At 43.1% G+C, this 144,179-nt stretch overlaps 1 protein-coding gene across 3 annotated transcripts; it reads left to right on the plus strand.

Annotated features, from left to right (window-relative positions):
• Positions 1-21,131: 21,131 nt before the first annotated feature.
• Positions 21,132-120,705, plus strand: TRPM8 (transient receptor potential cation channel subfamily M member 8). Of its 3 annotated transcripts, none has more exons than XM_025404600.1 (25): positions 21,157-21,187; positions 30,293-30,414; positions 33,899-33,972; positions 40,549-40,705; positions 42,166-42,343; positions 46,024-46,196; positions 48,871-49,045; positions 50,114-50,181; positions 53,027-53,224; positions 56,984-57,086; positions 58,196-58,314; positions 63,840-64,130; positions 66,341-66,436; positions 67,654-67,783; positions 69,654-69,799; positions 72,630-72,742; positions 73,146-73,362; positions 81,619-81,710; positions 84,232-84,373; positions 85,514-85,685; positions 88,144-88,321; positions 98,752-98,942; positions 109,742-109,841; positions 110,967-111,000; positions 117,171-117,230. In XM_025404600.1, exons 2-25 carry the CDS (start codon positions 30,298-30,300, stop codon positions 117,219-117,221), a joined length of 3,315 nt encoding a protein of 1,104 aa, XP_025260385.1. In that variant the 5' UTR covers positions 21,157-21,187; positions 30,293-30,297; the 3' UTR covers positions 117,222-117,230. The 3 variants fall into 3 exon arrangements, with proteins under 3 accessions (XP_025260386.1, XP_025260385.1, XP_025260387.1); XM_025404602.1 differs by lacking the exons at positions 21,157-21,187; positions 30,293-30,414 and adding exons at positions 32,733-32,898; positions 119,865-120,705 and having other exon boundaries at positions 117,171-117,262; XM_025404601.1 differs by lacking the exons at positions 109,742-109,841; positions 110,967-111,000; positions 117,171-117,230 and adding an exon at positions 106,097-106,286 and having other exon boundaries at positions 21,132-21,187.
• Positions 120,706-144,179: the final 23,474 nt, after the last annotated feature.

Here is a 144,179-nt window from a genome sequence, read left to right on the forward strand (position 1 = left end):
ATGCTAAGTCCTTGGAATCTCACATGCATTTTATTTATTACAGCTCATCTCAAGTAAGATCAGCCATATTTCAAGTCTCAGTAGCCACATGTGGCTAGAGGTGCTGTCTTAGCACAGATGCAGACTATCAAAAATAAAAGGCAAATAAAAACTTGAATAGATAAGGTATTTACTTTGTGTGTATATGTGTGTCTGCATCTCTTTGTGAAAAGGGTTTGTAGCTTTAATATATAAAGGATTTTTATGAATCAATAATGATAGGCAAGCTGGCCAGCAGAGAAAGGGGCAAAGGAGGAGACCAGGCAATTCACAAAAGAATCAATAAACATATAAATATATCCAAGTATTAATTATCAAATACTGAACATTAAAATATAAGAAATAGATAGTTTTACTTATTAAACTGTGAAATGTTACAGAACAAATTCTGAATTCCTGTGTTAGTAAGAGTATGATGAAATGAATACTTGTATATACTGCTACCGGGAATGCAGACAGGTACAACCCTTGTGGATGGAAATATGTATCAAAAGGTTTAGTACATGTTTCCCTTTGAGGTAGAAATTCTACTTGCAGGAATTTACCTTAGGGGGTGTATTAGTTTGCTAGAACTGCTGTAACAAAACACCACAAATGTGGTGGCTTAAACAACAGAAATTGACTGGATCATAATTCTGGAGGCCAGAAGTCCAAGATGAAGATGTCAATAGAGTTGGTTCCTTTTGTGGGCTTTGAGGACGAATCTATTCCCCTGCCTCTCCCTTAGCTTCTGCTGGTTTGCTCACAGTGTTTGGTGTTCCATGGCTTGTAGAAGCATCATCTAATCTCTGCCTCCATCTGTGCAAGACGTTTTCCTTGTATACTTGTCTGTCTCCAAATTTCCCCTTTTTGTAAGGACACCAGTCATGTTGGATCAGGGCCCACCTTACTCTAGTATAACCCAATTTTAACTAATTACATCTGCAAGAACCTTATTTCCAAATAAAGTCACATTCTAAGGTACTAGGGTTTAAGACTTTAACATGTGGGTTTTTGGGAGACACAGTTCAATGCATAACAGGAAGTGATAAAAGATGTGAACAGACATTTGGTTACTAGAACCACTTCTCACCACCTGTCCTTTCCATCCTTGGCTAAGCCAGCGTCATTGTCACTTGAATTCCGCCAGGCAGGCTGAAGGGAGTGTGCCAGGCGGGCTGGAATTGAGCATTCTGAGCCAGCCTGGCACATAGTTTTCCCAATTAGTGGGTCCATGCAATTTAGCTCATCTTGAAGTTAAAGCAATATTTGCCAATGTTGCTAAGGCTACTGCTTCTGTCACTGAGCCACCTTCATCATTTTTTCACAATTCTTCTTCCTTGACACTTAGGAAGTTTCCATTCTGTGTAGAGCAGTCGCCTTTGTTATCATTGAAGACTTAAGAACAGAAAACCGCTCAAAAGTAAAAAGAGAATAAAACAGCGGTATGTTAGCTGTCACCAGCTGGATCTGAGTGTTGAGTTCATGTTGCCTAGGAACTGAAGCTCCTCCACATGCTTTTGTGACCAGATGTTGTGAAGAAACCTGGAAAGGGTCTGATCTTATAATTATGCATATGACTAGGACACCCAGGAGGTCATCTAATCAGGAATATGCAGACATATGAGTCAGGACAATTCCTAAGCTAGCTATCATTTGGGACCACCAAGAGTGTTCTTAAGAATAGCATCATCTATGGAACTGGAGAAGCTACTGGCAAAAAACAAGTTGTAAAAATTCTCACCATAACTTTAAGGGTGGGGGAAATCGCTTCATTTTAAGGATTGGATCGCTTTTGATCTCAACTGCTTATTTTTTCTTTCCATGTAAGTCACAGGAGAAAAAAGAATCTTGAAATGGAATCTATAATCTGTCCCTTTAAAGAACACATTTGAGTACCCAGTCCTAAGTGGTTTCAAGCACACAACATCACAGGACTCAATAAATAATTGATATAAATTAATGGCTGATGAAAGAAACATATCCACACTGATCTATAATTACTGGAAGCCACCTCATATATTTTTCATAAGAGTGACGTTTCATTGCAGGTTTTTTTCCTCTAAAATTCAGTGTATTTAGAATTTAAATTGCTTTCAATAATTGCTTTTAACTGCTTTCAGTGGCAGAACTTCTCTGTCAATATGGGCATCTGAGAAGCTTGGGATTCAGTGCTTCTTTTATATCTTCTGGTTCTGCCTGACATTATAACCTTAAATGGTGACACCAAAGAAGAAGATTGGGATGACCAGGAACACCCGTCGGGACACTTCAGCTGCCTCCCATTCTGAATGTGGCTTCCACAGAGGCCCAGCAGAACGTCCTTCTTCTGAAGCTTGCAGGAGCAGAAGCCGGGTCCAGATTGGCAGGAGAATGAGTTTACAGCCCAAGCCATCTACAGTGTAGGTGTAGGCCATTGGGTACAGTGTAGACATATGATGCCACACAGAAATGAACTCTGTAAGCAAGGACGGAGATTTCAGTTAGTGTTCTGAATTCACTTCCCCAAAACAATCATTCAGACAAATGACAGGAATAAGCAAATCATCAATGACAGCAGCCAGTACCATCCCCTGGTCCTAATCAGGACCCTGACTTTTGTTACTAAGAGCATGGGTTGTGGAGTGTCAGGTAGACTGTGGCACCATTTTTGGCTCTGACGCTTGCTAGCAAGCTGCAACTTGGGCAAGTTACTTTATATTTTTGAGCCTCAATTTCCTCATCTGTGAAACAGAATAATGATACCTACTCCACAGGGTGATTTAGCGAATTAAGTGAACTGAAGTCTAGAGCTTTTGGTACAATTACTAACAGCATTTGAAAATTAATTGGTACAATCTAAGTTAAGAGATCTGTCTCCAAGGTGTGTGTGTGCCCTTTGGTTTACATGTGTTGTATGGGGAGAGTAGTAAAGAAGGAAAGCTCTCTGGAAAGCTTAGGAAATCATCAGAAGAGTATGGAAGCTTTGAACACTACACATACCAATGAAGAACTAGTTCATATAGTGTTTTTCTTTCAGTGTGTTTTGGAATATACAAATTGCCTATTTTCTGTTAAATATTGTACATTGGCAAGTTCTACTTTATTATTATTATTATTATTTTATTTATTTATTTTTTTTGAGATGGAGTCTTGCTGTGTTCCCCAGGCTGGCGTGCCATGGCAGGATCTCGACTCACTGCAACCTCTGCCTTCCGGGTTCAAGCAATTTTCTTGCCTCAGCCTCCCAAGTAGCTGGAATTACAGGTGTTCGCCACCATGCTTGGCTAATTTTTTGTATTTTTAGTAGAGACAGGGGTTTCACCATGTTGGTCAGGCTGGTCTCGAACTCCTGACCTCAGGTGATCTGCCCTCCTCGGCTTCCCAAAGTGCTGGGATTACAGGTGTGAGCCACTGTGTCCGGCCTTCTATTTTCTGTAAGTAAAAATGATTCCTTATAATTAAAGACACATGATAAGCAACATTCAATATTATAACTTTAGCCAGGGGATTTGGCTAATACAACTGTATATAAGAATTCCAGAAAACAAGTGGTTGCGGAACAAACTCACTTCTACTTCTTTTTCCCATTGCCGTTCCTATTCCTTCTCTTCTTCTCTTCTTACCCTTCTTTTTCTTCATGATTGGCCTGAAAAATTGAACTCTTTGTATCTTAGAATGAAAAAGGGAAATTTTTCTTATTTTGATTTTTCCATGAAGCGCATTAAATGTCATATCAAGGCCTCCAGGATAAAGGTGTGGAGACTGTAATCAAAGGTGAATAAAGCCCTTCCTTTGACTTACAGCTTTGGGTAGAGTCTGGGTAGTTGTTCCTGAACCTCATTTTCTTTTCTTCCTGGTCACACAGCCAGACATTTCCCAGTCACTCTTCAAGGTAGGTGTTGCCACAGGGCTGAGTTCTGGCTAGTGCAATGTAGTGAAGTAATAGCTGTCACTTCCAGCCCCAGCCTCTCAAACTCTCACTCTTTTCCCTTCTCTGCTGGATTTAACGGATGATCTCAGAGGGGCTCTAAGGCCCAGGGGATACCAGAACTACAGAATGGAAGAGACGGGCCCTTGAATCCCAAGTGAATAGCTGCCTGCTGAACTCCCACATTCAACTGGGCATGAGCAAGAAATAGATTTTTTTGCATGAATCCTCAGAGATAAGGGTTGTTTGTCACAGAGTCCAGCCTGCCCTCTTACAGATACAGCCTTTGGGTACTTACATGGGCACGTGATCCTTTTTATCTTCACTGTGTCCTTCTCAAGCACAGAGATTTGCCCAAGGCCTATGGTTGATGTCTGTTTGATTAAGCTGGAACTAATCCCCCAGTCCCATAGAATCTCTGATTGAGAAGTTTTTTTTTTTTTTTCCAGAGACAGGTTTTTCTCTGTCTCCAGGCTGGAGTGCAGTGATGTGATTATAGCCCACTACAGCCTGGGCTCAAGTGATCCTCTCACCTCAGCCTCCTGAGTAGCTGGGATTACAGGTGTGGGTCATTGCACCTGACCCTGTGATCAGTAGATTAATGAGTATAATTCTATAAGCACCTTTGCATGACCTCTGTGTGTGCAGGTACTATGCTAGATACTGGGAACGCAGAAGTAATTGATCCCCAATGATTGTTTAGTTCAGCTACACAGAATTCTTAAGTTAACATCTATAATAGTGTGCAAAATTAAATACCTTCCCAAACCAGGCAGTAATATCAATATGTAAATCAGGCTGAGCGTGGAGTAGGAAGGTCTTCAGGAAACTGAAGAGTGAAGACATCAGCCAAAGGTGTTTAAATAAAAAATCTGAAAACACCATGCTGGCCTGGCAAAGCACATCTCTGGGTTGGATTCAGCCCACTGGCTCTCAGTTTGTGATCCCTGCTCTGCAGCACCTCTGGAATGGTCCTGTGGTCATTGAGTTGCATGCCATTATAACGGCAACTGCTTAGAGTAGATCTGTGATCTCAGGCCAATTAGAAACCTCAAGATTCAATTCCAAGACTTTCGTTTGTGCCATCTGAAAAGTGGACAATCTTTTCCCCATTTTTGTTGCATGTGAGATGATGATAGTTCTGGCTCCTGTGACCATCTTGCAACCATGAGTGGAGGCAAGATCCTTATGTCTGAGAGTGAAGCCCAGATGGAGAAGGCTGAAACCAAGAAGCACAGAGGCAGAAGCCAAGTCTTGGTCACCTGAGCTCTTGATCGAGCTGCTGCTGAATACAATATGCCCCTACTATTTTAAACTTCCTGAACTGATAAATCCCTTATTTACTTAAGCAAACTTGGGTTGGGTTAGGTTTTTGTTTACTTGCAAACTGGTGCACGGTTCTCTTTAAAAGGGGATCTGGTGAATAAAATTTCTCTGACTCCTTAAACACAACAGATGTGCCACAGAGTGGGGCGAAGATCTAGCAACTTCCAAGTCTGAATATCCATGGTGGGGCTCAGTGGTTACACTACAATTACCAAAATCCTTTCACATTACTGAAAGAGAAGGTAGCCTCTTGCGAAGAAAAGTCCCCCTACACATTTCTGTTCCATCTCTGCATCATGAAAAGGATGAGACCTCTTGTATGTCCACATTTAATGACTTTCTGTTACTTGATCCTAGAAATAGAGTTGTTTTCAGACAAGAGTCTCCCAATAAAGGAGATTTCTTACCTTTAAAAGATGGCAAGAAAAGAACTCAAGATCTAGGATGGTGGCAGCACAGGCAGAAAATCTGTATTTGATTTAAGTCTACGTCATCGTCTGCTGCATGGCCGTTGAAGTAACCCTGGTGCTGTGCTACTCATCAATCCACCAATATTTACTGGGCACTGGCTGTATCAGGAACCATGGGAGGCATGGGGATCTTGCAGATTATACCCATCTCCAAGGCTATTGGGCACCAGAGACACAGGTTGTTTACTCCTGAGATACAGCATTACACGGGAACTAATTTTCCATTTGTTTACAGTTTATGGGAAACAAGAAAGCAATGAATATATTTGAGCCTGGATTATGCATCCTATTCCAGGATTAAGAAAAAGGTACTCAGAGGCAACAAAAGTAAAAACACACATGAATGCAGCCACGGTTCCCAGGACTCCATGCTGATGCGCATCCAGTCTTGGTTGTCATAAGAGTTGTAACTTTTGTATGTGTGTGTAAGGGCTAAAGATGTATAAATTGGGGCTAATCCTTAATCCACAGTCTGTGATTGATCAAAGATGATAGGTTCAAAACAAAGCTCAAAGCTTTCTTGAACTGTGTTTTGTGCTCCAGGTGCTTGGATTCCTTGGCCTCTGTGACACTCTACTTATAACATGCCCATTTGTGGTCAAATGCTACCTTTTATACCCTCCGAGGGAAGAGTAGTCTCATTCATTGTTGTAACTTCCACTGTGCCTAAGATCAGGAAGGAAAGAAGAAAAGAAGTAAAGAAGAAAGGAAGAAAGAATGGAAGGAGAAAGACAAGGGTTTGGAGAACATTTAAATAAATATTCTTGCCATTAATGAAGCGGCTATCAATTTCCTTACTTGTAACATTCAGAATTCAAATAAAAGAAAATTCTCATCTTGCATTTGTCCACATTTTGATCCATAGAGGTGGTTTTCAGTGTGAGAACATCACTCAAGATAGGAGAGGCAACACAGGGCAGAGGAAGGGCCCTACACAGGCCCAGAACATAGTCCCTGCTCCAGCACATCATTGTTGAGAGGTTTTGAGCAAGCACCTTCATTTCTCTGAGCCTTAATTTCTTCATTTATAAAATGGGGGCCACAAAACCTGCCTCACAGCATTGCAGAACCAAGTGAGCTAGCATATGTGAAATTGCTTCATAAATGGTAAAATGAAGTCCCCCATAATCATGAAATTGATTTAACGCAAACTTCTTATCTTCCAATTATGTACTTCAGGAGTTCAGCATGGGTCTCATTGGGCTAAAATCAAGGTGTTGGCGGGGCTGCGTTCCTTCTGCAGGCTCGAAGGGGGAATTGATTTCCTTGCTCTTTCCAACGTCTAGAGGCTGCCCATATTCCTTGGCTTATGGCCTCTTCCTGTGTCCTCAAAGCCAGTCATGTTGCATCTATCTGATTCTACTTCCATTTCTTTCTCTGATACTGAGTCTCCTGTCTCCCTTTTCCATTGTGATTCCATTGGACCTACCCAGATAGTCCAAAATAATCTGCCTGTTTTAAGATCTGCTGGGCCGGGCGCGGTGGCTCACGCCTGTAATCCCAGCACTTTGGGAGGCCGAGGCGGGCGGATCACAAGGTCAGGAGATCGAGACCACGGTGAAACCCCGTTTCTACTAAAAATACAAAAAATTAGCCGGGCGCGGTGGCGGGCGCCTGTAGTCCCAGCTACTCAGGAGGCTGAGGCAGGAGAATGGCGTGAACCCGGGAGGCGGAGCTTGCAGTGAGCCGAGATTGCGCCACTGCACTCCAGCGTGGGCAACAGAGCGAGACTCCGACTCAAAAAAAAAAAAAAAAAAAAAAGATCTGCTGGTTAGCAACCTTAGTGCCGTCTGCAACCTTAATTCCCCTTTCCATGTGACTTGACATATTCACAGGTTCTAGGAATTAGGATGCAAATGTCTTTTGGGGGCCACTATTCTGTTTACCACACCAATTTAAATTGAACCTTCTCAAGAGTCTTTAACTTTCTTGATGCTCTTCAAAGAAACTGACTACTGGTTCTGACGGTGTTGGTAAGAGTTTCTACTGCAATTGCAGTGAGCGCAGTGATAGTGAGTTAGAAGGAGTTGCAACTAGTCTCCCACGAAAGAACTAGGAAGCTCAGCTAATTCTTCCTTTTCTTTCTTATCCTATGTCAATCATCCAGGCCCCCTAAAGTTTAAAAAATCATCCCTTCTCTCCATCATCCCTATCACTCTCCTCACCTCTTGTTGGGACCATATTGTTCCTTTGTTTCCATTCTTGACCACCAGAGAGACACAGGGCAATCTCCTAAATCCAAAATCTGGCATTGGTCTTGTGATAAGGCTGTTCAGTGCTTACGTGCTGCTTGCAAGATGAGTTCCAAAGTCCTCTGCCAGGCCACCGAGGTCCCCCTGCCCACCTACTCAATCTCCTCTCCTCCACATACATCTCACCCCTTACTCCAAACTCTAGCCACACGCATCGATTTGCTGATGCTCACCCTGTGTTTTGGTTCATGCTCCATCTTTTCTCATTCCCCTGGGCCATGTGCTGTCCCTTTTGGGGACTCCTATAAAAACAGTGCGTACCTCCATCAGTAAACCCACTGCGTTTTAATTCTCCATTTCTGTATCTTCCTCCTTGGCTATATTGTAACTCCTCACAAGTAGGCACCAATTCGCATGAATCTTTGTAACTTCAGTACTCTGCATTAGGCCCATACATAGTTGGCGCTCAATCAGGGCTAGGTTAATGAATGAATTGAGTAATAAATTAAAGAACAAATCAATGAGTAAAAGGAGAAGGTAAATATGAGAGGGTGTGTCTGAGCACATGAGCCAAGGGAGAATTGCCATTGAGGTCCATCTTCTATGCAGCCAGCTGCTTGAGCAGCAGCAATTTGAGAACAGCAAAATGCACTTAGGGGAAAATCACTGAGACCTTCCATTAAGGTTTGATGTGCAATGATGGGTGGCCATGAACTTGCATAGCAGCATAACAACCCCAGGGAACAGAGTCCTCGTGCAAACAGAACCTTTCCACACATGAAAAATGTGACGGTTGTTCATTTGACTTTTATTGAGTCCCACCGTGTTCCAGTCTCTGCTTCTGGCACTGGGGACACACTGGTGAAAAGGCTAGAAGGGGAGAGAGACCATCAGTGATGTGTAGCACTGTACTGAAGGTACTAATGTCAAGTAGTGGTCAATGCAATGATGAAAAACAAGGCAACCTGACATGACAAAGTGGCTAGGGTGATGAGCAGGGGTCTCTGGATGATAGAATGACTGAATAGACACTTGGAAGAAGATAGTAATAATCAGAATATAATAATGATGGTGATGGGGCAGACACAGTGGCTCACGCCTGTAATCCCAGCACTTTGGGGGGCCAAGAAGGGCAGATCACCTGAGGTCAGGAGTTCGAGACCAACCTGACCAACATGGAGAAACCCAGTCTCTACTAAAAATACAATAAATTAGCGAGATGTGGTGGCCCATGCCTGTAATCTCAGCTACTCAGGGGGCTGAGGCAGGAGAATCACTTGAACCCAGGAGGAGGAGGTAGCGGTGAGTTGAGATCATTGAGATCATGCCGTTGCACTCCAGCCTGGGCAACAAGAAAGAAACTCCATCTCAAAAAAAAAAAAAAGGATGAGCACTTCAGAATGCTTGCTGTGTGCCATGCACTGTTTTGAGTGCTTTATCTATATTAACTAATTAAATATCTCCAAGGATGATATAAATTTCCATTAGTTACACTTACATTTGTCGGATTTCTACTTAACAAAGAAGAAAACTCTATTTTCTATTTGCACAGAGAGGTCACCAAGTTCACATAGCCAATGGTGAGTGGTGGTCTGACTCTTCAAAGTCCAAGCTCAAATCATAATTTATTTGCTGTTAATAATAATATTGATAGTATTAATAGTTATAATCACAATGGTGAACAGTTCTTAAGAAAAATATTGCTAGGTGTGCTTTACATGGGGTTAACTCATTTAGTTTTCACAAGAACTCTGGGTAGATACTATTTTCATTGTTTTCTAGATGAAGAAATAAGCTCAGAGAAGTTATGAAAGTTGCTCAAGATTACACAGGTAAAGTGGTGAATTTGGAATTTTCACCCAGGCAGTCCTCTTTTGTAGCCTGAGCTCTTACCCTTTGCCTTATATATTTTTAGGCAGCCAGGTACTAGAAGATCTGGGGGAAGGAGTTGTATATATAAAATGAAAAGCACTAAGAGCCCAAGAAGGAATCAAGGGAGAGAGCACAGGGAGACAAGGTCATAGGTTGTTGTAGACAGGGTCATAGGTTGTTGTAGATTATCATTTGGAGTGGGTTGTTGTAGACCATCATAAGGAGTGGGTTGTTGTAGACAGTTGTTTGAAGTGGGTTATTGTAGACCATCATAGGGAGTGGGTTGTTATAGACTATCATAGGGAGTGGGTTGTTGTAGAACATCATAGGGAGTGGGTTTTTGTAGATCATAATTTGGAGTAGGTTGTTGTAGACCATCAAAAGGAGTGGGTTGTTGTAGACTATCATTTAAAGTGGGTTATTGTAGACCATCATAGGGAGTGGGTTGCTGTAGACCATAATTTGAGTGGGTTGTTGTAGACCATCATTTGGAGTGTATTGTTGTAGATCATCAAAGGGAGTGGGTTGTTGTAGACCATCATTTGAGTGGGTTGTTGTAGGCCATCATTTGAAGTGGGTTGTTGTAGACCATCATAGGGAGTGGGTTGTGGTAGACCATCATAGGGAGTGCGTTGTTGTAGACCATCATAGGGAGTGGGTTGTTGTAGACCATCATAGGGAGTGGGTTGTTGTAGATAATCATGGGGAGTGGGTTGTCATAGACTATCATCTGTGTGGGTTGTTGTAGACCATCATAAGGAGTGGGTTGTTGTAGATCATCATAGGGATCATTTGGAGTGGGTTGTCGCAGATCATCATAGGGAGTGGGTTGTTGTAGACCATCATCTGTGTGGGTTGTCGTAGACCATCATAGGGAGTGGGTTGTTGTAGACCATCATTTGAGTGGGTTGTTGTATACCATCATGTGCGGTGGGTTGTTGTAGACCATCATTTGGAGTGGGTTGCTTTAGACCATCATTTGGAGTGGCTGTTGTAGACCATCATATGCAATGGGTTGTTCTGACTACAGTGGGAAGCCACCTGACAGTTCTGAAAAGGGGACTGATATAATCCAAGAAGTACTTTGAAGGGATGACTTTGGAAGAGGGTGTGGAGAATGGATCCTGTGAACAAATTGGAAGCCAACAGACTAGCTAGGAGCTGTCACCAACTTCTAGAAAAGATATGGTGGCACCTTGGATGAAGGAGGTCAGCAGCAGTGACCAGAGAAATGGTCAGATTTGGACTACACTGAATCAGATTTGGAGGCAGAAATGACAAGAGTTACTGGTGGACTGGGCCAGGGAAAAAGAGAAGAACCAAAGATGACTCCAGGATACTGGTCTGAGCAATTAGTTGGCCAATAGTGTAAAGAGCTGATGTAGGGAAGAGATGCAGGTTTGGAGTGAGGGTGTGGCTTGGAATCAAACACTCTGGGACCTATTAAGTCAGAGGTGCTTATTAGACACGTGAAGGGAGACATTAAGGATAATCCTTGGAGATTCCTTAAAACATGACGTCTCCCACCTTAAGCTTAAGGTATAACTGAAGAAGGCTCCTGGAACAGCCCAACTTCTCTTTGAGCTTCATCTGGGCCAACCTGTCTCCCCGTGTCTCTTACTCTGAGTGACTCTGAGTGCGTGCATGGGTGTATGTGTGTGTGCATGTGCACACGTGCGCCTCATGAGGTTCAGCAAAGACGGTGAGCAAAAAGACCCTGGAACCAGATGGTCTGGACTTCCAGCCTGTCTCCACCACTCGCTGGTTATGTGACCATGGGTAAATTACTTAATCTGTTTGTGCCTCAGTTGTAAAATGGGGATGATGATACCGGTAGCACCAACTCAGAGGTTTCTTGGAAGCTTCAGTGAGTCAGTACAGGTAAAACACTTAGAAATGTGCTGACATATACCAGGTACTCAACAAATGTTAGCTAATGTCATGGGGGAGTGTGCACCCATGCACATAAATGGAGAGAGTGTTTGTGATTGGAGAAACGTTAAAAATAGAAATTCTTTATTGGGAAAATTGTTGAACACCTTCCTGCTTCAGATACCACTATTACAGTATGGATATAAGGGACAAAAGCTGAACAGATCCTTGCTTGTTGGATACCACATCAAAACAGACTCGAACCTCCTAATAATAGGTACCTGTTTCTTCCTTAGCTAACAGTCTCAATTTTTACAAGACTGAATTCCTTGCATGTGGAGTTTTGCCTTAATCATGTCTGAATTTGTAGTCCCCAGTCCAGAGGCTGGCAGCCAGCTGATACCGGACAGGGTTCCCAGGGGCCAGCGCTCTGTGGAGCCCGTTTGCCCCTTGGAAAATATCTTTCCCGTCAGGTTACTTTGGGGGCAAATATTCAATTATCTGGGGCTGCTTGGCTATTTTTGTCTCTGACATTTGAACCCATCTCCACTCAGAGACCACTCTGCGGGATGGTAATATTTCTAATAATCCTAATTGTTCATTGCTTTTCATGTTCCCTTTTCCATTACACCTCACCGCTCATAGCCTTCATGCTTTTAAGTAACATTCGGCATCTTCCCTGTCTTGGGATGGGTTTATCGTCCCCCAGATTGGAAGGAAGATGGAGCAGCTCTGCTAACCCAAGTGGGCCTGGAATGTATTTTTCTTCCCATGCCATTACCACATAAAAGTGGTCAGAAATCACTCAGAACTTATTTTGTTTTCTCAAGCAAAGTTTCGGTAATTCAGATAAAAGGGAAGAAATAGGTTCTTACTGCCAGGAGCTCTAAACTGGGATAGAGGTCATATAGGCCAAGGTCATATAGGCCAAATGGACAACTATGTGAATTTTTAATATACAAAGTAGTTTCATTTTCTCCCACACTCAAAAGCTGAAGCACCGTTGGGCTGCAGTCAGGGCAAAAATATTTCCCCAAAAGCCCAGTTCCCCTCACCTCGTTTGCTTTGTCTAGTATTTGAATGCAGATATTTAAATGCAGTTTCCTCTGAGTCTCTTTGAAATTATCTACTTTACATTTCATCTCCTCTTTCTAATTCCTTGCTCATCGACATCATTGACAAGCTTGAGTCAAGGAACTTGTCTGACAGTTGAGAGATGTTAACACATTGCTATTAGAACACGGTCTTGTATAAGGAGTTGACTTCTGTCTCAGCAGTGGTTCACATTTACTGATTCTTTACTCTTTAGGATGCCTGTGCTTTACAGATATCTGCAGGCAGTGTTATTGTCAGAGGTGAAGACACGAGGCTTTTAGAGGTCAGGAAACTTGCCCAAGGTTGCCCTGGAACCTGGGCTTTAATACAGGCTGATGTGCCTCCTGAGACAGAACACTTAATGACTATGGCATTCTGCTTTACGCTGAAAGATTTAGTATAAAGGCATGAGGCAAATTGTCATTGTTTACATTTATGTAGGTGGACATCAAATACTTTGGTCTCGGAGTCTGTGTTATTCTTGGTCTTTGTTAATTGACATCTCTATTCTCTCTCTCCATCCCCAACTCCATCTCCACCTCCATTCTCATCTCCATCTCTATCTCTGACTCCATTTCTGTCTCCATCTCTATTTCTGCCTGTATCACCTACTGTTTATTCTTGTTCCAAGTTCTAGTGTGGGTTCTTGCATGCGAAGCAACTTGGATACCTGATAGAAAGTTCGCTGAAAAGCTTCACGTGGCCCCTTGCACCTGGGATGACTGAGGAAAGCTCCTCACGACCATGAAAGAGTCGAAAGCTCCTGCTTTGTCCCCTGGGTATCTTGACTCAGCTCTGCTCTTCTTGCTGCTCTCCTCTAGGCCTCCTGCCTGAGTGACATACCATCCCCCATGAGTCATCCACGTGTCCTTCTCCAACTCATCAGCCATTGTGCTGACTCTTTACCACCACAACCACCCTAAATCTGAGGACATTTCATCACCTCCATGGCCCCACCCTAGGAAGTCCAAGCCACGCTCATCTCTAGCCTGGACCACTGGGCAACACAGAACCCCACCAGTCCCCCGGTCACCTCCCAGTCACTTGTGTGTGCTGCAGCCAGAAGGATGGTTTCAAAGACTCACAAAATCACTCCTTTCCCTGCTTAAAACTCCGGGAGGCTTCCCATGATATGCAGAATAAAAGCCAAAACCTTTATAAGGGCCTACAAAGTCCCATATAATCTGACTCCTGGCTATTTTCCCACTCATTCTTTCCTCTCTCTACCGCCTTCACTCAGTCCTGGCAAGCTCACTCCAGACTTTCACTTCTCCTGTCTGCCTGGGCTGCATTTGCTCCCCATCAGGTTCTCTTTTCTGGCTCTCTTGTTTCACTCAGGTCCCTGCTCAGTTCTTACCTTTGGACCGTAGATCTAAAAAAAAAAAAAAACATCCCGCCACTGTCTATTCCTTTCCCCTGTTTTATTTTTTATATTACTTGGCACTATCTGGCATTTTTGTTTGCTGTTTTTCTGTCCCCCTGTCTGGGATGTGGGCTCCCTGGGCAAAGGGTGTAATCTGCCATGTTCACTACTGTAGTACCGTGCCTGAAACAGTGTCACAAAAGCTGTGGCATCAGAAGGACTCATCAACACAGGGCCTGGTAACTTACATTATACAACGCATCAGAGAGAGCCAAAACTCTGCCCTGGTTCCATCAGTGACCCACTAAGATGCCAATTGCTTAATCCTTTGAGCAATATGTTAATTCTTATATAGTGAGGTCATTGGGATACACACCTTAACATTCACCACAATTGAGTCTGTTCTGTGCAGTTTCCTTAATATGCTTACGTACAAAGATGGTATGTCCCCTGAATGTCTTCTGGATAACTGAGAAGAGGTGTTTTTCCTACAGTAACTAATCATATCAGAATAGAAACTGAGATCTGTGGTTATTACTGCAAGGCCCCATTCATTCTCTCATGTTCCATTCTCTTCCTTGGAGAAAGATGACAGTGGGCAAGAGAAAATCAGCTTTCTTTCACATTTAATGAAAGGATGAAAATAATTCCCTTAAGATAGAGTTCAGAATGGCAACTATATCAGGTTAAAAAGAAAGAACAATGATGATAAAGACATTTATGTAAATACAATAGTAGGATTCGTTTATAGTTAGAAAAGAGTAAATCACGTTGGTTGAGGTCGAACAAGAGAATAAGAATTGGGACGATCTTATAAAAACCCTCACTTGAATAAAGCAAACTGTGAAAAACTCATTAAAATTACAGCCATTGTAATAGAATAAAAGCATCTGTCCCCTTCATATACCCATTAAAATGTCATGTTTTATTACTCAGGCTCATGGACAGTTCTTTGAGTTTATAGCATTGGTAGAAGGATAGTTCCCTGGGGCTGGTACTGATATTTTGACATTCCCAATTTACTCAATACAAACTTAATCTCTAAAGAGGCATGGAGCTCGATAGATGCCTGGTGAGGTCACCCACAATGGATCTGGGAAGATGTGAAGCTTAAATAAGGGGCCAAGGACAATCCAGCCTGAGGCCAATGGCCATCTGGCCATTGAACCTTGAACTCAGGACTGGAGAAAGAACTTCTTGCTTGAGGCCAGAAGAGACACAGAGAGACCAGAGTCTGAAGGAGCTGGTTAGACCTGCTTCCATCAGGTAGGGGAGAGTTCCAGGGACTGGGGAGACTTCTGAAGAGCACCAAATCTAGAGGGACCTCTTATCCCCTAGACATAGAGAACCCTGGGTTTGCCTGGTGAACATCTTTAGGTGAGCATTCTCTGGGACCACTCTTGTGGTTCTTGCCTTTCTCCGCGTTGCTGGCCTTGGAACTGACCATGGTTCTGACAGGAGTCTGGCACCTCCTGAGCCCTTGCCATCAAAGTGTGTACTGTAGACCTGCAGCATTGGCTTACCTGGTAAGCTCTTGTTAGATATGGAGCGTTGTAGGTCCCACCTTGTATCTGCTGAACCAGAATCTGCATGCAACTAGATTCCCAGATGATTCACATGTACATGAAAGTTTGAGAAGCATTATTTATCACTTGTTATTACTCTACTGCAGAATTACTGGGGATGTGAAATGGAGGGCTGAAGGCAGAAGGGGGTTGTGGAAAGTGGGTAGAGTTGCATAGATTTGGTTTATATTAGGATTGATCACTTGAGTGGCTGAGAAGGGTTCCATGGTTGTTTGCAAGTGTGGGCTATACATGTTGGAAGCACACTTTATGCTAGGAGCTTCCCATCAGGTCATTGCTTCTGGGACATATAAATGCGTTATTTGTACTTTTCATTTATAGGCTAGAGGGTCCTACGGATCTCCATGTTAACTTGTACCTGTATCAGCTAGAAACTTGTCCAGACTCGAAATTATGTCAGAGAAGTCGAGGTGCAGGCAACAGTTCCTATGGAATGGTGTGTTCTTGATGGACGAGTTGCCTAAGTCATAAGCAATATTGACTTGCTGAGGTAGTGAAGCAGCCGTGCTGTTGACATAGGAAGTGTAACCAAGGATCTGGCTTCTTTTTGACTGTCAGTGTATAGGTCACAGGGTATTAAAAAGTGGAGCACTTTCTAGAACAGAGATGGTGAACTGAAGGCTGTAGTCAGAGAGCAAGGTCATTTTGGAAGACAGCCAGGAAAAGGGTTGGAGTTGCAGTTTTGGGACTAAAACGAACAAGGAGTAAGGGAGGTCTGGGCTACTGAGAGGCCTGGAGGGTGTTGTATGCATGGGAGCGAGTAGCTCAGAGGCTGGATACAATGGCTGTGCACATGTACTGGAGAACTCAAGGGCTTTGGGTGGATGAGGTGCCACAAAACTCCTTCTGGGCCATGGCTATGCTTTGGGACCTGCCTGGGTTGCCCACGAAAGCAGTGGACTAGCACTGTGTGCAGGCTTCCTCAGCCAGCCCACAGTGGAGGAGCAGATGCCCTATACTTGCTGCCTTCAGAGCTTTCTTAGCATTTGATATGCCAGGAGCTGGCATGGTAAGCCCATGGTGTTAGGGTGAATACACTCACTGGGAAGGACCAGGGTCTTGGCAACAGATTCATTGCATATTTGTGCCTCTGGTGCCATAGTAACCTTTCTTCTTCCTGATGACCTACGCCTATATCAAAGTTTATAAAACAGTGGCTGGGATGGTTGGAGGATGCAGGGAGACAGAAGCTGTGGAGTCTGCAGAAGTGAAGGGTAAGTTATTAATTCTCCTGGGAAAGGTGAGATCTTGGGTCTCCTACCAGGAAAGGCCAAAAGACAGGGTTATGGGTAGCACCTACTCCACCCTTTGCACAATGGGAGGAAGGATGTATGACTTGATGGGCCTCCCAGTTGTGTGTTCATCAGTTGCAATCTGCTCTTCTCAGGAGTTAGTTTGTGTCAGGGAGTGTCTGTGCCTCCTGTACAAGGTTTATTATAAAAGACACCTGATGTACTTGAGTGACCGGAGTTCTAACTTGAGAGTATGCGCCCACCTCCATCAGTTGCCACAGTGTGTCAAATTCTCTTCTACACTTGGCTAGGACTAAGATTTAGTGAGAGGAGCAGAATGAGGCCTGCTGGTCCTCCTTTTTCTAGGAGTGGGAAGCAGCCTCTTCTTTGCAGTGTGGGCCAGTGGCCCCTGAACCCTCAGCTAGAACCTGAGGCTTCTCTCCTCACCAGGGCCTCAGAAGGAGGCCTGGGCTCCTGCCAGTAAGTAAGATCAGGACACTCTCAGAACTCCAGCTTCTGGCATATGGTCAAGAGAAGGAGGCAGGCTCATGGGTGGCTGCAGTGTAGCCTCCACAGGACTCTTCACAGGGGCAGACCCTTCATGGAATGCCCAGGATGGGAGGCCTTCCACATTGACCAGAGAGCCATGTCCCTTCCACCAGCTCCAGTGGAGCAAACTCAGCCAGAAAGGGCAGAACTTCTGTACACTGCCTTGCACCATCTCCAGGGGAGGGGAGAGCCCGGTCCAAGTGCCTGGGAGAGGAGGTGAACTCCAGCAGGTGCAAAGCCAGGGGTTTAGAGTGGGAGGAGGAAATCTGAAATCCAAGGGAGCAGCTTGGGGAGATGGAAGGGAGCCCAGTGTGTGCCCTACTCTCCTGCTGGGGTCTGGGCTCCTTCTGTGGCTCAGGTGTGGCCCCAAGCGGGCTGGAGGCATGGGGGCTACTGGGCCCTGGGATTGCCCATTCTCTGGAAGTGAACAGGCAATTCACTGCTTTTTAGAGGGATTCTTTGAGGGCACAAGTGGCTAGGAAAGCTCTCCTGTAACCCAAGAGATCTCAGTAGCTCAGAGCCAGTATGGTGCAGAAGGAGCCCAAGCTCTGGGCAAAACTGCTTGTGTTGACCTTTTATTTTTTTCCTTCTCGCCCTCCTTGTGTAGACAACACCAGGCAATGAGCCTTGGAGATGAAATCCAAGAGCCTCCCCCCGGGGGTGTGACCCCTTCTCTGTGTCTTTGCCAAGTTCCTGCCTGTTCTCCTTCGATCCCAGCACAGCACATTCACCCCCACCCAGCAGGCTGTGTTTTTACCTTGTTCCTGCTGGGTGACAGCATTTCTTCTAACAGCACTTCTTCTCAACTGGAGAATTGCCATGTCCTTCAGACCCACCAAGAGATCCTAGTTCAACGGTCTAGGGTGGGCCCTGGAGCTTCATTTCCAGCCTATGCTCCCGGAAATGCTGGTGCAGGTGGGCAAAAGCCACACACTGGAAAACACTATTGGGAACATATGGTGGAGGCTCACCATCGGCAGGGGAGGCAGGCACCTCACTCTCATTGCAGGGCTGGCAGCAGCAAGAAAGACCCCTTCCCGCTGCCGTCCTCTGCAAAGCGAAACCCCAAATTCGTGGACCTGAATTGGAAGGGACGAAAGGTATTGGAGGGAAGAAGGATTCTAATTGGGTTGGTACATCCAGCATGGCTGGTCCTTCAGGATTCCCCCCATAAAATCCAAACGGGTGATAGGGTCCCACTTTACTGAGCGGGGCTCTTGGGTGAGGAGTTTGCTCAAGGTCCCATAAGTAGCCAAGTGTCAGGGACCGTGTTCAAATCCAGAGCCGATTTCACTGAATATTTTTAAAAATTGTTTTTAATGGTGATGAAATACACATAACGTAAAATTTGCTGTCTTAACCATTTGCAAGTGCAGCGTCAGTGGCAACAATGCATTCACACTGCTCTGTAACCATCGTCATCGTCCATCTACAGTTTGTTCCGTTTTAACGTTTTCTCATGGCACAAAAAATAGGGAAGCCAAGCTGAGAGTCTGAGTCTACACATTTAGCCGGAAGTATGCAGAATGGCTCTGCTCATCTTAGTGGGGAAGGAAGGTGTTCAGGGATGAGCAAGGACAATGCCGTTAATTCGCCTTTGAAACCTGCTTTGAGAAGGTAAGTGGCTGGAAATGGCTTTGTGTGACCGAGGTTGCTCAGGGCAGCCACCTTCTGGCACTAAAAGATAGTGCAACAATCCGGCGTCTCAAAAAAAAAACAAACAAAAAAAACCCACAAAAACTTCAAGAAAAAACCAAATGGGCATTTTGTGGCGTCTTGGATGAAATGGCAAATCTGTACATTATATACGTACACTTCTACTTATATCTCTTTATCTCCATCTCTCTCGCTCCTGTTTCATGAGGTTGCTTATGATTTTAAGGACTTGCTAAAGATATTTGAATACAACTTGTTCAGGCCAGACCATACATTATCTGTTGTGGATAAAACAAGTTTGGATTTAGAATAAAAATTGAGATAGAACAAAATATTTGCTTAATAACCATAAAATGAATGAGAGAAGTCCACATGAGCTTAATTAATTGGCTCAATATTTCTCTCTCTCTCTCTCTCTCTCTCTCTCTCTGTTGAGACAGAATCTCACTCTGTCACCCAGGTTGGAGTGCAGTGGCATGATCTCGGCTCACTGCAACCTCCACCTCCCAGGTTCAAGAGATTCTCATGTCTCAGCCTCCAGAGTAGCTGGGATTACAGGCACATGCCACCACACCTGGCTAATTTTTGTAATTTTAGTAGAGACAGGGTTTTGCCATGTTGCCCAGGCTGGTTTTGAATCCCTGACATCAAGCGATCGGCCCGCCTCAGCCTCCTAAAGTGCTGGGATTACAGGCATGAGCCGCTGCGCCCAGCTTGCTCAATATTTCTAACAGCTAAAAAGTTCATTTTGCTGCTCCGCTCCTCAGATCGACCTGCTCCCCTGTGCAGTGCTCTAGATGTGCTTGGGGACCATGCTGGGTATGGTAGTTTTTAGTCCTAGGATCCACATTTAGAGTAATTCTGAGATTTCTCTGATTCTCTCTCTCCATTTCTGGCCGGATCTTTTCTTACACGGGTCCTCATTCAAATCTATCATTTCCAGTTTTCCACAGCCCCCACCCTTCCCTACTACCTTACACTTGACTGCTCCCTTCATCTTTATGACCTGTCTGAGGCTTGGAATATTTGAGTTTGAGACCTCTGTCTGAAGTCTTTTGTTTCTTCGTCGAGGGGGTTTTCTTCGTGAATTGAACATGCTTTCTGCGGGAGTTATCACTACAACTCTATCCTTCCTTTCAGACCTTGCTCAAATCTCTCTGCCTTTGTAAAAATCCCCTTCACGCTCCTCCTCTTTCATCTCTAACCTTTTTGCAAGTGTATGTCTTGTGCAATCAGTTCCTAAAATACACTATCCTATTTGTATTTCTCTATGACATATGCTTCATATGAAAATAACATAATAGAAACAATGTCCAACACAAAGGAACATTAGTTATAATATAACTCTTACGTTTGTGGCACATGATTTAAGTAAAATGACCGAAAGTTGCCCACTGACAATTGTGACTTATTTCTTCTAGGAGAGTTCTTCCAAAGTATAATTTCAAGGGGACAGGAAATAGCTGTAAATTAATAAAGTTAGATTTGCTTACCTCTGTGATGCCCTCTTGCCTGGCTCAATACTGCATTTAGTTGGTATGAGGAAAGTTCACAAAATCTGCGAAAAAGCAATGTTGGTTAAATTTCCTCTAATAATTTTTTTCCTAATCTTAATTAAGAGCTTTTAATTTATTAATCTTTTCATCACTTTCTATAATAAGCATTTCCCATTTTATTTGCGGTTTTTAAATGTGCCATTAATGGCAGAAATTAAATATTAGAATGATTTCATACTATGGTGTTATTGTCAAGCTAAGATTGGGAATTTGGTATCATTTCTTTGTTAGCATTTAAAATATCATGTTCGCTAATTATCCATTCCCTACTCGTATTCCATTGCTAAATTGCTACTGTGCGCGGAGGCTTTAGGAGTCTTCTTGCAATTTCAGTGGCTTAAGTTTTTTGTTCCTCTGCTTAAAAGAACCTCAGAGAAGAAGGCGGGGCTAAGAAGATTCCAGTTATAAAAGCTTTCCTCCCCCTGTGTGGAGAGACCAGCAGGATCCTTGGGTGAAAGAAAATCCTGCTTGATAAAAAACATCACTTACGGTATGTCATCAACATTTGCTTTTTGCTTCTCCTTAAATGTTGCCATTGCTGTAACTTGTAGAATAGTATGAGTTTGTGTCTCTGGGAGGGGCATCATTTAGGTTTTCTATGAAGATTTGAAACTAAAGGAAGAGAAAAATTAAAATTCCTCAAAGAGTTGTGGGCATAAGCAAAATGCTGGTTCACAGATATATCTAATCCTCACTCAGATTTATTTAGAAATGTGGAAATCTTTGCCGGATTTTTGAATGACTTTAAATAGAGTTACAATTTTCTTTTTCTGATTGAAAGAGTTAGAAACTCCCTAAATGAGCTTTAATGAAACATTCACTGGCATCTGAACTCTGCAACAGACTATCTGAAGCAATCCTATTGGGAACATAATAAAACAAGTTTTTCTTGAATCAAGACTACGGTGAAATGTAAATTAACATCAGGAGATAATGCATTCAAAGAGTAAATATTCTTTGATAATGATAGGAGAGGGTATATTTGGCTTGTTTGTACATACAGTGTTTCCTTCCGTTCTTCCAGCCCGTTGAAACATGCTCATCATTTGTATTATTTAGAGGCAAGAGAGAAACACTGAAGGGCTGCATGAATAATTAAAGATTTTATTTCCATTTAATTTTCAGCCCACTATTGCCAGTGCTGACTTTTTCAGTGTTAGGATTCTTGAGCTGAACGTAAGGAAGTGGTTATTCCTTAAGTCTATTCTATATGTGCTACACAAAGATACTTATCATGATAGAAGTTTTAGCTTGTCAAAATCTCGACAGTGCAAGGGACTTACCTCCAAGGTTGTGACTTTGGATGCATATTTCTTTATAATTTGGAAAAAAGCTGTTTATTATTATTATGAATATATTTATAATTATATTACAAATAATATAATTGTTATATAAATAATATAATTACATTATAAATTATAATTACATTACAATTAATAATAATAATAATTATTATCTTTGTCTTGCCTAAGAACTGATATCGTTCTTGGCATCTGCGAAGACAGTAGGGGTCCAGGCTCCATGGGGTCCCCGCCTTTCCTCTTATTCTAAAAGGCTCTCAGTGAATAGCATCTTGGAGCATCACCTGCTGCTTGTATCTACCTCCTGTTTCTCACTTCTACTTTTTGGAGCAGGATACCTTGGGGTCAATGACTTTGGGAACCTCCACTGGCTTTTGCTATTTTCCTAGTTTTCATCCATCTATTCAAACTTAAAAAAAAATTTGGCAGATAGAGGCAATTAGAAAAACAGGATAATGCCTATAACAAAAAAAATCTCAGCTCTCTCCTGGTGGTGGCTGAGACATGGAGGCACAGGTGCCTACTGACCCTTTCAGGTTATTGGAACCCTTGTATGCACCACTGCCATGCCCCTGCCAAAATAAGAGTGGAGGAGATCTCTCTGGATGGTGTCATTTATATTTGAAGCCTCTGAAAGTGTTATACTCACCATTTTCATGAATAATTGATGGCTCAAAGGGTGGAGATGGCTGGGGTTTGGTGTGGGGCCCTTTGGAGCATTTTCCTTAGAGCATGAACAAGTTTTTCCTCTCTCATTCAGTGTGCAAAGGAGAACATCTTGTTTCTCCCCCCACCCCAATTTAATCAGAAAGAGACTTAGAACTAGACAATCCTGCTTGAAGATGACACTTTAGGACTGATTCGACCATGGTGATAGGTGGGCTAAAAAGCAACTTATAAAACATGCCAGAAGCCTTTTTTTCTTAGGATAATAAGATAACACACTGTTATTTTTTTGCATTGAGTTCAAAGGATGCTTGAATATTCTGTTGTTCATGGGTGACTTCTAGACTATTTAAAATTATTCATGACCATTGATAATAAAAATAGTACCATGGCCAACCTCTCCCCTCAACAAACAAAATGAGGTTTGTAATCCTTTGTTTAAATTTTGGCAGTGTGCTCACGTTGTTAAGATGACCATCTATTTCTTCCCAAAGCTGCATTAAAGTGGCACAAATTAGCTTAATGTTTAAGATTGGGCTCTCAGGCCAGCTTGCCTGATTTTGAATTCTGCATCCTCTACTTATCAGCTGTGTGACTTTGGGAAAGATTCCTAACCTCTCTGTGCCTTGGTTTGTCATCCATCTAAAGGAGAAAATAATAATCCATATAACTCATGGGAAGATGGATCCATGTAAATCATGATTTACATGGATCATTTACATGATCATTTACATGGATCATCAGAAACACATGATTTACATGGATCCATCTTCTCATGAGTTACATAGATTATTATTTTATTACAAGTACAGTGCCTGGCATATAACAGACATGACACAATACATAGCAGTTATTTATTACTGACATTTGGATGGTGTTCCTGGTCTGATGGAGATGTATGTATGTGCAAGCAGGACAAATTGTAATGTTCAGACGTTCAAGTTGTGACTACACAAGAACACAAAGCCAAAATTGACATGATATCACCTCTTGAACATCCCATCAATTACATGCATGTGTTTTGAAAAGATTTGATTACACGCTCTGGAAACATTTTATTGTAGTTTAAGAACAAGGGGGTCCTTGGTGTGATCTGTGGCCCAGTGGTCCCCTAAATGTGGTCCTGAGGCCACCTCATCAGCACCTGGGAACTTTGCTAGAGATACAGAATCTGGGGCTCACTCCAGACACCTCACGCTCTGAGGTGGGGCCCAGCACTCGGTTTTAATGAGTCCAGTGAGTCAGGCTGCAGGGTGATGTATAGTTTCCTGTGTGAGAAACTGTAGGAACTGTTGGTCCTTAGTTTGTAAGTGCTGTCTCTCCTGATAGGTACAGTAGGTCTATTGCAAAGTTTTGAAAAAATGTGACCGGTATTTCAAGAGTCCATTTTGATTTTAATTTTTACTAAGGTTATCTCTATGGTGGTCACTAAGAGTCCATTAAATTCATCAGGCCCATTTGAAATTTTTGAGAGTAAAGACCATCAATAGAAATAATTGAGATTATTGATTAAGAACACGAAAGCAAAGTTTTACATAGTTAAACAAGTAAATCCTAGAACTGGACAAATCCTTAGCTGTCTATGAAGGTCCCATCCTTTGGGCCTGCCATGGAGATAACGCCATTGAATTGTGCTTTAATGGCATAGCTTCAACTTGCATTCAGGACATTCTAAGAAACAGCCAGGCTAAGTTTAGTGCCTTAAGTATTGCATGGCTGTGCAGGGATATTTACCGCTATGTGGCCCATTGTCCTTCTGGCATAGACATTTTTCTTTCAACTTATTATTTTGAGATAATTATAGCTTCACAGGAAGTGGAAGAGGAAAAAGTGTAGAGAGGGTCTATGAACTCTTCACCCAGTTCCCCTCAGTGGTGACATCTCACATAACTATCATACAAGATTGATACCAGAGAATTGGCATTGGCACAAGGCAAAGGCTTTATCAGATTTCACCATTTGTTTTTTTTTTTTTGAGATGGAGTCTAGTTCTTGTCACCCAGGCTGGAGTGCAATGGTGTGATCTTGGCTCATTGTAACCTCCGCCTCCTGGATTCAAGTGATTCTCCTGCCTCAGCTTCCTGAGCAACTGGGATTACAGGTGCCCACCACCACACCTGGCTAATTTTTTGTTATTTTTTTTTAGTAGAGATGGGGTTTCACCACGTTGGCCAGGCTGGTCTCGAACTCCTGACCTCGGGTGATCTACCTGCCTTGGCCTCCCAAAGTGCTTGGATTACAGGCATGAACTAACACGCCCGGACCCAGATTTCACCACTTGGACATGCATTCATTCACGTGTGTATAGTGTAATGCAATTTTATCACATGAGTAGATTTGCGTAACCACTGCCACAACCAAATTTCAGAACTGTTCCATCACTGGAAAAGCCCCTTCACCCTGCCCCTTTACAGTCGCCCCATCCTCCCCAGCCTACTTGTCCCCAAATGCAGGAGTTTTTTTCACCTTGGCCTCTGTATCAGGGAATGTGGGTTTGAAGTTAGTTTATGGATGCCATGAAGCTTGTAATTGACTATGTTCATCCTGTCAACCTAAAATAATCAAAAGGCTCGGGATCCAATTTAAAAAGTTTATTCAAGTGCAAAGATGAGGGCAGCCATCCAGATATCAGAATGACAGCAAAGGATGGTGATCACTGCTCCTGGGATGGGGAAAAGGGAGAATCATTTATACAGGCAAAACCAGAGGTGCTGAACAGAAACACATTTTCTTTTTTCTTTTCTTTCTTCTTCTTTTTTTTTTTTTTTTTTTTTTGAGATGGAGTCTCACTCTGTCACCCAGGCTGGAGTGCAGGGGCATGATCTCAGATCACTGCAACCTCCCAGGTTCAAGGGATTCTCGTGCCTCAGCCTCCTGAGTAGCTGGGATTATAGGTGCCTGCCACCACACCGGCTAATATTTTTGTATTTCCCAGATGCGGTTTCACCATGTTGGACAGGCTGGTCTCGAACTCCTGACCTCCAGTGATCCACTCACCTTGGCCTCCCAAAGTGCTAGGATTACAGGCGTGAGCCACCATGCCCAGCCAGAAACACAATTTCTGTATGAAGGCTACCGTACAGATGTAAGATTTGATTGACTACTATTGTTTATACTCTAAGGGGGTTGCTTAACAGTCAATTGTAAAGAGGTTACAGTCGCAAGGGTCTCTGTCTCCAATATCAGTAAGTCTAGGTTAAAATGAAGGACAGGGAATCTGGTTAAGGAATAACATCATTTGGTTTTGCACAACTCTTGCAAAGGTCAGTCAGAAAGGGTTGTGCAAAAATAGCCGTGTTATGTGACTCTGTTTTCAGAGCTTCACTTTCCCCCTTGGCATAATCAACCTGGAAGGTCCTAAAATTGTATTTTCTTTTTACAATCCCTTTGCTTTGGCCATTAGTAAGTTTAGGGCATGATTTCTAGTGCCCCCTGAGGACCTCGGAACAGGCTTCCCCTGTGGCTGGATAAACCCCTCACTTAACCAGTCTCTTTCTCTTATTTTATCCTTAGCTCACTTATTTCTCTTGGGTTCCTTTGTTTTATGTAATATTTTCATAAGTTTCTTTAATTCTTTGTGCACTGAGATAAAATATAAGCATTTACACTGAAAACGAACCTCTACCACGTCATCTCTACTTATTATTTATATCTGATATTTTCCCTTCAGCTTCTCTGTCTCCCTTTCCTGAACTGCCTAAAGTTATGTGAGTGTTTGTCTTCCTTGTTCCCCATTCCTGAGTGTGTCTTTCCACTGCACTCACAGCTGAATTGGCTCAGGATATGATTCCTAGATCACAATCTTTTCCCTCTTAAAAAAATATAAACACTGTTCCATTTTCTTCTAGTTCATAGTATTAAAGAAGAGAAGTTTTATACCAGCTTGGTTTTCTCCTTTAGTAATTTTTTTCTGCTATATTGCTTGTGTGTTTTTATGTTTATTCTGTTTTTTTTGAGACAGAGTCTCACTCTGTCGCCCAGGCAGGAGTGCAGTGGTGTGATTTCGGCTCACTTCAAGCTCCGCCTCCCAGGTTCATGCCATTCTCCTGCCTCAGCCTCCCGAGTAGCTGGGACTACAGGCGCCCACTACCACGCCTGGCTAATTGTGTGTGTGTTTTTTTTTAGTAGAGACAGGGTTTCACTGTGTTAGCCAGGATGGTCTCGATCTCCTGACCTCGTGATCCACCTGCCTTGGCCTCCCAAAGTGCTGGGATTGCAGGCGTGAGCCACCATGCCCGGCCGTTTTCATGTTTATTCTTATACCTAAATGATTTCATCTGGATACCTCTGGCCCTATTAATTTTGCTTGGTAGCGGACCCAGTGAGATTTTTATTGTGAAGACTCACATCTTTCTTTATCTCAGGGAAGATTTATTCTGTTGATTTTTTGATGACTGTGTCTCTTGTAAGTAGAACGTTCTCTTCTTCTGAAAGGCCTGTTACTGACATGATGAATCTCCAGTGTTCTCCATGGCTCCTCCAGCAAGGGCCACAGCCAGGTTTGGGGCAGCTGTACCGAGGGGGTTTCCTTCCTTGGTGGGGTGGGTTAAAGTGGAGAAACACAACCCCATGTCCCCTGCTGCCATGTCCCCTGCTGCCATGCTCTGCCTACCCAATGCTGCTGGCACCAGGTTACCACGCGGGGCTCCATGGGTCGGCATCCGCTGCACATCTCGAGCACATTCTCTGGTTTGACATTGGGTCACACGATGCTGCCAGTCTTTGCCACACCTGATTAGGGTGCCAATTTCATTAGAAATAAGGATGACTGTCAATTCAGTATTTCACTGGTGGGTCTTGAGACTTCTAGTCTCAGCTTCCATCGTGCCTGGGGAAGCACCTCACTCTCTCTCCTGCCTGTGGAGGCTGTAGCCAGAAAACAATAAAACAATGACAACAACAAACTGTCCAGAGCTGGAAAAAAACAAAAACAGCCAAAATTGAGTATGCATGTAAAGAGAGCTTATGATCAATGTAACAATGTTGGACCAATATCTGGTTAGAATCAGTAAAATGCCAGGACTTCAGAATCAGGGGAACATGCCGGGCAGAAAGAAGAGCAGGGAGGCTGCCATCAGGATTTTCTTTATCAGGTCAAAACTCTAATAAAAACAGAACTGTTTTTATGTGTTGGGGGGAAAAGTGTTGACTGCAATAAAAAGACATCCCCATGGATGAAAAGCTTCTCACGGGTTCCTCCTAGGCTTTGCTGTGCTCAGATCATCCCCAGGGACCTTCTCCTGACACTGACCAAAAAGTCCAAGGTGGGCGAGTCAGGAGCAGAAGGACTCATGCTGGGCATGGACATCCCAGCCCTTTGCCCATTTTTTCCCAGGGAATTTTGGATCGCTGGATCTGGCAGTGTGATTTTGTTACTTCTCCCCGGCACGTGATGCCCCAAGGGATCGGCTTTCTCCGCCTGCCTTTCCCGTTCACTCTTTTTCAGGGGCATCTCCTTTTCAGCAGACCCCTCCCCTCACTCTCCAGGGCCCCAGGCGCTCTCTTCCCATATTGCTTCTCTTGGGCCTCAGGCCTTAGGTTCCTTCTTCCAATGCTTCTTCCACTTCCGAGACTGAAGTCCTGCCAGAATGTGTCTAGAAGATCAACAAACTTGCAGTCCTGGGATAGCTGTTTTCTAAGACTGTATGACAAGACCCAGAGTCAACCAACTTGAATATCAGCTGGTCTCAGAGAACCAGCTGAGACTACCAGCTGCTGAGAAAGGCATTCGGAATGTCAGAGGAGGGCTATTTGTTGCATTTGTTAAATGACTTCCCAATGTTTTGTTTGATAGAAATGTGATTTGAAGGCAAAAATACCCCTTTTCGGGTGCAATGAAATAAACAGTTTTTCATTTCAAGGCAAATGCAGTCACTTCCTAAGCATTGGTGCACTACTTAGAAGCAATTTGCTGTAAGGGAATAATAGTGAATACCTTGCAGGATTGATTTGTGGTTTTGCAATAATGTATGTAAAGTGCCAATTAATACTCTCAGCTTCTCTTTGAAATGCCTGGGGAGAGAAGTAAAAGAAGCGCTTGTTGTTTTAAACAGTCTAGACCAACCATTCGGAGTGCGTTTTAAAGCAGTGACAGTCTCTGTGGCGTGGGAGGCCTGTGGCTGGCCTGGGATGGGCGATCTGGACGGAGAAGTCATGGTCGCTGGGCTGAGGGTCTGAGAGCAGAGTGTGGCTGAGTGGTGGGTCTGCTCTGTGTCTTAGACATTTCTGCATTTGGGAGTTAAAGAAGGTGATGTGGAAGTAGTTTGCAAACCGAAGGAGGATTTGCGAGGGGGTATCGATTCAATCAAATTATTCGTCCAATAAATATTCATGCAGATCTCCTTTATGCGCTGTGCCAGGCCCTGAAAGTCTAGTGGTGAACAAGATACAGTCCTTGGCCTCAGCAAGTTAACAGGGGTCAAACAGACCATTGAACAAACCATGATGCCCGCAGCTTGGTGCAGGTTGGAGGGGCTACAGAGGCAGGTGAGCGCTTGCCCAGCCTGGGTGTTGTGGGGCATCTCCCTGAAGAAGTGATGAGTGAGCTGAGCCTAGAGGATGAGCAGGAGATGACAGCTGGAGGGGTATGGGGAAGAGGGCTCTGGACAGGGGATGGGACCCCAGATAGGAAAGGCAGGCCCAGAGAGAGAGGGAGGTGGGCACAGCCGGGCCGGAGAGGTGGAGACCAGCAGGACCCCTTGCCAAGTGCAGAGACAACGCGAGAGACTTGAAAGGGGTGAGGAGGAAGGACTGCCACTGGGATGTGGTGGGACAGAGAGGGAGGAGCTTGGAGCCAGGAGGAGGGGACTCAGGGAGACACGGCGTGCAGGATAGTGTTTTCATTTACTGTGTCTGCAGGACAACCCTAGAGGTTGAGTAGGTATTGACGGGTTCTGTCTCGAGCTTGGGATATGGGTCTGAGTTAGAGTTTGGGAGACGAGGAGAGAGGGGCCTCCTGAAATATGGGATGGGGACATCTTAGAGTGAGAAAAACAGAGCGGGGACCCGAGGAAGCATTGCATGACAGATCAGGTTTTGCAATGCCCAGGTTCGCAGCCTGCTCCAGAGCCCAAGAGGGAAGTCTTGGGCGTTAGAGTTTCAGGATGACCTGGGGCATGCTGACCCCCAAGCCCTACCCACCATCCTTCAGGGGCAGGGGTCTTCTCTTCTACCTGAGGTCCAAGTCCTCTGGCCAATACAGGCTGCTAGCCATAGACTGCTCTGTAGATTCCCTTCATTCTCAATTTATTACTTAACAAGTAGTTATTGCAAGCCCCTCAGATGTAGTGCACTGTGATGCATGTGGTACAGACTGCCATTTCAGAGCTTGTAGTCTGGTGGGGCCATGCACTCGGCCACTGCAAAGAGGGGGCGCCCAGGAAGGGATCCTGACTCAGGGGTGAGGGTCCAGGGAGAATGGGCTGAGGGGTGGAAACACTATCTGGGTCTTGGAGGGTGAAGAGGAATTAGGGGCAGGGGACAATTACTGTGATGGGCTGAATGGAGTGTGGGACATTGCATGTGGCAAAGGGGAGAGGGTAGAAGGAAAGAGGTATTGGGGTGAAACTTTGAAGGAAGCCCTTTTACTGTTTGTAACCCAAACTTATCCCCTCCACCCATCGCCACAGAAAAGATGTCCTTTGGGGGAGCCAAGCTCAGCATGAGGAACAGAAGGAACGGCATTCTGGACAGCACCCGGACCCTGTACTCCAGCGCGTCTCGGAGCACAGACTTGTCTTACAGTGAAAGCGTAAGTCATGCGCATCACCTGTTTGAAAGGTTTCGCTGTAACCTTCATAAGGCGTTAAATCACGCATTTGCACATTGACTTTTAGGAAATTTTAAATGCCATGTCTTCACAATCCCTTTCACTACTTAATGCTCAGTGCTCTTGGTTCTGGTCTGGGTCTTGAATCTCAGTCCCTTCTCCAGCTCTATGGCCAGGGTCTCAGTTTGGGTCCATCTGCATTTGTTCTTGCAATGGCCTCCTAGCTGCACTCCTTCGTACCGTGTCTCCTGGTTCCAAGCCAGCTTCTACGCTGCCTTCAGGACACAGACGTGCCCAGTCGTGGCTTCTTGGGTGAGCTGGAGTTGGGTTGGGTGCCAGCGGGAGGTGTGTCCTTAGCACCTCTCTGCCACTCTGTGCCTGGCTTTGCTGACACTGGGCTGAGTTCCCTCCTGCAGGTTTTCCACCCGCTTTCAGATCCTGTCCAACACTCTCATTTGTCAAGAAATTAAGACAACATTCCAGCCTGACATCCAGTTCTCCTGGACTACAGTGTTAAAAGTCAGGATAGTGCCTAGCTTTGGAAAGTAGGAATTGGTGGTGGGGGGCAGTTCTGGGGTGTTGTTTAGGATTTTGATCTCACTGGTGGGTTTCATGGGGGGCTGACTTTGTGATCTATCATTGAGCTGTAAGAAAACACACACACAAACACACACACAAAAACCTGCTCTCCCCCAGCTTGGGTCTGCCTCCCAGGGCCCGGACTAGGCAAGTGAGGCACCCCTGATGCAAAAGTTAAGGAGGTGCCAGTCCTCAGGGGCTGCCCCTGCACTTGCATGCCTGGGGGGACTGAGCACCTCCTTACACTTGCTCCCCAGTCTCACCTCAGTCCTGGCCACGGGAGAAGCAAACAGTGGGCCAAGGGCAGTGGTAGCTTTTCCAGTGTTTACCCCCTTGCTCTCTTCCTTCAACCCCCTGAAGCACTTCTGGGAGGGCCTTTCTGGAGGGATCCACCTGGCCTCAGCATCGGAGCCCTGGGAGATGGACAGAGGCTGACTCTTTCTCGAGCCTGCTGTTGTGACCTCCTGCTGGATGGGTCTCCTCTCCTCAGCCCCTGCGGGTCACCCCCTCCCAGATGCAGGCATCTCTATGGGTAGAACTGCTGAGGCCACGCAGGAGCATCTCAGCTCTGGGGGGTTCCTTTTTGCCCCCTAAGCACATGCACACCTCTGCAAAGTGCATTTTCAGAGGGTTTTTTAAGCAACAAAACAGGTTGTAAAAATCATCACCCTTCCTCCATGATCATTGATTACGCAGCTTCCACAGCTGTTTTCTTCCTTCCTGTTAAGTAGACTTGAAATTAGTTAAGTGGATGAGAAAATTACAAGTAAAAATGGGCATCACAGACTTTTAAAACTGTACAGGTGAGCATTGAAGTTATTTTTGCTTTCAAAATGTTTGTGTTGAAAGATACATAGAAAAGAATGTATACAGGTGAATTTCCAACTTAAAAAGAATATTGAAATGAATGCTCTTGTGCCCACCACCCACTTGAGAAATAGCATATCGCCCCCATGTGGCCGCTCAGTTGGCTTTTCTTCTCTCCTATCAGAGGTTATAACCACTATCCTGAATTTTGTGTTACCCATTCCTTGCTTTTATTTATAATTTTATAACTTGAGTATATGTATCTCTCTAAACAATACATTGTTTAGTTTTGTTCTGGTTTGAACATTCATGGAATTGTACTATGAGTATTTTTTTGTGAGTTCCTTTTTTTTTTTTTTCTCAAAACTGTTTTTGAGATTCATCCACGGTGAGATGGGTAACCATTGTTGATTTATTTCACGGCTGTGCTGTGCCCCACTGTGTGCTTATGTTTATTTATTCAGCCTAGGGGGATAGCATGTGGGTTTCCGGGCTTTGCTATTAAGAGCAATACCGCTTTTAACATTCTTAGATGTGGAAGCCATGTCTACCCGGAAAATATTCTTTGAGTTGAGGCTTGGTGGGTGAAGGTAAACATCTCTCTTTCATGGGGTCTGGGTTTAAGACACAGGACTTATGGGGAAACTTACGTTCAAAGGATTGGGAAGATAAGGCACGTGGTCACCTTTTTCTGATACCGTAGGACTTGCAGGGGCAGAGGGTGAAAGGGAAGGGGGCACATTGTGAACTTCATTCCAGGAGAGGGGACTTCCCCCTTTGCAGTGCATGGCTAGTGGCAGCCTTGCTGGGGGGATAAGAAGTCAGGGCTGGCTCTGGTGCCAGTGGCATGTCTTATGAGGCCAACTGTGTGTAAAGCTGTCTGAGAACTCCAGCTACCAGTAATCTGGTGACCTGTGGGAAGTGGCATTGGATTGCTGGGGAGAGGAAGCTCCTAGCAGGGAAAGGCAGCCGTCTGAGGCTGAAAATTTATTGCCAGGCAGCTTTGCCAGGCATTCTGAGTGTGCAAGTCATTCATGGGACAATCCTGCCTTTCTCCACCAGGGACTCTTCCTCAGGGAGGTAACTTTACTGGCAATAGTGGACAATGTTCGGGAACGGCTGTATCTGTTTACTTACCCATCCGTGCTGGGCATGAATCCCACTGCCCTCCCCTTCAACCATGCTGGGTGTTTATTGCCTTTGATATTTTTGCTAACCTGGTGGGTGTGAAATGGGATCTCACTGTGGTTTTCCTTTACATTTGCTCATTGTGAATGAGGTTGAGCTTCCTTTCATGTGTTTATGGGTTATTCTCTTTCAATGAATGCTTACTCTTGTCTTTGGCCATATTTTTTCCGTTGGATTGCCTGTCTCATTCTTACTGATGTACGGTGCTTACATATTCTGGCTTCCAATCCTATGATGTTTCCTACATGATGCAAATACCTTCTTCCACTTTGAGGAGTGTAGGTATTTTTAAAGGAGTTTTCATTTGTTTCCAAATAGTTTGCTTCTGCCAACTTAAGGGAAGCTTTTGGTTTATAAAGGCTTTTGGTTTTTTGTCAGAATTAGTCCCAGATGTGCCTAACTACCTCGCTCATGGAGGGATAAATACAATTATGAAGGGTTTTTGGAATATGTCTTCTTTTAAACAGCAAGCATAAGAGGAATGGGAATCTGCATTTATATATTATTTATGAAAAACTATCATCCAATGCCTATATTCTCAATGGTAGCCTTAGAGGTGGAAAAACATAGTTTATATGTTTTTATGTTTTTATATTATGTTTAATTATGTTTTTAAAACATGATTTATATTTATTTATAATACTGTTTATATACAAGATAAGCCCAAAATACTTTTAGAAAAATTTTCCATTTAGTTATAAAAATTATAATGTGTGCATCTTTTAAAAAAGCTTTGTGTATTCTAAAGGCATGAACAAATGCTGGATGCTATGAATATGTGGTAAATTCTTAAAGCCTTTGAAGTGGGGTTACATCATATTTGGTATTCATTAATATCAGCAAGGGGTGAGAATGAATTAGTAATGTGTTATTCAATGTGCTCTCTCCGAAGGACTTGGCGAATTTTATTCAAGCAAATTTTAAGAAACGAGAATGTGTCTTCTTTACCAAAGATTCCAAGGCCACGTAAGCTACCATTTTCCCTCCATTTTTGCTTTCCACGTTCAAAAAAATTATCAACCACCATTACAACAAACAAACGAACGCTCACTGGTTCATTGTTAAAGATGTCTTCGTCTCATAATTCTCAGAAACATTGTGTGGGCAGGAAGGATCTGGCAAGGAGCTTGTAGTTGTTACTTAGAGCTATACAATTCTGTTTGGTATTTTCAACTTTGGCAATAGTGGGAAAAGTCACTGAGGGAGGCTGTCACTCTCTTCAGTCTTCCCATGAGATTGGGAACTCACCTGAGTGACTTTGGTGAGGAAAGTTGTTTTACAGCAGTTGGCTGGCAATACCATGTATGTGTACATATGTCCATCTTACTGGCTTCTCCGTCAGGCTTTTCCTCCCCGCTGTTGACTCTGGGTCTTTCTTTCTAACTGAGTGTTCATCTGCTCTAAGTCTCATGTGTTTTGGAACATTAAGGCTGGGTTACAAAAGCAGGCTTCACCAACTCAGCCTACAGGAGATCTTCAATAAATGTTGATGAGCAAGTGAGAGAATGGGTCGACTAGTGCTCACCCCTTATGCAGAAGATGCATTTGAATCTAATTAAACAACTTTAATCCTACCTCCCACTCTCCTTATTCCTCTCTGCCCCTTCTTTTTTTGTTGGCTGGCAATGCAAGAAACAGTCTAGCTATTAATTGGAAGTTGCTGCTGTAATTTATAATGAAAAGACCCTCTGTTGAACAGAGGCAATGAACAGAGGAAGGATGTAGAAATAAGGAAAAAAGCTTTAGAACCAGCTTTGGTTTCGACCTTGACTTGGCTGGCCTTGAGCCAATTATTCTCTTTTCTAACGCTAATTCTCTTATCCTAAAAAGCTAGCAAAAGTATACCTCATGGGTGGTGGTGGTATTCAGTGACGCAGCATATAAAATACCTACCATAATACTTCAGAGCATAATTCTTACTCCATGTGAATTAGAAAATGAACATCAGAAAAACTAAGAGATCTCTGCTTTGTCACTGGTATAAATTTAAGCATCATGCATCATTCTGACAAAGTATAAGCTCTGTAAGTCCACTATTTATCCCCTGTATGTTTCATGAATGGGACTTACATACTGGGTTGCTAATACTATCAATCGCCTTGCAAGGAAGCTGTTATTATCTTTAAGGCAAGTGAGGCCCAGAGAGGTTCAGTATTTTACCCATGGTCACATGTCCAGTGGAAGAAGGATGAGAGACTTGAGCCCAGGCTTTCTGATTCCAAGGTTGTGCCTTTTCTATACCCTCAGTTGCCTCCCTTTCTAAGAATGACATTGCTTTGGGCAGAACAAATTCCTCAACACATTCTCAGTTACAGATGTTCAATCTAACTGGCATAAGTGGAAGCTGGAGGGGGGATTCTGTGGGGTGTGATAATGGGATCTTGTGGCTGAAAAGCACAGCCCGATCCAGGGCTTCAACAATGTTGCCAAGACTCTGTCTCTTTCCACCTGTTGTTTCTGTCCTTCTCTGATGGGAAGGCTCTTCACTATTGGAGGCAAAGTGGTCATTGTTGGTTGTGCATTATCAGCTTTCCACGTGCCACTTAGAGCAAAGAGGGCCTTGCTCCTAGCAATTCCATCAAAAGTCCTGGGCTGATGTTCATGGCTCTTAATGGTCTGGCTTGGGCCATGTGCCGATCTCTAAACTAACACCTAGGGCTGGAGGATGGATTAGTTGTGTTGGACAGTGGAATATGTTGATTGGCAAGCCTTGGGCGATGTGTCCAGGTGAACCCAGTGCAGAAAGGGATGATTCCTCATGGGAAAATCAGGGCGCACTTACTAGCAGAAGGGGAAGTAGATGCAGGTTAGGGAAACCTATGGCTGTCCACCTTATAGTGCTTGATTACACCTCAAGTCTGGGTCAAAATGAAGGGAGATGTGGTGGGCAGCCACAGCCCTCCGCAACACAAGCAGAGCACAGGAACACCTCAGTTCCCATCTCAGAAGGGATGCAATGATGCAGGATTCTATAATCTTTGAATCTCCCATATTTATTATTTCTCTCTCTCCATAGGTAGTGGGAACACTCCATGTAATCTAAGTTACCCATCAGACAAGGGCATCAAGTGAAGTGATGATTAATTATATTGATACCCTGGTTTTGCTGTTACTTGCCACACTAGATGACATAAGCCGCCAAATTCTCTCCTGAGAGTTCCCAGGGTTGCCACCCTGGTGCTAAGCCCAACGCACCCTTGCCTTTCTACTCTGACTTCTTGTGGATGCCACTGCAAGATGGCGCCGCACATTTGCCCCTGCTACTGTGTCCTCTGAGATGTGCTGCCAGCTTAGGAGCCACCTTCTGGCACACTATGGGTAGTAAGCTCCTAGGTCTGGATTTGTTCTAGTCACTTCTCACTTCCTTGGCCATGCTGGGTTCCAGGTAGAAACAGAAAGAATGCTACCTTCACAATAGCAGCACTGTGCAACAGAACTTTCTGCCATGGTGAAAGTATTCTATGTCTGCACCATCTAATACAGTAGCCGCTAGCCACGTTTGGCCATTGATCATTTGAAATGTGGCTAGGACAACCAAGGACTGTTTTTAACTTTATTTAATTTCACTTAATTTAAATATAAAATTAAATAGCCACATGAGGTCATACTGGACAGTGTAGTACTACAGGATTCAGACTTGGTCCAAGGGGGTAGAACTAGGGTCTTGATGCTTTCCTGTCCTCTTCATTTCTCCTGTCTGTCATCCCTATTCCTCCTTCAGGTATCTGCACTCCTAATGCCTTCCTGGCAATCTCTCTTCTCCATTTATAAACCAATTCATACATACTGGTGCTTAGAGGGCTACCAGCCCATAGACCAGAGCTGCCAGGCAGCTCTCTTGGTCAAGGTCACCTGTGACACACTCCTACCCTTAGCAGGGAAAAGGGCTCAACAGTCTGTTTTCAGTTATAGCAAGAACAGGTGGTTCAGGGAATTCTCTCCCCCATCCTCCAATGAGCTTGGGTGAGTGGACAGATCCCAAAGGATGGTGGGACACTGGAGGCCATGGAGAGAGAAGAGGAACGTGAGGAAGCAGCCTGGGCTCAGGAAGTGCCCTAACACTTAGGAAGAGAGAGGGCTGAGAACATCGTTCTCAATCCTGGTTGACATTTTCTTGGCCACACTGAATGATGCCCTGGGAACTGTTCCAACACAGAGGCGAGTTTGCTGCTGGAGGGTGATTTTGGATTCAGTCTCTAGCTCAATTTGTATAGCTTTAGAAAATATTAAATGCCTTGAGAAATATTTTGAATAGGGATCATTTTCATACTGTGTGGTAATTAAGACTTTTGGTTACAAGGAGCTCAACTACCTAAACCTAAAGAGGGATTTACTATAGGGATAAAGAAATGCCACCTAAGATCAGACAGTGGCCAGGCCTCTGGAGTGGTTAGAAAGAGTGACTGATGAGGGGTACTCGGCAGGTCTCCTCTGCCCGTTCCTGACTCCGCCTCTCCCTACACACCCTGTCCTCTTCTTTCTCAGAGTAGCTATGATTGTGTTGTGGTGCCTGATCTTCCACGTCACAGGCCCAGACCTACAGAAAGATGGGAGCAGCTCCTTTGGTCCTAATTTCAAATTCTTAAGAAAGGGATGCCTATGTCAATCCTGGATTAACTTCCCATCCTTGGGCTTGTCAATTATGAGCATTTCCACAATTCAGTTATATGAACAGGCTCATCTTGATCCTACTGTGTAGACGAGGTTGGAGAGAAGAGACAGTCTCACTGGAGTCTGTGTCAATGCACCATCTCTAGCAGGGACCTGCCCTGATGTATCTCCAGCAGCATCCCCAACCCCCAGGAGAGCAAGCTCCTTGTGAGGATTGCTGCTGAGAAGCATTTGTTCCTCATTATAGCGTCTCTTTGTTGAGTGGCTTTGGTAGTTACCCTGGGCTTCCAGTACTTCAAGAAGATCACTATTAGCAGAGCAGCTCCAGCTGAAGCCAATTGCGTCCAGGCAGCAGAAACTTGGCCACAATTTGGCTGAGAATCTATCTGCTTCTGGAGTGGTCATAAAATTTGCCCATAAGGCAACTCATTTCTGCTCCTGTTGTGTTTTTAGAAACAGTCATAGAAATGCACATCACTATTACCAGCTTGTAAACGAAAATGTGACCTCCCACCACAGAGTGCTTTTAGAATTAATCCTACATTTTGCCATATGTTAAATAAGGTGAACAGTGAAGAAGACCTTGAGAATACAGCCTTTCTCTTGCCATGAACAGTTATTTATACTTAAGCTTGTATTCTGGAAGGAAAACATGTCTACTTTACAAAAATCGTTGAGGATACAAACTATTTAAAAGAAGATCAATCAATGTATTTATTCACTCATTTTTTCATTCATTCAAAGGACATTTGCTAAATGCCCTGATGTGCCAGAAACATGGGGACAGAGAATATAAGATAAAGAGTCCAGCTGGAAGCAAACCCTAACAGGATTTCCTCAGTTTATATATCTTTGACTCAGCCTGTGCAGGGGATCCTTGCTCCAGAGTCACCATGTATGGTTGCCTGGGCTGTGCACTGCACAAGGATGCTGGGGGTGAGTGGGGTTGAATCTTGTTATCTGACCCTGCATCCTGGTACTGACCCACATCTGCAGAGGGGGATGCCTTTCCTGGTAGGTGAGTGGTGAATGCGTGGCCACAGACTTTATTGTAGGGTCTAGGACGTGGATAAGAGTGATGGAGGCACCGATCCTACCAGGACTTTGGCAACAGGTGTAAACTGGGACTGTCCTGGGCAAATCAGGGCACTGAGTCACCCACTGACAAAAGGAGAGCTGTGCCCTTAGGGCCTGTTTCAGTGACCAAACATGTCTCCCACTTTGCTGCTCTCTAGCCTTCTCGGGACAGAACTCTCTGTTCTCCTTCTCCATTGGCCATGGCCCCCTCGAATCCCTAGCACCCTTGGATCTTGCCCAAAGATTGGTCAGAGAGACAGCAGGGAGAGATGCAGAACCAAGTGGGTGGGGCAGGCAGAAGGAAGCTGGGAGGAGGGTGAACAGTGCCTCACTGAGCGGGAGTTGTTTTTGGCTAAATGGGAATCTTGGTTGTTGTTGCTCCTGTCTTTGGAGACCACATTTCTCAGGATGCCGTGGATAGAGAGGTCAAATAGTCATAGAATGTATTTTCAGATTTTTTTTTAAACTGCATTTTTGCTTCTTTTCTGTTGCCACTGCCTTCATTAATCCTTGATTTGCATGTATGGCACCACCATAACCTAAGTCACCTTGAGGGAGCAGGTGCCACATTCCAGGCCCAGCGAAACACTGCGTCATTTCCAACCCTCATGGCAAGCCTGACAGGGGAGGGGCTGTGTGAGGCTGAAAGGAGGTGTTTTGTTTGTCCCTCTGCACTTTGCCAGCTGTCGTGCTTAGCTATTCCTAAGAGACCAACTTAAGGGCAGGAAGGACATCCAGTTCATCTTGGGCTGCTGTGAAGCTCAGCCCAGGGCTGACTCAGAGTGGATTTTCAGTCAGTATCTGTCGAGTGACAGTGGTATGTTGGCAAAGGCACCGGGGAAGAGGATTTACCACTGACTGCATATCTTTTTATCCTGTTCCAATTTCCTGTTATGCCTCTGTGTCACCTAATGGATGAATTTAGTTCCACTGCATTTTTAATGAGAAGAACTTGTGTTCATTTACCGCACAGTTTGTCCTCATCTACCCCGAATTATTGAAAGTCTCTCTAGCAGCTAATGTCCAATAAGGAAAGGATGATCTTTCTAGAGTCTGGAACATTTTGGGTCTCTGCCAAAGGAATGCATCTTCCCGGTGAGTTTGGCCCACGGGAAGGATGCCTCGCTTCAGAAGAGCCTTACTGGCTGGGCAAACTGGCAGGGTTGGTGCTGAGGCGCTGAGGCCAACTCAGGGCTCCTGTGGGTTATGAACTGTTTGAGAAGCTGAATAAAGCTTCCAGATTTCTGAAACTCAGTCTCATAAGTCCCAAGGACCGAAGCTAGATTCCATGAGGGCAGGGGTCTGTTCTGTCCTATCACAGAGCCAGCTTGTTGGTGAAGGGACAATAAACACCAGGGATAAGACATTAAACTAGTTTCTTTCTTTCTTTCTTTCTTTTTTTTTTTTTTTTTGAGATGGAGTCTGGCTCTGTCGCCCAGGCTGGAGTGCAGTGGCGCCATCTCAGCTCACTGCAACCTCTACCTCCTGGGTTTAGGCCATTCTCCTGCCTCAGCCTCCTGAGTAGCTGGGATTACAGGCGCCCGCCAATATACCCAGCTAATTTTTGTATTTTAGTAGAGATGGGCATTTACCATGTTGCCCAGGCTGGTCTTGAACTCCTGACCTCAAGTGATCCGCCCACCTCACCCTCCCAAAGTCCTGGGATTACACGCGTGAGCCACTGCGCTGGTCCACATCAAACTAGTTTCTACGCAAGCGACTGAGATGATGAAAACAGTCTGAAAATAAGACTTGAAGGTATCCTTTGTGTGTCTATTTAAGTTAACAATGCCAGTTTCCATAAGCAGGCTCAATGAAATCCTTCCTTCCTGTCCACATCATCGTGCTTATCAGGGAGAATGTGTGCAAGTGTGGCTATGCCCAGAGCCAGCACATGGAAGGCACCCAGATCAACCAAAGCGAGAAATGGAACTACAAGAAACACACCAAGGAATTTCCTACGGACGCCTTTGGGGATATTCAGTTTGAGACACTGGGGAAGAAAGGGAAGGTAAGCAGTGGTTTTCTACTTTGGTAGCTAATTCATAGGCCAAAATGACCTGGGCTACCTTGATTTACTTGGAATTGTCTAATAAGATGGAGGCAGGAGAGATGGTTAGTGAACACCAAAAAAGACTGCAGAAAAAGAGACATCTTGTAAAAGCCAGACAGCAGTTATTAGGCTATGCTCAACAGGAAAACTCAACAGGTAAGGACTGGATTATCACCTAGCCTCCTGTGTCCACACACAAAGTAGGCATCCATGCCACACCCATCTTGAGCCCCATTGCTACCCAGGGCCCCATGAAAGCTTTTGTGAACCCTACTGTTTAGCTCTGTGTACTCTTGAGGCACATATGGCCCTGAATATGCATTCCGTCCATACTCACTGTGCAAGCTTTCCAGCAAGGTTTTGCAAAGGTGTTTAATTATGGGAAACAGCCTCTCCTGCATCCTCTGTGCCCCCAGTCTCAATGAAAGCACCGTCCACAGGCTGCTCCTGCAGGGCCCGGGCCTCTCATCTCCCAAACCCCCATGGCATCCCTGGGAGAAGACCCAGCCCCATCCACTGCTGACTCTCCCCAGGGCCTCTGCCCTGGAATGGGCCGATGCCCTCTCTTGCTGCCCGCAGCTCTGCTCACCTCCCTGTGGCCTCAGCAGGGCTGCTGCAGGACTCCCTAAATGCAAAGCCCACCCTGTTCTTACCCTGCTTCAAACACCTCAAGGCACCCCTCTGCCTTCAGGACAAAGTCCCAAGTTCTCCACGTGGCCTATGGGGCTTTTCCGGGCCCCTGCAGCGCCCCTGCTCTCCCCACAACTCTGCTTTCCTTCTGTGAACCCTGAATATCTGAGACAGGTCTCAGTGAATTTAGAAAGTTTATTTTGTCAAGGTTGAGGACGCACGCCCCTGGCACAGCCTCAGGAGGTCCCGACAACACGTGCCCAAGGTGGTCAGAGCACAGCTTGGCTTTATACGTTTTAGGGAGACATGAGACATTAATCAACATATGTAAGATGAACGCTGGTTCCTTCTGGAAAGGTGGGACAACTCACCAGGCAAAGGCGGGACAACTCAAAACGGGACGGGGCTTCCAGGTCATAAGTAGACAAGAGACAAACGGCTGCATTCTTTTGAGTTTCTGATTAGCCTCTCCAAAGGAGGCAATCACATATGCATTCATCTCTGCGAGCAGAGGGGTGACTTTGAATAGAGTGGGAGGCAGGTTTGTCCCAAGCAGTTCCTAGCTTGAATTTTCGGGCCCCAAGATTTATTTTCCTTTCACACTTCCATTCCTCGTGGGTCCTTGGCACGGCCCCCGCCTGGGACCCCCAGTGCCACGATCTCTGCTGCTCCCACCCCGCCCCTCTTCTAGAAGCAGGCAAGCGTGGGCGGGGTGTTGGCGCGGATGCTAAACCCCGACCTCAGGAGAACACAGGCTTATCTTGATGCATCTGCTCCTCCCCCCATAGTATATCCGTCTGTCCTGCGACACGGACGCAGAAATCCTCTACGAGCTGCTGACCCAGCACTGGCACCTGAAAACACCCAACCTGGTCATTTCCGTGACCGGGGGCGCCAAGAACTTCGCCCTGAAGCCGCGCATGCGCAAGATCTTCAGCCGGCTCATCTACATCGCGCAGTCCAAAGGTGGGGGTCGGAGCAGCGACCCGGTTTTTCCATTCGGGCTGCACCAAGTTTGGGGAGCAGAGGAGGCAGTTCCCGTGTGCAATTCCGGAGAATCCGGGTGCTGCTAGAACCATCTGATTAATCGTTATTTTATTGAAAGCAATATCCCCAAATGAATGGACGGGGAGCTCTGGCAGATAGTGGGGGAGCGTCACAAAGTAACTCTAAATCAGCGTTAAGGTGCTTCCTTAGGGGAATTTTTTAAATCTTGTAAGATTTTCATTTTGTTATTAACACACGAAAAATTTTCCCCAGAGTTTCGGTTCTGGCGAATTGAAAAGGACAGTTGTAATTTGCTTGGTCTGTAATTGTGAGATCGGTGATGCACTTTTGAAAGTAGTGACGGTGCCTGAGAAATTGTAAGCACCCTGTGTCTGATTGAGGTCAAAGCAACTAAGGCTGTGTTACTTGAAACACTTTCTTTCTTTTTAACTTTATATTTTAAAAAGTTTTGAATCTACAAAAATGTTGCAAAAATAATGCAATGAACATCTGTACATTCTTCACCTAGATTCACCAATTGTTAACATTTTCCCACATTTGTCTCATCTTGTTCCATAAATATCTACGTATGATTTTGGGGGGAACTGTTGAAAGCAGGTTGCAGGAATCATGATCCTTAATTCCCTAAGCAGATCAACATGCCCCTCCTGAGAACAGGGTTTTTTTTCACATAGCCCAATATAATTTTCAAACCTGAACAGTTACCATGGACCAATACTGCTATCTCACAGTTTACACTCACATTTTGCTAATTATCTCAACAAAGTCCTTTAGAGCAAACATTATTTTTTCTCAATTTGTATTCCGAATCGATTTAGCTTTGCTTTTTTTTTTTTTTTTTCTCTTTAGTTTTCTTACATCTGGAACTGGTTCTTAGCCTTCCCTTGTCTTGCATTACATTTTTTGAAGAGTATAGCCCAATTGCTTTGTAGACTGTCTCTCAATGTGGAATTAGTTGATGTTTGTTCATGATTAGATTCAGTTTATCCAACCTTAACATTTAAAAACCTCTTTTGGCTGGGTGCGGTGGCTCAAGCCTGTAATCCCAGCACTTTGGGAGGCCGAGACGGGCTGATCACGAGGTCAGGAGATCGAGACCATCCTGGCTAACATGGTGAAACCCCGTCTCTACTAAAAAAATACAAAAAACTAGCCGGGCGAGGTGGCGGGCGCCTGTAGTCCCGCCTACTCGTGAGGCTGAGGCAGGAGAATGGCATAAACCCAGGAGGCGGAGCTTGCAGTGAGCTGAGATCCGGCCACTGCACTCCAGCCTGGGCAACAGAGCGAGACTCCGTCTCAAACAAACAAACAAAAAAACCAAAAACTTCTTTTATGCAGAATTAATATTGACTGATAGAACTAAGGAAACGTGTCCTAATCTAGATGTGGGCTTTTTTTTGTTGTTGTTGTCAGGAAGAAACTGAGATGTTTTGTTTTGTTTTTCCCATTTATTTTTCTCAGTTTCCTGACCAACCAGAGGGGACACTGTGGGTTGTCACTTTGATACAAAATTGAGCAACTCAGCTTCCTTGCTACTAAATCCTGAACACACCTTGTTCATTCACCAAACAGATACTTACTGGATGCCTATAATGTGCTAGAAATTGTTTTATGTGCTAGAATATAGCAGAACAAAACGGACAAAAAAAATCCCTGGGCTGGGACGCCTATTTCTATGTAGATGAAGTGAAGGGGTTGAAGAAGTTGAATAGTTTCATTGTTGTTGGTTGTCCACTTGGAGTGCTACCTTCATTTCCCATTGTCTCATTTTGAAAGGGAACGTTAATGGCTGAAATGGATGTGAAGTCAATCACTGTAAGCATGGGTTTTGCAAAAGAGAAAAGGGTTGCCCAGTGAGGAGATGGGAGAACAGTTGTCAAATCTGCTTCCTCAAAGATAAGGATTAGGGATATTTAAGGAGTGAAGAGGCAGTTGTTCTATGGCGTGGGGAAACGTGATGGACAGTGGAGAAGGAATGAGGTAATTGGTGGTTTGTGCAGGTGTAGGCAGGGTTCATGGCTCTTCATAGGACACCTGTTCAGAAAATGGCAGTGTTATCGTGATCTGAGGGAGGAGTTTTGGCCCTCTGACATTGAAAGGTCATCTCTTGGGCATATGTGCACGCCCAGTTGAAGAGTCAACGGTCTCAGCTGTTTTGAACTGGATAAGAGCAGCTCCCTAGTTCCTGAAAAACAACTTTAGCAACTGTTACCATAGTGACGTATATGTCAGAGATGTTATCTAGAAGGAAACTAGTGGTGATTTAGTTATATATTGTTTGTCTACATGACTTTTAGCTACATCAATTTTAAAATCAACTAGAAGGAAGCAGTTAAAAGCAAGCAAGGCAGGTGAAGTTTGGCGGGCTTGATTAGGTTAGCCCTCGGTGTCAAAATCTGTCTAGAGGAAGGAGACCGTGTGCTGAGAGGCTGGATTTATGCCCTGTAAGAACTGGTTAAAAGAAGTAGGTGTAAAACTTCTAAGGATCACATCATACTTACCTGAAAATATTGGAAGGACTTTGATGTGGAGATGACTAAAATTGTCCCTCATTGCTGAAGACCGTAGTAAAATTAGAGAATTGAAATAGTCAGCAAAGGGACTTTCTAACGATTGGAGGAGGGGGCTGCCTCTCAGCTCCTGACGCTTTCTTACAAGAGCTAATCCAGAGAGGCCAGTGACCGCTCTGAGGGTAGATTCGTACGTGGGCAGCATATTATACTAGGGTCATTTCCAACTTAAGATTCTAGTTTTATGCTAAATAATATTTTTATAAGTATAGTATTTATTCTACTTTGCCCCTACCCAATAAAACCCTGTATAACCCTTAGCATTGAGAAGATAATCAGATCTAAACCTTAAAAAGGCCAGCATACAGAATTGTGTTTTATAAAGCAAAGTTATTGACACAAAGGCCATCCAAGGAAGATTCACTAGAATCCAACCAATATGGGGGTCCAGGAGCAGAGTGCCCGACTTACCATGGTGGCATTGCCTAACTTGTTTAGAGGCTCTGGTTAGACATTCATTGTCCATGAGAGTCCTCTAGAGACTGGTTAAAGATACAGACAGATTCCCTGGACCCACCTCCCAGAGAGCCTGATGAGGTAGATCTGGAATAGGGTCAATAATCTGTTTTTTTGTTTGTTTGTTTTGTTTTGAGGTGGAGTCTCACTCTGTTGCCCAGACTGGAGTGCAGTGGTGTGATCTCTGCTCACTGAAACCTCCGTCTCCTGGGTTCAAGCAATTCTCCTGCCTCAGCCCCCTGAGTAGCTGGGATTACGGGCGCCCACCACCACGCCTGGCTAAGTTTTGTATTTTTAGTAGAGATGGGGTTTCACCATCTTGGCCAGGCTGGTCATGAACTCCTGACCTCGTGATCCACTCGCCTCAGCCTCCCAGAGTTCTGGGATTACAAACGTGAGCCACTGCGCCTGGCCAAGAATCTGTATTTTTAAGTGAACGCTTCTCAGCAGCACTGTCTGAGGTCCCCTCTTCTTCCTGGCCATACAACATAGCTGCCAGTGCTGTGTCCTGACGCCTACAGGGATGGGGACTTTATTTTAGGGGTCTGTGAGTCCAGAATGGAAACTTTGCCCAGTGCCGGTTGACCATTTACTGTTCCTATGTGTTGACAGGTGCTTGGATTCTCACGGGAGGCACCCATTATGGCCTGATGAAGTACATCGGGGAGGTGGTGAGAGACAACACCATTAGCAGGAGTTCAGAGGAGAATATTGTGGCCATTGGCGTGGCAGCTTGGGGCATGGTCTCCAACCGGGACACCCTCATCAGGAATTGTGATGCTGAGGTACGGGTGGGACAGGAGGAGGTCTGCTAGGTCACATGGAAGAAAGACCATGGCATGAGCCTGTGGCCTGAACCCTGGGGCTCTGTGATGGAGCCAGACCATGGGGAAGTCTGCCTTGCAAGGAGTGTCTTTGGGACCTTAAAGGGATTGAAAACAAGGATGACGTACATAATTAACTGCTGGGAAAGAGTTAACAATGAATGTTGCTTTGTTCATTAAGATGTGTTCTCAGCAATCTCATATCACAGTCAGGTTCTTTATTCTTTATAACCAAGGCTTACATCCATTTCAGGAAGGCTCAAGCCCAACCGCAGTATCTTGATTGCTTGGCTACACTCAGAGGAATACAAATCAATGGATATTGTCCTTGGTTAATTTGGCATTAAGAAGGTTGTGAGACAACCCCCAGCCTCCACCCCGCAAATGTTTCCTGTGAACATATTTAGAGAATAATGAGCCTTTCATGTTAAAAATACCAGGTAGACATATGGGTTTTGTATCAAGTGTAGCATTTTGAAAACAACATTTCTAGTAGTTGAGGACCTTCTTAAGCAACAGGTGTTCTCTGCCCAGAAGCTTTGGGCCAAATGTTCAGATATCCACATTTAAGCTATACCTTCTCCCATCTGGGCTCCTTAGAAGCAGCAAATGTTAAGGATTTTTGGAATTGCTGTGATTCTTCTTTTAGAATTATTTTATTTTTGTGTCTTGGTTACCATTTTTGAGATATATAAGGGGCAGGGGAGAGTGGGAGGTTTTTTTTTGTGCATCTTCAAGGAGGAAGCATGGTAGAGGGGGAGGAGGGTACGTTTCGAAGACAGAGAAGTTGGGGTTGGAGTAATCATTCCTTTTCGAGCTGCATAGTCTGGAGCCAGTTCCCTTCTTCAAGTTTTTTTATAATAATAACCTATATTGTTATGGGACTGATTTATCTAATTGTGCAGAGTGAATGGTAGCTTCTATTATTATTATTACATGCTCAACAAGGGATGGCAAAATGGTTTCACATAAAATGCCAACTTCAGGGATGCGAGTGGCCTAGAGCAGGCTTTTGAGGACAGTGGCAGGCTAAGTGGGAAAGAATACCATTATCAATTAGCAATATTTGTAATGGGCACGGGAGTCCGGGAGTCAATGCAGTGTTGTGTAATTATCCCCATGGTAGATGCAGTACATGTGTTAATTCATAGACTCACAAAAAGCCTTGAAAATGTAGGTATTTTTACCCCTGAATAGGAATGAGAAAAGACTTCAAAATCTCCCTAGAGGCTGCTTATAGGGCCCATTTCCTGGCAACAAGGAAAACTTGAAATGAATATATGAAGATTAAAGAACCTGCCAATCATTTGGAAATTAAGAAACAACCAACTATCCCAACCGTCTGGTAAACAAATGTAGGATCTAGAATGATCTTTCAAAAATATAATATCAGATAACTTAGAAAGCAATGCAAATGAAAACATTACCTGTTGAGAATAATATATATTAATATATCAGTATGGCCAAAGCCGCACTCAAAGTGAAATGCTGAGCCATATACTTTTATTAGGAAAATTAAAATTAATAAGTAATTCATTAATCATAATAACAAAACCTAACGTTGATGTAATAGCACTTACTATGTACTAGGTTCTATTCTAGTGTTTTACATATGTTAACTCATTTGATCTTCATAACAAAACTATGAGGTAAGTACTACTGTTCCCTTCTCATTATAAATGAGAAAAGTGAGGCATACAGAAAGTAAGAAAGTTTCTTAGTGCACATATCTCGTTAGTGGCAGGTCCATGATGCACAATCTTTTAACCACTACAGTATTCAAATTAATAAATTTTAAAAATCATATCACCAGCAAAACTCTGAATTCTTTCTGAATACTATTTTTTTCCTTTTGTTCTCCTTGAGTTTTGGTGGTGATATTATTTTTCAAACTTATTAAATTCTATTCTTGGAGTTAAGATTGAAAACCTTTTAATGCAACCCTGATACTTTAAAAACTAAATGCCTTTGAATGGAGCTTGAGAGTGAGGAACGTTTTTGGGAAGGATTCCTTTCTTTATGTTCCTCAAGCAGCTTTTTATCCTCTGGTATTTTGGGGACAAAGTATTCATTTAATTACTTCTTTTTGTGGTCCTGTTGCTGTGCGCTTCTCAAGTGCAAAGACTATTTCATTCATTTTTTAATCCCTAGATCCTGGCATGGGTCATGGCATATGATAGATTCCAGACAACTATGTATGTATGCATTTCAATGTCTGCTTCTACCTGTATCCACACACACACAAATACACACACACACACACACACACACATTTGCACATACAGTTTCCTGAATGCTGAATTTCAATTTTGTTGAATTTTTGCAAAAGAGCACGGAGCAATGAACCAAGAATGGGACTGGGAATCTGATCCTTACATTGTCTCTGGCCATTTATGAGAAAATGAGCACATGACACTGCCATTTTGAACTTCCATTTCCTCGTATTTAAAAGGAAGTCTGTGCTATAAGATCACTAAGATCCCTCTGAATTTAAAAATTCAGAATTTTTAAATCTGGGAGGAGGCATAATATAATTGAACCCAAAGTATTAACTTTCGTATGAATATGTAAAAATACTACCATGTATCTTGACTGATAATACAATCTCAAAGACAAGCTTCCCTGTACTTCTCAGGGCTATTTTTCAGCCCAGTACCCCATGGATGACTTCACGAGAGACCCTCTGTATATCCTGGACAACAACCACACGCATTTGCTGCTCGTGGACAATGGCTGTCATGGACATCCCACCGTGGAAGCAAAGCTCCGGAATCAGCTAGAGAAATACATCTCTGAGCGCACTATTCAAGGTCAGTGGTTAGGAAGTAGGACACCAGACATGTACAATAACCACAGCAGCCACAGCATCAACAACAATCGCTACCAACTATTGAGTGATGCATGAGAAACACGCCTGATCAGGTATTTTTATTGCCAAAGAACTGTTATTTCTCTTCTTTTTTCAACACACCAGGAATGCTTCTGCCAGGGTCATTGTGGTATGTACCCTTCAACATGCTGAAGGCAATGATAAGTACGGCCATCTTCCACTGTAGTTTGTCAGTAACAAGAGCTGGCTGTCTTCTTCTAGTAGATACCATTTAAGAACAAATACAATCTGCGATGACAAATATGAGTTTATGAAACAATGCAATTAGCTAGGAGAGAAAAGATAAAACCAACCTACTAGTTTAACAATGGTATGGTTTACTTTTTTGAATCTTGGCTACTTCTGAGTAACAGAAAACAGTCGTCTCAAGAGAAGAATGTGATAGTTGAGTGAAAGCCATTATTTGCCATGGTTAAGTGACATGTAGTTTCTCTCTTCCTGTGGACAGGGTATTGAGATATGTCCTGCCGTAGAACAAGATTACCTTGTGATTTAGTGATAGACATAATGGCAGGAACTTGTTGGAGATGTTCTCAATTATTTTCCTTTCACAATAGGACATACACGAAGGAAGAAACTATATATGCAATAAACTCTGTTGAAAGACCACTAGTTATGCCAAGTTCTCACTCACTCAAGAAAACATAGGATTATGCAAATGAGTGAGAGCATCATTATTATAAGGATAAACTTAAACCTAGTTTAATTTATAGGTGCAAAGGTAAATAATGCATGGGCTTTAAATATTTAAATATGCATTTTAAGTATCAATGACAAATTGCAACATGACCCATGTCATGCTATTACTAGCGTGGGGCGAAAACACTCATCCGTCTTTAATGAGTAGATAATGTTCAAGTCCGTGAGATGTGAAGCTATCTCTCCACACCGTGGCTCACAGGGCAGAAGCTCTTGGTCCAACTTTTCACAGCGGTGGATGAGTATTTCCAATGAGCTCAAAATATCCTTTACTTTTTGTGTGTTACAGATTCCAACTACGGTGGCAAGATCCCCATCGTGTGTTTTGCCCAAGGAGGTGGAAAAGAGACTTTGAAAGTGAGTCCTGATTTAGTTTTCTAGAAGGTTGGTTAATAAACCTATCCAACAAATTTGTATTTTCAGGGATTTGGGCTCATCTAATCTAACCTAGTTCATTTTACTACAGCAAGTAGGTAGTGTTTTCCCTCCACATACCGTTCCCCTCACAGACTCCGGTTGTTCCTCAGTCAAGAAGATTTGGGAGGAGAATTTCAGTGACATGAATAACCTGTGTACTTGGTGTTGGCCCTGACAATCAACCTGCCAAAGAGAAGAGGTGACATTAACTCAGGAGACTTAAAGATTGTAATTAGCATACATATGAGAAAGCTATGGCCACCCCATCTACATTGAGATGAGCTATGATCGTACACACACAGATTGCCCCCAAATCAAATGTTTCCAGACCACCTAAGGCCCATTTATATGCCGTGTGGGGATACAGGTATGTCGCATGATGGAATCCCAAACCCTAAGTGATTCTGAGGTCATGGAAACTTCTTGAATGTTTCTGCACGTGCAATATTGAGCAACTGAGAAGGAATTTGACTTCCCAGCCAATCTGTATGGACTCATTACTGAGTTCATCTTGCCTGCAGCCAGGCTTCTGTTTGACGTTTTTTGTTTGTTTGTTTGTTTTTGTTTGAGAATCCACTTGAATCAAAACCTTTTATTTATTTATATTTTTATTTATTTGTTTTTAACTTTTTGGTTTAGGGGTACATGTGTAGGTTTTATGTATAGGTAAATTGTATGTCACGGGGTTTGGCATACAGATTATTTTGTCACCCAAGTAATAAGCATAGTACCCCATAGGTAGTTTTAAAAAACAGTTAGTATGACTGCATTTTAGTAAGTATTGTAAACAATTTTCAAGAGCTCATTTTTCTAGGAATAGCACAAGAAAGTCATTTTTAACTCATCTTTTTCATGAATTTCCACAATGATTTGCATATTCCTCCTTTTACACATCCTATTTTACCTCTAAGACAGGGAATAGATTAAAGATACCTGTGACCCTCGATCTTTCATCAGAGTAAATCCCTAGAGCTAAAAGTAAGTGCTGGCAAAGTTATCTGGAATCATCATCTAGTACTTCTCATTATTCTTTTATGTAACAATGGTCTTTTTCTTCATCCATTCAACAGATATTTGTTGAGTATCTACTATGAGATTTACAATTGAGACCATGGTTAAATAAAAATCTTCAAGGAAACATTAAAATAGAGTTTTTTTCAGTGTGTGTCAGTGTATTAAAACCTTTTTATGTCTAGTGTTCCATTATTGGAACGCTAAGCATGTGGGAGTTATTTATATCCTACTGCTCAAGGTCATTGCCAAGGTGATCACCAAAAATTCAAAAAATTGCAACTTCCAGCATAAATGGCTCGAATCTGAAAAAGCAGCCACATCAAAGAGGAAGAGGGGTGGAGAAAAAGTCAGTGAAATACGGTTACATTTATTATCTTACCAGAGCAAATATTAGATTTGGAATGAAGATTTCTTGGCCTAGGGTGTAGGGGGAGACTGGAGAGCTGCTGCTGGTCTAGGGCACTGCATTTCTACAGCAGTTTCTAGTGCTGTCTGCTCAGCCAATTAACAACCTACAGTAGCGGGGATAGGAGAGGTGAGGGGAACTAGGAGAAAATACCCAGCCAGGGCTGGGCACTGTAGCTCAGGCCTGTAATCCCTGCAGGATTACAGGGAGGCCGAGGCGGGTGGATCACCTGAGGTCAGGAGTTCGAGACCAGCCTGGCCAACATGGCAAAACCCCGTCTCTACTAAAAAATACAAAAATTAACTGGGCGCAGTGGCAGGTGCCTGTAATCCCAGCTATTCAGGAGGCTGAGGCAGGAGAATCGCTTGAACCCAGGAGCTGGAGGTTGCAGTGAGCCGAGACCGCGCCATTGCACGCCAGCCTGGGAGACAGAACAAGACTTAGTCTCAAAAAAAAAAAAGAAAAGAAAAGAAAAAAAGAAAGTACCCAGCTGGTGCCTCTGCATCCCTTCCTGGTTCAGCCCCCATCAGCACACCCACGACCACCAGTGATGCAGACACTTGAGGCACACAGAGGGACCCCAGCCTGCTCTGTGACTCTCACCCTCTGTGGTCTCCAATCGTGGCACCACACATCTGACTTTGTGCGTGATGTCTTCTCTAAGGAAAGCACTCAGACCTAAAAACAAGTGCTTTTCAATTTCTTTTGTACCTCCAGGTAGATCACTGTATCTTGCTGTCCAGTGATTAAAATCCTTAAAATATGATCTCCCTCTGCTGACCTCTGCAGTTATTATAAAGGTCATAAAAGTGTGCTAGATGTTTATCCAGAAAGAAGATATATTTTTATTCATTTTTAATAACAGGGGCAGGGGAAATTATTTGAGGAGGGAAATGTGTGAGTAAACATCACATAAAACATGTGGTTGCTGTTTTTAAGCTATTTTCGTACCTTAAAAGTATGAGTATTGGTTACTACTAACCTATTTCAGATAAGCTATCAACAATAATGCTGAATACAGTCTTAATACGTGCCACTCAAATCTATTATGTCAGTACTTGGAATGATCGATTTTGTGTACAGGGATATTTTAAAGCACTTATCCATGGAAAACTTAAGCTAGTCATATGTGTTCTTATTATGGAACTCGTTGTGGGTGCAAGATTTCATAAAGCAGATTACATTTCTTATTCATAAAGCAATTGCCAACTTTTGATTTGCTTCTGAATTAAAATAAAAACCCCAAAGGAAAAAATGTAGGGATGGGTCCATGTGTTTTTACCAGGTTGGCTCAGAACCTTAGTCCGGAGCTGGGTTCTGTGGACCAAGGTCTCTTTGATCTGCCTGACTGTCTCCTTCCTCCAGGCCATCAATACTTCCATCAAAAGTAAAATTCCTTGTGTGGTGGTGGAAGGCTCGGGCCAAATCGCTGATGTGATCGCCAGCCTGGTGGAGGTGGAGGATGCCCTGACATCTTCTGCCGTCAAGGAGAAGCTGGTACGCTTTTTACCCCGCACGGTGTCCCGGCTGCCGGAGGAGGAGACTGAGAGTTGGATCAAATGGGTGAGTTGTTGGGACCACGTCTGGAGGCTGAGAAAATGAGACTAGTTTGTGAGAAGGGAGAATGCCTTAAACGCCCAACTCCACCAGCAGCTGCACATATTCGATGTTTTCTCCGTGCCTTTCAGACTCAACAGGTGACTTGCTGGAAATTGAAGTTCAATAAGTTACATGGCTCACCAAGTGTATGATATTTCTACTTGAGATATTGCATTTTTCAGAGTTTACTGAAAAAGGGAAAACTCATGGTTTTATACGAATGTTCTTACTGGGACGTTGTAATATCTTATTCAAGTCCAGGAGAGAGATAGACACAAGACTCTGGCAAAAAGAGATAAACATATCAGCCTTACTGATGATGAAGGCAAAGTTGAAAGAGGTGGCTTGAGGTGCAGAACATTGGACCTGCATATGCTAAGTCTCAGAATAAGACAGATGAGCCCACCCTGACACAGGCAGCCCCGGATACCTGCTGACCTCCCTGCTGGGCTAGACATGGAGGCTGCAGACCAGGGCACTAGTACTTTGCAAGGAGCAAAGCCCAGTGAGAGAAGGAGAGGGCTGGCTGGGCAAAGCCAATATTGCTCCCCAACCCTGAGTAGGGCTAAGTGAAAAAGTGGAGATTGACCAGGCAGCTAATTGTGATGAGGCTTCTCCCTATGGAATTCTGTTGGTTGGGAAAAGCAGCACTCCCTTTCCAAAGTGCTTATATCTTTTTGATTCTCTAGGCATTCATACCTAACTACTTTGAGTCAGTTCTCAACATATAAACAGCGCTGGGTGCAGTGACTCTTGTCTGTAATCCCAACCCTTTGGGAGGCCAAGGCTGGAAGATCGCTTGAGGCCAGGAGTTCAAGACCTGCCTGGACAATGTAGTGAGACTCTGTCCCTACAAACAAACAAACAAACAAACAAACAAACAAAAATTACCCAGACATAGAACTGTAGTACCAGCTACTTGGTAGGTTGAGGTGGGAGAATCACTTGAGCCAGGGAGTTTGAGGCTGCAGTGAGCTGCTAGCCATTGCACTCTAGTCTGGGTGACATAGTGAGATCCCATCTCAGGAAAAAAACCAAAACAAACAATCAAAAAAATCATATAAACAGGCCATTTCCAAAGTATACATATCAAAGTAAGACACTACGTATTGATTGCTTATTGATTACCACTCTCAACGTCATTTCCTGTGATGGATGGAATAAATTCAGTGGTCAGTTCAGGGATCCCCATAGAGGAAGAAACAGATGACTCCTAATTTATCCACCAAAGACGGCCCCAGGTCCACACTTCAGTGACTTTCCTCTTACTCCTTGTACAAGCTGGCTTACCAGGTCTTGACCAGGCCGTGTCCAACGAACAGAGGCCATCTGAAGGGTTACCACACCCTTTATAAGGGATTTTGATTTCAGCTTCATGAAAACTGTTACAAGCAACTCATCTGAAATAGGCTAAAAGGCATATTGTACCTTCTTTGATTATATTATCCTTTCTGCAATTCATAGCTAATTCATATTCATACTGAATATGCTAATGATATATCATAATTATAAGCACGTCAATCAGAAGACATATATCAATAATAAAAATTAGTCTGGAATTTTAATTAGGCACTCATATAGGGCTTTGCAATTGGTACAGATTTCCCAAAAGACCAAGCTCAAGAGTGGGATTATTAATTAATGAAAGTATACATTCAGGCAAATATTAATTAGGCAACTTTCCAGGGCAGTCCTGGGTGACCTCACTGATTATGTGGACAAGCAGCCCCAAACCTGGACTCCCAGTTTCTTGACCACTCTAAGCGACGCATTATACCTCTCCCACTGGACTCACACCTTCCTCTCCTAAAAGCCACCACGGTTATTCCCCCATGCCTATTTGTCAACTTCTCGAGAACTTGACCCTTCACAGTCTTCCAATCTATCAACCGATCTAGATATCATTCATTCATTTATTCATCTTTAACTCTCATTTATTAATTTATTCAGTAGATATTTGTTGAGCATATACTGTGTGCCAGGTTCTGAAACAGGCACTTCAGAAAGAATTGCATACACAATAGAAACAGTCTGTGTTCTCATAGACAAAACAGAAGTTGAAAAAAGGTTTATGTCGAGGGATGACAGTACAATGCATTCTGTAATTGCAAGCTGAAATGGGTGTTCAGAAGAAAGGTAACATGGATACAGAAAGGCAGGTGCTGAGGGAGCCTGGATTGGTGTGGGGCTTTCTGGAAGGCTTCCTGGAGGAAGTGACATGGGAGCCAAGATCTGAAGGATGGAGAGAGTTAATGACGTGGGGGCTGGGGTTGTGGTGGTGGTGGGAACTGCATGTGCAAAGGTCCTGAGGTAGGAGGCATGCCTGAGGAGTCAAAGACGGCCATGAGGGTGGAAACGGTGAGTGGGAGCTAAGAACTTGTGAGGGCCCAGCCCAGGAGGCTCCTTGGGCCCTGTTTGGTCTTGTTCAAGGGTAATGGGATATTGTTAAAAGGTTTGAAGTAGGGAGAAAATGAGATGGGAGCTGTGTTCAGGAGAGCTCACTCTGGCAGCAGTGGGGCAGAGGATGGAGGAGGCAGGAATATGCGGAATGGAGTCCCAGCTAGGAGGCCCCTGTGGCCGTCTCTGGGGTCCATCAGTTTACTTGATATCCATATTCATTTTCTTCTTCTTCCTTTTTATTTCAAAGGAAAATAAAAATAACTCCTTGGTACTGCCCACCTCCACTTGTGCCCCAGAATTTGGGGACCTTCAGCCCTGCTCCCTGCCTGTCAGTCCTAGCTGGACCCCTATTCTTCAGCCTGAACAAAGGCTGCAGACAGATGAAGAGGGCCTTTCCTTCATGCTATCATTCCCGTTCACCCTCTCCTTCAAAATCTCCATGGTTTATCTTTTCCTGCAGTTTTCATTGATTTATTCATCAACTACCTGCGTGCTTTGAACTAAGACCTCCATCGCCACCTTTCCCAGGCAGCTGCAGCCTCAAAAGTTCGCCTTCTAATTTCCAAATCCAAGGGCTCTTCTTGCCATCTTCAAACAGCTAGATCCTGAGACTTCGTCTCCCACCCAGCGGAGCCTCTGCAGTTCCAGATCCTTATTTCCAAATGTCGCCAGGGAAGCCCACCATTGCCTCAAACTCAGTCTAATGGAAACCAGACTTGCTCCCTTGGCGAGAAGGGGCCCTACTCACCAAGCTCCTGCTGGGCTCGCCAGTACTCGTAATCTTGGAATTATGGGGTTCTTTACTTTTTAAAATGTCTTAAAGTTAAACATTACAGAAAAATAACAAAGGACAATGTAGAAAATTCTTAATCTTTTTCTCCAGTTTCCAAGTCTTCTTTCTTGTTTGCATTTGAGCTTTTATTTCCTATCGTTTAAATCTTTATGGGCACACTTGGATGGTGTCTACGGTCTTCTATTGTCCCTTCTTGATTTACTCGGTCGTTTAATAACTGAGCATCTGCCATGTGTCAGCTTTGTGACACACACACATGCACACACGCACGTGCACACAGACGCACACATCCCTAGTCAAATGAGGCTCTCAGCTTTTTGATAGGGGCTTTTTGATACGTGTGCTCTTATATAACCGGTACTTTATTCTCACTGTAGTCAAGGACTCATTACAATTCCGAAATGAGAAGCTGATCTGGAACTCCACTACAGGTGGTCTTTTTAAAAAAGATCTCTCACAAAAAGAAAGAAGTTTATGCTCCTCATGCCTAAAATCTGTTGGCTGACAACTTTGTTCTTTAATTTCACCAGCTCAAAGAAATTCTTGAAAGTTCTCACCTATTAACAGTTATTAAAATGGAAGAAGCTGGGGACGAAATTGTGAGCAATGCCATCTCCTACGCTCTGTATAAAGGTGAGTAAAAAATAGCTCCTTTTGAAGTGTCAGCTTTGTGTTGCCTTCTGTGGCTTTTCATGAGATACATTTCTTTTATAAAACAGCTTTATTGAAAGGCAAGCTTGTGCTTAATTTTGATGATCTTAGATGGGAAGCTAGAATAACTACACTTGCCCAAGTGAGGTGAATCTCCTTGGTCGTATGTATTTGGTAGAATAATAATTTTTATGTCATTAAAATACTGGTCAAACACAATCACAGCGGTCTCCAAAGAGCTTTTTCTAACAGTGGTTGAAAATATTTTTTTATTGGGCCTCAGATTCCTTTGAGAATATGGCAGAACTATGGGTCTTTGTCCTAGCATTCTACGTATTTGTATGCATATGCACAGATACTTCACACATAAGTAATTTTGCATTTAATTTCAGGAGTTTACAAATTTCCTGAAGCTTACGAATGAAACTCAGGTTAAAATATTCTTGTTCAGGATCTTTGCTGCTTTAGAATTCCATAAAGTAGATGTTACCCATAGTAAATAGATCCTGGGTTGTCTAGACTTGAATTTGTGACTGGTAAATGTAAATTAGCTAGAGTAGAGCTAGGCACATTGGAAGTGCAATTAAAGCATTAGCAATTTATTAGAATCATTCTTATTGTACTTGCCAGACATTTGGTTATAAAGGTATTTATTAAAATGGAATTACATCTGTACAGATACATAGATGCAGAAAATATTAGCTCTGGAAAAGACAAGAATAACAATGTTGTAAGGTGGCTTATTGTTTCATAGATTTGATGTAGCATAAGCCAGATATGGCCTTGAAATATAATGCTATGGAATCTGAATCTATGGGAAAAACCTTAATATACCATTATTACACCGTTAGGATATTCAATGGAAAAACGTTACTGTGGCCTGAGTTGATCCCCATTATAAACTTTGGGACATACAGGATGTGGTTAAGAATGAGTGAAGATAGAGTGAAGGACAGTTTGAGTGTCTGAATGTAAAAGAACATGCTCAGCATCACCTGTGATAAATAGCTCTGATAATTGGCCACACTGAATGGTTCTGACTCTAATTTCTGGGCCTTTGGTGAGTTGAGTCTTTTCCTGCCCTCTTACAGCCTTCAGCACCAATGAGCAAGACAAGGATAACTGGAATGGGCAGCTGAAGCTTCTGCTGGAGTGGAACCAGCTGGACTTAGCCAATGATGAGATTTTCACCAATGACCGCCGATGGGAGGTGAGCATGAAGCTCTCCTGGTTATTCTAGTGTTGGGTCTGGACAGTGGTCTGGGCAATGGCTGGTTCATTTCCAGCAAGATTCAATGCTGAATCTCTTAAAGGATTGTTCTATTCCGGAATATCAGGTTTGGTGAGTCTTTATTTCCTTGTCTGCAGCATGGGGTCATAACATTGACTTAGTAGGTTTGTTGTGAAGAGATAATAAAAATAAATGGTCTAAAATAATATCAGCTCCACAATGCCTTCAGCCACAACATGAGGGTGATTCCCCATATGGGTGCAGAGATGCAGATCTCCTCCTGGATGTGCGTGGGCAGAAGTATGGGAAAAATATATGTTGGATGATTGAAAGTAGCTTAACTACAGATCAAGACGGCAGCACTCTTGCTCCCTGCCCCCACCTGCCTAGCCAAGTTCTGATTAAATAACTGTCCGTAATGAGATGCATAAGAGACAAAGAGAACAACTTGACTGACACTCCCCGGTGAATGTCTTAGAGCAGGGTTACAGGTCCATGGCCTGTTAGGAACAGCAGGAAGTGAGCAGTGGGCAAGCAAGTGAAACTTCATCTGTATTTACACCAGCTCCCCATTGCTCGCATTCCCGCCTGAGCTCCGCCTTCAGTCAGATCAGTGGTGGCATTAGCTTCCTCTAGGAGCACGAACCCTATTGTGAACGGAGCATGCGAGGGATCTAGGTTGTGCGCTCCCTATGAGAATCTAATGCCTGATGATCTGTCACTGCCTCCCATCACCCCCAGATGGGACTGTCCAGTTGCAGGAAAACAAGCCCAGAGTTCCCACTGAGTCTACATTATGAGCATAGTACAATTATCTAATTATATATTACAATGTAATAATAATAGAAATAAAGTGCACAATAAATGTAATGCTCTTGGATCATCCCAAAACCATCCCCCCAGCCTGGTCAATGGAAAAATTGTCTTCCAGGAAATCAGCCCCTTGTGCCAAAAAGATTGGTGACTGCTGTCTTAGCGCTAGAAACCAGGACTCCCCTAGCCATATGAGCACCTTTAATATGGAAGTTGCACATGCAATAAAAAGCATTTTTTTTCTTTCCAGCAGACTGCATTTTCTCACTTTTCAATGTGATTAGTGTTTTAGGATTGCATTTTCCAGCAGTATCCTCCTGTGTACAACTAAAGTGTGGTCAGCCCTAGGAGCCTTGTTCAATGACAATTATTATGAACCATCACACTCAGTTTTATAAGGCTGCTTCTTTGTTTTTGGCTTTTCCAAATTAATTTCAGTCTTTAGGGGGCCATGATAATATATGTACTTTTATACATATATGTATAGATTTGAAGGTGCATATATTTCATAACTTTCATTCTTGGCAGACAGGGTCAGAAAACACTTTCAGGCCTATTGTTGTGTAATCAAAGAATAAGACTCGATTTATATTAACATGCTATCAATTTTAATGAGAACAGCATAAATAAAGTCATGGCTTATGAATTTTTAAATTATTCATTCCTTTAGCAAACATTATCTTGTGTATGGTGTTTGCAGTACAATGAACCCTGCTGCACATTGCAAGGCTTTAATTAGTGGAGGGAAAGTGGAACTATAAGTAGATCCAGTCAATTGATTCATAAATGAATTACTGTGTGTGAAATATTCTATTTAAGTGAGGTCAGATGGTACAAATAAACTTAGGCACGTCATGAATGGTACATTTAATTTTATTAACTCAGCTAAAGATGGCTAAGGGTTAAGGGCACAATGGCTAAGGAAATGGACTCTGGAGTCAGCCCATTTGCATGACTTTGGGCAAATTATTTAACCTCCCTATGCCTCAGTTTCCTCCTACAGTGGCATGTTAGAGCCAGCTTGTATTGACTGACAAGAGCCAACTACTAAATTTTTAGAGATTTTCTGAGTTGGTTGTTAAATACAGTCATTATTAATCGGTTATCTTTGGCTGCTCATAGTGGCTCATGCCTATAATCCCAGCACTTTGAGAGGCCAAGGCGAGAGGATTGCTTGAGTCCAGGAGTTTGAGATCAGTCTGGACAACATGGCAAAACCCCATGTCTACCAAAAAAAAATGTATATATATAAATTTACTGGGCGTGGTGACACACACCTGTAGTCCAGGCTACTTAGGTGGCTGAGGTGGGAGGATTGCTTGAGCCCAGGAGGTGGAGGTTGTAATGAGCTGAGATCACACCACTGCATTCCAGCCTGGACAACAAAGCCAGATCTTGTCTCAAAACAGACAAACAAAAAAACCCAAAAAACAAAAACCAAAAAAAGTGAATTTTTCAAACTTAGAATTACATAGATTTTATAGAATTCTATAGAATTACAAAGGTAATCAATAATCAAAACATATCATTTTCTAATTATTTGATTACATTTACTATTACCTTTGCTCTGAAGGCCAACTGTGTGTATTGTATGTGGAAGCAGGAGACGCTATATGATGGTGAGCCACTCCACATCTCTTCCCGATTCTGTGTTTAGTGATGTCACATTGGTAGCTGAAACTTGGCCACAATGGAAGTATTTACACCGTAGGAATCAGAAAACACTACAAATCAGGGCTTCTGTTTTCTTTGAGAGAGCCAGTGGTTCAGTGTTTACCAGTACCCAACCGCTCATCTGAAAATGGAGATGACGATAATAGCAGTACTTATCTCCTTGGGCTGTTACAATGATTAAATCAGATAATGTTTCTAAAGTGCTTAGAGCATTGGCACATATGAAGCATTATTTGTTTTAAAATAAAAATCTCCGGAATACTGATAAATTGCCCTATGTGTGTTCACTTGCCCGTCACACCAGTCCACAGCATGGATGATCCCCTTTGTGGTTATGAAATCAGGGCCTCATCAGTATCATGGCAGGGGGAGTTGCTGATAGGTTTTTGAGGGCCTGGTCTGAACTTGCATCTCTGAGAGGAATTTGACCTGTGTTAGCTTATTTCATCCTTGCAACCATCTATTTCTTAGAAGAGCAAACTGAGGCTCAGAGACACAATATTCCAGGTCACATGGCTGGAAAATGGTAGACTCAAGGTTTGAAAGCAAAGATGTGACTGGCGGCAAAGCCTCTTCCCATATGCTAGTGGTTCTCAAGGTGTGAGTCCTGGACTGGTGGCAGCCTGGGAATAACCTTGGCACTTGCTACCTTGCAAATCACCAGGCTCCACTTCAGACTTACAGAAATTCCAATATTGACTCCCAGCATTCTGCAGTTACCAGGCCCTCCAAGTGGTTCTGATTAAAGTTTGAGAACCACTGCCCTATGCTAGCGAGTGTGTGACCAGTGGAAAGGCCAATGGATTTAGAAAAGAAAAGTGAAATGCTGGACATGAGGAACACTTCCTTAAGGGACAGAAGAGAAATCATAGCTGCCATCTTTCCAGAGGTAGCCCCCTCTTCCCCTGCTGAACCCTGCAGGATCCACAATGTGGGGACTCAGGGGACCCTTGACAACTCCTTCTCTAAGCAATGTGTGATCCCCATGAGACCAACATTAGGCAGGAACAAAACTCATTAATGCTGCCGTGGGCAGAAGACATCCACCTAGACCAGGTATCAGGCACACAGTGTAAGAGAATAAGTGGGTCTGTAGGTCCCAGGGAGGAGTGGTGGGGACTGTGGGGAGCTGGAGATCCAAGGCTCTGGGAAGCAGCTGCCCCTTGGCTCCCACTGATGGTTCCCATGTTGTTGGAGCTGCTGGTTTTTACTCTTTTTTTTGTGGGGGGGCGGCGGGGGATGGAGTTTTACTCTTGCTGCCCAGGCTTGGAGTGCAGTGGCACGATCTCGGCTCACTGCAACCTCCGCCTCCCGGGTTCAAGCGATTCTCCTGCCTCAGCCTCCAGAGTAGCTGGGATTACAGGTGTGTGCCACCACGCCAAGCTAATTTTTGTATTATTAATAGAGATGGGGTTTTACCAGGCTGGCCAGGCTGGTCTCGAACTTCTGACCTCAGGTAATCTACCTGCCTCAGCCTCCCAAAGTGATGGGATTATAGGCATGAGCCACCATGCCCAGCTTATTTTATTTTATTTTATTTTTGAGATGGAGTCTCACTCTGTCACCCAAGCAATTTTGGCTTGCAATTTTGCAATTTTGGCTCACTGCAACCTCTGCCTCCCAGGTTCAAGTGATTCTCCTGCCTCAGCCTCCCAAGCAGCTGGGATTACAGGCACCTGCCACCACACCTGGCTAACTTTTTTATTTTTAGTAGAGATGTAGAGATGAGGTTTCACCATGTTGACCAGGCTGATCTCGAACTCCTGACCTCAAGTGATCCGCCCACTTCGGCCTCCCAAAGGGCTGGGATTACAGGTGTAAGCCACTGTGCCTGGCAGCTTTTACTCTTGAGATTTTAATGCTAGAAATGTGGATTTTGATGAATTTTCTAATTTTTAAATGTTGGCAGTGGAATAAAATTGTGAGAAATGCTATGGAGGACACACAGAACACGACTGAGAGCTGGAGTGGCCTGTAGTCCACTGGGTTGTGTCTGAAGGAAACATTGATGATCCTTTTTTTTTTTTTTTTCTTGAGATGGAGTCTTGCTCTGTCACCCAGGCTGGAGTGCAGTGGTGTGATCTCGGCTCACTGCAACCTCTGCCTCCTGGGTTCAAGCGATTCTCGTGCCTCAGCCTCCCGAGTAGCTGGGACTACAGGTGCGTGCCACCACACCTGGCTATTTTTTTTAAAATTTTTTTTTAATAGAGATGGGGTTTCACCCTGTTGGCCAGGCTGGTCTCAAACTCCTGACCTCAAGTGGTTTTCCCACCTTGGCCTCCCAAAATGCTGGTGATCTTTCTTAAGATTCTCCGTAAGTTCCTATGGGCTAAGTTTTGTCAGAAGCCCAGAAAGTAGAGCTGGAGACAGATAACAATCAAGTATTATTGTCAAGTGTTCCAGTGACTTATTGGTATGTAACATGACCAGACATTGGCTTGGTGGCATGTGGTTTGCATATAGTTTGATGCATTCTATTTTAACACCTGTATTTGAGAACGCAGTCACCATAATAGAAGGTTCCTGGGCATCTGTGAAGGGCAGCAGATCCCACAGTGCAGTGTAGAGACAGCGGTGGTGGCTGGGTCATAACTGGTATCTACTGTCAACTTCAGAGAGGTGGTTCCAGCTATACTACTACCCCCACACCCCCACCCTCTGATCGAGTGTTTCCTCTATGTCTGATAGTGGGGAAAATTTTTGACCAATGTCATCTCTACATGGGTGTATTTATCTCTACTTTAGCAAGGAGGTAAGTCACAACCAAATTCACATCTAGCTGATGACAAAGATTTCACCATGCCATTCCCCTGTTTAGAGGTTTGAACTGTAATCCTCTGTTGTGTTAAAATGGAAAAAAGATACATTTTACTCTCAAGACAGGATTGAAAGAGAAGTTGAAGATATTATTACTCTGTGACTGGAAATACGGTGCTGCTGAGGAAGAAAAATGCCTAGTGTTTTCTTTACCATATTTGTGTAGTGTTGTTAGTACTGTCGCTGTTCTTTCTCCTTAGTCTGCTGACCTTCAAGAAGTCATGTTTACGGCTCTCATAAAGGACAGACCCAAGTTTGTCCGCCTCTTTCTGGAGAACGGCTTGAACCTGCGGAAGTTTCTCACTCACGATGTCCTCACCGAGCTCTTCTCCAACCACTTCAGCACCCTTGTGTACCGGAATCTGCAGATCGCCAAGAATTCCTATAATGATGCCCTCCTCACGTTTGTCTGGAAACTGGTTGCAAACTTCCGAAGAGGCTTCCGGAAGGAAGACAGAAATGGCCGGGACGAGATGGACATAGAACTCCACGTAGGTACTGGGAGAGTTGCCTGCTTGAATTCTCGGATATTTTGAGGCTTTCCTCACAAGATATCTCCATTTTCCCTACTCCCTGTCTTGTTGCCATAAAATACTTAACACATTGACATTGTTAATTTTTTTTTTTTTTTTAACTCCGTTTACTTAAGATAAGGCGTCTGTCTATAGGGTGAGTCTCTGCTATTTCTAATGTCTTGCTTTGTGTTCTATACTATACTATATTTCAGACTAGTTGCAGTTTTTCTTTTTCCTTTTCCTTTTCTTTCTTTTTTTTTTTTTTTTTTGAGGCAGAGTCTTGCTCTGTCACCAAGGCTGGAGTGCAGTGGCCCAATCTCAGCTCACTGCAATCTCTGCCTCCTGGGTTTGAGCAATTCTTCTGCCTCAGCCTCCCAAGTAGCTGGGACTACAGGTACCCGCCACCATGCCCGGCTAATTTTTGTATTTTTAGTAGATACGGGGTTTCACCATGTTGGCCAGGCTGGTCTCAAACTCCTCTCCTCGTGATCTGTCTGCCTCGGCCTCCCAAAGTGCTGGGATTACAGGCGTGAGCCACCGCGCCCGGCCTCTTTTTTCTTTTCTTTTTTCTTTTTTTTTTTTTTTGAGACAGAGTCTCACGCTGTTGCTGAGGCTGGAGTGCAGTGGCCCAATCTCAGCTCACTGCAACCTCCGCCTCCCAGATTCAAGCGATTCTCCTGCCTCAGCCTCTCAAGTAGCTGGGATTACAGGCGTGAGCCACCATGCCTGGCTAATTTTTGTATTTTTAGTAGATATGGAGTTTCACCACGTTGGCCAGGATGGTCTCAAACTCTTGACCTCAGGTGATTTGCCTGCCTTGGCCTCCCAAGTGTTGGGATTACAGGTGTGAACCACCGTGCCCGGCCTCAGGTTTTCTTAATTACAGAGCTTGGTGTGGTATACTTTCTGAAGGTATCTAATAGAGAATAGGGGCAAACAAATAGCTGCATGCTCTTGTCATCCTTCACCGGCCATGAAATGCTTAAAATAGCAGCTCGCGTGCTCTTTTGTGAGTAAAGGCGGGAAGTGCATATTTTCAGAGGATAAATCTGGATATTCACTGGAGACAATTTTGTGGCTGTAACACCTATAATCCCGCAGGACTTCTCATTTTAAGTACAGGAAGGCCCAGTTCCCAATTGCCAGCACCTGTAACTCTTTGCCGACAGTTTATCCTGATCCGAGCCCAGCAGTGTATAAATACCCACACTTGAAGGAGCTGACTTGAAGGTTTGTGCCCTACTCTGGCTCCTAGAGTTGGCTAGTGGGGCTGATCTCTAGTTATCCACCAAGATAATTGGCTTGATAATGCACTTTTTATTGGGTTCCCCTTTTTTCTGGTATCATTTCCTCAGGTCTCCATTGGTTTCTCTGAGATCACGTCCAAAATAAACTACTTGCCTCAAATCCTTGTCTCAGATTTTTTCTGGGGAAACCAAAACTAGGTCATTATCCTTTGTAATTATGGAATTTTTAGAGTGCGTGTATGTGTGTTGCAAAAATCTAAATGCACTAGGTGTTTGCAGGAATTGGAAGTGTTTAAAGAGCTTCTGTTCAACTATATTCATGTTAAATTTCTCTGCAATATGCATAATATGCCTCATGCATTTTATACGTTGGTAAAACCTGTAAGGAAGTTGAAAAGGAATATATTACATATATCCATTTAGTTGTTTTTCTATCTGAAAAGTTTCCCTTAAAGGTACAGAATGCTGAATAGGAGCTGGGATTCTAAGTGATAGGTTAGGCATCGAATCTTTGAATAACTGTCCAAAGAAATAAGCCACAGTTTTATGTTGGGATAATTGAACTTAAGCCATAGGAAAGTTGGAATCTAGTTTGAATAATTTTTTTCTGGAAGAGAAACAGAGTTACATGATGAGAAGGAATTGCTTTCTCTCAGCCTGTCAGGAGTCATTCTGTTTTCAAATTGCTCTCAAGGCTTTTTTTCACCCTTTATACCTTTTCATCTAGCTGTACTTTGTCTTTTATGACAGATAAAAGATTTGGTGTCAAAATTAGACCACTCAGTGAGTTGCAGAGATGAAAATCACATCACTGTACTATGAGAATGGAGTCGTGCACAAAGCCACAGAGCCCTCCAAACGTGGGCCACTCTTCTAGGGCTTCCTGATCCCAGAATAGTTTCCATTTGCACATGCTGACCACATGCTCTAACCCCCCAGGACGTGTCTCCTATTACTCGGCACCCCCTGCAAGCTCTCTTCATCTGGGCCATTCTTCAGAACAAGAAGGAACTCTCCAAAGTCATCTGGGAGCAGGTAAGTGCCCAAGCCCACAACAGATTTACACCACATGTATGCTTTGTTTTAACAGTTCTGATCCTCTCAAAATTCACATGCTAATATAAAACATCATCAGTGAAATGGGATGTCTGAGGTCAGATGAACATGGCCTCTGTTCCATGTTGGGAGGGACAGTCCCTGGAAAGTAGTCGGGCTTGGGGGGCAGTCCAGTAGGCACCTGCTTCTCAGGTGTGTGTGGGTGTGTGATTGTTTTCCAAGTGGATGAGGTATTCACATTTGATTTTAAAAATTAATTTCCAGCTTTATTGCATTATGGACAGGAGGTAGGCCCTATGAAAAATTCCGCTTTGGAAAGTTTATTGAGAATTTTCCTAGTGATTTAGCATGTAAGAACTTTTGTAAATGGTTTATGGACACTCACATTACTTTATTTTGAGAGTTAAGCTCAGATATTGAATATTGAATTCACATACTCAGTCTTAAAGTTACGTTGTTCAAGTCCTCTGTGTTCTTGCCCAGGACCCACTCAACTTTTGAACTATTCCAGTATGAGAGTGAATTAGACCTCCCACTATCATGGTCTTACTGTCAGTTTCTCATGGCATTACTCTTAATATTTTTATATGCTAATTCTATGTTCAAGACTATGAACGTATTCAGGTTCCAAGTTATTTTATGTTCATTAAAAATTTTACTTTGAATCATTATGACTAGTTCCTAGGGAGAGTTTAGGGCTCACTGACCCCAGAGCAATTTCCATTTGCACGTGTCAGCCACATTCTCTAACCCCTCCCATCAAATTGATTCTACTATTTCCTGCTTTTGCCATGAATACATTCTTGCTGGACATTAATGTTAACTTGACCACTTCAGGGGATTAAGAATTAACCTTAGGCTGGGCAAGGTAGCTCACACCTGTAATCCCAGCACCCTGGGAGACCAAGGCTGGTGGATCACCTGAGGTCAGAAGTTCGAGACCAGCCTGACCAACATGGCAAAACCCCGTCTCTACCAAAAATACAAAAAGTAGCCGGGTGTGGTGGCGGGCACCTGTAATCCCAACTACTTGGGAGGCTGAGGCAGGAGAATCACTTGAACCCGGAATGCGGAGGTTGCAGTGAGCCAAGATTGCACCACAGCACTCCAGCCTGGGTGGCAGAGTGAGACTCCATCTCAAAAAAAAAAAAAAAAAAAAGAGAATTAACCTTAAAATTCTCCACTGCCCTAAAAAGACCAGGGGCTGCACTCTGGCAGCCCTGGGAGCCAGCAAGCTTCTGAAGACTCTGGCCAAAGTGAAGAACGACATCAATGCTGCTGGGGAGTCCGAGGAGCTGGCTAATGAGTACGAGACGCGGGCTGTCGGTGAGTCCACAGTGTGGGATGCTGCAGTGGGTGCAGATCTGCCATGCAGCATAGACATTGCCAGTGGCACTCACAGGCCAGGTGGTGGAGGTCCGTGGTGTATCCAAGCTCCCCAGCCTAATTGAGGGCTGCAGACCACAAGGTCCGGATGCCACAAGTTCCTTGGTCCTGGCACATACGGAATTTTCCAAGAATGAACGTGGGAAACCTTGGGCTCCCTGATCCCACGGCCACCCAGGGCCATACCCGGGCCCAGTTCTAAGCAACTCAGGGAGCATTGGAGTATTTTTTTGTGTTGTGGGGGGGGGTTCTGGATGCCATTACAACACTGTGACAGGGCTGAGATTTTACCTGACTTGCACACTAACCAGTTAGTCTGCCAGTTTCATACGCACACACTGCCAGAGGACCCAGCCCCTGAGCCTGCAACACTCATGGTTTGTCACTCGTAGCAAAAGCAGCAGCCTCAGTAGCATCTTGGGTTGCTTCCCCTTGCCTCGGTTCCCAAGGGGTAACTCTAATGATGGTTGCGCTGCAGCTCACTGAAGTTAGGGGACACGGAGCTTCTATCAGGGCTGCAGCTGAGATTACTCATTGCCTGGAGTGGACGAAACTCCACTAAGCATTACTCTCCTGGCATGTCTCAGGATGCCTAACTCTGTTTGCTATTCAGTCCTCGAACAAAGCTTGTCAGTGCCCTTTGCACAGAGGCCTCGATCATTCAGGAACATGAGAAATCCGGAACTGACTGCCTCTAAACATCATTTAAAATGAGAATTTCAGAACTGCTCAGTTTTTTCCATTTTCACTTGACAGTTTTAAGTTTGCAATGTGGTATTTGCATCCAGGTTTGTCTAGTGTCTTATCAAATGTAAACATGCTCATGAGTTTAGCTTGTCCGTGTTGGAAAAAAGGTGTCTAATTATTTCTTTTAATTTATTAAAGTTTCAAAGCAGTTCATTTCTGGATGGCCTCAATTAGGCAATGGCTCCTAATATTTTTACTTTTAAAAAATTTCCTCTCAGGATCTACACTGCAATTTCTTTGTCTTTAGATCATGAAATGTAAGCACACGCTAATGCAGTAGGTCAGTGGTTTTTGTTGTTGTTGTTGTTGTTGTTGTTATTGTTGTTGAGACGGAGTTTCACTCTTGTTGCCCAGGCTGGAGTGCAGTGGCATGATCTCGGCTCACTGCAAGCTCCGCCTCACAGGTTCAAGCAATTCTCCTGCTTCAGCCTCCTGAGTAGCTGGGATTACAGGTGCCCGCCACGTTGCCCAGCTAATGTTTTGTATTTTTAGTAAAGACGGGGATTTGCCATGTTGGGCAGGCTAGTCTCGAACTCCTGACCTCAGGTGATCCGCACGCCTTGGCCTCCCAAAGTGCTGGGATTACAGGTGTGAGCCACCGCGCCCTGCCTTTTTTCTCTCTGTGCCTTATCTGCCAAACAACCTTGCCAAGAAGACGTAGAGTTCAGATGAGATGGAAGAAGGGCTGCTCTGATTACGGGGGAATGGAAGGAGGGGAGGTGCAGAAGGTCTAGAGCCCTTCTCAGTGGCTGAGGCTCTTCTGCCTGAGCCCAGATGGAAGCCCATCAAAGAGAGGGACTCCCTGTGTGCAATGCAGTCTCAATCCAGTGAGCAGGTATTGCCACCTGCTGCCATCAAGAGCTCTGCTGGGTTTGTTGTGCCTTTAGAAAATCCTGCTATTCAGTAACGAATTGTGTTGTGATGGCATTTTCTATGCCTTTTATAAGAATGGACTCACACCCAGGCTATTCTTGGATTCAGGAGTTGGCTGGGGTGGAAGCAGCACAGTTTCGGTCATGTGCAGCTCTGACACCAGCTTCTCTCTGTGCTGCTGTCGCTGTAGAGCTCTTCACTGAGTGTTACAGCAGCGATGAAGACTTGGCAGAACAGCTGCTGGTCTATTCCTGTGAAGCCTGGGGTGGAAGCAACTGTCTGGAGCTGGCGGTGGAGGCCACAGACCAGCATTTCATCGCCCAGCCTGGGGTCCAGGTAAACCGTGCTCAGCCTCCAGACCACGTGGGGCTTTTATGTCAGATGCTATCAGCGGCATTAAAAAATATTAAAAACAAACCTTATTCTCCAATATAAAAGCCATAGAAGGAGTGGTTTGGTGATGATGTGGGAGATGGCAGAATATAGGCATTGGTTGAAACCCATGCTTTAAGAAATGGTGCAGAACAAAGAATATTCTTTGAGTTTCCACTAAGTAAACAACACAGCATCGCAATTATGAGCTGTGTCTCTGGATCCCACTGCTTGGGTCTCCATCCGCTGTACCCCCAATGAAGTGTGTGATGATGGGCCAAGTCACATGAGCTCTCCGTGTCTTAGTTTCTTCGTCTGCAAAATGGTGAGAGTAGCGGATAAAGGGTTATTGTGAGGATTTAAGGAGATAATATGTGAAAGGCATTGGTCTTTTATTTAGCTATTGCTACTGCAGTTAGTAGTGATAGTGGTAGGGAAACTATTGTGAAATGGGTAAAAGCAGTCTTGAGGGTTTCTGCACTGAAGTGAATGAATCATAGTCTGCACCTGGTGTCTCAGGCTGCAGAGGGGAGCTTTTCATCCACAGTTCCAGTTGTAGAAATGTGGGTGTGAGAAGGGGAGGGGGAAGGGAAGAGATGGAGGGACCAACGCTTGTCAGCCACAGCTGTTATACACAAGGCCACGTTTCATCTTCACAGCACCTGTGGCGATGGGTGCCCTCCCATTTCACTGAGGAGGATGCAGGAGCTCAGAGAGGTTCTGGAATGTCCTTCCAGCTTGCACTGCTGGGAAGTAGCAGCAGTGGGATCGGCTCTCATGTTGATTGCCTGCAACTTTCATGTCATGGACTTTCCATGATATCATACAGCCAAGTGTTTATGAACAAAACCCGCTTACTACTGCAACTAAGCTAGGTTAAATGAGAGCATTGATCCATGACAAGGAGCGCACAGAGAGGGTCTTACTATTGCTCAGTTTTAGCCTCTGCTGCAGTGTAGTGGGTAGAAGCAAGGCTGGTACTGGAGTCGGGCTGTGCCTGGGAGGCTGGGCTGGCTTCCCAGGTGGGCCACACTCTGCTTATGGCTTCCTGGGCCCCAAACCCCATCTTGCGTATGTCCCAGAACTTGGGGCCCTGTGGAGGCTGGCTTTTACTCCTGCCCAGGTTCACAGATCCTGAGGTTTCAATCAGATGCCAGGTCATTCATTTCACTGAAGATCTTACCAGCAGGCCACAGGATCACCTGTGGGCCCGGCCAGGGAGTTTCCTTTCAGTAGTCAAGGTGCTGTGTGACATCAGAATGCTGCCAGTGACCATGGAACCCAACCCAATGCTGTAATTTCTGTGACTGGGGCCTGACAGTGACACTCCGTGATGGCCCCAGCAGGAGAGTGAGGAAGACTAAGCACAACCTGTCTTTCTTGCCCATGACCCCCGCGCACCCTCCCAAGAAGCAAACCCCAAAGTGAGGATTTCAATGCAAGGAGTTTATTCTGGAGGTGAACCTGGGAAGCACAGGAGGCGCCAGGGAGACAGGGAAGGGACAGGGACAGACGTGATGTGCTGATGAGGATGTTGCCACTGTGGGCACCGGGGCTTGGCCTGCTGGGTACCTCTGGGAAACTGTAGAACCTGCTTCACTGTTGCCCGGCCCAGTGCAAAGCAGCTGGCCCTTTACCCACCAACTGCAATTGGTTGTTTGTTGAAAGCTGACACCTTGTTCCAGGACACTAGTCCTCACGGGTCGAGCACGCACCTGGCTGGAGCAGCCCCAGGCAGGGGCCCTCAGAAGCAGCCATCCTCCTCCAAGGGCAGGGCAGGTGCCCAGGGCTGCAGGGGTGCATGTCAGTCCCAGCCCTCCAAGCCCGCACTGAGAAGGTCCTGGGTTTCCCTTTTCCTCTGCTCCTGAGACACACCAACCTCCTTCTGCTTGACGGGCTATTTTTTGAGAGATGTGGATCCTTTGATGTGGTCGAGTCTATGCTCCCTGCTAACTCTCGGAGCTGCCGTGAGTTTTCTAACTTCCACCTTTGTGGAAGTTCCTTCTATCCCAATGTCAAGGGTTGATTCAGTCTGGGAAGAGCTTTTTCATGCATTTCAGCCTGAATTGACGTCAAGATACCGACAGTCTCCCGCTTCCGAACTTCCTTTTAGTTTCCTGACAAAAGCATCACCTGTCTTTCTCCAGAAATGAATCCTTGGGGACTCTGCAGGTAGTACTGGCTGTGCCTGTGAATTTGTGATCATTGAAGACAAAGGAGCCAGAAAGATACTTGTTTAAACTTATGTAATAAAAATGTGAGTTGGACAAAAAATTCCTAGGTTTATTGAATTTGAACGTACACAACTATTACTTTAAAGTGCACATAATCCAACTGAGAAAAAGAGTTAAAATAAAACCAAGTTTGGCCAGGTGTGGTGGCTCATGCCTGTAATCCCAGCACTTTGGGAGACCAAGGCAGGTGGATTACCTGAGGTTGGGAGTTTGCAACCAGCCTGACCAACATGGAGAAACCCCATCTCTACTAAGAATACAAACAAACAAACAAAATAGCTGGGCCTGGTGGCACACACCTGTAATCCCAGCTACTCAGGAGGCTGAGGCAGGAGAATCGCTTGAACCCGGGAGGCGAAGGTTGTGGTAAGCCAAGATCGCGCCATTGCACTCCAGCCTGGGCAACAAGAGTGAAACTCCGTCTCAAAAAAAAAATAAGGGCATTAATTCAAAGAGCTGTGTATTTTGGGGAAAGCGTGGGGCAGGGAAGAAAGTTTGCATGCCATCCTGCATATAATTGTGTTAATAAGGACTTGTTCTCTGTCTTTGTTTCCCTGTAGAATTTTCTTTCTAAGCAATGGTATGGAGAGATTTCACGAGACACCAAGAACTGGAAGATTATCCTGTGTCTCTTTATTATACCCTTGGTGGGCTGTGGCTTTGTATCATTTAGGTACAAACCAAGGCACATAATTGTGTGTGTGTGTGTGTGTGTGCCAGTGTGTGTAGATGCATCCACATATGTGTGTTCTTGTGTAAATGATTAAAAAGCCTAGAACTTATGATGTTCACATTGGTGCCTATGAATTTGGTCTGGTTTCTCCCCTGACTTTTCCTGGGTTCCCTCTTAAGTGAGTAGAGGTGGGGTTGTGTCTTTAATATCTGGGGCAGAATGTGGATTTGTTAATTGCAAAATGCCAGGTATTGAATTGGGGTCGGGTCCATCTTAGGACAGTTTTGATCCTGTCTCTTCCTCCTGGTTACAAGTCTGTATTTATCTATGTTTAGAAGTGGGGAGGGCTGTGCCCATCCCATGCTTGCAAGGACACTGACGATGCCCTTATCTCTGGGTCCAGGAAGAAGCCTGTTGACAAGCACAAGAAGCTGCTTTGGTACTATGTGGCGTTCTTCACCTCCCCCTTCGTGGTCTTCTCCTGGAATGTGGTCTTCTACATAGCCTTCCTCCTGCTGTTTGCCTACGTGCTGCTCATGGATTTCCATTCGGTGCCACACCCCCCTGAGCTGGTCCTGTATGCACTGGTCTTTGTCCTCTTCTGTGATGAAGTGAGACAGGTAGGGCAGCCATGACAGCAGGAATCCCCTCGCTTCCTCGGTAGGAGGCATCTTTTTAAAGCCAAGAGGTATAGAAGTTGCTTCTGAAGTTCAAAAGTCATTATTTTCCCAAAATAAATGTTCTCTTTAGGTGCTAATCTGTGAATGTGAAGGTGCATTTTCACACCCTTAGTAATTCAGTAAGATCTCCTAGTACCAAGTTTATTCTGTGCTCTCTAATGAATGTTAATTGATGGAGATGTATTAGTCAGGAATGGGGGAGTGTTCGAAAAGAAGAGAGACCCAGGATGGTAAACCCACTGCTGTCATCAGGAGTGGTTTGCCATTACCGTGGCATGATAAGTAGCAGGGAGCTGGCAGGACTTTTGAGCTAAGAGCATCTTAATGCCCAGCATGTCAGGGTGACAATGTTTTAAAGTCATGTAACTCCCTGTGGGTTTCAGGGAGCTGGTGTGAATTATTCATGGTGCTTTTCTGCAGTTTCTTGGGACCTTCATTTTTGGCATCCTTTCTCTACCGTTGAACCCAGAAGTCTAGCTCAGGACTCCTGTGTAGCAGGCACTTGGTTAGTAATTGTTGAAGAAATAAATGTCGATGGTGAAAGTGGCGTTATCCCTAAACCATTATGAAAAGTCATCCCAGAAAATCCTTTCATACTTAGCAGTTTACAAATTGTTTGAGAACTGCTGTTGTTGTCTCTGTTGTCCCCTCTGAACCTAAATGCAAAAATACATCAATTCAGCAAGTGCATGCTAGGCATTGACAGTTTCCGAGGTACAATGCCATGTGCTGCAAGAGATCTGGAGGGGCAAAGAGTGTTTTTATTGCCCTTATAGAGTCATTGACTCGTATAAGAACCCTATGTTGACTTAAACTTTCATGCCAACTGTGACAGACTTTTTTTGGTGACTCCCAGCAGTCCTGGGTTGAGAAAGATTCCAAGGGTCTGTCTGTTCTCAGCAGGAGAGTGTTTTGATTGATTAGTGATGTCTGCCATGGGTATGACCTGTGGGAAGAGTCCTGGTACCAGTGCCCTGTATCTGCCTTTCCTTGCCTAGTAGGTCTGAGGTGCAGATGGGGAATAGAGCTGGGATGCAGGTGGAGGAAGCATGAGCTAAATGACTCATGCCAGTGTTGAATAGCAGGATTATCAGGCTTCACTTACCAGCAATTCTTCCCCCAGGACAGGGCCCTGCTATGTGCAGGAGATTTCCCTAACTTCGGATCAGCCCTGTGGGAGTCCCATGCACTGCCCTGGGAAGTCACAGCCCTGCCCAGGCCATGCCCTCAGTATCAGTCTGTAGGGCTGCCAAGATGAAGCACCATAGACCATATGGCTTTAATAACAGAAGTTCATTGCCTTATGGTTCTAGAGGCCAGAAGTCTGAGATCAAGCTGTCGGCAGGGCTGACTCCCTCTGAAGGCCGTGTGGGAGACTCTGTCCTAGCCCCTCCTCTAGCTTTTGCCGGCCAGCTGGCAAGCTTCACCATTCCTTGGCTTGTCGATGCATCACTCTGATCCCTGTCCTCAGGGGTGACTCCTGCCTGAGTGATTGTGTCCAAATTTCCACTCTTCCTGGGGACATTTGTCGTACTGGATCAGGGGCCACCCTACTTCAGCATGACTTCCTCTTTACTTAATTAGTGATATCTGCAATGCCCCTGTTTCCAAACAATGTCACATGCCAAGGTACTGGGGGTTAGGACTTCCACGTGTGAATTTTTGGAGACACAATTTAACCTGTAACACCTACAACAAGTCTCTTTCTCTTAGCTGCCATCCTACTTCCTTGCTCTGTGTTGTGATTTGCTATGTATGTGTCAGCAGCAGCGAGGGAATGGAAATATTCTATTTGAGGGAAGCAGAGAAAGACTGAAGGAGATTCATCGTTTAGAACAGGGCGGGCCCAGACCAGAGTGAGAAAGTGAGAGAAGCAGCCCTCATCCAGCTAGGAATCCTGGAGCCATGGTGCGGGAGCTCACTGTGGATGAGGTCTTGCGTTTTCCCTTCTCCTGAGCTGGCGTGGTGTCCTCCACTCTCACTTGTAGTTGACCATGACCAAGACCCTTTTCAAAGGCACTTCAGGAACAAAAAGCAGCATTCTCAGCTTAGCTTTTGCAAGAGGGAGGGGATGAAAGGGTGAGATTGGGGGCTTTGTAGCACTGGAGGGGGAAAAGCCCCAACACCCCCTACCTCTCACTCCCTCTGAGGGGCTGGCTGATGTCCTATTATGTACTGGAAACAACTGGGACAGTGTCTGCCCCAAGAGTAGGGTAAGTGCCAATTTTTTTTTTTTTTTTTTTTTTTTGAGACTGTATCTTGGTCTGTCGCCCAGGCTGGAGTGCAATGGCATGATCTTGGCTCACTGCAATCCCCGCCTCCCAGGTTCAAGCGACTCTCCTGCCTCAGCCTCCCGAGTATCTGGGACTACAGGCACGCGCCACCATGCCCAGCTAATTTTTGTATTTTTAGTAGGGATGGGGTTTCACCATGTTGGCCAGGATGGTCTTGATCTCTTGACTTCATGATCCGTCTGCCTCGGCCTCCCAAAGTGGTGGGATTACAGGTGTGAGCCACCATGCCTGGCCACCAAAGGGTTTTGCCTGGTCTGTGGAAATTGGTAGCCTTGGAGGGCAGCCCGCTGGTTCCTGGCAGGCCCTTACCGGCACAGCTTACACGAGAGGCAACTGGACCACCTGGGAGGTCACACAGGCCTCCAACCCTTGGTGGCCACTCACAGGCAGGAACTTGAGCTCTGTGGGGGCAGCAGAGTTTGTTGGAAGAGGCACAGGGTCTGTAGGAACTGGAGCAGCACACTGCATGACTCAGGTGACCAGCCTGACATCTCAAAGGTAGCCACTGAGTAGAATCAAGTGACAATGGATTCATAGCCTGATGGGGAAATGAGTCTTGAGCACAAATTAGCAGAGAGAGAGAGAGAGAGAGAGAGAGAGAGAGAGAGACAGGAGAAATGTGGAGGTGGGGAGGGAGAAAAAACCAGCTGGAATTACGAATGGCTGGTGCAGTAGTAACTTACTGAATTTTTTGGACCTGCAAGAGGTTATTTAGAGAATAAGAGGATGGACGTCTGGCATGGTGCCCTAGTGCATCTCTTCTTGCATCAGCTGCACTGGGAGGTTCCTTTGAGCGTTTCCAGTTCCTAACACATACTCTTGTTGTTGCTCAGAATTGTGTGGCATGGGAATGATTTGATTTAGATGTTTATTTCTTATTCACATTTGGTCCTCAGGGGCTGGCACAGGAGCTGGCACTGACATGTTTCTGACAAGCGTGTGTGTTTTTACTAAAAGGATTGATGAAGCAAGGTCTTCATAGTTCAACCCAAGGGCTGTGTGCCCTGGAGTGGCCATGGTAACACTCAGGAGACCAGCGTTGGGGAGCTGGAGAGGAACCCTGTCCGCAGCCCCACAGGCAGGGGCTCAAGGGTGTTCTCTGGGGCAGAGGGCGCTTTGGTGGCCTCTTTTCAGAATGGTTGATGAAAAGTCAAAAGTCCTTTTTCTGCTACTTTTCACCCCTCAGGCTCCCAAACATTTCTCTACCTGTCCTTGACCCTGCTTCCCTTGCTGCATTAAGGCTCAGAAGCTGCTGTGCAAGTCCAGACATTGTTTGACTCCTTCAGGCATCTGAAGAAACCAGAGGCTGGGCGCAGTGGCTCATGCCTGTAATCCCAGCACTTTGGGAGGCCGAGGCGAGCAGATCACCTGAGGTCAGGAAGTTTGAGACCAGCCTGGCCAACATGGCAAAATCCCATCTCTACTAAAAGTACAAAAATTAGCCAGGCATGGTGGTGCGTGCTTGTAATCCCAGCTACTCAGGAGGCTGAGGCAGTAGAATTGCTTGAACCCTGGAGGCAGATGTTGCAGTGAGCTGAGATTGCTCCACTGCACTCCAGCCTGGGTGACAGAGCGAGACTCCATCTCAAAACAAAACAAAAAGAAACAAAACAAACAAACAAACAAAAAACAAGAATCTGAGAGAGAGGACTTGTTCTGGGTTGCTTTGGAAGCAGACCTTGGCCTGGATGTAAGCTGCAGGGAGATTGGTCTTGGCTTCATCCAAGTATTTCATTAATGCATTCTTCCTTTCAACAAATATTTCACACCCCTACTTTGTGCCAGGCACTGTTCTCGGCAGCAATGGACCAAACAGACGAAGATCTCTTCCCCCGTGGAGAGTTCTACCAGTTCATGATGATTTCTGGGAGCTTTCAAGGAGAAGAGATGAGCATCGGCAAGCAGCACTAAGTGGGCGAGTCTTACATTTACTGGGAGGTTGGCCCAGAGGACTTGCAACAGTGAAATCCAAAGTCTGTAAATCACAGACATCTCTGTGCCAATTTCCTATGTGCATTTAGCTACTAAGTCACCTGTTCGGGTCATGCAGGAGGAGACTCAGGAGAAGTACATTTTTCTTGGAGAAGGGCCCTGGGCAGAGTTAGCATGAGGTGTTTTTGCTCAGGGAGGACACAGGGCAGGGATGTGGGTTGGGAGTAGACAGGGGCAGGTGCGCAGGAAAACTGGGGAAGGACAACGGGCTGTAAGTAATTCCCTGGGCCTGTGGGAAGAAGGGTAGGGGTCTGGTTGACCCCTACGTATTCTGTTTGCCTTCATTGTGGGTGATGCTGGATATGGGGGGGATGCTTACTAAGTATCTCTTCTTGTTATTTTTAAGAATTACCTTTGAATGGGCCACTTTTAACTCAGAAATCCTGGGTATGAAATCAACAGTATGGGAAGCGCCCTGTGCTTAGGGTCAGCAGTGTGTGTTCCAGGTGGCTCTGCCATCCGAGGCCTTTTCCGGCCTCACAGCTGTGATTCTGCAGCATGAACGGGTCTGTAGAACATAGCCATGGAGATTCTTACTGTTAAAAGAATCCAACACTCGGGGTCGCTGTTTCTCTTCCGGTCTGCAGACTCATGCATTTGACGTCCTAAATGGGATTGCTTTCCTCTAAGAAACAGTTCTGCTGGCCTGGTGCTGTCTTAATTAACCTAGTTTACACTTGTTAGGAAAAAAAAAACAAACCCCAAAAACCCAAGCAGGGTGTGACCTGATTTAAGTTGTGTCTGGGTGTCAAAAAGTCATGCGCTTCCGTATGTACCTGTGTCCCTTTGCCTGAATGCAGATGTCGAAATGCTAATTTGGAATTTTGAAACGAGGCAGTCAATAAGTGCAAATACAGTTGCTAAATAATCCTTGGGTCTGCTAAACATACATTGGGGATGTTTATTTAAAATGGGATGAGTCCCATCATGCCTTCATGCGGGGCACCGTTCAATCTTGAGGAATGCTGAATCCCCAAATCCTGATGGATAGAATGACACAGTGTCCTGGGATTTTGTGAATACAGCCTCTCTCTGGCATTACGCTCAGAGAAGAGGCCTCTTTTCCTTTAAAAACAGGTTTTCTCCCTGCGATGGTAACTTGGAGCCTCAGAATTGACCTATTTCTGATGTCTCTCTTCATGTAGGTCAGGCTTCTGAAAGTCTCCCGGGCTGAAGTTGGGCTGGGGCAGTGCGAGTCTCCCGGTGCCTACCTGCCTCCTATTGCAGGGCATTAAGCGGGGAGCTAGCAGCAGGGAGGGACGTTCCCAATCCCCCTGATCTTACCAGGCACCAGAAGAGGAAAAGGTTGTTGGTGAGGGGCCACTGGAGCTGCTAACACCAGCCAAGCAAACAGTTCCTGTGGCTCCCTGAAGGAGCCTGTCTTGGTTTCTGAGCCTAGGCAGAATGTTTGAACTGAGTGAATAGGGTGACAAGAATGTTGACAATACATTAAGAAATATAAACCATGTGGACTGCCTAGTTGAATTTTGTCATTGATCACTGAGGAATTAGCAGATCTCTTGTCCTTTATTATGGTCCTGATAATAATGGTTATTGGCAGAGACAATTGTAATACAAATGAAAATATCAAACGTATTTTAGCTATACGGCAAGATGTATCTGTTTCCCCTCAATTTTTGTCCGTTTTTATTTTATTTAGTTTTATAAAATCACAAAGTAATAATGCTTATCACAAGTGGGACTATATAAAGAATAATCCTGCCCAATCTAGAGTATAATCTTTCACAACCTTCTTCATGCCCATAAAGAGAGGAATATATGCATTTGTTCTGTTTGTTTTTATCCAAATAGAATCATACTGTGTTCATCACCCTACAATTTGCTTTTTTTTTTTGAGAATTTCTCATGGGTTTTCCTGCAAGTTAATCTTAGACATAGATCTCTTTTTCAACCTAGTTTCTTGTAAACACACATATTTCACAGAAATGGAATATTATATTGTGTGCGTGTGTGTGTGTGTGTGTGCTTGTTGAGCCTTTTTTTCCTTCTTTGTTAGTCTCCCTACGAACTTTCTCAACCTTTACTCTAAAGACAACGCCCTCAAGCTATGTTAATAAACTGCTGTGTCTCTTTCTGCTTTTATTTGGTCCATGTGCTATGTACACACACTGTATTACATCAAATCTGAGATGTCTTTTTTTTCACATTTTAACATCTCTGAAGCTGCAATTTCTTACAATCTGAGATTTAATGAAATAGAGTAGGCATATGTATGTTTGGGGGCTTTTTTTCTTCATTCTTTGTTTTACAAAAACAAGATTCCGTTTCCCATACTTTTCTGCATTTTGCTTTCTCTTTTACTTTGTGGAAATCTCTCCAAGACAAATGACATCACTCTGTTCCTTTTTAAAAACATGATTGTAATATACTCAATATTTCTTTAATGGTGGACTGCATCTTTTTCCCAGATTATACTTTTCCCTGCAACAAAAATGCTGCAATAAACATCCTATGTACTGATTTAAAAAAGAGAGAGAGTTGAGTCTTCACACAGTGAGTGGACTGTTGACACACCCCACAGTGCTGCCCCAGCCTGGGGGATTTTAATATTTTCTGGGTGCCCTCACCCCCTTGGCCCGCTCAAGTTTCTATTTGAATTTACAAATGAAGGAAAGGAAATGCTTCTTGAGAAATGAATGATGTGTCTTGAATCCCTTCCACATCTGAGACTGTAGGATTTCTGTGGGATCTGAAGAAGCAGAGTGATGTGGGAGAAGCAACTGACTTGGGTTCAGAATCGTGAGGTCTGCCACTTGCTGAGTGAGTTCCTTAGCCTCTCTAGGCTGTGGTTTCAACAGCAAAGTAGGAAATATAATATCTAAATATCAGATGGACTCCTATTGGTGAGTTCATTTAGTAACATTAAGAAGTGCCCTGTTGCTTTGTTGACATTTCTTTGGTGTTGTTTCCCCGCCTTGCACAAGTGTTGGGTTTCCTTCTTTGAATTCACCTGGGGCCTCGGTCTTATCCCCATACCGATCTTCGTGTCATTTCTTTTCAACATGTTTAACATCTGTCTTTCCCACCGAACAGTAGATTCCTTGAGAATTAGCATTGCACCAATGTTTCTGTGCTCTGGGAGCCTGGCACAGGTGTTTGGAATTCCACGTGCTCTCCGTAAATATATTTTGAATGGATGGACAAATGAAAGGATTAGCTGGTCACTCTGGAATTACCCAAATCCAGTTTATGGATTGATATAGGAGCCATCCAGATGTGGTCTTCTCCTTTCCCTCTTTGGGAAAATGAGAAAAGAGAAAGGATACGCTCTGTTTGTTTCAGTATTTTCCTGACATACTTTCTTCCAAGAATCATGACCAACACATACACATCAATCCCTGAGGCACGCTGTTCCTGTCAGTCATTTCTGTGACCACATCTGTCCTCATAGATGTTATATACAGCACCTATGTGCACATTTTTTAAAAAAGATTCCTTTTAATCAAGATGTTTTACTGCCATGTGACAGAAAAATTTTACAGTAATGACACAAATCTATGATGACAACAATATGAGTAATTCTCTGTAGGACTGTGTAGTGCACAGTCTGTACCATTGTACATGGTGACCGGACAGTCTACATCTGCCTACAGAGGGTGTACTCACCCTCTGCAGATTCCTGTTGAAAAAACGGTGAGGATACGTCAATCCTTTTTCCTGACTTTGCCAGCAGACATGAAGAGCAGAACAGCCAGTGTGCAACCTACTTTCCAATCCTCCCGGATTAGCGTGGGGCGTGTGGTAGGGCTCACTTGGCATATGAAAGAATAAGCAAACACGTCATTGGCTCAAAAAGGACCTGGAAGAAAATGAGTGGACATTGAAAAATCTGAAAGTGGTTGATATTTCCAAGCTGCTAATGTCCCTCTCTGTCCCTTTCTGTACACAGTGGTACATAAATGGGGTGAATTATTTTACTGACCTGTGGAATGTTATGGACACGCTGGGGCTTTTTTACTTCATAGCAGGAATTGTGTTTCGGTAAGTACTCTCTTCACTTTTCCTAATTTTCCGTGTTTTGAGTACAAAAGTGGAGAAAAGCTCTGCAGACATTTCAAACCCAAGGGAAGTCTATTACTCATTAGAGATTGTTACACAAGATCATTGTGTCTGCTTTATAGAGATGCAGCTTGGTTGGCATGAAGTTGAGTCTCCCCTCTCTTCCCCCTCCCACTGATGTGTAATTTAAAAGGAGTCCTGCATGATTTTTCTCTTTGTTCTTATAGACTTTGGGGAAAATTATTTTTTTAAGTAGAGATGAGGTTTCATCATGTTGTCCAGGCTGGTCTCAAATGCCTGGGCTCAAGCAATCCACCTGCCTCAGCCTCCCAAAGTATTGGGGTCACAGGCATGAGCCTCTGCACCTGATCATGGGGAGAAATAAATAGAAACTGAGAAATTCTACTGATTATTGTGTATTGATTTTGTGTCCTGAAACTTTACTGAAGTCACTTATCTGTCCTAGGACCCTTTGGACAGAGTCTTTAAGGTTTTCTAGGTATAGAATCATATTATTAGTGAAGAGAGATAATTTGACTTCTTTTCCTATTTGGATACCTTCTATTTCTTTATCTTGTCTGATTGCTCTGGCTAGGACTACCAGTACCATGTTGAATAGGAGTAGTGAGAGTGAACATCCTTGTCTTGTTCCAGTTATTAAGTGGAATGCTTCCAGCTTTTGCCCATTCAATATGATGTTGGCTGTGGATTTGTCATAGATGGTTCTTACTATTTTGAAGTCTGTTCCTTCAATGCTTAGTTTGTTGAGTTTTTTTTTTTTTTTGGTCATGAAGGGATGTTGGATTTTATCGAAAGCTTTTTCTGTACCTATTGAGATGATTGTGTAGATTTTGCTTTTAATTCTGTTTATGTAGTGAATCACAATTATTGATTTGCATATGTTGAACTAACCTAGTAGTGAGCATAGTACCCAACAGGTAGTGAGCCTAATACCCAGCAGTTAGCCCCCTCTCTCTCATTTCCCCCTTTTGGAGTTCCCAGTGTTTATTATTCCCATATTTGTGTCCATATGTACTCAGTGTTTACCTCCCACTTATAAGTGAGAACACGTGGTATTTGGTTTTTTGTTCCTGCGTGAATTCGCTTAGCATAATGGCCTCGAGCTGCATCCATGTTCTTTCTTTATTGCTGTGTAGTATTCCATGGAGTATATGTATCACATCTTCTTTATCCAGTCCACCACTGATGGGCATCTAGGTTGGTTTCATGTCTTTGCTGTTGTGAATAGTGCTGCAACATACATATGACAGCATGTGTCTTTTTGGTAGAACGATTTATTTTCTTTGGGTATATACTCAGTAATGGGATTGCTGGGTCAAATAAGAGGAGAAGATGCTGAGAATGTTAAATATCATACAGCATTGTTTCGTGTTGGGCCATATGACCTTCTAATATGCACTTAACTTCTATTTGAATGCTGGCTGTGGAGTCTGCCCTTCCAGTTACAAGCATATTTCCTCAATGGCACAGCCAGAGTGTGGGATTAGAAAAACCAACCACAAATTACCACCAAAAAACCAATGTATATTCCACATCATGGAGAGATTAGGGTATGCCCCAAACCATGGTTTGCATTGCCTAGCCTGCATCCCAACTGGCCTGTTGTCCCCAAATAACTTTTAAGATAAAGCTAGCAACTGGGCCATGGTGGCTCACACCTGTAATCCAAACACTTTGGGAGGCTGAGGTGGGAGGATCACTTGAACCAGGAGTTTGAGACCAGCCTAAGCAGCATAGTGAGACCCTGTTTCAATTTTTTAAAAAAAGATAAAGCTAGCAATTATATATGAGTAGTACTTTCAAATGATGTCATTTTGTAAAGAAGCTTAACCATTCGTATTTACACGTATACAGAATGAGATGGTTTACAATGAGTGTTCACTCTCCAATTTGAATGGGGTAAAAATGTCAATTTCCTCTTCAGATAGCCTCCCTTTCTGGTTGGGTTTAAGGTTCCAGCATTTGAGCCACAGTTGGTTGGACATGTTTCTAGATCATTCCAGTTAGAAAGCACAGATGGCTTTCAATGAGCACATTAGCAGGTGGTTAGATAATCAAATGATCTGGTGCAAATGAGGTAAGTTTCATTAGGGGAAAGCTGGCAGGGTGAAGTCCCAAATGGTCACGGGGATGGGCTGGGGGTTGGCATCATTCTAGAAGCCTTGTGAGCCAGGGAAGTTAGCAATAGCGCGGTTAGGTTCCTGCAGTAGTGGGTGAGGATGGCGGGCTAAAGAGACAGGAACCTCTGAGAGCTCAGTTTGGTGAGATGTCTTTGCTTTTCATGTCTTTTCATGTCCTTGACTGTACTTGAGTCCATGAAAGCAGAAGATCATGGCCTTTGCTGGGTGGTGTTTCTGGCCTGTTTGCACTCACTCAACCTTCCAGCTCTTGCCTGTTTCTTGAAATCGGGTTATTTTTAGAAACAAAACTTTAGAATGTTTTGTCAATATCTCATGAATTCTGTTCCTTCTTTTTCCCCTAGCCTCCACTCTTCTAATAAAAGCTCTTTGTATTCTGGACGAGTCATTTTCTGTCTGGACTACATTATTTTCACTCTAAGATTGATCCACATTTTTACTGTAAGCAGAAACTTAGGACCCAAGATTATAATGCTGCAGAGGATGGTAAGAGTCAAGAATATTTGTAGTCATCATTTCTCTTGTGGGGCCCAGAGTTCTTTTAATGGTTGACAGGAGGATTTTGTCCTTAGAACGACTGTTGCATTTCACCATCAGTAACATTTGCTTTCTTTGATGTATTTCATCAGGGGCCTCTCCCAGGTTAAAATTTAATGAAAGATGGTCGTGAGGAGCAAACAGTGTCATTTAGTGCGTTGTTAACAAATAACCTCATACTTATTTAGATTTTACACTTTACAATGTACATTCATTTGAGTCTTGACAGTTTGCTGAGAGTGTGGTCGGGGGAGGAACTTTTATGCCAATTTTATACATGGGGACAGTTGAGTCCAAGGAGGACTGTGTTTGTCTAGAGACAAGCGGTGAGCTAGATGCACAGTGAGGATTGGAACTTGAATCATCTAACTGTGTAATATAGATACAGGGAAAGGCTATAGCAGTCTTGTTATATATACACGTAATAGACAGAATTACACACGGATGGTGTTGCTTTCCTAAACTTGTTTTCCAGATGACCCAAACCTCCACTGTTTCTGTCTTTAAATCAGATGAGCATTTAGATGAGCTCATCTGGAAGCTCCATTCCAATATTGAGGTTCTTTCAGTTTGTGGTTTTAATTCAAAGCATTTCTGGGACATCCAGTCACCATGAAGTCATGCTATGTGTGCACAAAATTAAAAAAAAATGAAACGGTCCATTCTTGTCTAATAAGGATAGCTTTTATTTTCCAAACAAACAAACAAACCGACAAACTACGAAAATAATTTTGGGGTTAAAAGTGTATCAAAATCGTGAGGTATAGGGAGAGAGAGGTCCTCCAAAACTTAGATTCCTCCTTTGCTCTAGAGCTGGGCTCCCACTCAGAAAGCTGCTGTTGCTGGGCTGGTTTGGAGATCAGTAAGCAAAAATGCATCAAACTGGTTTTAACCCTGGAAGACAGATGTCCTAAGATCCAAAGATGATGATGACCGCCTTTGTCAATTAGTCAGTGAACTCTGGGTGACTTAGATGCTCTGAGCCCTGGAACCACTGCTCTTCTCCATGGTCCACTGAGGACGGCCAGGCCGAGGGGCTTGCCGACTGTGGGCACAGTCCTGACTCCGCTCTCTTGTCCTCCCTGACAGCTTATCGACGTGTTCTTCTTCCTGTTCCTCTTTGCGGTGTGGATGGTGGCCTTTGGCGTGGCCAGGCAAGGGATCCTCAGGCAGAATGAGCAGCGCTGGAGGTGGATATTCCGTTCGGTCATCTACGAGCCCTACCTGGCCATGTTCGGCCAGGTGCCCAGTGACGTGGACGGTAAGCCTGACTTGGCTCGGGTGGAAACAGCTTGGATGAGGCATTTGCTCCCTGAAGCAGCCCCCAGGGCTGCCCCAGAGACCGCACTTCAGAAGCACGCACGTGAAACAGACTCTAACACCACACAGTAAAAACTAACTCCTCGAAACCTCTTCTTTGCTCTTAAGCAAGATTTTCCATCAGCCTTGCAGATGGTGCCCAACATTTCAATTGTTAAACCTTTTCAAAAATAGTGATTCTGATATTTTCAATAACAATTGAAAATTGGTAATTAAAGGCAACAAGGCTTACTAGTTTAGAAACGAGGGTTGTGAGTTGTACTCACCCATGTAACAGAGTGACTGGGCTCCCGTTTCTTTCAAAAAGAGCAACACTGGAAAATCCACATTGGAACCTGGAATTTAGACTTCCGGCGTTAGTTAGTCCACTGCCAACTGGTTTTTGGAGGCAGGCTGATGGTGGCACAGATGGTTTTAATTTGCCCACACCCGATTTACAGAAGGAAAGTGAGGGGCTATGTAAATTGTGTGTGTTTTGGATGGCGGGCTGAAGCATCTTTAGGATGCTGACAATAGCCTTGGCTCGTCATTTCCTATCCTGCCGCGATAAAACCGTCCTGGTTTCCCTGAGCCAGAGCCTGTTGCTCCTGGTCACAGTTCTCCATGCCTGTTGTTTTCTGTGTTATCCTCCCGGCCTCATAAGTCTCTCTGGCCCCATCTGCTGAAGCCTCTTCCAAGACCTTAGAAACAGCTCTTTTCCCCTGCCGTGGTGGAAAGGCACCTTGGTATTGTCACGCCCAGTCTGCACACTGCCTACCGCTTTACAGAAACAGATGCGTTTCGTCCTCATAACAACTCTCCACGTCCGTGGTTTTAGTTCCACCAGAATCTAAAGAGGAATTGGCAGGTGGGGTTCAGATCCAGGGTAGCCACTCATGTGCTGTGTGCCCTGGGAAAGTGACTCCACTTTGCTGTCTCTGTTTCATGGGCAAAACTGGTAAAGCACATCTTCTCTATGGGGCCTCTCACTGGCTGGCATGACCCCACACACACTCGGATGAGGATCTCTGGCACAGAGCAGCTCTCAGAGGCCGGATGTTTGTACCCAATGCCCCCTCCTCTGAGATTTCTCAGACACACCTTGGCATATCCTAATAAAAGGGTCTTGATGCCTACTTCCAGACCCAGACTTCCCCCAGTGTCCTCCTGTGAAGTTTTGCTGCCAGCTTCCACACAGTTGAGTGAACAGAGCTGTCAGAAGCCTCAGTATTGTCCCTAACACCTTCTTGGATTTCATTCTCTGCTATTCAATTCATCCACTAGTTTTGTTGATTTTTATCTCCTAAATGTTTTTTTGAAATCTGTTTTTTCCATCACCACTGCCACCCCGCGAGCCATCCTCATCGCTTGCCTGCCTGAGTCTTAGGCACAACCTCCTCACCTTCCTTCCCCTCGAACCCCTTCTGTAGCCAGAGAGATTCTTTGGAAAAGGGAATCTGATGTGTCTTTCCTCTGCCTAAAACAGCCTCATGGCTTCCCATCACTTCAGTGTAAAAATTTTTAAAATAGGCCGGGGATGGTGGCTTATGCGTGTAATCCCAGCACTTTGGGAGGCTGAGGCTGGTGGATCACCTGAGGACAAGAGTTCGAGACCAGCCTGGCCAACAGGGTGAAACCCTGCCTCTACTAAAAAAAAAAATTAGCCAGGCATGGTGGCATGCGCCTGTAGTCCCAGCTACTCGGGAGGCTGAGGCAGGAGAATCACTTGAACCTGGGAGGTGGAGGTTACAGTGAGCCAAGATTGTGCCACTGCACTCCAGCCTCAGCATCAGAGCGAGATTCCATCTCAAAAAAAAAAAAAAAGTAAAACGTTAATATGTCTGCTCAGTGCACATCTTATTCTCTCATTTCCACTGATGTTTACAACCCCCACCTGGCCCCCACCACAGGGCCTTTGCACATGCTGTTGCCTCTGTGGGGTGCTCTAGGCTCCTACCCTCCCCATTAGTTCATGTTCCTGCTGCTAATCCTCTGCTCTCAGTTCTGAGACCCTTCCTCCTTGGGAAGCTGCTCCTGGATGAGCTGTCTCAGTCTATGCCCCTCAGAGCACTGTGTGTGTCCTTCTTAGCACTTTTCATGGGCTGAGACTTTAAATGTGTGTGGTTGATTATCTGCCTATCCAAAGAGGCTGGAACCTTCTTGAGGGCAAAGAACACGTTCACTTGGCCCTTCCTTTTATCTTGATCTTTGCAAAGCGCCTTGTTCTTAGTAGCTGCTCAGTAAATACGCATTGAGTGGATGAACAGGTGATTCTAAGGACTGTGACTTGTTTGGATAAAGTGCCTTAGAACACGACCTAAGACATTTCATGACCATCACATTCTTGAGGCCTTGGGGATGCCATCATTCTCACCCCTCCAGAGGGTCCTCACTTTGCCTCTTGGTTTCTACATCCTCAGGTACCACGTATGACTTTGCCCACTGCACCTTCACTGGGAATGAGTCCAAGCCACTGTGCGTGGAGCTGGATGAGCACAACCTGCCCCGGTTCCCTGAGTGGATCACCATCCCCCTGGTGTGCATCTACATGTTATCCACCAACATCCTGCTGGTCAACCTGCTGGTCGCCATGTTTGGGTATGTGTTCAGTCACATGTTCACTGATGTCCACCCTGGGCCAGGCCCCGGGCCAGGCCGGAGGTGCTGGGAGCATCGCAAAGGTCCCCCCCTTGAGGAACATACTTTAGAGATCTTCTGGGGGATTGGTGGACTAGAGGGAGTGGGGCCTTTTTAAAGGGACCATATTAAAAATATAAGCTGTGCCTTGAGTTTATTTGACACTGAAGACAAGCACCTGTGACAATCTCCATCAAATCCAGGCTGTGTATTTGACATCCATTTAGCAAGCTCTTTGGAGCTCCGTGAGGTTGGTGACAACATCATCCCTTGGCGACAGAAATGTGGTTTAACTTGTCTCCAAGGTGCCTTATATGCTATGGGGCTCAGTGGTATGGATTCTAGGATTACAGGACTGAGACTTTAGTTAGTTACTGTTTTACATTTTTCAGTTTAAATTAGAATACAAAGAGCAGAGACTGGAGAATGACTCTCCTTTAGGGCTCATGCCTGATGAGGTTGGAGGGAATAATATGGGTAATTCTTCTTTATATATTTAGAAAATGATGTTTTTCATTTCCTCTCCATCTTTCTTAGGAGGGTTGCAAAGAGCCCCAGTGGTAGTTTCAGTGGGAGAGCCTTAGTTTTATATTGTTCCTTTAAGGTATATCAGCATTTTAAGTGCACAAATCCCATCACAGTTAGAAAGAAAATTAACTGACAAATATGCACATTTAATACATTATTTGTTAAACCTTTGGGTGGAAGGGAACTCTTAATTCAAAACCAGAAACCTAGAAACTCTGAATGAGAAGACAAACATATTTGATTACATAAAACAGTTTCATATAATAACTGATAAATTAGGGGAAATGTTTGCATATAATGAATTTCCCAAAATAGAAAGAGCTCCTGTGAATTTATAAGAGAAAGACAACCCATAGAAAACTTGTCAGAGAAAATAAATAATTCAGAGAAAGAAAAGTCCAATGACCAATAAGCATATAAAAAAGGACTCAATTTTGTGGATAGGAAAGTTCAAATGGAAACAATGAAACACTGTTTTGAACCCAGCAGATGAACGAAAGTTAAAGGGAGTCTCTGGTGTTGGGATGATGCTGGGAAATGGACATTGCTTCTGGGAACCTGACTCACTTCCCATTCTTAGGAAAGTAATTTGTAAATAGTTACTAAAGGAAAAACATGCAGACCTCTGTTGGAACCTCTCACATCTGGGAATCTATCCTAAAGACGTATGTACAAAGATGTTTATTAGATCACTATTTGATGTCTATCACTAGGGAAAGGTTAAAGAAAGTGTGCTGTATCCACACTGCAGAATATTTTGCCGCTCCTAAAAGACAAAGTTTGATCTATATCTATTAACTTGAAAGGATGATATTTTTTAAATATAAAAAACAAATTTCAAATTAATTTTATAGCATAATATTGTTTTCTAACAGTAAAAACATGGACTTTAAAAATCAAGTATATACTTCACTGGTTACAATGATCACACATTACATTCATAATTTAGAAAAGAATATAAGGAAAAGACAATTGTCAAATAGAGCCCTGAGATTTCAAGATGCTCAAGGACTACAGATGAGGGTCACCTGCCTTTTCTGGCCGGTGGCCTCCCTCTGAGCAGGACTGTGTGGAAGCACATACCTCTGGGGACGTCACATATCAAAAGGACTGAGCAGTGTGTTGATCTGGTCTCCCAGTGTCTGGAGATGTCCTTCTGCAGTCCACTCCAGTCTTCTTTACACTGTGACCAAAAGTGGTGTTTCTAAAATGTCGCTGATATGGTTTGGCTGTGTCCCCCGCCAAATCTCATCTTCAATGGTAGCTCCCATGATTCCCTCATGTTGTGGGAGGGACCCAGTGGGAGATAATGGAATCACGGGGGCAGTTTCCCCCATACTGTTCTCATGGAGATGAGTAAGTCTCACAAGATCTGATGGTTTTAGAGGGAAACCCCTTTCACTTGGCTCTCATTCTCTTTGCCTGCTGCCATCCACGTAAGACGTGACTTGCTCCCCCTTGCCTACCATCATGATTGTGAGGCCTCCCCAGCCAGGTAGAACTGTGAGTCCATTAAACCTCTTTTTTTTTTTTTTTTTTTTTTGGTAAATTGCCCAGTTTTGGGTATGTCTTTATCATCAGTGTGAAAATGGACTAACACAGTCATTGTTCTGCTTAAAATTCCGGAAGGATTTCAATATTTCCCTACAGCATTCAGGATAAATTTCAGGCTTCTCAGCTTCCCCACCATGCTCATTCCCTGCTCTCTGTCCCCTGGCAGGCCTCCCATATGCTCGTCCTTAAACGGGGTGATCCGCCATGCCTGATGCTTTGCACATACTTGTCTTCTGTCTGGATTGCCTGTTCCATCCTGAACTTCTCTTCCTGCCCAGTTCCTGCTTGCTCTTTACAGAGACAGGAATCGTCTTTTGCCAGGGTGGTACCTGATGGCCTCCCCACTTCACACAGAGACTCTTTGAGCCCCTATGGCACTTTTTTACTCGCATAGTAACAACCTTCTCTCCTTGCAAACGGTGAACTCTGGAGGGTGAAGATTGTGCCTGCCATCTCAGCACCTGGCACTTTGTGGGTTTATTCAATGAATGAAAAAAATGGGTTCTTACCCATGTTTAGTTCATTATTTAGTTATTAGTTATGAGCTTAGTTTCCTGGTATATTATATACTGAGAAGCATCAATGGTGAGTAACAAATCGGCAAGAGAATCATCACGTAAATGTTGAACATCTGCTCTGTGCTAGGTGTCTGGGCCATGAAGATTATGTGGCTGCTAGTTCCACATGGCCCTAAGGAGGGAAGGTGAAACTCTCCCTCACCACCTAGCTGGTGGCAGGGAGGGACTTGGGCATCCAGAAGCCTGTCTGACTCACAGGGAGCCAGCCAATGTCATGATGTCCAAATAGTGTCCAAACATCAGAGGGGCCAACATCTGAGCTGCAGAGAGAAGCAGCAGGTGATGGGTGATTATGTCTCCACAAGAGAGGGAAAAAAACCAGACCAATCCCAAAACCTGAAGCAAAGGTGAGGGGGAAGTGGGATGGCTTCAGGCCTTTCCTTACAGTGATAAGATATCGTAGCTACACTGCATAGTCCTGTAAGAACTCACCACTAACTATATTTACAGACATTAAACAAAAAGACCGACAGCTCTTAAAGCCATGGCCTTTGAGTTATGCTAACTCGGTAAATCTCAGCGAGGCACATGGTATTTAGAGCTCTCTTGAATCTATGCACTGTGAGCTGTCTGAAGGAGTCATTCACGAGAACCGTGACACTTTTGTAATCCATTACCTGCATTTTGATAATGAAATGATTGAATTTGGAGCTGAGCAGGATGGGAGCCTCGTCTATCACTTTCAGGTGACTGTGATCCTGGCCGCGCGTTATCTGGCTTAACTCAGGTCTCTTCCCCACAAGGCCAGAGCCACTGCATCACATCCTATTGTTGCCGCACTGTGACAACTTGCAACATCCCTGTCCTTGGGGAGCCTTCTCGATTAGCTCCGGCTTAAACCAGAGGCCCTTTCCTTGCTAATAACTGTCTGGGGAACTCCAGAACAGCGAGAGACGCCGTGTTGGTATCCTTAGGTTAAGTCCTTGGAACACTGTTTCTGGTCATTGTTACAGTTGTTCAGGGCTTACTCTGTGAGCAGATGGCCCCAGGCTGTGACCCTTCCCTGGTACCACATCAAAATACTCATTTAAAAGCTTAACCATACACAATGGCAACCTTATTAACTGCAATGCAAATGTACCCTTGGGAATTCTGAAGGAGTATTGGAGTGCTCTCTAGATGGTGTTCAACAGAGAAAGGAAATGGACGTGAACATCTGTGATTATTCTACATTAAAATTATCGATCACAGGCCCTGTGTGGCTTATCAGAGGCAGGAAGTGAACTTAAAGTCAGTAAATGACTCCAGGTTGACTTACCAGGAGCTAGGGCGTTTATAAGCATCGTGTCCTGAACATAAGTTCACCCCATGCAGTTCTGAAAAGGACTCGTCAAACATATCCTGATGTCGAATAGTTTCTAAAAATGTTTTTCAGATCTTAGGAATAATATAAACATGCAGAAAAGTAGAAAGAAGAAAATAATGACCCGATACAAACTAAAGGTTTGAGTAGTGTGTGAACAGTCTAAGGGAGGTTATTGAATTGGGGTGAAAAGAATAGAAAGAAGAGCGCAGATAATTGTAATAGTAACAATAGCTAATATTTATTGAAGCTTTCCCATGCTGGGCGCAGGTTCAAGTGGTTTACAGGGGTCACCTCATTTAATGATGACTCATTTTTGTGTAGGTGTGTAGCCGGTGGGCTAGTTCAGGTTCTTGACTTCGGGACAGAAAAGAATTTGAAAGTGAGTCAAAAGTAAAAGCAAGCAAGAGAGTTGATTGCAAAACCAAAACACACTCTAGCAGCTGGTCAGAACGGGCCGTTCAAAGGCAAGACAGCTCTGTCCAATACTGGGGGATGTTCCTTTATGGGAAATTTGCATGATTATTCATGAAGGGGTGGGAAGGGGTGTTGCTATTAAGCATGTTAGGAGTGGTTTCTTAGACCCACACGTGCAGCGGCTGTACGTGCTAGTACATCCATCGCATGTCTCATAAGCATTTTAAATCTCCACCCGGGGGTGCGTTTTTTACTATTATAATGAGCACAGTTCAGCCCAAGGACACTAATCACAGGTTTCTGTGCTTGTGCAAGTGTGGGGATTCTTCCCTTTTGCTCCTGCCTTTTTGCTGTAGGATGTTCTAACCACGAGCTCAGGATGTGGTCTGTGCACTGTTAGGCGGTTTGTTCTCTTCATCAATTTGACAAGTTTCTTATTTCCTGTCAAGGGAGGCTCTGACCACCTCATCCAAACTGCTTCAGGTGCAGGCAGCCTTATTGCCATTTTACACATAAGGAGTGGGAGGCAGAGAAAGGTTAAGTCCCTGCTGTTAAGGGAAGAGATGACATGGAAACATTTGAATATTATGTATATAATATAATGTAATATAAACAGCATGGAGAGGCTATTTGCAGAGGAGGGAGTTATTAATTGTGAGACTGTTGGCTGGGGGAGCCTAGGATCTGCAGCAACTGCTAGTTGGGGGTGATGTTTGCTTGAAGGATCATGGACCCAGAGCCCGGAGTGTTGGTAGGAGATGTAGAAGCAGGGGAGATAATGTTAGTCTGAGGAGGAATCAAGAGCCAGGGAGGGTGGAAAGGTGCGCAGGAGCTAGGTCATGGAGGGTCTTTTATGGCATATTAAAGAATTTGGACATTTTCCTGAAGGTGAAGAGAAATGTCATGGGTCTTCATGCAGGTATATGGCACAGTCTTAGTTGCTTACTCTGTTAGCCATATACTAACCTGAATTATCCCTTCCAAAATCAGTGCGATCCAATGGCTGGTCATCTCTTACTGTTGGCTGTTGTTGGCTTTGTACTTGCTTTTTTGATGTTGCAGAATGAGAGGGGAACCAGGATGTGTTACACAGTTTAACATACACACCAGTGCATCAGAGAGAGCAAAAAGTCAGTGTCACCACAGGCCATGGAGCAGTACTGGCTAGATATTGCCTGTGTGCTGGGGAAGGAGTGACAAAGGAAAATGCATGAAATCTATGCAAAGTTTGGATGAGGTGTCCATCTGATGGAGAGCTAGCTGACAAGTTTCTTGTATTTCAATGTGTTTGAAAATTCTGCCATTGTTTTAGCATCTACTTTTTCCTTGTGAATTTTTTTTGCAGACTTTGCATTCTGTTCTGTGGATCTGTCTTTATATTTTGGTTTTTACTACCAAATGGCTTTGGTTACCGAAGTTTTTTTTTTTTTTTTTTAATCATTCTAACATCTCTTTTACAAGTTTCCCTCATTATTCTTATTCAAAACTTTTCTGGCATTTCTTGTATATTTAATTGTACAGAGGAGCCTAAGGCTTGTCTTGTGAATTCTTTCTTTTTTCTCCTTCCCCCAAAAATTCTTGTGAATTTTATTGTGATGATGTTAGCTTTGTAGAATCATTTAAGGGAATTTAGCATCCTACTATTGAGAAGAAATGGTATGATTTTCACTTATTCAAACATATATAATTTCCCAGTAAAGTTTTATGGTCTTTTTCATATGCATCTGGCAGATTCCTTGTTAATTTATTTCCAGCCACTTATGGTGGGGGGAAAAAAGTAAGGTACTTTTTCTATTATGTTTTTTCAGTGACTACCTTTTGGTACATAGGAAGGATATTAAAGTTTTCCTTATTTATTCTGGAATGGCTCTCCTTACTAAATTACCTTTTTTTTTTTTCTTTTTATCATGTCATGGAAAGTTCCTCCTCTTTTTTGTTTATTAAGCTCCTTTCTCTTTCTCTTCCTAATCAGAAAAGGATGTTATATGTTGCCAGAAGACTTTCTAGCAGCTATTGAAATGCTATTTTTCCTTTTGATCTAGTATTATGATGTATTGTACAAATGATGAATGATATAAATGTTTTTAATATTTAGTCATCCTATTCCGTGGTCATGGTGTATTTTTTTTTAATGTACTTCTGGACTTCATTTATGTACAAAGCTATCTGAATTCTAAACGTCTATTCCCTCTTGGTACCATTTCCACTCTCAGTGAGTTTCTGAACTGCTGTCCCTCTGCAGGGCCTCTCCTTCCTTCTTCTCTCCTGCTCAGCTGAAGGTGCTCAACTGGTTTCAGGAGATGGACCTCAGCTGTCACTGCACGTCTCCAGCCAGCTGGGTGTTTGCCAGGGACAGGACGCCAAGGGCACAAGATATTGCTGGAGAGATGCACAAAGGGAAAATTGCAGAATTCTCTCAGGGACAACACCAGATGGCCACTGGTTGTCAAGGAGACTTTGAGAACCATCTCAGTTGGGGCGGGTGAGACCCTGGGCATGAGAGATGGTCTGTAAGCCACTCTGATGCTTGCTTTGCTGAGGGGGTGTGCACGTGTTGGCCCAGAAAATCCTTTTCTGCAGAGTTCACTCTCCCCTTTACAGAATTTGAAAACAATGTCTACAGAATAAAAACATTGTTTTAGGAAAGCAGGTGGAAGCATCACTCCATTAGGAGCCCCCCTCTGGAGAACCCTCATGTCTATTTGGCTGAGTCCTGGACTGACTTGAGAGAAACAGAACATTTTGGAAGTTGCTGCCATCCGGGTCAGGTGGACCTTGGTGTATAAATAAACCTCAGCCTAGCCGATCCTGAATATGCATTATTTATGCAAAACAGCTTTTGGGTATTAATGTCCAGTTATCAGCTGGTTCACTCACACCCCCTGGGATGTGTGCTATTTGTCTGGGAAAGCATTGCTACTCACTGGATCCACCTTTGCCCTTGAGGTACAGAGGAAGGTACCCTTCCAGCAGGAGGGGCCATGCAGTCAACCTGGTTGTCCTGGGGAACAAATGATTGGTGACATATGAGGCAGAGCTCTTTAAAGTAGGGAATGTTATAAACACAAAGCCTTATTCATGGGCACTGGCCTACGTGCACTATAGCTCAGGGATCGCAGACTTTCTCTGTAAGGGCCAGCTAGGGTCGTTGGTCAGATGTGTCAAAAGAAGCAGTATTCAGTGATGCTGTACCCACCCGCACTTCCCTGCTTTGTAAAAGCCATTCTTAGCCCATGGACAGTACAAAAACAGGTGGGGAGCTTGGCTTGGTCCCAAGTTGCAGTTTTCTAATCCTTATTTTAGATGATCTAGAAGATACGTTTTTCCCTGACTCCAAGTGGCCACTTAAGCCATGGTGCAATAAATCTCTTCCTATGTGGACTCTGCTGGGCTGCATTTCCACTCTGAGCTCTCTGAGGAAGATGGGGGCCCACTTGCCGGAGAGGATGCTTTCCCCTGCTCTGAGCATCCTGGAAGTTTCTCCTTTCAATAGGACTTATTGCTTCCTTTGGAATAATACCTCAGAAAACAACATCAATGCACGAAAATGGATGCAGTTGTTTTAATTTTTTCTTTGGTGTTAGAGTTCTGGGAAGTCAGTATAATCCTTTTTTTTTTTTTTACTAGATATATAGTCAAATATTCCATTTCCTTTTTTGAAATAGAGCATCTATTTCTTTTTTGGAAATACAACATTGCTTAAAATATCTTCACGTTCATCTCGTCTTATTTATAGGTTAAATTCCCCAAATTCGAATATTTCAAGTTACTTCCAGGGATGATAATTTGAATGGTAATAGTTGTTCTGGTCCAAGTAGTAAACTCTGATTTCTGGCAAGTTCTTAGCCTGGCCTTCCCTAATCTGGGGCTGCTGCATGCACACCTGTCTTGTTGCAGCAGCAGAAGCATGCAGTGCATTTTGTAGGCAACAGAACCAGCTGCGGGCTAGAGAGGGTGGATAATGATGCTTGGTATTAGCCTCAAAGCAACCTGACCTACATTTAGAAGAAATGCCAGGCTGGCTGCTAGATTGGATTGGCTGCACTGTAATACATCCCAGTCCTGGCTGTTTTTCACCTAAGCAATCTACCACTCAGGGATGATGTAAGGATCAGTTAAGCAACCAATTTACATGCCTGGTATAGGAGCTTACATGTAAGAGATGTTTAATAAACATAAATCCTTTCCCTTTAAGGATCTCACCCTGTTCAAGAGGCACTTGCTACAAGTCTGCCTTACACAGGATCCAGACCCTAGTGTAGATTGCAGAGGTGTTACATTCATTATTAAACACCAAGATAAACGAAGCTAAACTTTAAGCAAAGCCATAACCATTGTCTGTGTAGGTTAGTGTTTTGCATAGATATCTGACATTTTTTTTTGCTTAAGATATTTAAGTCTAATGTAATGTAATGTACTAAGGTGCAAGAATGAGGTCTCAACATATGTAATCGATTTTTCTGCCTGACCTCATTGAGGATGTTCCCCAGAATTTAGATAATTTAATGCTTCCCCCATCAGGATTTGCCTTCAAACAGTTCGTTGCAGCTTCTTTGGCTCTTGAAAGGATGATTTGATATTAGCAATAAAAATGTCTTGGATGGTTGAACTTTGCACATTGTCATATTCTTTGTAGTTATCTAAAATGCTAAGCTAGCAAGTAGCCCAATAAAATCCTTTTGAAATGAAGCACATCTCAAACCCCTTTTTTGAAATAGAGTGTTGCTTAAAACATTTCCCGCTCCCCTCTGTGAGGTGGTATCATGTAGCAGTGAAGCAAATAGACGTGGGGCTGGATTGTGGGGTCCAAATTCCGGATTCAACACTTCCTAACTGGGGGACTTAGACAATTCACTTACCTTTGTTGTGCCTCCATTTCCTGATCTGTTCATTGTAGATGATAATAGACATCATAGATAATAGACATACATTAGAGAGTTGTTTGTAGATAACGCCAATTAATTTAAGCAGATCGCTTAGAACAGTGTCTGATTTATAATAAGTGTTAGCTATTTTATAGTTTTGGTTTAATTTGTAACAGAGAAGTCCTTGGCATTATCTATTTTGGAGTAAGACACAAAATAAACATTTTAATCATTATGGAAGTAATTCATACTCATTGAGCCATGCTGGAAAGCACATGGAAAAGAGAATAAAGAGCACCCAAGACGTGATGCCCAAGGTGACTGCCATTTGTGGTTGATCTGTTTCTCTTTGTGAACTGAGATTTGCATAACGAAACCATATTGTAAGCACAAGTTTGAGCCTAATTATTTTCAGTTAACATATATGATAAGCATCTCCCCATAGTAAAACCATTATTCATAACTTTAATGGCTGCATAATGTAATCCTATTGATTAACCATAATGTGTGACACATTTTCCTAGTGATGAACATTAAGTTTCTTTCTTTCTGTTTGAGTAGTGGGTGGGGGTAGCTGTTACCTATGATGCTGGTGGCCAATAGTCATGCATATATATTCATTTACATATATATTTTTTCTTGGTATTTCCTTATTCTTAGGGTAAGTTCCCAGAAGTAAAGTCACTGGGTCAAAGGGATGAACATTCTTAAGGCTCTTGATAAACACTAACAAGCTGTTTTCTTCCCAGGCTGTTTACACTTAGACATGGATGAGGGCCACCATGCTCGTTCCAAGGGTGTTGACATCTTGGACCCCTTTGTATCTAACATCATGAGAAAATGAACACAAAAAGAGAATCGTTGAAATATCTTGAAATAAAATAATTTTAAAGTTTGTTGAGCATTTTTTTGTGATTTAAAAAAACAAAACACCAAAAGCCAGACACACTTTTGACCCAGCATGAATTGAAGACCACTTTCACTTCCTGCTGAGGTATTTTGGCTCTTGTATCAGTCTGGGTTCTTCTCTCCTGTCTGGACTTAAGCTATTGCAGTAATAGCTTAATACCACTATTGCCATACTTGGCAGTTTAGCGATGAGGCATGTGCGATGCTAAGTCTTGGCTTTCTCTCTTCCCTCGCCAGCTACACGGTGGGCACCGTCCAGGAGAACAATGACCAGGTCTGGAAGTTCCAGAGGTACTTCCTGGTGCAGGAGTACTGCAGCCGCCTCAATATCCCCTTCCCCTTCGTCGTCTTCGCTTACTTCTACATGGTGGTGAAGAAGTGCTTCAAGTGTTGCTGTAAGGAGAAAAACATGGAGTCTTCTGTCTGCTGTGAGTGGTCTATCCATGTGGGCTTGGGATCAGAGGCAGCGATTAATTTCAGGGAAAGATGCCTGGTGTGTATCTCAACAGGAAGGAGTTATTCACAAGTTCTTTCACTGTTCACATCTGTACATCTGTAAAGATCAGGCATCAGGCCAACCAATGAATTGCCCTAGAGGAAGCGTAGATGGAGAAAGCACTGTGGAACTGCTGGGATAGCCTACTTTGTGGGGAATGAATGACTTTGGGACAGATCATGTAATAATGTAAATAGTATGTTGAACGGGCAGAAATCATGGGATAGAGTCCAGTCATGACTTTGTTTTTGCTTTTCATTGTTCCCATGAAATTTATTCTCTAGGAACCTTTAAACCTGACTCCAGCAGGGTTTGTGACTCTTCTTAGGAAAATGGAAAATCTTACAATTGTTTTACTTGAGAAAACATCATCTCAGTTTAGAAATAGGAACATGTGGCTGGGCGCGGTGGCTCATGCCTATAATCTCAGCACTTTGAGAGGTCGAGGCAGGCGGATTGCCTGAGCTCATGAGTTCGTGACCAGCCTGGGCAACACGGTGAAACTCCATCTCTACTAAAATACAAAAAAATTAGCCGGGCGTGGCAGTGTGCGCCTGTAGTCCCAGCTACTTGGGAGGCTGAGGCAGGAGAATTGCTTGAACCTGGGAGGTGGAGCTTGCAGTGAGCCGAGATCACACCACTGCCCTCCAACCTGGGCAACAGAGCGAGACTCCATCTGAAGGAAGGAAGGAAGGAAGGAAGGAAGGAAGGAAGGAAGGAAGGAAGGGAGGGAGGGAGGAACGTGCAGTTCAATATATTAACCAGCCTATTAATTGCTATTTAGCGGTGAGACTCCCCCTCCCCCTCACCCCTCCCAGCTGATGGGGCTGTCAGGGAGGGTGGGCAGTGAGCTGTTCCCTCCCTTCTTTCCCATTCGCCGGCTGTGGGGACTGACCCTCCGCAGCTGGAGCACAGAGGGACAGGATGGGAAGGCCAGCTGAAAGCCTTTTCTTAGCGATGCTGTTCTGGGCTGCCCCATGCCCTCTAGCCTGGCACATGAAACTGATCCTTGATTGTGTGGGCACTCAGGGGTCCTTCAGAGAGTCCCCTGGCTGTCCCCTCTGACCCCAACTCCTAGGACTTGGCCATGTTTTCTGGTGGCTGCCCCCACCCCAGCCTCTGGTTTCCAGGGGTCCACCCCACAGACTCCCCACACTAATCTCTTCAGGAAGGCAGCCATCAACCCATCCACACATCGGACTGTGGATCATTCTGACTCTTATGTGGTCACCTACCTTCTTAGCCCTCACAAACTGGGGTGCAGGCAGCTCCCCACCCAGCCACCTCTCCCTACCCCTGAAGTGGGAGCAGCTGTCAGCCGCATGTCATTTGAATGCAGGCAGCTGGCACCCAGCTCTCTTCCTGGCCCTGCAGGAGCCCACACCAGGCTTGGATTTCTCCCAGAATCACTAAGCCAGACGATCTTCCTAGCCCGCAGTTACACCTCAACCAGATTAAGCATACAGGGAGGAAGGGACCTGTTTTTATTCGTTTGGATGTTTGGACACAAAAGAAAAGGTAGAAAGGGTACCCCTGGCCTTTTTCCTCACCCCCTAACCTCAGACCTAAGCCAAGGATCCATCTCTGGGGTGGGGGTGTAGCTGTGGGGCCAACTCCTCCATCAGGCACAGTGCCAGGGCCCACAGGACCTCAGGGGCTCCTGAACATCTTTACGTTTTCTTTAAAAATCAGAAGAAAAAAATGAGCCTTTAGATTAAAGAAAGTGTTCTCACATGTATTAATGTATTTGTTTTACACCAACTAAGTCATAAAATATTTTTAATATTTTTTTTCTGAAGGAAGGGACTCAGGATGGCAAATGTGCCGAGGGCCTAGGGTGACCATCTCATCGTGGTTTGCCCAGGACTTCCCCATCTTAGTACTGAGAGTCCTGCATCCTGGGAAACCAGTTAGGATGAGCAGCCTGCGTCCAACCAGTTGGGGTGCCAGCTAGTGCCCATCCAGTTAGGGTGAGCAGCGTGTACCCATCCAGTTAGGGTGAGCCACCTGTGCCTATCCGGTTAGGGTGAGCAGATTGTACCCAGCTAGTTAGGGTGAGCCACTTGTGCACATCCAGTTAGGGTGCCAGTTTGTGCCCACCCAGTCAGGGTAAGCAGCCTGTGCCCATCCAGTCAGGGTGAGCCGCCTGTGCCCATCCAGTCAGGGTGAGCCGCCTGTGCCCATCCAGTCAGGGTGAGCCGCCTGTGCCATCCAGTCAGGGTGAGCCGCCTGTGCCCATCCAGTCAGGGTGAGCCGCCTGTGCCCATCCAGTTAGGGTGAGCCGCCTGTGCCCATCCAGTCAGGGTGAGTCGCCTGTGCCCATCCAGTTAGGGTGAGTCGCGTGTGCCCATCCAGTCAGGGTGGGCCATGTGTGCCCATCCAGTCAGGGTTAGCAGCCTATGCCCATCCAGTTAGAGTGAGCCACCTGTGCCTATCCAGTCAGGGTGAGCCGCTTGTGCCCATCCAGTTAGGGTGAGCCACCTGTGCCCATCCAGTTAGGGTGGGCCACCTGTGCCCATCCAGTCAGGGTGAGTCACCTGTGCCCATCCAGTTAGGGTGAGCAGATTGTACCCAGCTAGTTAGGGTGAGCCACTTGTGCCCATCCAGTTAGGGTGCCAGTTTGTGCCCACTCAGTTAGGGTGAGCAGCCTGCGCCCATCTGATTAGGGTGAGTAGCTTGACCCCATCCTGTTCAGGTTAGCAGAGTGTACCCATTCAGTTAGGGTGAGCAGCTTGTGCCTATCTGCCCAGGACTATCCCAATTGTAACATGGAAATTTCTGCCTTCTGGGAACCTCCTTGGTTTCAGGGACTGCTGGTCACCCTTCTGGTATTCACATGGCCCCATGTGCTGACAAGGGATGTAGAGTTAATGACTCGGGTTGGACCATGCTTTGGTACCTTCAGGATTTTCATTTTCAGTTACCTTCTTGTGAAAAAAATTAAGGAGGGCCATTTTAGGTCTCTAACTGAATCAGTTATATATAATTGTGTAACAAGTCACCCCAAAACTTGGTTTCCTGAAAGCATTTATTTGCCCTTGATTCTGTGGGTCCCTCCTGGGACGGGGCAGGGCTGGGCTGGGCTGGGCTGGGCTGGCTGCCTCTGCTCCTTGAAGCATCCAGTGGTTGGAAGCTGGGCCCCAGGCTGGCTGGTCCGGACATCCACACGCATTCTCACGTGCAGGGCTGGCTAGGCAGCACAGGGAGTCTCAGTGTCACCACACATAGCAGCTGGGTTCCTGCAAAGAGCAGGTGCTGCAAGGCCCCTGAGGCCGTGGCTCAGAAAGTCAGATGACGTCACTTCTGCTGCATTCTATTAGTCCAAGCAAGTCACAGGCCCACCCAGACAGAGCTGGTAGAGAATGTGACTGCGCTTCTGGGTGGGAAGGACAGCCTACCTGGTGGGTGGAAGAATCCATGGCCCTGTTTGGCCATCATGGCCCTGTTTGGCCACCTACCACTCTAGGCATCACTGAGCTGAATGCGCTGGTCCTCTGAGAGTGCCTCCCCCACCCAACGCTGGTCTATCAAAAGAAGGAGAGCTTCTCACTGCCCGTCCTACTCCCAATCACACCAGAAATGCGTGGCTCCCTTGGAGCAAGGTGCATGGGGGCTTACCTCTCATTAACTCACCTACCATACCAGACTTGGGTAGTTTGAGCAGTCCAACGTTGTCTTTGATGCCTTGAACAATTTAAAACCAAATTTTCTGTGCCCTGACATCTGCAGCTGCATTCACGCCTGGAAAATGCTGGTTACATGGGCTGACCCCAGGGTGCCTTTCCTGATCCTCACCATGCCCAGGCAGTTCCAGCAGATCTTTAAGAAAGAGCTTCTTCAGCATAATCTGCACTTAGCTGATTTTCTGTTACTACTGTTCCAAAATTGATATATTTTCACAAGTAATTTGAAGATCGAGTATGTTTTCCATTCTTTAAAAAAATCCTTTCCTGAGCACATTCTTTCTGAGCAGCATCTGTGGTCAATGTGGATGATTTATTTATTTATTTATTTATTTATTTTTGAGACAGAGTCTCACTGTGTTGTCCAGGCTGGAGTACAGTGGCACGATCTTGGCTCACTGCAACCTCCGTCTCCTGGGTTCAAGCAGTTCTCCTGCCTCAGCCTCCCAATAGCTGGGACTACAGGCGCCTGCCACCAAGCCTGGCTAATTTTTGTATTTTTAGTAGAGAAAGGGTTTCACTATTTTGGCCAGGCTGGTCTTGAACTCCTGACTTCGTGATCTGCCCACCTCGACCTCCCAAAGTGCTGGGCTTACAGGCATGAGCCACTGTCCCCTGGCCCTATGTCGATGTTTTTAAAATGCATAAACTTGGCTCCAGAAAATGACCTTTGGCAATTTGGGAATGAAATGGCTAATGGCTTCCTTGATATTTATAAATTATTCGGTTATCTCATTACGGTCAGGGAGGAAAAATATCTTTTCTTCTACCTATCTTAGGCTCATGGCTGAGATCCCTATAGCAAAAGACAGAGTAACAAGAGGAAAGCATAGAAATTTAATGTAAGTTTTATGTGGCATCGGAGCCTTCATAAGGAAAGGAAGATCCAAAGAAACAACCTTTTTTTTTTTTTGGAAATGGTGTCTCGCTCTGTCCCCCGGGCTGGAGTGCAGTGGCGCAATCTTGGCTCTCTGAAGCCTCCACCTCCGGAGTTCAAGCAATGCCCTTGCCTCAGAATCTTGAGTAGCTGGGATTACAGGGGTGCACCACCATGCCAGGCTGATTTTTGTATTTTTAGTAGGGACAGGTTTTGCCATGTTGACCAGGCTGGTCTCGAACTCCTGACCTCAAGCGATCCGCCTGCCTCAGCCTCCTAAAGTTCTGGGATTACAGGCGTTAGCTACTGTTCTCAGCCAAACTTGAACATTTTTAATGGTAGGTTTAATGAAGAGTGGAGGGTTGTGGAGAAATAGGATAGGGCAAACAGAGTATGATCCCATGGTAATAAACTGGAGACCTAGCAAGGCCTATGCATTCACATTTCTCTCTGCATCCCTGTGTCTTTGGAGATGAGGACACTCTTTTCCTCTACGTATAAGGAGGGTGCCTCTCACATGAGGGTCCTATGACCTGCTGTAGGGGAAGGTCAGAAAATCCTTCCTAGGTGATATGACCTGCTTCAGGGGAGAGGGGCAGGAAAAGTCAGATCAGAGAGACCTTCCTGATTGTGTGGTTTTTCTCCAGTTCTTTCCGTTTAAAATATCCAAAATGCCATGGTGCCATATTTTGAGGTAGTGGGTCCTAAACCCTATCATCACTTATATTCTGGACGGCCCCCAGAAACCAATAAAAAAAAAAGTGCTCATAAAATGTCTGAGTAGGGGGATAAAAGTTAGAAAGGAACATCATTGAGTTCTAATAAATTTCAGAAGCAAGAGTCTACCAACCTCATTTCCTGCCACAGTCCACTTTGGCAGAGTTCTGTAAAACGCACCCCACACTACCCACAGATCTAAATTGGAAAACTGAGTGAGCACAAGGATGTGTGGAAATTGTGCACAGGCAAGAAAAGCACAGCATGAAAAGGAGCACCCCCTGCTTAGCACCTATAAAAATAAATAGTGTAAAAGCAGTCCTCTTGCAGGAGGGGGTCAGTCCTGCACAAACATGAAGTCTCAGTTCTGGGGATGCAGCCATGAACAACAGCACATGGGCTGGGCCTGGAGGCCATCATTTGGTGGGAGCTAGACCAGAGGTGAGGTAGATAATTTCATGGAGAGCCTGCGATGCAGGGAGTGAGGGGGCCTAGGAGAGCCAATTCAACAAATGCATGCCAAGAGCCTGCCACATGATAGTGGGCCCTGTGGATATGGTGCTAAATAAGATAGAAGCTATCTGTGCCCTTGAGCAGGACTCATCATCTGGGAGAGTGGGGAGCAGAGAATGAAAATGGAAAGGCCTTAATTTAAAAGTGTGGGAAACACTAATTTTAGGGATTGTGCAGGGGGTTATGATGGCCACAGAGAGGACATTTAAACCCTTGACTAGAGTGCCTCAGGGAGTATTTATGGAGGAAGGGAATATTCAAGCTAAGACCCAGAAGATGAATTGGAATTAGCCAGGCAAAGGGGCAGAGGCTGAGATGGCACGACAGAGCAAGGAGTGGGCAGAGGGATGAGGGAGTTAAGAGAGGTAGGTGGACAGGGGAGAGAAGACCTCGGGACTGAGGGTTGTAGGAGACGAGTGTAAGGCTTGGGCTGTATCCTACAGCCATGTTTTAGCTCCATACAGTCCCCCTCTCCCTGCCGTCAGCCCACCAAGTCACAATGTGCCATCCTGAATCCCAGAGGAAGGAAAAATTGTAGACAGGAGACACGACAGTGCAAGAAATGGTGACAAGAACCATGAAACATACATCATAACACCTCATTGATGATTGGACTTGTTTCCCTCAAGGCAGAAGTGAGCAAAGAAACTCCCAGGGCCAGTTTGGGGAGACCCACAAATCACCACGTGGAATTGGCTTCTCAGGTCCTGATGCTCACTCCTGTGACTTGGGGAAGATGTTGGCGGAGGGGAGGGTCGTGAGATGCTCCCCCGCTTCCACCTGGAACACTACTGAAAAAAGAAAAGTCGCTGTTAGATAGGAAATTTGGAGTCAAGGGCAATTTGGAAGTGGAAAATCTAGGGGAGAATCCAGTACATGTGACTAAAGGAATAGGGTTAGGTGGTCCTTCTCTCTGCTTTCTTTAAAGTCCTCATTCTACTGTTCGCAGGTGTTGTGTCTTTCCGCGGCTGCTGGACAGGTGTTGCCTTCTGTTTTTTTCCTAAGGGTATTTGATAAAATGGTCACTGACGGCGGCCACCACTGGATTCATGTTCCATAGAGGGCTGATTCTGTCTGTGCCTTTAGTGTAATCTCAAATATTTTGAAGATTCAGAAAGTAAAAATATAAATTTTGCTAACCTAGACATGGTAATTGGTGGCAATTAAGAAACATTTAACTTGCCAGGAAGCATCTTTTTTTTGTGGGGTTCTTGAACTACTTAGAAATGGAGACAAAGTACTCATAAATATTACTTTAAATATTGATCATAACATATTTCTGTGTTCTCCCTATAGCTGTGAGCCCTAAAGTCTGGCTTTCAGAATGCAAATGTATTCACGACCCCGAACTCCTGTCACACCTTAAAGAATCATCGTAGTCAACTCTTTTAACAGCATTATTTTAAGATGTTAAATGTCACTTTGGGGATGTCATTAACAATCACACATACGTAACTGCCGTTCTTAATGAAGAAATTGTTTTGACAATTTGGATAAGTTGCTGTCTTTCTTTCCATCGTTTTGCCTTGAAAGACAAAGTGATTCCATTCTAACTAAAAGCACAAAAAGTCTTTACATCAGGGAGAGGATTTGGAAGTTCAGATCTGGAATTTGACTATACTCAAAAATGGCACCCAGATACTAGAAACACTTAATGACACGCCTCAGGACTCTTGTTGGTTCTGTCTTGAAGCCATGTCATGGCTGGTGGCTATAGGACCTGGGAGAAGACTTAGGGGGCCATTCTGTGCCTTCATGTAACGGAAGCCCTACAAGCGTCATACTTTTTTCTGAATGATTCAGGGGAAAAAACAAACAATGGATAAAAGTTGCACTGAGGAAGATTTTGATTCAGTACAAAGAACAATGTCTAACAGTGTGGGCTATCTGGAAATGAGATTAATTGTTCTGTGGAGGTAGTGAACTGCCCATCATTAGTGGGATTCAGGTTGAGGATGTGTGGGAGGAAGGGACTGCATGGGATAAAGGTCCATTCTCCAAAGATACATTGTACTCAGTCCAGGATCAGGAGAATCGGGAAATTCAGTACTCCAGATTAGGGATGAGGTTGAAAAGGCAGGACAAAATTCATTACATTCCCCTAAAACGTATTTAATGATTAAGCACAATATGACTATAAAATGGAAACAAATCCCCCAATTGGGCCAGCAAATGACAAGAGGCTTCAGCTCAAGGAAGCCACCAGATAAGTCAGACATGAATGAGTGAATTTGGACCTGTCTCCCAAGTGGGCCCCTGGGAGAGTGGCGATCTCATAATAATCAGAGAAATGATGTAACTGTTGATGTTATCCCTCTTCAGACAGTTTATATTCTCAGGAAGAAACAAAGAAACAGTGAGAATAGGAGGTGGCAGAAGGACAGAATCTTTCTCCACCCTCGGGTGGTGTGGTGATAATGGGACAGAGAGAGCCAGAAGCCCCACTTACTAACTGCCGACCCCCCAGTGTGCCTGTCACTGCCTGCTCATTTGCTTCGTCTCCTTGGCGATGACTAATGCCTGAAACCACAGCACTTGGCGGTTGCCAGGACCTCTAGTTGGCAATTCATTTCCTACATGTACTTTGCTTTGCCTCCAAATGACAGCGACGTCATGGGTTTAATTTTGAAATTGTTCTTCTTTGGATTTTTCAAATGACTTTCAGTTAAGTAGAATCCAAAGTTTGACTTTTGGTACTTTTTTTGGTGACATTTTCAAGTAATAAAAAAGTATGCTACCCAGTAATTGCTTTTTCATAAAATATATTATTTTTCATGATTCAGAAAGCAATCCATATTCATTATAGGACATTTGAAAAATATAGGAAAGCACAAATAAAGATGAAGAGCACATGTAACCCACCATCCAGAGGTAAATACTGTCAACACACTGGTGTTTATTCTGTTATTCTTGTGTGGGTGTGTAGGAATTGGATTGCTCTGTGTACACACATCCATAATCTAACTTGCTCATTTAACTAATAATACATTGCCAACTTTTTCCATATCCACAAATAACAATCTAATCTATATGACAATCTTCAACTGTGGAGTAGTATTCCAACCTATGATTGCACCATAATTAATCAGTTCCTTGTTAACCATGTAGATTGTTTCAATGCTTTTGCTAGCATAAAATGCTATGTTAAAGAGTTCTATGCATTCGTTTCTGAGCACATGAATACTTTTTTCCTTTGAGTTATTTCTAAAGAGAAATTTCTAAATAAAGGGTATGTACCTCTTAAGTCTTTGTATATTGCCTGTCCCCTCTCCTCCACCTTCTGGTCCCTCATTACCCTAAGGCAATAACAACTGACAGATTTTCCCCTCATATGGAAGGACTATTTATCCACATTCTTGCCAATACGGGATATAGTCATTATTTCACTGCTAATTTTCCAGTATGGTTAGTGAAAATGCTATGTCATCATTTCAATCAGCAATTTCTTTGACTGTTACAGAGGTTGGTCATTTTTTTTTAATTTAATTTTTTGGTAATTTGTCATCCTTGCTTTCTGGCTGTCTGTGTCCAGGAGTGTCTACCCTTTTTCCGTGCTGATTTTTAAGCACTCCTGTTGGACTTCCTCATTGATTTTGTTTGAAGAAAAGACATTGAAACTTCTTTGTTGGGAAAAATACAATTCAAAAAATTAGTTAAGAATTATTTTGTAAAATGAGTAACCACACTTAAAAATAAATCCATATTTGCTATGTAGAATTTGCTTAAATCGAGGCTGCACGCAGTGGCTGAAGCCTATAAACCCAGAACTTTGGGAGGCTGAGGTGGGTAGACCACTTGAGGTCAGGAGTTTGAGACCAGCCTGGGCCAACATGATGAAACCCCGTCTCTACTAAAAATATACAAATTAGCTGGGTTTGGTGGTATGCGCCTGTAGTCCCAGCTACTTGGGAGGCTGAGGCAGGAGATTTGCTTGAACCCAGGAGGCGGAGGTTGCAGTGAGCCGAGATTGCACCACTGTACTCCAGCCTGGGCGACAAGAGTGAAACTTCATCTACACCCACACACACACACACACACACACACACACACACACAGAGAATTTGCTTTAATCCAACCACATGCATATTGGTTCTGTCTTTGACCCCCAATTAATTCTTTTTAAATCCAGAGAAATCTTATAATTATTCCTAAACTCTAAGATGTTGATGAATACATTTAAATGGTAACTCAAAAGTTAAAAACGACATAAATTTATTTCAAGTGGACGTGTGTGTGGGCATATGTGCGCTCCTGTCCCCGTGAATTTGTGTGGAGGTTTGACATCCATTGCATTTGTACTTGAAATATAGGTGACATGTGGATCTGTTCTTTTGTTGTCTTGTCATCTGAAAGGCTCAGGCACCATAATTAATTGAACTAAGAATCTTACTTGAATATGTCCCAGAACAATTTTAGGGCATGCTCTATCTTAGGTGAATTTTCTTTGAGGTCCACGTCTCATGTTTCAGGACAGGAACAATGCCTTGGGCTTATTTTCCTCTCCTCCAGATCTCCTACCCCAATTTTAGGTTGAGAGTAGGTACACAATTCATCAACAATTATCTAGCTGAATGGTTTAGCATTTTTATGTCATCAAAATGGAAGAAGAGCACATATCAAATGGGAGGACTAAATTCATTAGTGGAATGATTTTGCTAAGTCACAAAACACACAGATAGGATTTGGATCGATGTCTATTTAGAATAAAGATTGCATTCTTATTTCACGCAGGCAGCTTCAATTCCTCATTGTTACGGAGAAAGCCATTACTATTCCATCACTCTGATGCTGTCACTAGGAGGTAACATTAGTCAGACCAGCCTGTGCAGGATAAATCTCATTCTTAGTTCCAGAGTCTCACAAAATGCCTAGAAGATCTTAATTTAGGAAGCAAGGGGCAAATGAAACAATTTGAATGTTTTCTTTTTCTCATTATTCAAGGTTTCAAAAATGAGGACAACGAGACTTTGGCATGGGAGGGTGTCATGAAGGAAAATTACCTTGTCAAGATCAACACGAAAGCCAACGACACCTCAGAGGAGTATGTCAGACATCCCTTTCTACTTTGCAAGGCTCCCTCTAGACATAAGCCCACAGATTGTAGGCAGCTTATCTGAGCAAACTCAGTAAAGAGCATTTTCAACAGAGAGCAATACCACCACAAAGATATTACCCGGGCAATTGAAGGTGACAAACACATAAGTGTGTGCCAGCCTTTGGAGAAGGGGAAAAAACACCCATCTACTATCCCAATTGCCCTTCAAGGCCCTGGGAGAGAAAGAGGTATTTGGAGCCTGCAGTGCAGGGCCATGAAACTGAGTAACGAGAAGAGGGTGGGTCCCCTGCTGCAGCTGCAGAGGTCGGTTCTGGCAAGACTCACAGGTCATGGGCCATTGGCATTATCTTGCAAGTGCCACACACCTATTTATCTTTGTGGTGAAGAAGTACAGAGACGAGAAGATAGACAAACCATTTTCTTGATCTATTACAGGCTGCCCCTGAAAAATCCTGAATTCATTTATGAATCGCCTGAAGCTGTTATAAAATCCATGTGATTAAGAAATACATTGATAAAACATCTTATAGAAATAGATAAGTCATAGCTAAGTCTGTAGGTGGCCCACAAGTAATATGCCGTGAAGTGTGTAGAGTGTGCTCTTATTGTAAAGGTTAACGTTCTTCACTGACAGCTGTCACTCTTCCTGAGAGCTCAAAACACCTCAAGTTTCACTCTAACAAAATATGAGTATACATAAGCACAACGAATACCTTTGCTGGGTTCAATACAGCTATTGAAAGAAGCATGGGATGCTCATTCTCTTTTAACAGCAGAGACAGTGCCATAAGCTCTCCTCTGTCCCTAGACTCTGACATCTAGGTTTTGCAAGGCACAGACAGACTTACAAGTCATTTTTCAACACCCTATCAACAGAGATAGTATTTATGTGCTGTGCTTCTAATTGTGATGAGACAAAATTCTGCTTTGTTTGGGTACTAGGAAGACAATCAGAAAGAAAGGTAAATGCAGCTGATTCTTGATCTAGCTGAGAGTGAAAATGACTTATATTCTGTACTTTAATTTAAAAGACTGCAAAATGGAGCCTAATAGCCCTCTCTCAATCTCTTTTTCTCTTGTTCACTTTGTTTTTCATTAATTTCTTTGCAGAATGAGGCATCGATTTAGACAACTGGATACAAAGGTATGGATCTGTTAATAGTTTGGATTTTTTTTTTTTTTTTTTGGTCACTAATATCTTTGAGCTTTCAACTAGAGGCCAGTAGTTATGGTCAGAAAATAAAAGAAGTTATATTCAGCTTTCTTAATTCACTATCTAAGAGCTGGGTGCTGGAATGGAAATGCTTCTTATGCTCTAAGCATCACCCAGGTAAGCGTCTTGAAGTCCCAATTCCATGATGTCTAAAATCTTTTCTGTCTTATCTGACTCAGGGCCCCCTCTTCTCTTTCTTTCAGCTGTGGAGGCAGGTGAAGATGCTTACAATTATAGGGAACATAAGGAAGGCTCAAAAGAGCTTTCTGGGGGCCTGTGTGCCTCGATGCTCGATTTTGCTGCCACTCTGATTTGTTGCCTGTTTTATTTGGAGGGCATTGGAAATGCGTGAGTACGCATACGAACTCCAGGCATAGACAGAGTGTGCCTGCCCTCACTCTGAGCTGGGTAGCTGAAATTATAATCAGGTTCAAATCACAATCAGGAATCACAATCGATTCCTATATGCTAGATGCCTGCCAGGCTCTGAAGAGGAGATAATATTTGGTATTCTATCATGTTATTTTGAGAATGGCATCCTGGATGATGACATTCATAGACCTTCCAGTATTGTGGCTGTTCGGTGGGTAGACAAGACCCATCTGGTTTGGTAAAATCTACACCACCCAGTACCTTGTCCATAGTATAGAGCCTTAATAAATGTTTATTGAATGAATAAATGAACAAAAGGGGTCCTTTGCAGAGCTCTCATATAAGAACGTATCTGTTTACAGTTTCTTGTGTTATTTACCCCCAACATTTAAAAGATCTAGGTAGTAGTTGTCAGCTGTGAAGGTCCTAAGTCTAGAGAACCGTGGGTTGTTCTAAGCAGCTGCAATGAGGGGCAGCATGAACCAGAAGAGAGCCCAGTGGGAAGAAGTAGGGGAGTCTGGGTTATTCTGCCTGGGAACTTGCTTGCCTCTATAGACTTGGATTTTATTCCCACGCAAGGGAAGGCTCAGGGAGTTTTAAAACCCAAGAGGGACCTATCTGGAATCCTCCTTTCAAAGTGCTCTCTGAGTGATCAGAATGATCGTGGAGGAGAGGTTCCAGCAATCTGGTTGGGGAGTTGGACGCGGTAGGAACTCTTCTACGTGGCGTGTTTGTAGAGAAAACAGTATTTTAGTTTGTTTTGTTGTTTTGTTTTTTATTTGAGAGTTTATTTGGGGTGACTTTGGAGGAAGCTAATGGAAAGCCGTCTTAGGGTTTGGGCAAAAGCTTCCCCAAGCCACACCTTGGTTCTGACTCTGCTGTGGGACATGCAGAGAGTGGATAGAGGAGGGCAGCAACAGTGGATGCAGGAAGAGAGGGACAGGGTGGGAGACTTGGCCCCAGCCTGGGCCCTGGGTCAGAGGAGAAGCAGTAGAATTGTGGATACAGGACCAGCTGACCTGACTCCCAGGGTCCAGAATGTTCGATGTTCGTCAGCCTGGACCCCCACTGCACAGCGCAGAGCGTTGGCCATCACTCAGGTGGTGCCACCGCCTCCCTCTCCTCCTCCCTTTCCCCTTGCTCTCTGTCTCTTTTAAATTTTCCCCTCTGTCCTCTTACCTCCCCTTCTGAACAACCAAAAAACTCTCCTTCTTTTTGCTCACACAGAATTTTAGGGATAATCTTTTGTTTCTCAAGAAAACTTTTGGAATCTCTTAAATTTATTTTAAAACAGCTTTATTGAGATATCACTGACATATCAAATTACATATATTTAAAATGTACAATTTGATGGTTTGATGCATGTATATATTGCAAAATGATCACTACAACCCAGCCCAGCTAATTAACATCGTATTACTTCTACATATTTACCATCTGTGAGTGTTGTAGGTATGTGTGAGGGAATGAGATTAATTTAAAATCTCTCCTCCTTGCAAATTTCATGGGTCCAATATTGTTAACTGTTGTCACCATGCTGTACAGTCGATCTCTAGAATTTATTTATCTTGCATAACAGAAATTTTCTGCCCTTTGACCAGTATCACCTTATTTACCCCTTCTTCTTAGCCCCCGGCAACCACGATGCTACTCTCTGACTCGATGAGTTTGACTCTTTTAGATTTCACATATAAGTGAGATAGCACAGTATTTCTCTTTCTGTGTCTGGCTTATTTTGTTTAGCATAATGTCCTTCAGCTCCACTTATGCTGTGGAAAATGGCAGGATTTCTTTCCTTATTTTAAGGCTGAAAAATATTCCATTATAGGTATATACCACATTTTCTTCATCCATTGATCTCTTGATGGACATTAGGTAGTTTCCATATTTTGGCTATTGTGAATCATGCAGCAGTGAATGTGAGAAGGCAGATATCTCTTTGTGATCCTGATTTCAATTCTTTTGGATCTAAACCCAGAGGTGAGATTGCTGGATCATATGATAACTATATTTTTATTTTTGTGAGGAACTTCTATACTGTTTTCTGTAATAGCTATATCAACTTACCTTCCCACCAATAGTGTACAAGAGTTCCCCCTTTCCCACCTCCTTACCAACACTTATCATCTGCCTTTTTGATGATAACCATCATAACAGATGTGAGGTATGGTCTCATTGTGGTTTTGATTTGCATTTCCCTATGATTAAGTGCTGAGCACCTTTTTATATACCTGTTTGACATCTGAATTTCTTCTTTTGAGAAGTGTCTATTTAAGTTTTTTCTCACTTTTTAGTCAGTTTATTTGTATTTTTGGTATTGAGTTGTGTGAGTTCCTTATGTATTGTGGATATTAGGTGCTTACTGATAAATGGTTTGTAAATCTCTTTTTCCCACTTCATAGGTTGCCCTTTTATTTTATTTATTGCTTCCTTTGTTGTGAAGAAGGTTTTGTTTTATATAATCCCACTTGATTATTTTTGCTTTTGTTGTCCTTGCTTTTGGACTCATATCCAAAAATTCATTGCCAAGACCAAAGTCAAGAAAGTTTTTCCCTAGGCTTTCTTCTAGGAGTTTTGCAGTTTCAAGTCTTATGTTTAAGACTTTAATCCGATATTTTGAGTTGATTTTTGTGTATAGTGTGAGATAGGGGTCCAATGTTATTCTTTTACATGTGGATATTCAGTTTTTTCAAAACCATTTATTGAAGAGACTTTCCCCACTGATGCCTTTAGATACATCAGTTGGCTATAAATACGTGGATTTATTTCTAGGCTCTTTATTCTATTCCGTTGGTCTATATGTCTTTTTTATGCCAGTACCATACTGTTTTGATTACTTTAGCTTTGTAATATAATTTGAAGTCAGGATGTGTGATGCTTCCAGCTTAGTTCTTTTTGCTCAAGATTGCTTTGGCTATTCAGAATCTTCTGTGGTATTATATACATTTTAGGATTGTTTTTTTCTATTTCTGTTAAAAAAAAAAATGCCCATGGTATTTTGATAGGGATTGCATTGAATCTGTAGACTTCTTTGAGTAGAATGGATATTTTAACTATATTCATTTTTTCAATCCATGAACATGGGATGTTTTTCCATTTATTTGTGTCTTTTAAACTTTCCTTTATCCATGTTTTATAATTTTCAGTGTACCAGTCTTTTACTTCTCTGTTAAATTTCTAAGAACTTTATTCCTTTTGTTAATTATATTAATGGATTGTTTTCATAATTTCCCTTCTAGATAGCTCTTTGTTGAGGTATAGAAATGCCATTAATTTTTGTATGTTGACTTTGTATCCTGCAAATATACTGAATTTATTTATTAGTTCTAACAGTTTTTTGTTGTTGTTGTTGTTGTTGTTTGTTTTTTTGGTTTTTTTTTGAGATAGAGTCTCACTCTGTCACCCAGGCTGGAGTGCAGTGGTGCAATCTCAGCTCACTGCAAGCTCCGCCTCCTGGGTTCAAGCAATTCTCCTGAGTAGCTGGGATTACAGGTGCGCACCACCATGCCCGGCTAATTTTTGTATTTTTAGTTGAGATAGGGTTTCGCATGTTGGGCAGGATGGTCTCCATCTCCTGACCTTGTGATCTGCCCACCTTGGCCTCCCAACATGCTGGGATTACAGGCGTGAGCCACCGCGCCAAGCAGTTCTAACAGTTTGTGTGTGTGTGTGTGTGTGTGTGTGTGTGTGTGTGTGTAGTCTTTAGGGTTTTCTTCATATAAGATTATGTTATCTGCAAACAGATAATTTTAGTTTTTTTCTTTTTTATTTAGATGGCTTTTCTTTTCTTTTTTTCTTGTCTGATTTCTCTGGCTAGAACTTCTCATGCTGTTAAATAGCAGTGGTGAGAATGGGCATCCTTGCCTTATTCTAGATCTTAGAGAAAAAGGTTTCAGTTTTACCCCATGAAGTATGATGTTAGTTGTGGGTTTTTCATATATGGCCTTTATTGTGTTGTGGTAAGTTCCTTCTATACCTATTTTGTTGAGAGGTTTTTTTTTTTTTAAATCATGAAAAGACCTTGAATTTTGTCAGCTGCTTTTTCTGCATCTATTGAGATGATCGTGTGGTTTTTATCTTTCATTCTGTTAATGTGGTGTATCACACTGATGAATCTTCATATGTTGAACCACCCTTGCATACCAGTGATAAATACCACTGGGTGGTGGTGTCTCCACGGAGCCTTTTAATGTGCTCTGAAATTCAGTTTGCTAGTAATTTAGTGAGATTTCTGTATCTATGTTCCTCAGGAACATTGGCCTATAGTTTTCTTTCTTGTGTTTTCTTTTTCTGGCTTTGGTAAAAGAATAATGCTGGCCTCACACAATGAATTTGTACTTGTTCCCTTTTCTATTTTTTGGAAGAGTCTAAGGTTTGGTATTTGTTCTTCTTTGACTGTCTGCCAGAATTTACCAGTAAGCCATCTGATTTCCCAGTAAGCCATCCTGGGCTTTTCTTTGTTGAAAGCTTTTTGATTGCTGATTTTTTTTTCTTCATTTGTTGTGTGTCTGTTCAGGCTTTGTATTTCTTCTTGATTCAGGTCTTTGTAAGTTGTACATTTCTGGGATATTTCCATTTCTTCCAGGTTTATCTACTTTTTGCATATAATTGTTTATATTAGCCCCTTCGGATTCCTTTCGTTTCTATGCCCTCTCTGTAAGGTTGTCTTTCTCATTTCTGATTGTATTTATTTGTGTCTTCTTCCTTTTTTTAAAAGGTTTGTTGATTTTGTTTATCTCTTCAAAAAACCAACTCTTACTTTCAATGATTTTTTTTCCCATTGTTTTTCGACTCTCTCTTTTTTAAAATGTATTTTGCTCTTGGAGTTTTTGCTCTACTTTAAACAGCTTACTAAAGTCATTTTACTATTAACAAATACAAGGCTCTCTCAAAAGCTCCTATAGGGAATACAAAATTTCCCCATCTCATTATACCAGAAAACAATACAATTCATCTTATGTCTGTAAGGTATGGATCTTACTATGCCTTATTTATTTTAGGAAGCCATTAGCACTTATAGTTTCATTTTGTTCTTTTATTTTTAAACAGTTAAAGAAAAAAGTTACTACTGAAATTAAGCCCAACTTAAATACAGATTTTTTGTTTCTTGAGTGAGTGATATAGCAAATTAGAAACCAAACTATACAGAAATTGCTTTTATCAAGTGTACTAATATGACATGTAATTTAAAATGACTTCATGTATCTTTTGTAATAAATTTGTGAAACATTCATGGATCAAGATTAATTTAATTATGTCTGTTACTTAAATTGTGTGCTGTTTTTGTGTGTGTGGGGAGATCTTTTATTTGCAAAAATTTTATTAGTATCACATTATTTTTATTAGTATTATACTTTTACTAAAGCAAAACTTAATTAGTATCTTATAATTTTATTAATGTTAGTTACATAGAACTTTTTTTTTACGTATTACTTGTTCGTATTATTGAAATCTATTATCTCTATTTAGGAGCCACTAATGATTTGCCTCTGAATAAAGTTAATATTAATTGGTTTGCTAACTAATTGCTAGTGATATGATTTCAGAAAGCAAGCAATGATCAGGATCTGAAATATCACATGCCACTCTCATTCTGCCTTATTTTAGATGTGCTGTACTTGCTATTTAGTAGACATGTCTGTTTCTTAGAAAAGGCACGGAGCAATAATTTAAAAATGAAAGTTGGAAAATTTATCTTAAGACTGGTTCAATTTTTTTCTCTTTCCAAGCTTAATGATCTCAAGGGTCTTCTGAAAGAAATTGCTAATAAAATCAAATAAAACTGTATGAACTCTAATGGAGAAAATCTAATTATAGCAAGGTGAGTCATTCTAATGGCTTTTTACTTTGCTCTGAAAATTTGCATCTTTTAAGACTAATTTAAAATCATGATTTTTTCTCAGTTATTTCCATAAATTACCAAATTTGAAAATAACGCATTGTGAAAAAAAAAATTACAGACATACAGAAGGAAACAAGTTGAAGTTCCTTCTCACATTACCTTCCCTACCAATTTTGGCCCCCACACCAGGGGTTAGCATTGTTAGGGACAGGTTTTAAGTATCTTGTCCTGTAGGACCTTTTAAAACACTTGTAACCTATACAGCTATTTTGGCATGAACTGAAACAAGGCCACACTGTTCCAAGATCTGCTATTTTTTAATCTTCCTTAATTCTGTATCATGAATGTATTTACAGATCAGCACCCAAAAATGTCTTATTCTCATATTATATTTATTACTATGAATATACAAATATGTTAATCATCTTTTTGCTAACAAAAAATGTTTTGGTGAGGCATTCAAGGTTTTTACCAATAGTTCTTTTGCACAATTAAAATGCAATTCAATTTACTGGCAAAATTTAACCCAAGACTTTGGTCCATAGTCTTACCATTTGCTTTTATTATGTTTTCTCATTACCTGTCCAAATCTTAAAACCAAATGTTAAGAATGTTTTTAGGGACATGTCGAGTTAGGAAAAAAACAGCAATGGGCATTCCACTGGATTAGAATTTTTTTTTGAGAAAGCAAATTGTAAGGAATGGAAACATAATTAAGAATTCTCTTCTTTCTCCTTCCTCTCTTCCCTTCCTTCCATGAGTATTTATTGAGTACCTGCTCAGTGCTCAGAACTGTGCTGACCCTGGCACTGACCTCATACACTGACCACTGTCTATGCATTAAGTACTTAAGCTGCAGAAATTTATATTCATGGGATGATGGTGCTATAGGGGAAATCATGTTGCATCAGGTTCCTTTCAATCTTTCTGGTCTCAGAATTCTTTTCCTTGGGTTCTGACAGTTATAGCTCATATCAAAAAGCACTGTATTATGGAGGGCTTTGTTAGAGCAAGATTGATGCATATTTGATGTAATCTGAAAGGGAGGTACAGCCTCCTAATGTGCTCAAAAAAATAAGCCTTGCATATTAAGGGAGAACTTATTTCAACTCTTTCATAATTGTGTTTAATGAAAACACTATTAAACCTTATAATAAATTACAATTTGGATTTTGAAACACATGCTATTTTGTTTGTCAGCTGAAATGTAGAAAAAAAAATCAGGAACGTAAAACAACTAAAATGATACAAATCTAAAGGTGATTAAAGAGCTGTAATCATCAGAAAAGAGTCAGATTCAGACACACACATCCCCCTCTTAAATCTCCAATCTTCTCATCTCTCATTCTTTCTCAAATGTGCTGTGAGTAAAATGGGCACACACACTGATTTCCTATCAACTTGCCCTTTGTTTAACTTTAAACTTTAATTAACATACTGAGAATTAAGTAATTGGTGAATGAAAAGGAACTAAGAGAAGGACATCACCTACTTTTTATGTGTGTGCAGGTGTAGATATTTGCGTCTACACAGAAAAAAAGAGGAGCAAAAGAGTCCATGAGAAAACAGGTGCCCCCAAAATTCAGAACCACTGGTGGTCTTAGAGACAACAAATTTGGCATGTTCAATTTTTCGTATGCTTTTTAATTCTAGATATAAGATCATTTTTTTGAATGGTGTGTTTGTCGTATCCTTAACGTCACTGAAAATATAACTTTATAGGCAACCAGCTAGGTATACTCTGCCAGTGCCTCCCGAGGCTTCTTTCTTTAGAGGGGTGACAGTAATCTTTCCCTGGGATAGTGGTCAGGGAAGACAGTGTCAGCCTCTTGTGGGAGTGAACTGACAACCATTTGATGTGGGCGAGGAGCTGACCCTGGGGACAAGCCTTTACCAATTCCCCCGTCTCCATCCCTGAATCAGCCTTTGATCCAGGAAGCTGGGATGAAATAAACAGGTAATTGTCTATTGTTTTCCTTCTCTTACACCAAAGTTGAAAGGAAGTAAGAATCCAGGGTGAGAGCAAGCCATTCGTTTTCTCCTATCTTCACACTTAAGGAGTGGGCACCCTCCTCGAAGACTATGGGAATAGACCTTACCTTAAGGAAGGCCCCTGGAAATTGTTCATTTCCTGCATCATAATCCATTGATTCTTGCATTTGCTGCGCTTACGTTCTAGTTCATTAAAAGAATCTAAGTTGTTCTTTGGGGGGCTCATCATAAACCCACATTTTTGTAAGTTATTTCAGTTTTAATTCATTTTTTAAAATTTATGCAGAAACCACTGAGCAAATAAAATGCTCAGAAACGTTCTGGATTTTAACCTAGATTGAATGAGTTGAGCCTTGATCATTCAACCTGAGTCACGCAGTTCACACCGACAAACTGGTCAGAATACACATCTTAAAAAAAAAAAACGTTCTCAGAGCTGCTTCTATTAAAAAAAATGTCTCAACTTTGGTGGTATATTTGGATCTATTCCCAGTATAGTCCCAGTATATTTTGAAGCAAACCATATCCTGCCTGAGAATGGAAGTGGGAAATCTATTCTTAACACCGTGTTCTTTCTTTGTTTTTACAGATCATATTAAGGAATGCTGATGAACCATTTTGCTATCGACTACTAAATGAGAGATTTTCAGGACCCTGGGTACAGGATGGATGATTTTTAATCACCCTAGTGTGCTGAAACCTTGAGAAAGTGTGTGATTGGTTTCACACGTGAAGATGGATATAAAGGAAGAACATTTCCTTTACGTGTTTCTCCAGAATGGTGCCTGTTTCTCTCTGTGTCTCAGTGCCTGGGACTGGAGGTTGATAGTTTGAGTGTGTTCTTACCACCTCCTTTTTCCTTCAATCTTATTTTTGATGAACACGTATATAGGAGAACATCTCTCCTATGAATAAGAACCTGGTCATGCTCTGTACTGTGTCTTTGTTTATTTCCAATTGATTGTCTACTTTTCCCTTTTTTGTATTATGTGACTGATTAGTTGGCATATTGTTAAAAGTCTCCCAAATTAGGCCAGATTCTGAAACATGCTGCAGCAAGAGGACCCTGCTGTCTTCAGGAAAAGTGTTTTCATTTCTCAGGATGCTTCTTACCTGTCAGAGGAGTGACGAGGCAGTCTCTTGCTCTCTTGGACTCACCAGGCTCCTATTAAAGGAACCATCCCCATTCCTAAATATGTGAAAAGTCACCCAAAATCAACCTTGAAAGGCACTACTGACTTTGTTCTTATTGGATACTCCTCTTATTTATTATTTTTTTCATTAAAAATAATAGCTGGCTATTATAGAAAATTTAGACCATGTAGAGATGTAGAAAGAACATACATTGTCCCCCATTACCTTAAGGTAATCACTGCTAACAATTTCTGGATGGTTTTTCCAGTCTATTTTTTTTCTATGTATGTCTCAATTATCTTATAAAATTTTACAGAATATTATCATACTACATATATACTTTTATGTAAGCTTTTTCACTTAATATTTTATCAAAGATGTTTTTATTATATTCATAGCCTTCTTAAACATTATATCAATAATTGCATAATAGGCAACCTCTAGTGATTTCCATAATTTTGCTCATTGAAGACTGTTTCCAATTGATAATTGGATGAGCATCTTTGTGCATGAATCTTTTTGCTGTATTTGGGAAAATTTTCCAAGGTTAGATTCCAAGAAATATTTATTATTAAACCATTTATAAGGCTTTTTCGTAAATGTATAGCAAATAGGAATTATTAACTTGAGCATAAGATATGAGATACATGAACCTACACTATTAAAATAAAATATAATATTTAACCCTTAGTTTAAGAAGAAGTCAATATGCTTATTTAAATATTATGGATGGTGGGCAGATCACTTGAGGTCAGGAGTTCGAGACCAGCCTGGCCAACATGGCGAAACCACGTCTCTACTAAAAGTACAAAAATTAGCTGGATGTGGTGGTGCACTCCTGTAATCCCAGCTACTCAGAAGGCTGAGGTACTAGAATTGCTTGAACCCGGGAGGCGGAGGTTGCAGTGAACCGAGATTGCACCACTGCAGTCCAGCCTGGGTGACAGAATGAGACTCCAACTCAAAATAAATAAATAAACATTGTGGATGGTGAAGGGAATAGTACAGAATTGGAGAGATTATCTTACTGAACACTTGTAGTCCCAGCTTTCTCTGGAAGTGGTGGTATTTGAGCAGGATGTGCACAAAGCAATTGAAATGCCCATAATTAGTTTTTCAGCTGTGAATACACTATAAACTAAGTGGCTGAAGGAGGAAATTTTAGAAAGAAGCTACTAAAAGATCTATTAGAAAAACTACAAAAGCGTTAATTTAAAAAGTTTATTTTTCTTTTGTCTGGGCAGCAGTGAAAACGACTACTCACAACATTCACTATGTTTGCAAGGAATTAACACAAGTAAAAGATGCCTTTTTACTTAAACGCCAATAGTGACCTAAAAGGGAATCTTGTTCATAGGGCCAATCAATTCTTGGTTTCAGATGCTGACAGTAGATGGGCAAAATTTACATGACAAAAATCGTCAATGAATGAAATATTCAAAGTTTCTCTATTAGTGAAAGAATGTCACTTTCACTTCACCATGGCAACTGAAATGTCTGCCTTTTCTGAAACCAGAAGAGGGTAATGTCATCTCCATGCTGACTGGAGAAATAAAGTCTATGGCAGTACGTAAGATTGTGCAGAAACAACAGCCTCAACCTCTTACCCTCAGTTCAAGCAGGAAATTTGAATAAGACCAGTAAATTAAATTTAAAACTTCCCAGAAGTCATATTTGGCAGAACCTATTTGATGATCCCCTTTGAATGAATTTGTCCTTATATTCATATTTCCACTGACTGTTTCTGTTAGCTTCGGAAATAGGCCTGTGATTACATCAGTATCAGCTGCAAAGGAAATCCTCCCATTGACACTAAAGACAGAAAACTTGCCCAATACTGAGAAGCAACTTGCATTAGAGAGGGAACCGTTAAGTGTTTTCAACCCAGTTCATCTGGTAGATGTTTTTGCAGGTTACTCTGAGAATTTTGCTTACGAAAAATCATTACTTTTAGTGTAGTTCACAATAACGTATTGAACATACCTCTAATCAAAGGTGCTATGTTCTTGTGTATGCTACTAAATGTGTCCTGTGTACTTTTGCACAACTGAGAATCCTGCAGCTTGGTTTAATGAGTGTGTTCATGAAATAAATAATGGAGGAATTGTCATGGGTTGCTTTTGTCATTCTATTGAGAGTGAAAAAATAAAATTCCTTAATTCGGTGAGATTCACTTCTATAGGGATTTGGTTCCGAGAGTTACATGAGCTGACTTCTCTAAGCAGATGACTAGAGCATTCTGATTAAATGCAAGCAGATGCATTCCCTGCTCTGGTTCCAGTTCTTGTCAGCATATCCAGACCTGAATTCTGTGGCCCACTTTTTCGTCCCCCCCAAGTCAGGCACCCATCTGTAGCCCCGGGGGTTTCAGATGCATTGACTCAGAGACACCCCAATGTGTCACGGGTCTTTTTTGAGGCCTCATGTGGGCTCACACACAGGTGCTTCTGCTCTGTATTGGGGACAACATGAATGTCAATTGTCCACAAACCATGTGACAATGGAGCTTTGGGCCCAGCAAAGGACATGATTTCCTTGTTGTAGACATTGTTCCCAGAGTGTTCCTGGGTCCTCCTGCTCCAAACACACATTCGTTCCAGGAAGAATCTGGGAAATGTCTCTTTTCCCACACTGCTGCTTCTTGGTCCACCTGCACACTGAAGTGTGTTGTTGTCATGGATACAGTTGCTGGTTGCAGCCTCGGTCTCAAATAAAAGGCTTGGAAGTCAGGATTGAGCTTGTGCTGGATACGGGGAGCACATATCCCTCTGACCTTCCCAACTCAAACCTGGACACAAGCAGGCGAGCCTTTATTCCCCTGAAGATAGAAATCTTTATGGGAAAAGTGACAGTAGCTGGCCTACTTCATTTGTTTATCAGACCCAAACAGGCATCTCTGAACCACAATTAATTTAGTGGAAGTCAGTTGGGGCTTAGGGTACTGCACGTACACATTTATAGCATCAAATTTTTAAAACCAGTTTTTCCCCTACAAAAGTCTTATCTGACCAGAAGAAATTTCCCGTCTTCCTTTATATGTGTAACATGTTGTCACTAAATGTTGACTTTGGGCACTTCTTTGGTGATAAGAATGGTTCAAAATAAATGAAAGGGATTGGTAGCCTGTGCCTTCCATCATTTTACAATCTGTTTTAGTAGTTGAGGTTAATTTAAGAAATGAAGTTAACACTACAAGGCAGAATTCTAAGGGGGTGTGCATCTCCTTATTCTGCAGATTCACATGCAGAATAAGGAGATTCTCCTGTGTGGGGTACAGGAGGAGAGAAGTGCCTGGAGGCACTCATCTTTGCTTGTGCAACAAGACGGAGAACATTGGCTTCTCCTGAATTCCTCCCAAGGAGACCAGTCTTGTATTTGTAGAGCAGAAATGCCCCAAGAAACTCCTCAAGGTAGGGGGCAAGACACAGGTGGCTACACGTGGTCACTTACTGCGGTGCATTAGGCAAGGGGGAGGCATTTGAAGTTGCTGGGAAAATACTGAGGAGGATTCACGGAGAATAAGAACAGCAAAAGGGGGCAGGGTAGAGGAATGTGTTAGGGGGAGTGTGTTTTGAAGACCCTTTCGCTGGGATGGTACAAATCTTTAGAAAATAAATACACAAATCAAAACACTTGTACCTTCAGAACACCTGTGACCTTCTAGAACATGGAGCATGGCAGGCCTGTGAGCCCCCCAGCCTCCCATCACGCTACATTGCAGCAAGATCCTTCAAACACCTTTCCATCCAAGTTCTCACCTCTCCCACTGATTCTCAACACTGCTCTGGGGGTATCTTTTTGAAATGCAGGATGGAGCCAACCATTCCTTGCTCACAAGTCTTCAGAGATTCCCTATGTACTAACCCCTGCCTAACTCCTGGTGTGGGGCTCATGGACATCGGTGGCCTGGCCCTTACTGACCTCTGCAGATGCATTCCAAAGTCCTCCCTGCCCAGTTCCCAAACTTCAAGGACAGCCGTCTGGGCACAGACCTCATGCCAACTGCCCTTGTGGCCCTCCTGTCCTGAGCTGAGTGGCGTGTCCTCCTTTGACACTTCCCACCACCTACTGCCCAGCACTCTATGCCAGGGGGAAAAATCAAGCCACTTGTGTTGGCCACTCTTCCCCATGGCTTCCCCCCTCCTTTGTTTTATTTCCTCTAGGGGTTTCCTAAAAGGAGGCAGCGTAATGCTCTAATTCAGAACTGTAGGACAAGTTTGCATCATTGTTCGAACGCTCTGCGACTTTGAAAAGGTTTTATGAGTTTTCTGTGCCTTGATTTTGCATCTGTAAAATGACTCCCCCTTCCTCAGAGGGCTGAGAGGATTCCATGAGATAACTTGAGAAGTCCCTAGATCCAGGGCTGGCCCTTTATAACTGCTCAGTGAATGTTAGCTGTCCCCGTCAGCACCACTTTCAGCTGTTCTCTCTGGCTAATGTCTCTTCCACCCGTCTCTCTGGCAAACTGTTATCTTACCATCAGGGTCCAACTTGGGAATCACCTCTTCCTGAAAGCCTGCCTTGATCCTCTGCTCCCAGAGCAATCTCTGGTAGCTTTGTCCTATGAGGGCTTCCTGACTCTTCCACTCATGGCACATGTAGAAAATAGAAGAACCTGTAGGTCACCTGGTGCTGGACAAGGACTTCTGTTGGTCACAGGCCCTGGCCGTACCCTACTTAGTGGCTCAGTGCCTTGACACCCCTGTAGCCAATTCAAGGTCAGGCAGCTGTGGTTATCAAGTTCCATCATGATCTGTTTATGTGTCTCCCTCCCTCACTGGACTGGGAAGTTCTTGAGGGAAGAGACTTCTACAGATTTGTTTAACTCATTACACCCAGACAGTGCCTGGCCTGTTACAGGAGCTGGATGGGATATTTATATGGTTGAATTGAGCTCTTCTTCACCATTCTCCAAAGTGCTGTACAATTTCTTTATTCATGCTCCTTCTTCTTTCTTGCCTGGTTGAAATATTGCTCATTCGTAATTAAGCACCATTGCATCCTTTCCTTGCAATCCCAGGCAGAGGCCACCAGTCCTGCCCTATGTGAGGCCAGAACCCTACTTGTAAACTTGACTGCAGCTCTTGTAGCCTGTCTACAAGGTTTGATGGTCATTGTATAGGGGACTCCAGATAAACAGAAACAATAGGAGATTTACTATGAGAAACTGGCTCACATGATGATGGAGGCGGTGAAGTCCCACAATCTGTCATCTGCAAACTGGAGACCCAGAAAAGCTGGTGGTGTGTAATTCCAATCTGAGTCCAAAGGCTTGAGAACCATGAGGATTGATGGTATAAGTCCCAGTCCAAGGGCAGAAGATCAATGTCTCAGCTCAAACAGTCAGGCAGAGGTAGAGAATTCAGCCTTCCTCAACCCTTTTGTTCTATTCAGGTCCTCAGCAGACTGAGTGATACCCATCCACACTGGGGAGGGAAATCTGCTTTACCGAGACCACCAATCCAAGTGCAAATCTCACCCTGAAACATCCGCACAGACACATCCAGAAATAATGCTTAACCACGAATCTGGGCACCCCATGACCCAGTCAGGTTGACACATGAAATTAACCATCACAGCTCTGTCTCCCCAACTCCCCGGATTAGGAGCTCTTGTGGGACAAAGCCCTGGACATTTGTACCAGTTGACACATGTATGCATTTAGACACATAAATTGTGTGCCATAATGTGCTTAGATATAACCTAAACCTGTTCTCACGGAATTACAATCCACATGGAAAGCCAGGTCCAAGCTAGTTGCAGTCATGAGCCATGAACTATGATGGGGGCTTTAGTGCAAGGCTTCAGGGGAGCAGGTAGGAGGGAGTCACAACCTAGCTATGGGGGAGAAGGCAGGAAGGCTTCCCAGGACCCAGCTAAGGGATAAATAGCACTTATCATGGAGGAGTGTTTGAAGCAAATGGAACACATATGGGTTAGTGGCGGAGAGCACAGGTTTGAACTGGAGCGCCTGGGTTCAAATCCCGCCTCTGAAATATGCTGGGACCCTTGCCTGGCATGCAGTCTGTACTCATAAAGTGTTAGCTGTTGCAGCTACGTGTCACTTACCAACTTCTTTTAAAATCTGTGTTTTGGGCAAAATGTTTCACAGTTATCCTGTGAAATTTGCCTTCACACATCAATCAGGAATGATTTTGCCTGAGAAAAATGAAAACAAGCCAATTGCCTTCTGGGAGCTGCACCTGTGGGGTAAAGACCCCAGGGAGGCTTCCTACAGGGACACAGGAGACCTCTGCACGGGGTGTGGGTATTAGAGCACATCTGCCCACTCTCAACCCCAAAGTAGATTTTCCACCCAGTAGAGTGCTTCCCCCCTGCCCACACACACCCAAAACAATAAATCAACAACAAAGCTACAGTCCCCAAATGAAGAGCTTTAGCAGCGTTTGTTTTTTTTTTCCTTTTAAGTTATGAGATGGGAAAATAGCATTTGCAATAATTTTGTGTGGCTATAACTGAAATTCCATGTGCGCGTTTTGCCTTATTGCTTTTAAGTAAGTACAAAGGGACAGATAATGCTTCCAAGTGCACGCTGTCTCTATTATGACTATGGTAACTCCCAATCACTTGACTGTAAATAGTGCGGGGTTTCTGTCCCTGTTTTCTGTGCCTTTCACCCTACCTTCGAGCTTCCTCCTTTTATTTTTTCCTCTTTGTCTCTTGCTTTCATTTCTGCACTGGCAAATGGCTATGATGTCTGGTTCCTTTTTTTCAGAGATGAGTGAAGAATTCAAGAGAAACTGCCCTCTGGGTTGATGGTGAGGGCTTTTGCCTTCAACTTCACCTCTCATGTCCTCTGGATAAACCTCCCAATGGAGGCAAAACCACTGCAAAATGAAAATCCCCTCCTCCCCATTGAATCTGCTCGGCTAAAGCTGCAGCACTCTCGGATTATTCCAGAAATGGATGTCCTTTCAAGCCTCGCTGTCAGTTTCTTTCTGATGCATAAGGCGATTTATGGATGCTTTATTCTAAGCAATGTGCCTTCAGTGACCCAGAACTGACAAGACTCGAGTTCCTGGCCCCCTGCAGGTTTCTCCCCAGTCCATTCCCTAGCAGCCCCCTCCCCAGGGACAGCCTGAGGACACCAACACCAAGCAGCAGCTCTGTCCCCTGCAGAACCTCCTATCCTTCTCCCCCCAACAGCCCCCCCTCCCCAGCCCCTTCAAAACCCATCAAAGCCACAGGACTTTGAGCCCTGTTATTCTTCGGAGTGTCAGGAAACCACAAAACTCTCATTCCAAGGGAAGGTCATTTCCAGGTCAGGAGAATCATTTTCCTTCCACTGCTGAGAGCTCCAGAATCCTGGATTTAGGTTCCTTTGTTATGAGGTTTCCTCTGCTGATCCTTCCATAATTAAGTGACACAATTTCTCTCCCCATTAAAAGAGAGGAGGCTTTCATTTTCAGACTTGAAGAGCATTTGACTTGAATGGAAGCACTTTTGAGTTCAGAGAAGGAAGATAAGTTCATTTTCATTGAGCACCACGGCTCACCTCTTCATCCGATGTGCTCAGATTAATTCTCCAGTATTTCACATTCTCAACGAATGTGAAAACCCCACTGATGAGACGGATCATGAAGCTTCCTTGGGCTTCAGTTCTCTCGTCAGAAAAAGGAACGATTTGAACCAAATAATTATGCAGGCTCTCTCTGCTTTGAAATACTGACATTTTGTCTCTGCCAGAATAAATGGAAGGACAGCACATGGCTTTGGTCAAAACAAACAGCAACAGACCTTCTTGACCATTTGGGTTCTTTTCACGTGATTTCTGTACATGTGGCAGGGAGGAAAGGACAGGTGTCAAATGACGAGTGTTGGCAACTTCCCTCTCCTCTCACAGTTTTTGGAAGGGTGGAGTTTCCTGCTTGGTTCACCAGGCTGTCTTTGGTTGTGGGAATGAACCTGGTGGTAGAAAAATGAGGGAACAGGAAGGTTCCAGGCAGGTAAGTGGAAAGAAGGAAGGGGGCCTGCCTGGTTGCATTCGAGAGAACTTACGGAGTGTGGAGAGGAGGAGTAGCAGGACTTTGGGCCCTGCCTTGCTTGCATGCGTGTGTGTGCATGTAAGTATGTGCTCTGTCTGAAGCTCTCCTTCCACCCACTCCCTGCTCTCTGTCATGGCCATTTCAGACCTCCATCATCCTCAAAGCCTTTGGTTCCTCCTGTTCCCCAATCTCCTTCTGTAGTGTTGGCAAATAGTTCAACTTTCTACTTCTCTATTCCACCGGGAATTCTCTCAATCTCTCTCTTTCAAGTTACAGACCTTCCTACACCTGGACCAGAAGGTTGGGGTTCCTTTCTACTGCAGTGGAGGAGCGTTCTTTTGTTTTCTCTAAGGTAAACTCTCTCCTCCCGTGCTTAGGACGCCATCCCCTCCATTCTTGTCAGGAACCTTGTAGTAGTGATTACCCCCTCCTCTCACCTTCCCTTAACTCTTCCTTTCTCAACTGGAAACTTTCATCAGAAGTATTTCAATTTGCTCAAGCCTTTCCCATTTTCACAATATAAAGCCTATGCCCTCCCTCTTCCCATTGCCCTTTCTGTCTCCTTTCTTTCGTAGTCTGAGTTTTCAGAAATGTTGTCCCTGTACTCATCGTCTCCGTTGCTTCCCTCTCTTTCCCTGCTTAGCCTTCTCTGATCTGCTGCAGCTTCATTCTCCCGCGAAGCTCCTCCTTCTAAGCTGGCCAGTGATCTCAATGTCTTTATATCCAATGACATTTTTCAATTCTCCTCTTACCTCATTGCCCAGCGGATTTGACATTGTTGACAACTTCCTTCTTCCTGAACCCTTTCTTCTGTTGATTTTCTGGAAACCACAGTCTGCAGGTTTTCTACATACCATTGACTGCTACTTCTCAGTCCCCTCTGACTGCAATTCATTCTACTCTGATCACTGAATCTTGGCCTTCCTTCCTGCTCTGTCCTAGGCCCTTTTCTGGACCAATCTGGGTCAGCTCATTCACACCTATTGCTTCAGTTATGGTCTAGATTCTATTGATTCCTGGATTTATAACTCCAGCCCAGGTTTCCTATCTGAGGCCCTTTCTGCTTATCCAAGCCAAGTGACATCTCGACATACACCCTTTAATGGTTTTTTATTTTTTAAGGTTTTTTAAAAATTTATTTATTTATTTATTTATTTATTTATTTATTCTTTTTTTTTTTTTTTTTTTTGAGACAGAGTCTCGCTCTGTTACCCAGACCAGAATTCAGTGGTGCGATCTAGGCTCACTGCAACCTCCTCCTCCTAGGCTCAAGTGAGTCTCTTGCCTTAGCCTCCCAAGTAGCTAAGATTACAGGTATGCACCACTGCTGCCAAGCTAATTTTTGCATTTTTAGTAGATTCAGGGTTTCACCATGTTGGCCAGGCTGGCTTTGAACTCCTGACCTCAAAAGATCCACCCGCCTCAGCTTCCCAAAGTGCTGGGATTACAGGCGTGAGCCACCGTGCCCTGCCACTCTTTAATGTTTCTACCAGACAGAAATCTTGGAGTCATGTTTGGTACCCTCTAACTTTTCTTCTCGTATCCTGTTAATTGTATCCTCTAAGTATCTCTTCAGTCTAAACACTTCTCTCCTTCCCTACCGCTATGCCTTTGTCCAGCTTGGACTGTTATCTTTGCCTGAAGCACAGTGATAAACTTCGACACTTCCTTGTTTACCTACTTATTCCTGCCCTCCTCTCACTCTTCTCCAGCTCTAGACCAAAGTGATCTCTTCAAAATTAACCTCTGATCATGTAGTACTTAAAACCCTTACATAGCTTCCCCTTGCTCTTGGATTAAAGAACAAGATTGTTACCGGAGCCTATAAGGCTCAAAATGTTCTGCTCTGGTCGGGCGCAGCGGCTCATGCCTGTAATGCCAGCAATTTGGGAGGCCCAGGCGGGCAGATCATGAGGTCAGGAAATCAAGACCATCCTGGTCAACACGGTGAAACCCCGTCTCTACTAAAGATACTAAAAAAAAAAAAAAAAAAAAAAAAAAAAAAAAAAGTTAGCTGGGCGTGGTGGCGGGCGCCTGTAGTCCCAGCTACTCAGGAGGCTGAGGTAGGAGAATCTCTCGAACTCGGAAAGCGGAGCTTGCCGTGAGCCGAGATCGTGTCACTGCACTCCAGCCTGGGTGACAGAGTGAGACTCCATCTCAAAAAAAAAAAAAAAAAAAAAAAAAGTCTCTAGTCCTACTTACCTTTCTAGCCTTACCTGATACATATTCTCCCTCTCTGATCTCTAACTGTCTCAGTTTCTCAAGAACACTATGGAGAGGGAAAGAGATGCTGTTAATAATTAGTCTTGGACAACAGGCATAAAATATGACCACGCTGAGCAAACTGTATGACGCCTTCACTCAGGAATGACATTCTCCTTCCTGCTGCAGGCCCTTTTCTTGCTCTATTCCATCTGCCTTGAAACCTCTGGCCTCTCTTCTTTACCTCATTAATTCTGACTCACCTTTCAGGTCTCATCTCAAGATCTGCTTTTTCAGGAAAGCCTTTCTTGACTCCCTACCTCCAATGCTTCTGCGATGCACTTTTGCCACACTTTCTATGGAGCCCCTCCTGAGTGCCATTGACCTCTTTTGAGAATCCTCATCACTGTTGCCACTTTGTGTGCATTTACGAGATTATTTGATTAATATTTAATCTTCTCCACTAAAGAGTAAGCTCCCTGAAGCCAGGAATCATATCGAGGTCCACTCACTATTGTTTCCCCCACATGCAACTCAGTATCTGACACATAATTACCAAATATTATTCAATAGGCGAGTCAACAAAGAAATCAGCTCATTATTGAGGGGTAACTATCCATTGGTTTCTTATGTTTCTGCACATCTTATGAATAGAGATATTGACTACCTTTGTTTCTGACTATCTGTCTATTCAAGCATTTTGAATAATGAACAGTCTTGGAAGATACATACGAAGTCCCCCTTCAGAACAGAGGACAGACGTGCTAGCTTCCCAATATAATAAAGATAATGTTTTCCTCTAAAGAAAAGGGCAGGTGTGCTTCCTGCCCATAATAAGTGATTCTATTTCTCTCAGATCAGTGTTCTTCTGCTGGAAACATAATTGACTGCATATGCAGGAATAATATGGCTATTTTCATGTTGTTCTGTGGGAATTGTAGCTCAAGTAACCAATGCAAAAAACATTGAAACTCTGGCACCTGCTGTAAGTAATAAACTGTCTTTCATCTCTAACAAATAATCTTGTGTCTTCTTTCAGCACTTATGCTAGTTGCATGTTTGGTGAAATCTCAGACCCTTCACAGTTTTTGACATTAATTAATTAATTATATTCTATTCATTCTGTATATTTCTTAGACTTTAGTATCAAGATGCGCAGAAATAAAACATGTGAATGTCTTGAGTATAAGTCCCTGTTTTCCTTACTCATAGACAAACGACATTCCTGAGATCACTCCTACGTGATAATCTGAAATAAGCAAAGGTTTTATTGACCATCTCTCTTATTTACTCAAGTTTTAATGTTCTCTTTTTCTCCTAATTTTGTCATTTTTTTCCTCCTGTGTTCTTAATCTATGTTCCATTTCCTTTCAAATGGGTACATTAATTTTTCCCAGAGTGTTAGCTGATCTTTATAGGGGACTCTTAAAGAGGAAAAACATTCAGAGTTCAGTGGAGTATAGTAGTATAGTAGAAAAAGCCCTGGATCAGAAATTAGGAGACATAACTTTTACATATGTACAGGCAAAACTAGTTATGTGAAGCTGGGCAGGTCGCAAAGCTCCAGTTTCCTCATCTGAACTCAGTCATTCCTTTATACATTTATTTATTCATTCAACAATCATTTATTGAATTATTTGCAATAAATGACATAACTGCTGGCTTCAAAAAATCCACAGTCTAATGAGAGAGAAATATAAACTCAAGATATTAACACGGTGTGAAGGGCATGATAATAGAGGAAATCCCAGGGAGCTGCTGTAGGACCCATGGGGTTGCAGCGGAGACAGAGAGCATGGGATTAAACTGTGCAAGGGAGATGGGATCTGAGCTGAGTCTGGTAGGGCAAAGTAACTTGGCCATGAAGAAGGTGAGGTAGGGAGTTGAAGTCAAAGGCAAGAGAAAGTCCCCTGCAATGCTTGTTGACCCTTTTCCCTCTTCTCCCTACTTAGGCTTTGCCTTGGCTCCCAATCCCTCCAAACCTATAGTGGTGTCCCTAAGGGAGAGTCTTATCACCCCCATGACCGTGGCAAGTGGCCTAGTGTATAACAACCCAGCGGAGAGCTCAGGCACCTGTCTCTACCACTAACCCTACAATCTGGGCACCATATTCCTGTCTGCGAAAAGGCAGTCACATTTTGTTTCTGCTGCTGGGTTATCGTGGGGATGTGAGTGCTCAGCATAGTCCTTAGCACGTGAAAACTATCCAAGTGGTTGCATCAAAATTGGGGAATACTTTGGAAATTATTCATCTCATTTCTTTGTTGTCTCTTTGAGAACATGACATCACCTCTAGTTGGCTCAGGACCTCCATCTGCCTGAGGGTGGGAGAATGGAGCAGAGATGAGAAGTGTCTCAAAGTCACACAGGGAGGCCAATGTAAGTTTCAGTTTCTAATGTGCAAAATAGGATTAGGCAGTGGGAGGTTAGCTTTGAAATGCAGAATATTGCCTTGAGGTGAAATTACAAGTTTTTTATTTCCCTGTCTTGAGTATTCTCCCACCAACACTTTCATGACAGTTTTCAGAAGAAAGATAAAGGCAATTCAGTGCATCTGATGAGAAGAATCAAGGCAGTCATCATTAGTCATATCCATGTGAGACAAATAAAAAGAGTTTAATGATTTCAGTCACTAAGGGCTAGGTGCCTCATTCAGAAGACAGTGGTTTTCAACCTCAAGTCACGCCCTTGTCACTATATTTTTCAATAGCACATGTTTGGAAAATGACTGCTTTAAAAATGTGTATATCCCATGGAATACTATGCAGCCATAAAAAAGGATGAGTTCATGTCCTTTGTAGGGACATGGATGTAGCTGGAAACCATCATTATCAGCAAACTATTGCAAGAACAGAAAACCAAACATCGCATGTTCTCACTCATAAGTGGGAATTGAACAATGAGAACACTTGGACACAGGAAGGGGAACATCACACACCGGGGCCTGTTGGGGGGTGGGGGGATGGGGGAGGGATAGCATTAGGAGATATACCTAATGTAAATGACGAGTTAATGGGTGCAGCACACCAACATGGAACGTGTATACATATGTAACAAACCTGCACGCTGTGCACATGTACCCTAGAACTTAAAGTATAATAAAAAAGAAAAAAATAAAAAATAAAAATGTGTATATCCTACCAGGTTGAAAATAACTTCATGCTTCTTAGTAATTTTGGAGACGTACAAAGCAATCCCAAGAATTTGAAAGCATCACAGAATCTTTTAGAGAAGTTTTCAGAGTGCCTTCAATGGTTGAGCCCATAAATGTGTCCACTGATTTACATTTTAATAATGAAAGAGTGTTGTTTTAAAATATTTGGATTCTGGTCACATAGTAACGCTATTGTGCTTCCAGGGATTAGCACAGGATTAGACTTGGTTATTGGAAGTATCGAAATTTGCAAATTATCCTTCAAATGAAAGTTACTCAGTTCTTCAGGTTTTTTGCTTTTGAATGGTGCTTATTTGCTGGTTGTGAAAATGGAAACAGACACAGGATTTGCTCCAAGTTTGAGCATCTGAAGTTTAGTGGCAGGGAAGCTAATAAGGCATCTCACTGCATTCTTCCCTTTTCTTCCTGGATGGATGACATGTATTAATGTGCATTTAAATCCTTGCCCCACTTCACTCTAAGAGCTGAAGCAACCACTTAAAAGTCTTTCGCCTGTTTGTTTTTCTTCTTTCTTTTCCTATTTCTAAGTAATAGACTTATACTGCAAGTTTTGATTGGTTAGTATTTGTGACTTCCTATGGTGAAAGAATGAAGACTCAGTCATTTCATGCCCTGTTCCCAACCCCGCCTTCATCCTCCCAAGAGAGTCATCTTATAGTTTTTGTTATTGTTCAGTGTTTGTATTATCGTGACCTTAAGTATTGTTCACAGCAATCCCGTATTTCCTTTCATGGTTGTCATTAGTGCTCAGTGATAAATATTTTGTTCTCAACTTTTAAGGTACATAGCAGGACTTGCTTTCCTGCTCCCTTTGAATTGGGTAAAGTCATGTGACTAGGTCTAGCCAATGAGCTCCAGGCCAGAGCATGTAATTACTGGTGTGAAACTTTCCAGAGCTCTCCTTCTGTCTGGCATTGCTAACCACCAATATTCAAGAAGCAGTTTATGAGTGATGTTAGCATAATGGTGGATTGGAAGATCCAGACCCTCCTTTTACCCATGTACACGTTGATTTAATAGTAATCCATGGGGCAACTTCATTTCTGAGAAATCCAGAAACAGATAAGAAGTTCCTGCATCTGAGATGAGCATGAGACCAGCTGCATGAAAGTCAGTAGGAAAATTCTGGGCACTTTTCTTGGCCTTGTTCTTCCCTTCAGTACAGCACAAACAAATGGGTAAAAAAAACACAACTTCTGGCTTCTTCCTTAGGAGGTAAAGAATTGAAGCATGTGTCTAATGGTCCAGCTTTCTGAGTGGCTGCCTGAAGGACTGGTTTCTGTCTGACTGAATGTAAGCACTGGCAGGAAGAAGTACCAGGTTGGTAGGGACACTGAAAATAAAAGCAATAGTTTGGACTAGTATATACTCATTTACAATAGCCCCTCCTCCTGGCTCAGCATAGAATGAGTGAGTGAAAACTCTCAAATGGTAATTTCTCCCTGGGGAAAGAAATTGTTGGAGCACGGCATTTTGCAGAGCTGCCTGAATTACTGATTTCTGTCTCACCTAATTCAGGGTGCTGAAGGGACCTAACATAATCTAGATTCCTGGTGACTACTGAAAAAAAAAAAAAGCTGGAGTACATGCTGCTGCTACAGAGGACCCAGAGTACAACAGGTAGACACCAGAGGAAGTAAGAGATTATGAGCATATGAAGAGAGAAACAAGCAAATTCTTCTAATTAGAAATTTATACACACTCGCCAAGAGAAAATACACCCATAGAAAAGGTTTGAGAGACCCCCAGATTTTCTACATGTGCTGACTGGCAAAGGTCTTTCTCTGTATGAAGCCAGTCTGTGAAGAATGAGAAAGGTGCCTGTTCCTTCGAATTTGCAGATATCAACTCCAAGCTACAGAAACATAAAGAAACTGGAAAATATAGCCTAATCAAAGAAACAGAATAAATCTATAGAAATTGACCCAAAGTAAGTGTAGGTATACAAAACACCCAACAAAGAATTCAAAGTAACCATCATAACAGTATTCAGTGAGCTCAAGAAAACAGTGTCTGAACAAAATTTGAATTTCAACAAATAAATAAAAAATATGAAAGCAAAGAGAAATTTTGGAACTAAAGAATATAAGTGAACTAAAAAATTCATTAGAGAAGTTCAACAGTAGATTTTATTAAGCAGAAGAATCAGCTAACTCAAAGACAGATCATTTGAAATTACCCAGTCAGAGGAGCAAAAAGAAATAAAAGAATACAAAAGAGTAAAGAAAGTCTAAGGGACTTATGGAACATCATCAGGTAAACAAGGCCATGACCATGTGAGTTTCAGAAGAGAAGGAAAATGAGCACAAGGCTTATTTAAGAAAATAATGGTTATAACTTTCTAAAAATTGGGAAGGAAAATGCACAGCCAGATTCAAGAAGCCCAATGGTCTCCAAATAGGATGAATCAAAAGAAGTCCATACAGAGGAACATAATAATCAAATGATCAAAAATCAGAGACAAAGAGGGAGTTCTGAAGACATCAAGAGAAATGCATAGAAAAATACTCCTTAAGATATCAGGGGATTGGGATGATATATTCGAAGTGCTGAAAGTAAAAATTTGCCAACTAAAAATACTATATCTGGCTTAATGGTTCTTCAAAAATGAAGGAAAGATAAGACAAAAGCCAAGGGAGGCCATCACAACTAGACCAGCCTTACAAGAAATGATAAAGGAGGTTCTTCAAATTAAAATGAAAGATGGAATGGCAACACAAAAGCATATGAAAGTATAAAGTTTGCTGATAAAATTGAGTATATAGATAAATACAGAATACTGTAATACTGCAATGGTGGTGTATAAATGCAGGTATAGAAGTTAAAACACAAAGTATTAAAAATAACTATAACTATAAAAATATGTTCATGGATACAAAGTATAAAGAAATGTGACATCATCAACAGAGAGTGGGAGGAGGACCCTCAAGATAGCCAACTAGCGGCATCTGACGCTTGCCTCCTCCATGAAAAATCAAAATAGCAAGTACATAATCACCGTTTGAATAGAGCATCTGAGAGAGAACACTGGAATTTAACAGAGAAGTGACAGAAAATGCCACAGGCATGGAAGGAGAGAGAAGCAAGGCCCTCAGTTAACTGGGATTGGCTGGGAGTCTGGAGAGGCTCCCCAGTCTAAAGAAAGGGTAAAAGATCCCCAGCTGTGCACATTCCCACCATGAACTCCTGTAACCCTAGCCATGGGAGAACCCTCCAACCCTTGTGGGACCTACGATAGCATAGGGAGCTGCCTGAAGACCATTCCAGAAAGGAGCTTCACACTGGGTTCCACAACCAGCCCCCTTTCCCCAATCCTAAGCAGCTGTAGTAAGGCACCATTTTGAGAACTCAGCCCTTGCCAGACTGCATCCTTCCCTGGGACGCAACAGCCCCTACATTTACACATTTCTGAGGACACACTAACATTCCCACTGCATGCATGAAGAGGACTGTATCAGCACAATGGCAGTTGGACTCAGTAGAGCAGCAGGGTCCCCAGCATTCTAGCACACACAGTATCTTGCACCTGAGGGGATAGACAGTGGAGGACACTATGGAGGCTGCCCATGGGACAAAGAGAGCCAAAGCCTGTGCTTCCTAAAGCCTGAGAACTGCCTACATGGGGTGGCTACCACAGAGAGCAACTCTAGCCTCCTCTAGCATTAGGGCTGCTGTATACACACCCTGAGAACAGACTCAGCCACCATCCATTGCAGCCACTTCTGTTGCCCGTGGAGGCTGAAGTGCATGCCACTGACATTAACCCTGCCTCTTCAGCAGCAGAGCTGCAGCATGTATTCCCTGGGGCCTGAGAACTGCTTACCTGCAGCTGCAGCTACTGTCAGCAGCCATGCTTCCTCCAGCAACAGGGTCATAATGCACTTGCACGTGCCCCTAGGACAGGCTCCCTGCAACCACTGCTCTCACTGCTGTAGGCAGCCAAGCACTCTGCTGAGGAGGGCCTGGGGATCAGTTCACTCTGCCTTCCATAGCCAGCACCCAAGCATACCACCAGGAGCCCTTAGGCCAGACCTACCTGGCCTGGCAATGCACAGGTATCCCCCAACATCCCAGTACCCAAGCACATCCCCAGGGGCCCTGGAATTACCCTGTCCTGTCCATCACCTCTAATTTCTGTGCACTTCTCCTGGGGGCCTGAGGAAAGACCCATCCAGCTAACCACTGCCACCAATGGGGCCCAAAGACTGGTCCACTTGGTGTCCCTGCTACCAGCAAAACCTCACAATAGCCTCCACTAATAACTGCAGCCCAAGCCACTGAAGAAATCAGACACCACTATTGCTGGTTATAGCCAAATAAATCATACAAGACTATACTTCTGCACACACCCAGAATAAAAGCTAAAATGTCCTATCCAACTAACACCATAAATTCATCGTCAGGAGAAGGTCTTTCCCTATAAAAGCCATTTTTAAAACTTAGAAGAAGTGACCATTGTACTAGATGCACAGATATCAACTTAAAAATATAAGAAACAGGAACAAACATGGAAATATGAAACCTCTAAAGGAACACAATAATTCTTTAGCAATATATTCCAATGAACAGAAATTTATAAAATGCCAGGAAAAGTATTCAAAAAATGACATTAAAAAAGCTTAGTGAGATAAAAGAGAAAACAGATGAACAAGGCAAAGAAATCAGGAAAACCATTCAGTATATAAACAAGAAATTCACCAACGATATAAATATAATAAGCAAAACAAAAAAAAACCCAGAAATTTTGGAACTAAATAATTAAATGAAAAAGATAAAATATTTGTTCAAGAGCATCAATAATAGACTAAAGCAAGTAGAAGAGTCTCAGAACTTGAAGACAGGTCTTTAAAGATAACCCAGTCAGGCCAAAAAGAAAAAAAAAAGAGGAAGAAGAAGAAAAGAAAGAAGAATGAATAAAGCAGATGTGACATATGGACACCATAAAGAGACCCATTATATGAATTTTGGGTGTTCCAGAAGGTGAAGAGATGGCCAAAGGCATAGAAAACTTCCCTAACAAAACAGTAGCTAAAAACTTCCTAAGTCTAGCAAGAGGTTTAGATATCCAGATCCAGGAAACTCAGGGATCCCCAAATGGATACAATCCAAAAAGTCTCCACAGCATGTTACATCAAACTGTGTGAAGTCAAAGACAGAGAATTGTAGAAACAGTAAAGGAGTCTGGCCACGTATAAGGGAATCCCCACTGGACTAAAAGAGGATTTCTCAGTAGAAACCTTACAGCCCAGGACAGAACGGGATGATATAGTCAAAGTGTTAAAAGAAAAAAATCACCATCCAAGAATAGTATACCTAAAAAAATAATCTTTCATAAACGAGGGAGAAATAAAGTCTTTCCTAATAAAGCAAAAACTGAAGGAACTCATCACCAATAGACTGGTTCTACAAGAAATGCTTAAGGGAGTCCCAAACCTGGAATACAAAGGATAATATCGACATTCGTGAAAACACATGAAAGCATAAAGCTCACTGGGAGAGCAAATGCACATATGAGGAAGAGAAAAGACTCAAATGTTACCACTGTAGAAGCCACAAAACTGCAATGATAAGCAACAAGAGAGAAAGAAAGGATCAAAAGATATACAAAGCAGCCAGAAAACAATAAACAAAATGACAGGAATAAATCCTCACATATCAGTAATAAACTTGAATATAAATGAGTTACATTTTCCACTTAAAAGATATAGACTGGCCGAATGAATTTTTAAAAATGACCTAACTGTATGCTGTCTATAAGAAACTTGTTTCATCAGTAAAGACACTTATGGACTGAAAATGAAGAGATAGCAAGATATATTCCACAAAAGCAGAAATGAAAAGCAAGCAGGATTAGTTATACTTAAGTCAGATAAAATGGATTTTAAGTCCAAAACAGTGATGAGAGACACAGAAAGTCATATATAATGATAAAGGGATCAATTCAGCAAGAAGATATAACAATTCTAAATGTATAAGCATCCAACACCTGAGTACCCAGATATATAAAGTACTTATTGTTAGATCTAGAGGAAAAGATAGATTTCAATATGATAATATTAAATAGTTAAGGACTTCAACACCCCACTCTTAGCATTATATAGATCCTGTAGACACCTAATCAACAAAGAAACGTTGAATTCAAACTGTACTTTAGACAAAATTCACCTAACGGACATCTACAGAGCATTTATCCAACAGCTGCAAAATACACATTCTTCTCGTCAGCACATGGAACACTGTCCAGGATAGATCATATGTTAGACCACAAAATGTCTCCACAATTTTTTAAAAATGAAATCATACCAAGTATCTTCTCAAAGCACAGTGGAATAAAACTGAAAATTAATAACAAGAGGAACTTTGGAAACTGTTCAAATACATGGAAATTATACAATGTGCTCCTGAAAGACCACTGGATCAATGAAGACATTTAGGAGAAAATTTTAAAAAATCCTTGAAACAAACGAAGATAGAAACACAGCATACCAAAAACCCATGAGATACAGCAAAAGGAGTGCTATGAGGGAAGTATATAGCAATAAGTGCTTACATCAAAAAAGAGTAAGATTTCAAATAAATGATCTGATGATGCACCTCAAAGAACTACAAAAGCAAGAACAAACCAAACCAAAAAGTAGTAGAAGGAAATAAATTATAAAGATCAGAGCAGAACTATATAAAATAGAGACTATAAAAATACAAAGGACCAACAAAATGAAAATTTGCTTATCTGAAAAGATAGAATTGATAAATCACTAACTAGACTAAGCAAGAAAAAAAGAGAAGATCCTAATAAACCTAATCAGAAATTAAAAAACAGACATAACAACTGATACCACAGAAATTCAAAAGATCACCAGAGACTGTTATGAACAACCATACACTAACAAACTGGAAAGCCTTTGGGAAATGGGTAAGTTCCTGGACACATAAACTCTGCCAATCTTGAACCACAAATAAATATAAAACCTGAACAGACCAATAGCAAGTAACACAATTGAATCAGTAATAATCAGTCTCTTAAGAAGGATCACTTGAGTGGCGATTCCTCAAGGATGTAGAACTAGAAATACCACTTGACCCAGCCATCCCATTACTGGGTATATACCCAAAGGATTATAAATCATGCTGCTATAAAGACACATGCACATGTATGTTTACTGCGGCACTATTCACAATAGCAAAGACTTGGAACCAACCCAGATGTCCATCAATGATAGACTGGATTAAGAAAATGTGGCACATATACACCATGGAATACTATGCAGTCATAAAGAAGGATGAGTTCATGTCCTTTGTAGGGACATGGATGAAGCTGGAAACCATCATTCTCAGCAAACCATTGCAGGGACAAAAGAGCCAGACACCGCATGTTCTCACTCATAGGTGGGAACTGAACAATGAGAACAACTGGACACAGGAAGGGGAACATCACACACCAGGGCCTGTCGTGGGGGTGAGGGGAGGGGGGAAGGATAGCATTAGGAGATATGCCTAATGTAAATGACGAGTTAATGGGTGCAGCACACGAACATGGCACATGTATACATATGTAACAAACCTGCACGTTGTGCACATGTACCGTAGAACTTAAAGTATAATAAAAAAAAAATAAAAAAGAAGGATCACTTGAGCCCAGGAGTTTGAGGTTATAGTGAGCTATCCTTTTATTTCAGTTAGAATAGCTATTATTTAAGAGACAAAAAACAGCCAATGCTGGCAAGGATGTGGAGAAAAGAGAACTGTTATCCATCGTTGGTGAGAATGTAAATTAGTATAGCCATTATGGAAAACAGCATGAAAATTTCTCAAAAAACTAATAATAGCACTACCATAAAATCCAGCAATCCCACTACTGGGTATTTATTCAAAGGAAAGAAAATCAGTACATCCAAGGGAAACCTGGATCCCCATGTTTATTACGGCACTATTCACAATAGCAAGGATATGAAATCAGCCTAAGTGTACGTCGAGATTTGAATGAATAGAGAAAACGTGGCATGCATAACCAAAGGAATACTACTTGGCCATTAAAAACAGAATGAAATTCTCTCATTTGCAGCAACATATGTGGAACTGGAGGTCATTAAGTTAGGTAGAATAAGCCAAGCATAGAAGGACAAATATTATACGTTCTCACTCATATGTGGAAGCTAAAATAATTGATCTCATGGAGGTAGATAATAGAACGACAGTTACCAGAGGATGGGAAGGGTTTGTGTGTGTGAGGGGTGAAATGAAATGAGGTTGTTTAATGGGTACAAACATACAGTTAGATAGAAGAAATAAGTTTTGTCATTAGACAACAGAGTAAGGTGACTACAGTTAACAACAATAAATTGTGTATTTCAAAATAGCTAGAAGAAATGGTTTAAAAAGTCCCTAACACTTATAAATGATAAGTACATTCAGCTGGATCCCTTGAATACCCTGACTCGATCATTAGACATTCTATGCATGTATCAAAATGCCACATGTACCCTCATAAAAATGTACAAATATTGTATATAAATAAAAATTAAAAATAAATCTAAGCATCCTTCTTTAATAAATAATAATATAAAGTATTTCATGGAGAAATTAAAGTGTGGAGTTTTTGTGTGCAATTGAAATTAAGTTGCAATGAGCTTAAAATAGATTGTTACAAGATATCTTATGAAAGCCTTGTGGTAAATACAAAGAAAATACTGACAGAAGATATACCAAAATATTTTAAAAAATCAAAACATGTCACTACAAAAAAATCCATAAAACACAAAGAAAGACAACAAGAAAAGAGGGATGCAATAACTACAAAAAAAGACAAAAATCAATTAAAAATTGGCTATAGTAACTCCTTTATCAATAATTACTTTAAATGTAAATGGATTAAACATCTCAATCAAAAGCTGTCAAGTGGGGAATATACTTAAAAAAACAAGATCCAACTGTACACTGTATACAAAATGCTGTCTTTAGAATGAAGGACACACATAGGCTGAAAGTTAAAGAATGGAAACATATTCCATGAAAATGGTAACCAAAAGAGAGCATGGGTGACCATTCTTTTTTTTTTTTTTTTTTTTTTTTGAGACGGAGTCTTGCTCTGTGCCCCAGGCTGGAGTGCAGTGGCGCGATCTCGGCTCACTGCAAGCTCCGCCTCCCCGGGTTCCCGCCATTCTCCTGCCTCAGCCTCCCGAGTAGCTGGGACTACAGGCGCCCGTCACCTCGCCCGGCTAGTTTTTTGTATTTTTTTTAGTAGAGACGGGGTTTCACCATGTTAGCCAGGATGGTCTCGATCTCCTGACCTCGTGATCCGCCCGTCTCGGCCTCCCAAAGTGCTGGGATTACAGGCTTGAGCCACCGCGCCCGGCCAACCATTCTTATATCAATGAAAATAGATATGAAGTCAAAACTGTCACAAGAGACAAGGAAGGACATCATATCGTGATAAAAGAGTCAATTCACTAGGAAGATAAATATAAATATAAATATATATGCACACAACATCAGAGCACCAAAATATGTAAAGCAAATATTGACAGAACTGAAAGGGGGAAATAACCAGCAACACAATAATAGTAAGATATTTCAATACTCTACTTTCAATAATGGATAGAAAATCCAGATAAAAGATCAATAAGGAAGCAGCAGACTTGGACAACACTATAGACTGAATGGACCTAATGGACATACACAGAATATCCCACCCAAGAGCAGAAGAATACATGTTTTTCTCAAGCACACAGAACATTCTTTAAGACAGAACACATGTTAGGTCACAAAACAAGTCTTAATAGATTTAAAACGATTGAAATCACACCAAGTCTTTTTCAACCACAATGGAATAAAACTAGAAATCAATAGCAGATGGAAAACTAATATTTGCAAATATGTAGAAATTAAATGACATTTTCCTAAATACCTAATGGGACAAAGAGGAAGTAAAAGGGAAATCAGAAAATATTGATACAAGTGAGAACAAATAACATACCAAAACTTACTTGATACAAAAATCACAGTACTAAGAGGAAAGTGATAAATGCTTATACTACCAAAAAGAAAGATCCCAAATAAACAGCCTAAATATACACCTCAAGGAACTAGAATAAAGAACAATAAACTAAGCCCAGAGTTAGCAGAATGAATAAAACTATATAGATTCTAACAGAAATAAAATAGAGGATAGACAAACGATAAAAAAATCAGCCAAACTAAGAGTGTATTTTTGAAAAAGATCAATAAAATTGACAATTTTTTAACTAGACTAAAAAGATCCAAATAAATAAAATAAGAAATAAAAGAGGAGGCATTACAACTAATGCCAAAGAAATAAGAAGAATTCTAAGAGACTACTACAAACAATTACACACCAATGCATTGGAAAACCCAGGTTTTTCTGGTAAAT

Source organism: Theropithecus gelada, chromosome 12, assembly GCF_003255815.1.
Source record: "Theropithecus gelada isolate Dixy chromosome 12, Tgel_1.0, whole genome shotgun sequence".
NCBI classification, from domain to species: domain Eukaryota; kingdom Metazoa; phylum Chordata; class Mammalia; order Primates; family Cercopithecidae; genus Theropithecus; species Theropithecus gelada.

Excerpts from the sequence above, each read along its gene's own strand:
- TRPM8 (XM_025404600.1), top strand. The coding sequence starts at position 30,298 with ATGTCCTTTGGGGGAGCCAAGCTCAGCATGAGGAACAGAAGGAACGGC. Across the intron at positions 69,800-72,629 it reads TCGCCCAGCCTGGGGTCCAG|AATTTTCTTTCTAAGCAATG; the intron begins GTAAACCGTGCT and ends GTTTCCCTGTAG. Across the intron at positions 109,842-110,966 it reads GCCAACGACACCTCAGAGGA|AATGAGGCATCGATTTAGAC; the intron begins GTATGTCAGACA and ends ATTTCTTTGCAG.